This window comes from Neolamprologus multifasciatus, chromosome 1, assembly GCF_963576455.1.
Source record: "Neolamprologus multifasciatus chromosome 1, fNeoMul1.2, whole genome shotgun sequence".
In the NCBI taxonomy this organism is placed as follows: Eukaryota; Metazoa; Chordata; class Actinopteri; order Cichliformes; family Cichlidae; genus Neolamprologus; species Neolamprologus multifasciatus.
Window position 1 is genome coordinate 11,492,326 of NC_140439.1, and position 122,500 is coordinate 11,614,825.

Here is a 122,500-nt window from a genome sequence, read left to right on the forward strand (position 1 = left end):
ATTTGTAATAATCAAAAGGTGAAGGTGAGTCTGTCATCGCGGGGAGCTGTTGTCGGGCAAGTGGTGAGCTCGCCTCGGGGCACTTCTGGTAACAATAGAGTCATTCAGAGCTACTTCTAAAATTACAAACATCATGAGGCAATTATCAATTTCCTGAAGACCTCAGATGAAACACGCGTCATGCAGAGAGGGCCTCCGACCAGTGATAATTATTTCTAGATGGTACAAGGAATTTCCTTTTCCGCCACAGACTGTTTATTTTCTGTCGATGAAGATAAACAAATAGCCTTAAGAACCGAAGTGGTATGAAATTCAGACGTTAACCTAACTTGATTCAGGGCGAGAAAAGAATTCAGTCAGTCTTTTACAGCATAACAGAAACACAAAGAAAGCTAGGTATGTGCTTGTTTTTTCTTTTTGTGCAGTATTCTTTCCAAAGTAACTGAAAGCATCTAGCAACAGGTCCAGGGGAAACAAGTTCAGACGATCGAGCATGGTGTAAACACAACCTCAAGTTAATCAGACTCATCTGAAAGAGAAACCCAAGCAGAACAGCAGAATTACAACCCGAGCGCCCGGCTGTAAACATCCACTGTTTACACCCTGCTTTCCTGGTTGTACACTAACCTACTGTACTTACCGTAGCTGTGAAAGCTCACACTTTCCCTGCACGTCATTAGTGGAACGGTGCTCACACTCGCTTTTGAGTTATACCTCAGAATAAAGTGGGTGTTAATCTAGCTAGACTTCACTTTACAACAAAAAAAACAAAACAAGTAGCTTATCATAACACAACTTTTGACTGTTGATTTGTTCAACTCATTTTTAGCAGTGCCACCACCATTTAGATGAAACTGAGCATGTGCTGTTAAACCCTGATATACTTACACGGTCCTCCTACAACTGATAAAGCCCTTATTTTAACAGGAAAAGAAAGTAGTGAGGAGTAAGTGAGTGACAAACAAATTGGTGTTCAAGGGTTACAAAGTTCAGAGGTGAATTACTTAAAATACCAGCGGTCATCAGGAGCAAAACACAAGCAGTGCACAGATCTACATATTGCTCACATTATTTAAGGCAGTCTGGAGCTCAAATAATCAGCTAAATGCAGTCAAATGTTTCTCGGCTCTTCAGCCTTTCTTGTTTTTACTTCCAACACATGGAAAAGTTACTCAGCTTTTAAACTACGTGACTGACTCGATAATGTTGTTATGGCAAACGGCAAGACGTATTTTGGAAAAAAATATATTCAAATGTCTCCATAATGAGTGCGAGTGATCATTGAGGTAAAAGGGAGACAAATGTGGGAGATGGAGGAAAGAAATCTGCATTCGAAATGGAAAGAAAAAAGCCAGAGGAGAGGAAAAAGAAATAGCAACTCAGGGGGCAAAGAAAGCATAAACACAGGAAATTATTCATAGTCTGAAAGTTGTGTTATTCGCAGGCTTGGCAAAAACACTGAACGAACACGACTGAGTACACACACACACACACACACACACACAGTACGCACTTGCTGGCTTTGTGCGCCGTGTTTGGGAGACACATCTCTAGAGTGCGGTGCAGCCTTCCACTCTGCTCAATATTGCATGAGCCTCCACTAAAGTTGAACCCTGCCTTTTGTTTTAGTTAAGCAGCAGAATAAATAGAGCATAGCCGCAGCATCATAGGGACAATTAAATAAACAGCAGCACAGGGTTTTAGGAGACAGTGTCGTGCTAATCACTCGCTGCACTGAGAGCACTGCGCTGTGATACAATTAAATCACAGCCATTTATTACACTGTAAACTAAAGCCTGGGAAGAAAAAGAGATAGGGATTAGGGATATATTTTCCTTCTAAATGTGTAACATGGGCACCGAGATTGTGTAGGTGTGTATGTGTGCGATGGGGTTGCTTCTCAAGCTCGAGACTTTAAAACAGCACAGGGGATATTTGAAATAATAACTGATGCAAAACAGCGGATTTGAAAAGAGATTTATTCAGTTCTGCATCACAACCGGTGAGTCAGCCTTTATTCCATAAACCAAAGCTTATCTGTCTCTTAGGATGGATATGATAATATTGTACCAGACAATGGGATTGAAAAGAGGCTGAATTCAAGCGCAAACATTTATGTGGGCATGTCATGTTTGCGCGCTTCTCTGCAGCCATACCGCCGCATTGACAGTGGGAGCCTTTCACCGGCATTTGTGACTGAAAATAGAACAGATGTGCGCAAACTATAAAATGGACTTAGGAGCTTGTGTGCCAATAAAAAAATATTAGAAAAAATCTTTACTTCCAAACACGGAAAATTACTGTTTAATCTCACAAAATGAGAAAAAGCAGCAAAAACCGATCAGGCAAACTGAGAACATTCAGTCTGTAGCTGACATTTAGCATCAATGCACTGGAAATTATTAACGTTACTTTCATTTGGATACCCTTTGTGTTGGGATTAATAACAGCATTTATTTTAAAGCCTCATCTACATCATTGTTGTACAGTTAGATAAAGTGTCAACAAACCAAACTAATCAAGATGAGCCAGGAAAGGAGCTGATGCTGCTCTATGGTAATGCTAAAACTAATGCTATGTGAGCCGACTGAGCAGAGAGATTGTGTTCAGAAATGAGAACATTAACTGGGTTTACTGAGCAGAGTTCATCACTGAATCACTGCAAAGCAGCTCGACATGGACAGTGAGCCTTTTACATTGACCTCGGCAGACTAGAGTAATCGCTCTCTGCTTTAGCAGCAGCATTTATGCTCGCTACTGTGCACAACACTAAGACCAGCCATTCTCAAAAGCTGTACGAGCTGCACGTATGTAAGGAAAAGCAAACAATGGATGGAAATTACCAATGCGGTTACATGATGGAAAAGCAGGACTTTCAGCAGCTAGCTAAATCTTGACCAGAGTCACAACATTCAAGGTAGAAAATATTTTTTTGCTATCATGTGATAATACTGTGCAGCTCCTGATGTGTTATTTATTAATAAAATGTTTTTAAAAAATGTTCATTTTGTGAGATATGTTATTGAAGTTTTTTTATATAATTTTGAGTTTATATCACCCACCCACCCTACTCCTGAAACCACGCTAAGTGTATGTAAAGAAGATGTCAGCTGTACCCTTAGAACACTAAGATGTGTTAAACGTTAGCTTAAAAGCGACGTTAGGTTAAAAGTAACAAAAAATAGAATAATTACCCTTTTTTTGTTTATTTGATTCAAACTAGATTAATGCTAATAAAAAGATAATCTACTAAAAATAATTGAGTTCAATACATACTACTTTATTACAGAGGAGATAAAGAGGTTATCATTTAATTTGCAGGTAATAAGCATTTTTAAATATACCAAAATGTCATAATGGTGTAAATGACGACTGCACAATGTGCAATGTGCTTTGTGGCTACAGAACACTGGCACCATCTGTGGTTAGACTGGTTCACAATGCAGTTCAAAATGCTACTGGAAACAATATCTTCTGGGAAAGTTGAGACAATTACGCATGAAAAACTAGAAGGTGATATCACTTTTGTTTTTCCAGCTAGTTGAAATGGCAAAACCTGGCAAAAGAAATGAGTCCCTTGTTTAAAGAGGAAACAAAGGCGAAGAGTAAACTTCGGATGGGCAGTCACTTGGTGAAGACAGGTCTAGGAACCAGGAAGGTTTCAGTGCAAGGGTGGGAACATGCATGTGTACAGTGGAGGACTCCATGGGCAAACAGTTGTTCCTATTTCCTAGTTCAACTGGAGGATGCATGCACCGTTAGAGCACTGTTTGTGCAACAAGTTGGAGCGAATGTGGACACTGGCACGTAGGCTGGCGTTAAACCTGTGCTGATAGTTTGCGTCATTTGCACCAAAGCAGAAATTACAGCTTAATAGCTGCTTCGTACTTTGTGCAAAAACAAGCTAATATTTTTGTCTGTCAGTGGTCACAGATCAGGCAAGTACTGTCATAAAAGCTCGTCTATAAAAAATATTCCACTCTAATCAAACTTGATTGCCATTTTTATGACAAGCAAAGTCAGACGTGAAGGAGGTGCTAGCAAGTGAAAACACTGCAAGCACACAATGGTAAGTGAAGTTCGCTGTCTGTTGTTACTCGATTTCAAAGTTAACAGCTCAGTCATAGAACAGCAACCTCCTCACAACTAGGAGAAAAATCAGCCGTCCCCCAGTCACTGCACTGAACTGTTTTTTTGCTGTCAAAGACTGACTGCAAGTCACGACAATTTGCAATTATTTCCAACTAGTCACCCAGAAGTCACTTTTCGATTCTACATGGGTCATCAGTTGGGAGGTAACCAGCTTTCAAACAATTGTGGTGCAACTCACACTGACTGCAATCACTCTTTATCACAGCCTAGTTTATAAATGCAGACACTGCCAACAAACTGCAACCAATCTGAAACAGCAATAAGTGTAACTCATGCATGATGCATCTTTGTACAATAGGAGACTCGATGCAACTAGTTGTGTTTTTTATAAATTCAAGCAAGGTTGCAGAGCTGGTATGTCATTTGCAGTAAAATCGCCATCCTGCAGAAACCATGTCACTATTTGTGGAGGAATATTTTAAATTCTAAATTTCAAATCCATGATGTTCTCGCTGAAGTAGTTAATCTGTATTTCTGTATACGCAATTTTTTTTTTTTGTATCCAGACAGCAACAGATTTGCAACAAACGACAAGAGATTTGTGATTTTTGCCAGATCTATAACGGTTAATTGCCACATTAGCTCAGACTGTGTGTCATTTCCAACTTTACTCCATTCACTTTAAAGATGGCAGCTGACTGTGAGTAGTTGCAGATCTGGTTCTTGTCAAAAGATCCATTTCAAAGGCAACAAGATCAGAAAGTCGTTTAGATATGGCTGGTTGTGCCACAGTCTCTGCCCCACTGTCTTCTTTCACATAATCTTAGAAAGGAACACAGCTGAGCGACTTAACCAAACTCAGTGTCTGCTGGAGTGAGTGAATGCTCTGCGCTCTTATTGGTCAGGTTCTGTCATCTCTGCGAACCTCGCAGAGATGACAGAACCTGACCAATCATCATGCTACATGTGAAAACCAAAACTGAACATGCTAGCCTCTCAGTTGGCATGTTAAAAAGCATCCCAGAAGGAGAATCATTTTTTTGTCCCTAATGGCACACACGCGACATAAAACAGTTGTCATGGAAATGCGCATGTTATTTCCTCCTAACCCACTTCCTGTGCAGTCTTTTCTGGTTGTGTGATGAAATACCAGGTGTGTAATACTTATGATAAAGGTAAAAAGTCAAGGGAAGACAAAGGTGTTCTGCTAGTGTGGCGCAAAACAATTGAATGACCCATTGATACACAAGCACTAATACAATTAGCGGTGACACCGGCCTATTAAGGAAGTGTCGAGCTCTTGCCGCATCGTGTATAAAAACAATATTGTGTCAATCTGAGTTAATATCCCAGGTCTCCAGAAAGTGTCATCAATTAAAGCAATGTCAGGGAATCTAACTCTGGTTTACTGCTCTGCCAAATGACAGCTCTCCAGCACAATTAACCATCCATTCACTCAGATATATATCATTTTCATTATTTGATTGTATTTACTTCCACACAGATGCAACAAGTGCATAATTATGGCTGTAATTAAGCTGCAAAAAAAACAACAACCCGACAACACAAGCACTGCCACATGAGCACCTTTGAAACAATGAGTGCTCGATTCATTAGCATCTGCTGTAAGCTTATTAATCATCTAACAGGCAATTAGCAAGCTGTTACCATTGGCGGCTGGTATGTAAATATATTCCTGGGTTAATTTCTTCCTCAGATAATAAAGGAAACATTATGAAAATGAGCTCTGCCACTATGTAAATGATCTATGCTGTTAATTGCGCTGCAGTGTTTCAACTTGGATCTGCAAATGGCAGCGTGATGGGCTGGCACGGAGGTTATATGCCAGGTTTCTGAGGGAATGAAAGTGGTAGGCATCACACTGCAGCCTGCATGACAATTTATGGGGTGTTCAAATGCCTTCCGCCAGCCCTTCTGTCAAATAGATAATAAACCTTGGCTAGCAGAGGTGGGCCCAGAGGGACTGGCCATGTGTGAAAGAGTGGGGGAGTAAAAGCAATATATGGTAAAAAAAAAATAAAAAATAGTGACTGTGTATGTGTGTCCAGTCCTCTCCACACTGAATAAGCCTACTGCTTAATACAACACCAGCATATATTATATCCAAAGTAGTTATTGGAAAAAAAATGACAAAAACAGCAACAAAAAAACCCCAAAAACACACACACAAAAACACTAAACGGCTTCTCACACAAATACGCTGCATTTTCCATTAGCTAATTAGTCTTCACTGCACATGTGCACGTGTCCCATGCCATGGCCACACTAACAGGATATCAAGCCATGCTGAGAGGATTTTCTGGCAATCTACTGCTGAATTCACAGCACAACAGCACTAATGACACTCGGGCCCGACATCCATCATGGCAATGTTCATAAAGCCTGTGCCAACATGTAGCTTCCCTTCGGCCCTTGGTGCTAATCTATGCAGTGCAGGCACGGAGAAGCCATTACAGCTCTGAATACATGATGAGGCTCACAACTAATACTTCTCTCCACACCAGAGGGAGGTTGGAGGACGAGAGGCAATATAATTGAGGCCAGGAGGCAGATTGTGATCTATTGACATTAAGCTAGGGCTCTTAATCTGACAGTTGTCCCCTCAGAGATGTTGACAGACAGCTGGGTGGGCAACCATAGCCTTTTACGTGGATGCACGCCACATAGTCCTAACTGTTACATTCACACCACCCACCCCAAACCTGATGTCAGTTTTCTTTCTGTGCAACACAAAATCATCAGGAGACTGTTAACTCGGCACCTTAAAAACAAAAGGAACGTGGATGAATGCCACGCTGAAATCTGCAGTTAGTACTGTGTGAAGTCCAAAATATTCCCTGTATTGAAGTGCTACATATGCAATATAAGAAACCCGGCTGTTCATCACATATCTGTTTTTTGGCTCACTAACAATGCGAAATACATATACGTTGGTATTTTTTTATACAGCAACCTAAGGCCACATTTGAGACGACACAATCACTTCGACAAAAGCCGACTGTGATTTCAATAAAGTGCACAGATTAGATCTCCTTCCATGTTTGGAAACGTGCCGCCTCCCTCCGTGCTGCAGAAGTGCTGCCAACTTTCAATGAAAAAAAAAAAGCTTGAATGACACGATGCACTAATTAACATATCTATGACGTGGTTGCATCATATGTGCAACCTGCCTAACGCCAGTAAGTGTCAACCATTTAGATCCACTAGCTTCGTTCCTTCCTAAGCCGATATTTTAACAAGGCAAAAATTCCAGTAAAGCTGTTCTCATTTACATATTTTTCCTCTTTCTTGTTGTCAGACAATGGGGCTAGTATGAAATACTGACTCTGCCAGAGCCCATTTAGACTATATTGTTCACCAGCAGTCACTTAGAAGCTATTTTCAAAGCTGCTGCTTTGCCCTGCTAAAATCCTGAGCTTGTAACTCATGACAACGTCTGACAAAATCCTCACATAGTGATGCCAGCTGTGCTATATTTACGTGTAAAATGACCACTCGGCGAGAAAGGTGGTAAACACGAGCAGCTCATTCACATTTCCAACGCAGTCCTAAAAACTCTGCTGCTCCTGCTGGTTGAACAGGACAGATGCAAAGACAGATGTGCCTGCAGTCTAAAGGCATTTTTTGTGCGTATTTAAGTAATTTGATGAAAATAATAGTAGCAGTATTCTTTAAACATTCTCTTATATTGTGCAAAAATGCTATCATAGGTCAATATAATAAGAAAATCACTTCCAAGCATTACACAGCCTGAACTTTTCAACTTTTAATATTTATAGCTTTTGCTTGTCTTAAATATAATAGTGAGCAGAATGCGGTTTTTCAACACTTGGATGAGCAAACAAGGCATTTAAACATATCATCTGCAGCTTGTAATCAGTAAATTAAGAAAACAGTCATCTCTCTTTAATGGATGAAGTTATTTTTAGTTGTTATATGTGAATAAAATAGGCCACACTGGCGGTATTATATTCAAAACCGCTCCACAAAAATGCCGAAAACACACAGTGTGAAATTCTTTCATCCCTAAAATTTGACACACACTGCTCAGTGAAAGAAAATGATGCAGACACACACACACACACACTATCACACAAACTGCTCTCCAAAGCCAATTAGATTACATCAGTGAGTCACATGCTAGATGGCTTCACCTCTTAAGTGTTCCCAAACGGCCATTTTTTCCACTGTCTCGGGTGCGTCAGGCTGTGATGTGTGGCCCAATCATCAGCAACACGGAGCCCTCGTATATTTAAATATGCGTGACTACAGGGCATGTTATTCTCCCCACATGTTCCCTGGTCTGCCTGTAGACTCGACTGATTTATTGACGCTCAGTGACATGGGGAGGAGATAGCAGATAGCGTAGCGGGACTCCAATGCACCACAACTGATGTGAAAAGCAGCCTAGCGTCTGAAATCATTTGCAGTTGCACTCCCAAGGCCCCAGTGATTTAAAGAGACATACTTCAGAGGGCTTCGGTGCCTGCCAGGGAAATGTAGTCACATCACATTAGACCCAAAGACATGCAAATAAATGCTGGGCCAGTGGAATCATCCCAGGCACATCACTGTTTCAAGGTTTCATTTTGAATCCAAGAGCCTTCATAGTAGCCTATTGAGTTTCATTTTGCACAGCTCTCAAACTTACATCACAGCATGTTTGAATATCATTTGACGGCACGAGTACCTTGAACTGTCAGGCTGAACCAGTCCACAGGAAAAAAAATCCCCAGATATCTAAAAACAGGCTCATTTGCGAGAGCCACATTGATGAAAACTTCGACCACTCCTTTTAAAATCCTCTACCATGCAATCAATGCAGAGTTTGAGTAATGCCAGGCCCATTAGAGCTGACCAAATTGCTGCAGGAGGCAGAGAAAGAGTGTCATCTATTGTGGGAAACGATTGCTTAATATAGCAGCCAGGGCTTGAAGGAGTGCTTACCAGAGCACAATCCACTAAAATCAATAGCAACAGTCAGGCTATATTGTTTCAAACGAGGAAAAAGTGCAGCTACGATAAAAAGCACTCAATATTGGTGTCTGGGCTGGTGAGACGCTGAGTCAGGAGTCAGGAGTAAGTAATGCAGCGCTGTAGGCAGAGGTGGAGGGAAGGAGGAGACAAGGGGTGAAGGGATAAACGGTGTAAGCAAGCGCCATCCATCCTGAAGGTCAGGAAACTTTTCAGGTTACGGCACTCCAGATTTCAGTGCTTTTTAATTCACCCACACTCACATCAGTTTGATGCATGGAAATGATGACTAATGTTTTCAGCTATTTTCTAGTTAGATATGTTCAGGCCAACTGATGCTGCAGTAACATGGCAGCAGGAAGCTGTGCAGGAAGACTCTCTCTCCGTGCTAAGTGCAGGGGATTACATGTATTTGTCATTAAATGAGGCACTTACTTATAGCAATGCAGTTGTTGTTGTTGTGTCAGCAACTATTCACCTGGGACTGCTTTGAATTAAAGTGTTTCAAAATAATTAAAATATTACAATATATTAAAGAGGTTTTCATCCCGTGCCAGTTAACCTCTAATCATCTCAACGTAGGGCTGTGCGATATGACAAAAATCTCATATTCCGATATATGACATTTATCGTCCTGACAACGATATAAATCAGAAAAATGTAACATTTTCTGCAAATTCTATGAATCTCGACTTGCGTGAAGTTTTTCCAGCTGGGCGTCCTGTACCTGGATTCGAGTGTTTTAACCGATGCATAAACTATACATTTTTAGACATAAGTTGTAACGGCCGCCATTTTCTTTCACAGTTTGAGTCTAAGGTTTATTTTTTAGCACCTGGCGGCTCTTTTTTAATTCTCATCCGTAAATAATCTGCTCTTTCACGTGATTCAGTTTATTTTGAAAAGTCTCAACAGGATCCTGAGCTTTATTGTGAAAGTTTTACATGGAAAACAAACAAGCGGACAGTGGAGCCACGCGATGGTTTTACCATCATTGTTGCTAATGACAACACCTAAAAACAGGCGCTTGTCGTCTGTAGTGTGGTTATATTAAATATAAGAGAAAGAAATTAATATAACCACTACAGTGACCATCAAAACGATGAAAAAATATTGCTGTAAACAGTTTACTTTGCGACACCACGAAACAAACGATAGCGTAAAATGAAACGATAGATGTTTTTATATTCTCATCCGATATATATCGTTATATCGAACAGCCCTATCCAAAAGGCAATCTCTTCTCTTCACAAAGACAAAAAAACCTTCTGGAATTCACCTAGAATTAATTCCACTCATCTCTAGCTAGGGTGTAATCCCCTAAGATGTCTAAGTTTAGTTTTGAAGTAAAAAAAGATCTGATTAGTTCTGATGTAGTCTGCATTCTTAAGTCTACATACATATATGTTTTCATTTTATATGAATATATATATTCTCAGCAGCATCAGTGGAGTTTGAGCAAGTTTTAGATGTGTGTAGTATGTGCATGCCATCCTTAAAAGAGTGAATAAATATTGTAAGTAGGCCCATGTTGTGACAGACACAAAAAAGCAATGACTCTCCAGCGAGTCGACTCCTCTGACTTAGAAAGCAGTAAGTGATGGTAGTCCCTGTTCTGCTCTGCAGCCTTGGTGAGCTTGGCACATCTGCACAAGAACCAGCTCTCCACCTGCTGCAGGTTCTAGTTAGAGAGGCCCTCCGGTCAACAGTGGCTCTCCAGAGCAGAACAACAACTCCTGCAGTCCAAGGAGGCGGAGCTGGAGTTGGTCCAACCGCAGGAGAGCATCCACCCTGCAGAGATAAGACAGCCGCTGGCGAGCAGGCTGTAGGGAAAGTGAGCTGCATTAATATACCTGGGCAGCCCACCCAAGAAAACACTGTAAGCTAGTTCATTTTCTGTGAGCGGCAGCTTGGCGCTCCTTTGAGCCTAGCCCCAAGGAGTTACTCACACAATAAACCATTTTCCATCAGCTTCGAAGAAAGGATATGTGACATTTATTTAAAGTTATAATAATGTAACTACAGCCACTGCTGTGGCTGCGACTGTTAAAAAGGCGACCACAGGAGCTCCCAAGTTCATCAGAGCTCTCAGTGCAAATCAGTTTAGGTTACTGCGTTGAGTCACTCCTCTTTTATTACTGCATATAAACTTCTTCCTCATTTGCTACTGAGAAAAGACTTGTTAAAAAGTGTTTGCTTGTCAGATTACACAAATATATGTTGTTTAAAACCTGTAAATGAATAACTAATGCTGTTTTTCTGGCTTCATCTAAATCCTAACCTGGACTTTCACTACAAGGTATTGAACTTATATCAGCATTTCTCAGGGCTGTTTATATCTTACTCCCTCACATATTTCTTTTAGATATGTAGACCTGCTGCTTAAGAAAACCTTCCCTTAAAAAAAACTAGCATTACACCCACAAACCTCAGTTTCACTGTGATCCACTCATCCTGGACTCGGTCGGCCCGAATGTCTCTTTGAGCTGCAGCCTGGAGTCCAGCTCACCTCATCAGTATGTATGTGCCCTCTTCATCCCCAACAACAACAGAGGCAGGAGGATGAAAAAAACGAGCGGGATCCCTTAATAAAACAGGGCTGGATGGAGCCTTGTGAAGCCACATTCCCTTCATTCTGGGCCTGATATTTGTTGAGCACAGACAGCAGACTCTTCAAAGGCAGGGAACATTCCTGCAGGCCTCCTCAGATCTGAGACTCGGCTGCCCTCACTGCACCCCACATACTCATTCACACACACACACACACACATAGAGCAGTGCAAACACACTTTTATCCTTTACTTCCACTGCTGACCTATCAGTGCAGATCAGAGGAGCGCTCATTAGTGTGCATCTTGTGTGCGTTGTTGTTTACCAATAACTTCATCTCTGGATGTTTCAGTATCAGCACATATTCTGTGGTTACCGACTCATTTGCTACCAGAGAGCAACAAACGTTAATATTTTATTGGTTGCAGTGGTACACCTGCAGTTTTCTTTGAGTTTTTCTCAGTTTCGGTGTTACTTTTAGTTTTCTTAATGATCCTTATGCGCAGGGTATTCGTAGGGGGCAAGATTTCAGCATCGGTACTGAAGGTGTCTGACTAGTAATCATATCTAAACAAGCATTTGCACTTAACAGGCAGTTCGTTCTCATGTTTTTATTTTTCATTTCAATCACGTAAAATGTAAATGTTTTACCTAGTTCTGGTTTCTTTGAGTTTCGTTAATAAATAACATTAGATGCATTTTTTTTTGTTGTTAAATATTTTATGTATGCATCGTAGCATGCAAAAGTCTTGCACCACCCCTCATTTCTTCATATTTCGCTTCACAGGAGACAAGCTTTCTTGTCATTTTTAAAGCAGTTTTGAGGAATAATTCTCCAATATTTCTGTGAATGTTGGTCATTTTTCTCACATTTTTGTTTGTTAAACCACTTAACACCAACTCATGTTGTGTCTACACATAACAGAGATCTTGTCAAAATTAATGGAATTGAATTTACCTTTCCCAAAACACACGCAATGGAGCACTATCAGTCATGGATTGATCATTAGATTGTTACAACAGTGTGTTTGACTTATATACTGCATTCCATGTATTTCATATATTTCCATCTTTGGACATATTTCAATAAATCACTGCACCAGTTTCTCACTTTCCTGGCAAAGTATAAATACGTGGGGGAGTCTCAGTCTTCACGGTGAAGACTTTTTGAAAACATAAACTATAACATAAGGTAAATGGAGTGCTGCTTTCTACAGAGTTTGAGCACTCAAAGCACTTCCCAGTACAAGTCTAATTCTCCCAGTCACACACACTGGGGTAACTCAGGGCTCAGTATCTCGTCTTGGGACACTTTGACATTGTGGCGGGTGTGGCTTGGGCACGGCTTCATGGGAGGCTGAGACACACCGGAGTGGCTGTAGCTGGAAACATCAACCGGATTAAAAAGTGTAAAAGTGCGAACTACGTGGTTGGTTCATTGTTCCTGTTACAGACACAAAGACAGAAGAATCAATGCTCCGACATTCAGACTTGTAGACAACCCACTCTGCCATGTAAGCCACCCCCACCCACACTGAAAACTCTGGCAGATATAGGAGTGGTATGGGATAAAGCTATTTACTGAATGTGTCCACTGATATGGCTCCTACCAGCACAACGCTGCTGTACAAAGTTATATGAAAGACGATACTGTTTCCTTACAGCAGGTGACGACAGCCTTCCTCTACCAGAGGTGTTAAATGGTAACGGCTTCACAATGACTGAAGCCGACCCTGCTGAGCGAGATGACATTCTTGAACGTCATGCGAGTAATTTTCCAGTTGTCATCACTGGATCCACGTGAGAGATTAATCGCAAGGCGTAATAAATATTAAACAAGATACTGTAGCCGTACAGTAACGGTGACAGATGTACATTTATTTTGGGCAAAGAATAACCAGAGCATAGCTTGAAGCCGTGTCACTCGGCACTGCTCGGTATAAGCAGATAAGCAGTGGTTCAGCCGGTGCAGAGACAGCACTAACAACATATTAGCCCTGTTGCTTTGTTTACCTCAGGGCTCAGCTTTCCTAGAGGCTATTATAAATTAGCATTAGTGGCAAAACGCAATTAAGCCCAGCCTGCTCCATGTCACAGGCAGATCAACACCATGGAAAGTCATGCTAATTGGCTTAGCACTAAGCCTGTTTGAAGTGTGCTAGGTAGTGGCACTGGCTTATGACTGATACACAAATCTGGCCTCATCAAAGGGATGCCCAGGCAGTCTTACCTTCGCTTTAGTCATACATCACTGATTGATTTATTCAGGAGCTTCACTCTACAGCTGATTACTGAGAGTTCCCGAATGAAGCTGCAAGGCAGTGGCAGGGGACAGAGTGAGAAACACCCATCCATCAGTGAGCTGCCAAAGTGTTTTAAGCAAGGTAAAAATCCATCCACAGTGAGCTTGTCTCTAACTTTTTTTATTTATTTAACTGGCAAACATTCCAGGAAATACCAGCACATAATGCAGCATGAAAAAAACATGCAGCCCTATATCCAAGTTCATGCAGACTGATGGTTATGCCTCACTTTTTCTCCCCCTCATCCTGTTAAGATAGTGCAGGATGACTTTCCAGGACCCTCTTCAGATCTGCTTCTGTATTACTGCCTCTTTGCATACTCTTCACCTGCCAACATTTGGGTATTAAACCAAGCTTTTTTCCAGCATTGGCAATAAATTGGAATTTATTTGAAAGGGATGATGTGTACAGGTGTGAATATGGAGAGAAGAAAGTCTTGCTTGATCTTTTCTTGTCTGCCAACAGGCTGACAGCATCTCCCTTTCCAAGAACATATTAGCATTCCTGCAGCGCACTCCAATCTCAATGCTCCTTGTTGGGTCAGAGAAATCAAAGCGGTGCACATCTGAGAAATATCAGAGAGGGGGGACGCATAGATTAGCGCTCACGGGTTGTATCGCTAATTAAAGTATAAGAGGGAAAATGGTGCTTGGCTGCTCTCCGGGGACAGGCTGCTATCAAGTGATTGGCTTCAGGTAATCAATAGGCTCCCCGGGGTGTGGGAGTCACAAGGAGGGATTTTCACTTTTTGAATTTTGACTTAAAATAAATTTGGCTCGCAGAGGAGAGTGAAACAGAAATATATATAAATATAAATATATATATATATATATATATATATATATATATATATATATATATATATATATATATATATATATATATATATATACATATACACATATGAAATCTAAAATGACCAGAGGGATGGAGCCATGTGTTGGTCAGCTCTTCTTTATAAAAACTGCCATGTAAAATGCTCTCCCTGGGATATCTTGATTATAAATGAAGCTACAGCTAACCAACAACACAAAGATCACCAGAAAAACAAAGACACATTTCATTCTCAAGTCTTAGTGGACAAATATACAAAAAAAACAAACAAATCCGAGACTACTCTATTTCTATTTTTAGCAATTGGACAAGAATTTTGGAGATCAGGCACAATAGGTTCAAGTATTCACCAACCTCATGAGCAGTTCAGGTAATTGTCACATGCACAGCTGAGCACTTTATCTATTTTGTTATTCTTTGTCATATCTGCTTTGCATTGTACCATCAGCACTTCCAGTGTCTTCAGCTGTCTTATTTTTGTCACTTAAGAGTTACATTTTAGTTTTACAATAATTACAAAGAAACATATCAGTTTGTTCTGTCAGCAACTGTTTTTTTTTCAGCAGAACTCCTTCAGTATAGAAAACAGGCAAGCACGACCTTGCTTGCAATGGATGACATGATGGCTCATAAATAAAATTACCATCGTTTTAATGATATTTCAGCACAGGAGCTTGGTGATGCACAGATTATGCAGATGGAGATGTTGCAAAAAATGAGACTTTGTGGATAAACCACAGATTTCTTTGCTTTCAGCCTTGACTTCTTCTCCTCCTATGCCAGCATATTAATGCATATTCGTCTTAGTAACAATTTATAACATTAACTAACATTTGTCATGTAGGACATTTACTGTAACAAGATTAGAAGATTAAAATAAGCTAACTGCCTATCTTTGATGCCAACAGCTGATATGTAAAAAAACAAACAACTTAAAGCTTTGTTGATGGATCACATGGCTGAGTCTATTGTAAAAGTTGTAAGTCATGGCAGCAAACCACCAGTTAACATTTACCCAATGGTTCTCTTTAGCTCAGTTTAGACAGTTTTGTTCTTTGTTTTGTTTGTTTCCCAGTCTGCAGCTGTTATCTGCAAGCTCACCCTGTTCTGATCAGCCACAGAGACAAATAAGTTCCTCAGATAAACTCGGTGCACATTACTTCTCCATCACAAGATGACAAAGTTAGTGAGTACTCTAGTGAACACAGTGCAACATTTAGCAGCTTTGGAGCTGGTGGCGAACGAAAGCGAAGCTAAAAGATAACAAATGCTGCACTCATATACATTTAGTGTGAGTCATTCTTGTTTTTAAGAAATCTGTGTATAATACAAACAATGTAATTGTAGTGGTTACACTGGAAAAAAAAATATATTTTTTTCTTCAACCATCAAATCCAATATGGAGTCTAATAGCTGGAAGATGGAAGCAGACAGCTACTAGCAGCCAAATCTGTGGATGATAGCAGCGTTGTTTTGTTTACAGACCACCTACCGCAGCCTTCCCGTGTAAGAAATGTCTGAATCCTGTCTGCAGGCATCACAAAGCCCTTCAGACACACAAGCCACTGAAGAGGTAATACAATGGGCGCGGAAAAAGGACTCCTCATAACCTCTCCCCTCTTCTATTTATCCCACAAACCCCTGCTTTGATCAGCGAACGTGTCCTCGGGGAGGCTGGCAACAACAACAGAGCAGGTAATTCTGCCTCACCCCCTCCTGAGTCTATCATGTCCAGTGCAAAACAAGCCAGTCTCCCAACAGAACTGGCCCCGATTTAAACCCAACACTTCAACCTTTTCTGTCTTCACAAGAAAGGAGCGGTGTATTACCTAATGTGCACCGATGGCTTTGCATGAAAAATGAAACGCTATGCAAGGCTAGACAGGAGACGAATGAAAAGGATTAGAGCGTGGGCAAGGATCGGATACAGCCTTATTTACAACTGACAATGTTTTGCTGTGGAGAAGCCACCCTTAATTTGCTGCTTAATAGCTGACTTCCACCACCATGTTCAAATCCCCCTGAGAGGCTTTTGTGGTTTGTTCGCAAGATGTCTCCACTGCATGCATTGCAAATGAGTCTTTCAGAAAAGCACCTCACCTTCCGGCCACAGCTTGCAACGCACAAGATTTTTTTTCCCCCTCTTTTATTTATTTATTTATTTTATTCTTACCTTGTTCTTTTCCACTTCTATCTCCCAGTAATAACCTTCAACTAACCTTCAAACCACTGTGAATAATTTAAATCCTATTTTCATATCAATGGAGGAGTCAAGCCAGGCAATTATCTTTTATCTGTGTACTTTGCTGTCAGAGCAAATCATAATAAAGTCTTCCCAGGAGAGAGTGAGAGAGCAGAGACGGAGAAAGAGACAAGGCATAGATAGTGCAGAGGAGCCATAGGCCACGAGGACATAGTGGTGGAAGAAGGGAAAAAAATTGGGGGCAAAAAAAAAAAAAAACACCCCCGAGAAATTCAGCAAGACAACGGCACAGAGAATAGAAATGCAAAGTCTGGACGCTTGTGATGCTATCTGTTAGACTCTAATGAAAAGAATGCATAATTCACTAATGAGCAGCAGATCTGTCATGGAAAGAAACACTGCTTACATCTGCGCCGGTTTCCAGGAAGGGGATGTGGCGGCTGCCGCATGTGCGGTTTGGTGTCTGGTGGAAGACAGCAAAGATAAACATGACAAATTGGCAGTTCAATTAGAACTTTTGGTTCGCTGTTTTCTCGGTGCGTAGCCGACAGCCTCACTCAGTGACACGCTCTTTCCAGGCCAAAGCGAAGCCGTGTTAAAGCTCATTTGTGAGACAGTGATATAGAGCTGTGTTGTAGATGGGTGCATCCTAGGGGGAAAAAAATGGAAAGGGAGAAAAGGGAAAAAAATGTGAAGAAGAAATTCCCCCTGGTACTCATTAAAATTCAGCAGTACAGCAACACCTACCCCCACCCCCACCCCCCTCACTTTGCTCCTCTTTCCCCTCCCTCTGTCTTTTTCTCTTTCCTCCGTCTGTTCAGACTGCCATCGTCTCGCCTTGTTGCCTCCCTGCATGCCTCCCCGGATTGTCCATGATCATTTTTGATGAATTCATAAAACTTGCTGCATTCTTGATTGAGATGGAGCGGTGGAGAAAACAAGAGTGATGGAGAGAAGAAAAGCAATATCCACAAGCGCAGAGGAGGGGATAGAGAAGGCAGTGGGGGGGGTGAATGTGTTTTGGGGTGATGGGATGCACAGATAACAAGAGAAAGAGGGGAGAGGATGAAGGTAGCAGCTATAGGCTTTGCAATATTGATCTGTGGTGCACAGATGAAAAGAGCAGGTGAGCACTGCAAGTGAAGGCAGGATTTCCTTTGGTCGAGAGTGAATGCAGGGCACGTTATTGAAAGAGCTGCCATCTTTGAACCGAGACCAAACTTTTCTTGACTTGCATATGCCTGCTCCTGCAAATCCCCCATGCAAGCCAGAGGTACAGCACGTAACACCCAGGATCAGAACAAACAGGGGTCTTCAACTGCTCACTAAAGCCACAAAGAAAAACAAGAAGAGATGCAAACTAATCCCTAAATGTAATTTCCCAGACACAACTACATACCTGATGTCCCCAGCTACTTGACACTTCGAAAGCAACAGGTGACCAACAGTAGTGTGATTGGATCAGCCCGCAACTTGTCAGTGACAGAGATCCCTAATCCAACTACAGAAATGTTCATTAGCCTTTCTCTCAGACTTGAAGCTGATGAAACATTTTTATAATCCAGACTTTACAGTACATAGGCCAAGCACTTGTGCTAAACCATACACAAATCTCTAAAAAAGTAGGAAGTTTAACCAAACACCGGAGAGCTGAGTGCTTGAATGAATGCAGAGAATTAATTTAAAAAGAAGAAAGGTAATAAGTGAGAAAACACCCAAGTAGCAAAAAGATTGCAGTTCAATCAATGGCCACTTGAGGCTGGCTGTTTGTGGGATGAATCTTTATTGAACTGGCCTGTTTGTATTAATGTTACCAGCAGTGCTGGTAAACAGTTGTATTTTGTATTTTTTCTTTCCATATTTGGTTTTCATGTCAAATTTTAGTGACATACAATTTACCTGACACATGAAATAAACACAAATGTAGAACATCACATCGGATCTATTCGGGGATAATAAATACAAAATTATAAAGAATTTGCACTTATAATAAATATTCTTGAAAAACATACAGATGTTGATAATCACTGTATGCAAAGTTCATGCATACAGAATTCATGTACACAGTGGTTAAATACACTATATTAAACAAATCCAACTTAAACAAAAGCACAAAAAGTAATTTAAAAAATGAGTTTTTAATTTCATTCTGTTTAATTAATATGTTTACTTCATGTTCATACATTTTATTATGTGGAAATCAGGTCTTTGTATTAGTTTTCTATGTTTAAAAGTCAATATAATAAGAATAAATACAAAAACAAATTGGATGACACTATTTGTTCTGTACAAACATGTTACTATATGACAGCCAGAGATTACCCATACTTGAAGAGGCCAGATATTCTACCTCGAGGGCCTAACACCTATTAAGTCCTAATCTTTTTTCTTCCTGCCCTTTATGACCAACGCTACCAGCCTCACTGAAACAAACACATACACGGAGCAGAAAACACATAATCTCCCAGCCTTTGAATTACACACACTGACTAATTGACCAACAGCCTGGTGCAGAATCTATCCCCAGAGAAACAGCAGCGTGGAGGAGAGAGGAGGCTGGTTAGGCACAATCACAATGGGAGCAGACTTAATGATGTGCTGAACATCAAAAAAGAAATCCTTAATAAGCTGGGAAATTCTCTCCCTATTTTCAGCTGCAAAGAGCTTGTCTTCTAAAACATACTGTATATGTTTCTTTAGAAAAGCACAATTAGACAATTACACTAAAATGTATAAATATCATTAAGACATATCCAGAGCTAATTAATTTAGAGGCTGCTGCATTCTCATGTGGGGAAGGAGATGGAAAATACAGAAATAACAGAGGCAGCAAATGTTGCTTTCAATTTTCTTTTTGTTAATTTGCAGGCTCCCCGCTGGGAGAGGTAAAATAACCCCCAGTCAGACTTTTTTCTTTTGCTGTTAATAATAATAGCGTTGCTTTTTCAAGCTAGGCAAATAGTGATGCTCATTTGCATTGCTTCGGATATGCATCACTGCAGAAAAAGGGCCAAAATGTCCTTAAAAGCTGCATCAGCTTCAGTAAGTTTTTGTTTTAGTTTTGTCCCCCCCTCTTTTTTTTTCTTCTTTTTTTTTTTACTTTAATGTGCTAATAAGTTGTCAGAGGCAGTTCTGGATTTTGGCACAAGCACATGCACACAATTTCTCATTATTCCTCTAGCAGCCCTCTTTTTTTCACTACCCCTCTCTCACAGTCTCATTTTGTCTCTCATCCACAGCCCCTCTTGTCTCCCTCCTCTGTCACCCAGGGGAAAAATGCCCAGGCTTTTCTCGTGACAGATCTGCTCCCTGCAGATTTGAACTGCACATCCTGCCTCTCTTCAAGGTGACAGATGGTATGCCGCGCTTTAACCCAATTCGCCCCTAAAGCGCGCCCCAGTGTCTTACTAACACTTTCCTCAGTACAAAGCACACGCAGATCAAACACCATCCTATCCCTATAAACTTTATCAAAGAATAGCTAGGAATGAGTACAAGAAAAAGATCTGGATGACCTGCCAGAGGGGATTGTATAAATCGCTTGTAGATGCAAATACAACTGTGTACTATTAGTGGATTTGCCAGAGAACACTTTTTTTCTTAGGTGAATGTTTACTTGAGCTAAAACCTTTTGTTGGATTAACTAAATGTGAGTTTATGCATATGTATGATATCGGCAGCATCCTAGATTGAAAATGATCACCACAGGCAAAGTACTGGGCTGAGCCTCAGTTATTTCAGTTCTATTATTTTTATTTTTTCATTAATATTGTTAGGATTTCTTGTACTTTAAAAACAAAGAATGCTGACGAATTCAAAGCATGAATGCATCTGAGGAAATGAACTCTTCATAAAGAGTTGCCACAATAAATATCGAAAATAACTCATCCAATGCTTGTTGAGACCTCTGGATCAAATTAGTGAGGCGACCAACCCACCAAAAGAGTGAAGGAGACACCGCTATCACGCTTGCACAGAGCTTGCCATTTTCCATTCTGAAATGTTTTTTAAATATTCAATTCAGTTCCATTTTATTTTGTATAGCACCAAATCCCAACAACTGTGCCCTCAAGGAGCTTTACACTAAAGACTAAAGACCCTTTAATGAATAACTCACGACTGCACACAAATCATTCCTCTTATCTACAAGACATTTTTGCTGGTCAGGTGTCAATCCACAGTAGGTTTATAAAAAATGACAATAAGATACTAATAAATGCTAAAATTACTATCAGATACTCATTCACAACAGTTGCGATGCCACCGGTGGTGTTTTCGCCTCCTCCAGCTGGTACACAACTTCACACAGCCCCTCCCTTCACTAGCAGCTGAACACATGAACAGTATTTGTTGTTTGCAACACTCAACAACACTTTGTGAGGAATTTCAGAGGTCAGTAAAGTTCCAGTTTCAGCAACAGTTAAGTATTAAACAATTATAAGAAATGTTAGCATGGCTGGAGCAGATGTTACTATTAGCCATTTAATTATTAGCAATTACCCAATAGACACACTAGCCATCTATTATCATTAAGGTAGCACTTCATCACATCACAGGGTAGCACCCTGTGATGTTCCTTTTTTTTTGTTAACGCCATTTATACTTGAAGGTTTGTGAATTTCTCTCTGCTATCGTGAAGTAAATTTAGAAAGTGACTTTTTCCAGAGTCGGCAGCAAACCATATGAACTATGGCAGGGTGGCATTCGGCTCAAGTCACTTTACTATTCCAAAAAAAAAAAAGAAGAAGCCTGCACTCACAGACGCTATGAATAATTACAACCATACACACATAGTACACTCTCAGAGAAATGTAGTTACAGTTATAAAAGTGGAAAAATATCTGTGTTAGATTGCAGGAGACTAACAGGAGAGACCTTTTTTCCAGGTAAAGAAGTGGATCAGTGAACTCACCACACACTGAGACATGAGGCGTACTTTCTAAAGTCTGACCTGCATAGACCCATCCTCTCAGTGCCCTCCTCATTCATGCTGCATACCATGATTGCTGCAGAAGCACTAAACTACTCTTAACTGAATAATTAAACTGAGCTCACACTGCAATAACTTATCGTGATATGGGCATTTCAAGTTTTCATTATCAAATTGTATGATACACTGTAATAGTCTAAGTGTATAAGTAGAACTGAGCTGAGGGACTGTTCTTTCATTTTGTATTAATACATTTCCAGGCAGCTAATGCTGGGTTTTTGATGGAGCCTAACTCTATATAAGAAAAAAAAGAAAAAAAAAAGGAAGTGCCAAAAAGAGGCAGGCACACTGGAAGCCTTATACCCATCATTTCCACTTTCACGCATGTACAAGCACACACACTTCCACGAACTATCAAAAGAGAAAAAGTCCAATTCGACTGCAAATCAGAAACATTTACGTGCTTTATGAGGCGAGGTGACAGCAGCACGTTCCTCAGGCAGCGCTGCCAGCCTTCAGGTTTCACAGTGTTTTAACAAGGCTCATGAAAGTATCCAAGATGTCCACTGCTCCTCTCATCCATCACATCCAATAAAGGTGAAACAGCAAAAGCTAAGGATGAGACTCGTGTGGGGGTTTTTTTTTCCGCCTTTCTTCTCTCTTTTCACCTCAGGCTAGTCAGAGCGAGTTAGTGTCTCACCCCGATGTGTTCATAATTCAAATGGCAACACTGTCTGTCGCGGTGATGTGCCATGCATTATTCAGCACAATCCTTTCTGCCTGCAAACAGACAAATGCGATGCTATTATGGCAGCACTAAGGCAAACAGCAAACAATCAAAATGGCAGACATTAATTGCTTAATTAGGTGACAAAACAAATGGGGAAGTTTACAACAAGATAGCTGCCACTACATTTTGGCTGGTTTATACATTTTAAAGAGGTCCGGGCATCTCACAGGCACAACAGGTGCATTTGAAAATTTACATTATAGCTTCACGGATCTTAATATATTTATCGAATTATATTCTGCTTTAAAACAGCAAAGAAGTACACATTATCTATTGTAATAACCATGGATCATTATCAGTTTGTCTGATAAATGACTATTAATCTATGTTAAAGAACAGTAGTCTATGAATTGCTATAAGCATTACATTGACAATACAAAAAGAAAACTAAGAAAATCCTTGTTTTCTTCTGTGGAAAACACATCAAAAGGTGAAAATAAGTGAAATCACACATTTCTTTAACTCGAAGGTCCCAAAGGTTCAGATTATAAATAAGAATAAAAAAACAATTTTGCATTTGTTGACCACTGTGCCCAAATTAAAGGGAAAAAATCCAAAGCAGGGTGGCTTCTTTGGCTTAAAGTCAATTCATTGATTAAATCTGACTTCGTGCTTGGAAGTCTAGCTGAAATCAAATAATGTAATGGCCCAGGTGTATGCAGAGACCCTCTGTTTGATAATCTGAGTCAATACTGCTTATACAATCAGGGGCAGAGAGTTTGAGGTGAGTTAGCAGGACGTGGCCTCTGCTCCAAGTTGATTAAAGGTTGACTATAATCCCGGTCAGACTCAGAGTCTCCACGGACAAACACAAGTGAATCATTACTATTTTCATCAGGTGCCCACTCCACTCCACAGCCATCAGTAGACTCATGATCAAAGACAGCGGTAGCAGATGCTATTCTGCCGAAAGTCCAGTGGGTTTTCTTTTGTGTTTTTTCTGCAGAAACACAATTTCCATTATAGCTATGAAGCCATATAACCTTAAATCTCACACACCACAAAACAAAGCAGATGGTAGTGTGCCAGTTTATACCCAGCGGTGTGTGTGAAAGTCAGTCAAACAGAGTGGTGGAGGGGTGTTTCCACACCTGACACAGCTTCTCCACCCACCTAACAAAGCGCTAATACAGGGAGCAGTTGTTCCTTTATCTCTCAGAGGAGCAGAGCCACCGGGCGGCTGCTGGACCTGCCCGCTGATGTCTCGTCACACAAAACGCAACACAGCGTGGACGCATTAGAGCATCTGCACGCACATACCCCAATAATGCTTTCGCCATAGAAAAAAAAGAACTAGTGCATAGCATGCACAAACAAAAACATACACATGCACGCCACACATGGAGAGACAAAAAAAAAGAAAAAAGTAGGAGACACTTGTTCTAAAAAGACACTGATTTATATTCCAAAGTGCTCGTGTCAGATCCCGCCATGTAAAAAGGGTCCTATTACTAATAAATGAACACACAATAAAAAAGAAAAGAGTCCCTCCAAATCTGCCTGTGTTACGTGAATCTTTTATGCAAATGGAATTTCAAATGAGGTGGAGCTATCTTCAGAGACCTTGACTGTTTTTCCACAGCCCTCTATTAAAATTTATGCCACCGCTGATTTATAAATTTTATTAATAGCGTGCTGCTGAGGAAAGGGAAGCAAAAGTGATGAAACAGCTTCACTTCTGTCTTTCTTCTCTCTAGTCCCTCTCTCCCATCGCTGGTCCAGCGGGTCCCTCGTCACTCCCTCTCACTCTTTCATGCTCCCTCCCTCTGTTTCTCGCACACTCTCTCTTACTCCTCTGTGGTGTCTCATAGTGATTTTATAATTGGGCTCTTCTCATTGTTATTCAAAACCCTGTAGAACCAATTAGTGGCAGACCTCCCGACCTTCAGTTGCTATGTAATGGTGGTAACTAAAGACTCTAAGTGAGGCAGCTGAGAGCAAAGGTCTGAATTTTCTTTAGTTCCTGATTAATAATTCTGTCAACCCTATCACATGCAGACATTAAACAGAATTGCTAGTTTGAAGCGCCCTTCTTTCTCTTTTTTTTTTTTTGGAGCTATACTCTGTCTTTTCACTGCCTTTTATTAATCTTTAAAGATGGCCTGGATCCTCCCTCCCCGGTCTCTTGTCAGATAAATGTTGAGATAAAAAGATAATGAGACTTCGCAGGGAACCTGGTGCGGTCGGGGAGCGGGTGAAAGTGACCTCTGCCTACAAGTGGATAGTCAGAAACGGAGCTGATGTGCAGCAAGAAAGCCAAAGAGATTTTCTTATTGCTAGTACTGTTAAAAGGTCCTCGCTTGTCTTTCAGCACTGATGTAGGGCCTTTTTTGAAACCACGAACATCATACGGTGGATCTTTTATTTTTGCGTTACTGCCAGACAGCAGTGTTTCCGAGAGAACGACTAATGACTAAGTATATTTTGCGATTTTATTTTATCACTGCTAAACAGCAAGCTTCCGGACTCCGGTTTCTCTACCAGCAGGTTGACCAAATCGTTGATGATGTGATCCACAGTGTCATCAGCTGCCTCTCAAGACAGTGTTTCATCTCACGGTCCGACAAACTCCCACTCCACCGGCTGGCTGCAGTCCTTCTGCTGTAGAGATCTGCTGCAAGCTGAGGGGACTCAAAATCTGCAGCAGGTGGAAAACTGCTCCACGCGCTGCCACACTGAGCTCACCGAGGCTGCCGAGCAGAACGAGGACCCCTGTCGCCACGCTGCGGTTTAAGAAACGCCAAACTCTTGACTATTTTGTTAACCTGACCTGTCACCGACTCTGTCACCAGAAAATGACATTTTAGAAACATTTCAGCTTGGAGTGAAACTGCTGATCGCACTGAAAAAAGGAAAACAAAACATACGTTAAAGCTTTTTTGTCTTTTTAGCGAGCTAATCAGATCAAGATGCAGGACAGATGTCTGCAAGTAATCTTATCTGGTAATGTGACTGAATGCTTCATGCTGCGTTCACACTGCTGCTGTGCTGAAACTGATGAATAATTGTTACTGGGTCAGATCTAGTTAAAGTCACCTGGGTGTCTGAAATGGGCTTAATTTGCTCAAGAGTCCTGGAAGTTTTATTTAATGAGTACTACTATCACTACTATGTGATACTAAGCTTAATCTCAGCTAAAGCATTTTAACATCGTTTCCACTTCCTCTCTGTTTTTTGCCATTTTACGGTTGAGCAAGTTGAGCTGCGGTACATCCGAGTCAAATTACAGGAACTTTAGAAGCTTAAGGTCCTCTGAGCGAAGTCTTAATGTTCAGTTCTTGTGACTTTTTGGCTTTTCATACCCGTTAAATCAGTCTGGAACTTGAATTTACAGTCACAAGACTGACAAGAAAGCATTTAGAGTCAGGTTTTGCTCCCTGATTGTCATCTAGAGAAGCGTCATTACGTCTCTAAGCTGTCATTAAATGTAACATAGAGTAGAGAAGCAGTAAAAAGAAGCAGAAGAGGAGAAAATAAGACAAAGTGGGGCTACAAAACAGAATTGCACTTCACCTGAAGTTGCCCTTTGACATGCACAGGGAAATGTCTGTATCAGTCCAGCCTAAACAAAGACAACCTGTCACAGCCTATACATGTCTGTCTGGGCCCTGGTCATGCTCCCAACAAACAGAAGATGAACTTTCTGCAACCTTGTCAATCCTGAGTCACAGGCAGGAAGAGAAAAGAAGCCTTTGTTCACCTAGAAGAGTAAATACTGACAAATGTCATCAGACAGTGCACAGTCACAACAGATAACTCAGATATAACGTTCAGCTCAGCCAGATGCCACCCAGTAACACTTAGGCAGGGCCTGACAGCCCAGCACCAGAAAGATGCAGAAAGAAAGCCTCAGGAAATCCCTATAAATATATCAGCAGAGACCGACTAACACAGAGATGTAATGTTGACTTATTGATGGATGTGCAGACAGAGTTTGACAGACTGAGAGCTCTTACACAGAAAGAAGGTATACACAGGCTGGTTCTTTTTCTCTATTTTCAAACTTGAAAGACTCTTCATGAGATCAACCTACAGTCTTAAATGTCAGTTTGGAGTTAAGCTTGTCAGGAGTAATAAAATTTAATGTAACACACTCACAATCAGAGGTTCAAGTGGCCACACAACTACGCCGAGCTCATCCTCATGACTCATCCTATCGGCGCTGAAAAAAAAAGGAAGATGTATAATTGAAAGTCTTTTTTTTTCCTACGGTTTTTCCCCTGCACAACTGACCTACAAAACAAAAGTAAAAATAATGAGTCCACGTAAAATCAAAAAGAGATTCTTCACCCTCAAATAACATGAAGCAATAATTTAGAGTAATGAGACTGAAATATATAAAAATGACAGATTAAATTATTCAGAAACTGTATTTAATCAAAGAAACATGTGCTTGGTATAAACTGAGTGTATACCAATCGAATACATTAAAATGTCCTTTTACATTGTACTTATGAGAACAAATTATATGGAAAATTTACATGTAAATCTTTCTAAATCTTTCAAATTTAATAGTAACTGATGACTAGCTCCACAACGATCAGTTATCTTGTGAGATTTTACATTTATATAACAAGAAACAAACCTCTCTCTTTTTAAAGCTTTGAGAACTTCTCCCTCTAAGTTAGGACTACACAACCACAAATTATTGGACTGTGTCTGGACTGTGGGTCCCGCAGCCCCACCCAGCCAACACTGTTTGAACTCAGGGTCATCTTGCTGTGAGGTGGATTAACCACTCCACCTAAAAGTTCGGTTAACTGCTGATTCTAATTTGTCTGTAGGTGTGAGTGAGAATTGTCTGGCTCTCTTTGTGTTGGCCTTGTGATGGACTGGTGACCTGTTCTGGATAAACCCCTCTTTGTCAGCTCACAATAGGCTCAAGTGGTTAAGAAAACAGTTGGCTGGATAGAGGGTTTGTATTACAGCCTGTCAGCCACATCTTCAGGCTAGCTGATCACCTGACATTCACATTTCAACATGCAAATAAACTTTAATAAATGCCCCCTTTTTTTTGCTTTTTAATCAAGTCCTCTAAATACTTTGGGGTCAGCAAAGTTTTCTTTTTGGTTTTGTTGTTTTTCCTGGCCAAACAAACAAATGTAAGCATGAATAACTAGGGGCATCTCTGGAGAAATGCACGGGGTATCCAGAAAGTAGCGGCGTTGTCAGTCTGAGATATCCCGTCAAACTCCTGCAAGTCCTAATTGACATCTCATATTAAATCCTGACAGACAGTGCGACATGCTGTTGACCAGATTGCTCCGAGAACCTGAATTTTACCGCTGTGTGCGCAGTAAACTGCAGGAGTAATTGGACCTCGAGCCAGATGGAAAATAAATGCTTTTATCGCCGTCGGCATAATGTGCAGTGATTGACATCAAAAAGCAAGGACTGCCATTTCAATAATCTCACTTTAATAAGAATTCATGAGGGCGGTTTGCCTGATTTTCCCCTCTATGATCGTGTATATGTGTGTGTGTGTCTTTCAGATAGGAGGCGTGTGTGGGTGCACATTTGTAGATGTGCGTGAATGAGATATGACAGAGTGGGTGAAGGAAAGACAGACGCGCAGACGGCAAAACAACATTAAATATCTTATTTTCACTTGTGGGCTGCCAGACAAAAATAAATAATGAAAAGCTGAAAAGGCTTATTTTCAGTACTCCTGTGTAAGAGGAACTAATGACACACATGAGAAAGCAGCCCTCTAGTTAGTCCCATTAGCTTTATTAATAATAAACTCTGAGACCTTTCACACAGCAGCCTGAGATCCCTTTAGCTCAGGTTGCTAAGGGCCATTTTGCTGTGCATAAAGCTAACCCATTAAGGGGCTACTGCTGCCCTTAATCAGCAGTGCTTCGCTCTCTCGTGTAATAAACACTAGATTATTTAAGACCGATGCTCCCTCTTACCAAATTGGCAGTTAGCAAACCCATTCGACCACAAACTCAAGTGGATTACTCGATTCAACGCATGAACGCTCGCAAGCACGAGCACAAACACAAACAAACTGGCGCCCACACATGTGCACACTTGCTTTGCACAAGCATCAAGACAAGAACTAATGAGCGCCAGATCAACGCTACACACACAGTTCCCCTTAACATGGCAGCTCCAAGAAGAAAACACACGCTGATACCACGTGCACGTTTTTTTGTGGGTTTTTTGGTCTAATAACAATTGAGGCATCATCTTGTTATATACCACAGCATCCACATTTAAATGCATAAGTTCACCTTTGCTTATATCAAACGAGCCCTTCACCTTTGGCCCTGCTTTTACTGGAACCCTATCAGTCACAGGAGTAGACATCAACAATTCCCTTTTCATACGTTGCCAAAATGCTGGTGTATTCCTCACATGACACCCTTGTTTACTCTCGTGTAACATCAGCCTTGTTCGGTGTCTTCTTTCATTTAAGTCTGAGTGTTTGTGAAGATAAGGGAGGATGGATGAGGAATTTGTTGGCAGGATAGGAAATGAAACTTCCTGCTTTTTATTGGTGGGATCACATGACACTGCAGGGGATGTGTGGCTTGCAGAAGGGCAAAGCGAACCCTCACGATTTCATCAGCTGCCTCAGACATACCGAATGTGAACATGAGGGCCGCCTGTTTTTGAATAATGTTGGTTGGTAATGTTTTGTTTACCTAATGCGTCGGAAAATACAAAATTAAATAGTTTTGATGTGAATTTCAAATCTGTAGATTTGCTTCTTTTTTCTCTTGTTTTGTAAACAGAGGATCTCTGTGATTTCTGTGATCAGCACCGTTCTGGAGGAACCTCTCGGTGCAGGTTTATTGGCCTGAGGAATCCACTCTATGTTTAATGCCTGAAGCCTTGATTATACCTTGTGCGTCTGCTCGGGACTGAGCGATGTAAATTTCGTCATCAGACGGTGAAAGCGAGGGTCTGAGTGGATATCAGCGTGCCTGCCAATTTTTGTACCTGCATGAACTTGCCTGCTGAGAATTTACATTACAATGTACAACATACACATGCACCTCAGGCGGCGGACTTCAAAGAAGTATGACAGGAATGACTACTCGGCCGTCATGTTTCCAGCTGTCCATATCCACAGCAGAGTATACTCAAAGCGTGATGTCTCTCTTTTTTCTCTATTTGCTTTGTGCTTGCCCCAACTGACCTGGTTCTGGGCCAATTGTTGAGTTACTTTTAGTTTATTATAAGGTTAAACTTATTTATACTAATGATCATGATTTTCATATTAGACAAATTATTAAACACTTATATATATTCTCCCTTGTTTTTACTAGCTTGGTAAACCACATATAAGTTGTGTGCCAACCAACATTAAGCAACAGACATAAGCAACAAAAATACGACTGAGTCAGCAGACTGATGACGTGTGTGGCACAATGCAATGCTTCTCCACAATAGGAGAAAGATGTAATGTCAAAGATGAAGGTTGTCAACAATGCTGGCAGCTAATGCTAGCTAATCACAGGTATATCACAACTATGACCAAGGAAACATCGGCTACACTTAACACAAAAAGTATACCCATCACTGCTGGTCAACAATATGCTCACCCCTATGTGTCCTGAGGCGACTCATAATATGATTTGAAGCTACATAAACAAAATTCAGTTGATATATATGATGAAGCCATACAACAACTGAACAATAGCACACTCCCAAACGGTCACTATCACCTTAGACTGGTAGTGATGATAGTGATGCCTCTCATACCGCTCATTGTGACACTGATGCTGTGATTCTATCTTTGGTGCAGCACTGCCATGTAGTTACACTCCTTGGTCCGCACAGTGAGATAGGACCTGACAGCAAGAGCGCCGTGTCCACCTGACTATTTAGTAAAAAGAGAGCTACTTTGAAAACCCCCAACAAAGCAAAGTACTTTCCATAATACGCAAGAAAAAAACTGTTTCCTGTGGAAACAAGAAACGTGTTTCACCACTTGAGGCTAGAAACTCACGCTGTTAAGGGCACCCAGGTTATAATGGCATGCAAGGAGGAGATACGAGCAGCTGGTGATGTACGACCAAACGTAAACAAATGATTCCACTGAGTGCTGGTGCTCGCTAGTTGGACTCCATATGACAGGAAGAGCAAACGGTGGATGGAAATTACTGATGCGGTTACATGGTGGCAAAGCAGGGCTTTGAGCAGCTGGTTCAAAAGGTCAACGCAAGATGCAACGCACCAGGTAGAACATATTTATCAGTTTTATTATTTGAAAATATTATGCAGCTTATTACAAGTCAGTCAGTTAAGGTACTTTAGTTCTTGTTAAATTAAATCATTTAGTTAAGCTGGTCTTTGATACTTTTACCTTCATGGAAAACACCTTGTGTGTGCTTCCATTTGATTTTTGTCATATCACTGGATATGATGGTGCTGCTGCCCGCAACTCATTTCAATAGATTCATACTTTGAGCGGTGTAGTCTCTCATCAGTGTGAGTAGCTCATGGGAAAACGATAGAAAATGCCTTTCTTTTTGTTTGCTTTGTTAATAAATGCCAGATTAAACATTCTTCTGTGGGGTTTTTTTTTTATATTTCAACAGAAATATACATGTCTAATTTCCTTGGAATCTAATTTTGAGGTTGTATCGCACACTCCTAGCATTGCTTCTCTGGGACCTTTACTTCGAAATTCTTCTTATCTTGGTGTTGTGCGGAGACACCGATGACTCACAGATTTTAAAGGGAAATGGTGTAACAACGCGGCCTAGAGACGCACTAACTGACAGGAGCGGGCTTGTGGGAAAAAGGGAGGAGAAGAAAAAAAAGAGAAGTTGAGGCTGCGAAGAGGCCTCTGAAAATAGCCGAAAGTTCGCCATGAAATTATGGAGTGAGAAAAGAGAGAGACGGTGGCTCATAGCTGGGCCGATGTGAGGAAAAAGTTGAAGGCGTCAAAAAGAGAAATGAAAAAGGGGAAGTAGGAAGATGAGAAAAAAATTAGGTGTGAAATGTAAGATGAAGTAGTCATTATGCTGGGTATTAATTGAAGCATCATGTGGTTGTGGTGAGTACACAAGGGCATGCATCCAGCCGAGTGGAAAGCAGGTTGTGAAACACAAATGTGCTGACCCGAAGCCACGATGTTCTGCAAAAGTCAAGAGCGGTTTCGTGTTCTTACAAGAAAAACATACAGAAGCAAGAGGCGAAAACTCAAGTTTGACTGATTCGTGCGTGTAATGTTCCTCTTTTTTTTGTTTTTTTTAATGTCACAAAAATGTGAACGTGCTGCCGCCGGTGCTTCTGTTTATTATTTCACATCTTTGGAGAGGCATATGCACTCCTGAAGCTAGGCGATATTAGCCCTTAAATCGTCCAAAGTGAGAACATGTCAAATTATGCCGCAAATGCATCAATAAAATGTTGTTTATGTTGTGGATACACGCGGCAACCCATTGTCCTGGGGTTTTCCTCCAAACTCTTTAAAACGCTAAACAGATGGTGGATCCGCAGCACCGTTTTCCTCACAACAGGGAGAGCAATGCAGGACAGGGAAATCGGCCAACACGCTTGACAAGAATATTAAACCCTTCGAATGACATCGGGCTAAATCGCTTTCACATTCTCAAAGTTTGAATCTTCACACTTATTTCCGTTTCTCAACCATAGCACCTGCCCTCCGAGGAGTCTGGCGTGCAAGTTTGTCTACAACAAGGTTCATACACCACTTCACGCAACCCCTCCCTCTACCATGACCACTTCTGCAGCCTGCCATAAATCCTTAACGACATACTCTACAAACTTCTCTGGGCTTGAATATTTATGGATGCCTGTGGTTCCCCGGAGTGCCGTTTCCTGTCTGGAGCTCAACACAAAACAGAAACTTCTCTGGAGCAGCTCTGGGCTATTACAACTCTCCTGGTGAAAGGAGCTTGCGAACACAGGCGCGGTGGTCTGCTCAGCTTGGCCCATAAACAAAATGGCCCCCTGCGGTAATAGCCGAGTAGCATATAAGAGTTTATACAAATCCAGAGCACAAACATGAAGCGCAGTCTCCAGATGCCTGCAGCTCAGACACCAACAGCTCAGCCGGCTCGGGTTTTTTCCCCGAGTTTAATCAAACTTCAGTCTTTTAATCAAACAAAGAGTTGACAGGTAGTAAAAATCACTTAAGGCTGTATTTTTTCATTATCAGATCGTACTCAGGAGGCCGACTTCCTGTATAGCTGAATGCCAAATCGGCCATTTGCACTGAATTTAAACAGCAGTTCAAACAGCGCATTAACCAAAACACGCGCAAATCTTCTATTTCTTGAGCCTCTCTGCACCTTTAACTTTAAAAGGTTTACGGGTTTCCTCCTCCTCTACCTCTAACAGTTTAATGGTGAAATCACAGGTTGCACACACTAATGCCTGTACCTAATGCAGACTTTGTTGCTGTAACATCTGACCTGATGAAAGGTGATGCAATAATCACCCTGCTGCGATGTGTATATTGGTTACAAACAGTAAAATGCAACAAGCCACAGTTAGATATTAATAAATTCATAAATAGATGGTGTAGAAGGTAAATGCAATGTTTATAATCCATGAAGGCAATATACACTCATATCCCCAAGAGACCAAAGTCTGCAATAAGCGAATTAGAAAATATCCAGATAGTATTTGAGCACTGTTCTAACCTCCAATGTGTCAGTGGAATAAAACTTTAAAACGACCACATTACTTTTCCGTCGTCACTGAGGGTCTCATATTTTATCCATTAGTTTTTAGTAGTTTTTTCCAAAAAAGAAAGCTTTAGCATGAAAATTCACAACAAATACAGACAGAGGGAGAGGCGTTCAATATTAAAGTAAATATGTGTCCAAAAAAAGCCACCAGGAGATGTTGTCTCACACATTGTTTTTTTTAACTCATTTTTCACTTTCTGCTCGAGTCCACACATGGGTGATGCTGTGTAACCACAGGAATAAAGACGTAAAGACAGTCAATCCAACTCGATACCGAGGCAGACTCAGTCAGCTCAGCGAGGACAAGAGGAGGCACCTTAGCATCCATCTTGGTCACACGGCTGCACTGCTACAAGATCTAGTGAAGACTTCAAGCTCTCTGCTTGAGAGCGACGTTTGACATGTATGATATGATGTAGTGATGTATGACATCCCACGTGGCAGCTGTAGGGAATGCTACACTGGTGAAACACAGAAAACCTTCCCACGGAGGAAGACACCAGCTTCCTCATCAGTACAGCAGCTGTTGTTCATTGAGGTTAGCCTTGACGGTCTGCCAGTGCTGCCCACAGACTGTATATAAAAGATGACCAAACTGCCATTAATGTACATTCTTTCTAATGGGCAGTAAAACTTTGTATGAAGGACAATAGGAAACTGACTATTTGGCTGCCCAACACATCATCATATACAGCAATGTTCATTTTGTAAATCCTCATCAGTGTCCACAGAGCATTCTGTATTGGTGGTGTGATTGAAAGGTCACTACCATATAAATATTGAGCATGTCTTGGTCAAATCTACCCTCAATCACAATGTCTGATTTCAGGAATTTAATTCAATTCAATTTTATTTGTACAGAGACAATTTACAACAACAGTTGTCTCAAGGTGTTTTATATTGTAAAGACCCTACAACAAGAGAGAGAAACACAACAATGAAGCGACCCACTACGAGCAAGCACTTGGTGACAGTGGGAAGGGAAAAAAACCTTTTAACCCTTTAAAACCGGTCAGAGCGGGCACGCTCCGTTTTGCATAACTATTTTTAAATCTCTGTAGAACTGGAACCACGTAAGGTAGCGCAATCACTTTTTTTTTGGAGTTGTACTTACATGTTATGCCATTAGCTTGTCCTAGGTTACGGTTTCCTTCCACATAAAGCTTTGCAAAAATTGCATAAAAAGTGCTTGCAACAACAAAAATATAATATATTACATTATATTCCAGAAACACGCTTTGCCGATCCGATCAGCTGTTCGCAACACTTCCTAGGTTGGAATAGACGTCAGCGCGAACTACCGTATGTCCGCCATTACCTGGCCAAAACCGGAAGTGACGTCATTTTCGCAGAAAATTTATAAATAGTTTTTTACCTTCAGGGCCTTATAAGCCTATACTGGTGTTTTTAAAAGTCATATTTGGCTTTATACTTTTCTGTATAGTTTCTAGGATGCTTAGAACTCAAATTGCACTGCTGGGAATAGTTTATTTTGATGCACATGCTGTTTTTTGGGTTTTTTTGCAAATTTGCATTATAATATTTATTTTCATTTTCCTGCAGTATATAAAAATTGGTGTGTGTCCAATAATAAAACTATGAAGAAACTCAAAATAAGTTTCCTGTGGTTGGAAACTATTTTGTGCAACTTTTTTGTATTTACAGTTTTGAGCAATAAACCTCTTAAATTTCTCTAACTAGAAATATATGTAAAAAAACAAAACAAAAACGATTTTAAATTTTTTTGTAGTTTATTGCACTTTTTTGCAATTTATGTAGTTTCTATGGACTTAATGCACACATATTACTAAAATTTGGGCTATAACGGTTGTATTAACGTATAGCAACTTGAAATGCTCCCAAAAATGGCACTACAACATGTAAAAATATAAAGATAAGCTCTGGCAGACTTGGTTCTATGGTAGGTCTTAAAGGGTTAACAGGAAGAAACCTCTGGCAGAACCAGGCTTGGGGAGGGGCAGCCATCTGCTGTGACCAGTTGGGGGTGATAAGAATACAGTGAACACTGCCACAACACTAAGTCTTTTGAAATAAACTACAAAAATGGAGATTTATTAATTTCTCCAGTTTTGTCTGCTGTAACAAAAACAAACCAAACTCCAAAACTTGGAATAGTTAAAATATGATTTTTGCATCCAAAGACACCCCAATTACAAATCAATGGCATTATTATAGATATAGGAAGATCTGACCAAAAATGTCACATCCAACTCACAGTCATCGCCTTCATAACTAAACCACCTTCATTTCAACTGTGCAAAGAAGCTTTAGAAAAAATATATTTGTGCCTCTTGTAATGAATTTTTTAGCAACTTAGCAATTCCATGCATAAGTAAGATTTTTTTTTTAATGTGGATTGTTTTATAGGTACTTGCTATGCTTTTACTATATATACAGGATTACAATGGTGTATGCTCATTACAGTTCCACATAATAAGATCAGTGTATGTACCAGCAATCCCTGTTAGACAGGCGCTCAGACTAGACTGTTCTAAACACTTGGTTTCTAACAGTGTTTTCTCCTCGTGGATCTGTGTAGCATCAGGTATAAGTACAGGTATACTTATCTCTAATATGGTCATCTCAGGCACACAGCTCTGGATGTGAGTGCAGCAGCTCCAACTACATGCTGGGCAAACCTGCTCATTGAGAGGGGCAGACACTCAAAAGAAAGTTGGCCTGCTTCAAAGGCAAGGTGAGCTCATGGGCTGTTCCAATGAGTGTAAGACAAGAAGGGACTTTCTTAAACTGTGAATCATCCAGCACTATTCTAGAGTCCAAGAATAACAACATGAAGTGGGAAATGAGCACAGTAGGTTCCCTTTGATAACTTTTCCAGTATGGTCATAGTGTTCCATAGTGCACCGGGCACAAGTAGAAACATAAAAATCCCTAACACTGTCCCACTGCTCACTAAAACTCAGTCATGCTCAGTGAAGGTAAATTTTGCCACGTTGGAAGTTTCATATTAATTACTGCAGAATGTTTTTTAAGTGGAAAAATCTGGAGAATGGTTTCAATCACATAAAGTCAGAAATGTTTTTTTTAGCAGCACTAGTTTTATACTACAAAAAATTACTGCTTCTTTACAGCAGTGTGGTACTCAATGTTTGCAGTAACGTTCTTGGCGGCCTCAGAGGCCCTTCAGTGCCTCTGGATAGTTATTACACCAGGAAGCAGAACCCTGCCACACCTCATGAAACTCTGACACATGACAGACCCCACAATGAGGTTTTTTTCTTTACTGTGCTCTGTCATGTGTTTACAGAGGTGTTAACGCGTAGTAGCCAAGTGGAGGTGGCAGAGCCTGTGCTACTGTCCGACTTCTGCTGTGAAAAACCTCTGAACTTGGTGAAAAAAAAAAGCTGAATGGTTTTATAAGTCTCCTAGCACCCGTTCACAGCAGAAATGTTTCACTTTTACTCCTTCTGACAACTTTCGCTCTTTCTAATGACAGTAATTCCCCCTTTTTTAACCCGCTGATCATAAGTAATGCACCTTTATGGGAAAAGCACTGCTCGTGGAGGTCTGCCAATACCCGGCTGAAGAGAAAAAGCTTGCAAGTAATTTCCCCCTGGAGATGGTAGAAGTATTAAGCCAGTGTGACTGGGCTGAAAATGAGTGTTAGTGAGACTTTGAGGGGACGGTGGAGGATGCAGCTAGTGGGAGCACATGTGTAGAACAGTAGAGGGGGTGTTAATGTGTTGACATGATTACAATAACAATTGACCAGATGCTGACAATACTTAGCCCCCCCCCCCCCCCCCCCCCTCAAATCTGATACTGTTTTTTGATCGAGGGCTGAGCGACTGAGCTAAACACTTAATACACTTTTTGTGGGTGTTGTTGTTTTATTTTGTTTTTTTTCACTGTTCCCATTAAAATTCTTGCAGAAAGCAGCAGAGTTCACCAACAGGCTGTGTGTCAGCAGGCAATTATGCAGACCTGCTTCACTAAGCATGTGGTTTCTACTGACGAATCCATTCGCAGCCTGCAGCGAATTGCTATTTTTGAATTCTGGCCCTCTGTGACATTAACCTTGTAACACTAACATCAAAGTTCACACAGCGTGAAAGGTTTGATTGTCCATTACAAGGTCCTGCAGCAGTATTCCCTGGGTTTTGAGTGACGGGGCTGGCGAGCATAGAAGGAAATCACAGGAGGAGGGTGTGCCATGATGTTATCGCAAACTTAGAACAACACCTCTGAAGTAGGGAAATATGGTTTTCAGCCAGTTCACGTGGAAAACATTACTCCGTAAATGCAGAATACGGCTAAGTTAAGCCCTATTTTATCTTGCCCTGAACCGAAGATTGCTATACATGCATTTATTTCCTCACGCTTGGACTATTGTAACTCGTTGTTTATGTGTCTAAGCAAAGGTTCTCTGGATCGTCTGCAGGTTGTGCAAAATGCTGCAGCTAGGCTGTTGACAAAATCCTCCAAGTAGTCACATGTGACACCATTGCTATTTCCGCTACACCGGCTTCCTGTTGAATTTAGAGTACATTTTAAGATCCTGGTCTTGACATTCAGAGCCTTGCATGGACTGGCACCAGCCTACATCTCCGATCTGCTACAGCCCTATGTCCCTAGCAGGTCCCTGAGGTCATCTGATCAGGGCTGACTTGCTATAAAACAGACTAAGATGAGAACTAAGGGTGATAGAGCTTTTGCCACTGTGGCCCAGAGACTGTGGAACTCTCTCCCTCATAAATTAAGAACCGTGGACTCGGTAGTTGTCTTTAAAATACAACTCAAAACTCACCTTTTTAAAACTGTTTTTGGTTAATTTTTGCCACTTTTATATTGTCTATTTTACCTTTTTATTATTTGTTATCTTATGTGCAGCACTTTGTGACTCTGTCTAGAAAGGTGCTATATAAATAAAATTTTATTTATTTTATTTATTATTTAGACTGACCACAAACTAACACAACCCTCAGCACAACAGCAACTGAGAAATGATCATTATAAATTCTGACAACATTACGTGCAAGAGAAGTGGGCGGATTGATTCCAGTATAGATAGCATCGATACCAGTGCTGATACTGATACTTTGTTTCTACTCTCTATTTACTGTGTTTAGAGCACTTAACTCTGTATTAACTTGGTATTGAACTGACACCAAAATTGCTGAGCACTAATGTGCAATTTACACTAAAAAACATGACAAAAACGTGGTCAAACCCGTCTCCCTACGCATTCATTTTAATGGCAGCTGCCAATATGAAGCAGCAAGCAGACGCTTGGTGGCACGTGTCCACGCAGGCATAGGATCGCCTCGCTTCCCACCACTGGAGGCTTGATGGGCGAGCCACTAGACAGTGACGACAACTGACTGACAGGTGCTCTCCCTGCCCTATAGCCTCCGTGGGCAGGAGGACGACCGTGCAAATGCCGAAGCTGCACCTGACTGGATGAGAGCCTCGGCTGGGCTTTCTCCTTCGGGCCTTGAAACTGGAACCGGCACGGCAGCTAATTTGCAAACTTTCTATTATATCGCCAAAATAGCCCGCCAAAATGCAAATTGTTAGACAATAAGCCATTCTGACTATGGTTCACTTGGCATGTCAATTGTACAGGCGTTTCTTTGGCTGATGGGCGTGACAGGCTTAGAAAGCTAAAGGAACCTCAGCTTTTTTTCAGCACCGCTATGAAGTGCTTAAACATCAGCCATCATATGCGTCCATGTTCAGACGTATACAGCCCAGGATGATATCGAGCAATTCTCAGCTGTGCTGGGCTCAAACCCTTCTTTTTCAATACTCATCTGAGGATCAAAGTTATACGATGCCCATGACCTCTGTCTAAACCACCTCATGAAAACATCTTTCAAAGAGAGTTTTTAGCTGTTTTTGTTTGTCTTCTTTTCAGAGCTATGTTTTTTGGTTTTCTTTTGCTTTTATGTCCGTTTAATTGGTTATTTTATGTTGTTTTAAATGGGTCCTTTGTCTGTTACGACCTTTGTAACATTGTTTTCAATAGTGCTAAGTAAAAAAAGGAACAACAAACACACTGACAGTATTTGGGACCACTGCGTATTTTGGTAACATTCAGGTGTTCTCCAAAGTGGTTGAAAACATCCCTAATATAATACAGTCATATGAAAAAGAAAGTTTCCGTAGGACTCTATGCAGTCCTTTAAAAAAACTAAGTAAACCTTGTGACCTCATACCACTAGTTTGTAGAGCAATAACTTGAACTCCTCTTCTGTGTCACTTTATCGGTCTCACATCATTTTTGGCCCATTCTTCTTTCCAAACTTGCTTCAGTTCATTAAGCTGTGTGGACATTTGTTCATTCAATTCTCTCTGCAGCATTTAAATTAGGTTGAGATCTGTTATTAGTTATTATGTTGTAGATTTGCTCACATGCTCTTCTATGACCCAGCTTTCACCTAACTTTTGATGCCAGATATTTACTGTAGAATACTGTGATATACTTTATACTTTTCCAATGTGCCCAGGTTCTGAGGCTCCAAAAAAAGCCCAAATCATCACTCCTCCACCACCGTGCTTGGCAGTTGGTATGAGATGTTTGTGCAGATATGCTGTTGTTGATTTCGGCTCTTCATTATGGTCAAACATCTTCACCTTAGGTCCTGTCTGTCTAAAAAATATTGTTCTTTATGTCTTGTGGTTTGTTCAGACTTTGTAAACCTAAGTCATGCTGCCATGTTCTTTTTAAAGTGATGAGTCTTTCTCCTCGCAACTCTTCCAAATAACCCATTCTGAGACTGAGATATACCTCTTTGCACGGTCCGACCTTTAGGGGAATTTGCTGGGGTGTCCACTCCTGGGAAGATTGTGGTGTTGTGTTAACATACACCTGAATGCTCCAGAACACTGCCAAAACCTCTGCTTTTATGGATTTTATAGAGGTGCTCACACAGGACCTGGGTTTTTACCTGCCATGTTCCTATGAAAGCACTAACAGTGTGTAGTTTTTCTACAGGAGTGCACAGAGTCCTGTGAAAACATTTTTAATGACTGTATATAACAGCTCCATTTTATATTTATCATATGCAACAATGGTTCTAGCCTACTGAGTCGAAGCACAACCTACCAAATCATGCACATTCTTTAAGTATCCCTGCATGTATGATAACACTCGTCTCTTCACACCACTTTGTAAATCTAATGAACCTCCTCATTATACAGCGCAGCATCAAAGCAAGCAAGGATGAAAAACAGCAACAAGCAGTCATTAAAGAAAATCAATCACAGATCTCATACAGGCCCACACTGTGATGATACAGCTTACTCTTATGTCTAATTAAATACATTTAAAATGCCTCAGGACATGCACAGGTAAAAGAAAAGAAAACAAAACAGAAGTGTAATAATGTCCTTGTAAACACTTACCTGAGTATCTGAGAGGAGTCAGAGGGAAATGATGGAACACGAATCATAACATGCTTTAGATGCCGACTTGACAAGTCACTTGTTTCTTGGACTACCGTGTTGCAAACAACACTGCAGGTTTCACAGCAGCCGGTTAGCTAACATTCCTAGTTCATTTCTGTCTAGCTAAGGTGCTGGACCTTAGCTAGACAATAAAGATAAATAAATAAATAAAAAATTTAAAAGAAATGTATTGCTGGCAATATTTGACGTTTATGATAAATATAATACAAGTTTTTACATATAAAGACAACCCGAACTTTTACGGAACGTCTTCTACCTTTAGGGCCAGTGTGATAGCGCAGTACCTCTTTTCACCACACAGAATGAAATAGAGCGACATTACATTTAAAGGGGGCGCTGTTTCCCCTGTTCACAATAGAAATGCCAAAAACGTTGCTATGCGACAAATGAATTAAACAAATGTTATTACTTATCCTTTTTTATAATTAGTTATTTAATTTAAGAATAGGAACGTCAAACCCCGGTGTACCTCAGTCCTATGCCAAGTGTAAAAAGTTCAGTGAAGTAAATTACTCAAACATTTCAACAAAAAGCTTTTTTTTGTTTTTTTAATGCGTTTGTTATACTATTTCATGGAAGCTCGTTTCCGCTACTGAGAAGATAACAGGACAGTTATTTATTTATTCAAAATATTATTATATTTAATTTATTCATGTGTTTTTGTTTTTTGTGGCAAAAAAGGTTCATATTTCTTTACTAATTTTTTTATTATATTATTATTTTGATTGTGGCCCCTCTGCTTTTTGTAAGAGCTAATGCACATCAGAACTGCAATTTATGGAATACATAGAAAAATGAATACAGCATTAACGAAATGTTTACACCACACATATATAACACAAGAAATTTTGTAAAATCCGTCCCCTCCTGAAAACTATGCATAAATAAACCCATATACTGTACAGCCAATATGATGTGAGTCATAAAGTGCAATAAGTAGTTGTCAGGTTTTCAGCAGATAAACATGCTCATCTCTCTGTTTTGCATTACATAATTAGGTAATAATCACTGGTTAGGTACCATTTTACAAAACCTAACAGCTACTCAGCATCAACAGATGCACGCACGTTGTCAAAGCTTTTTACCTTCTGTATAACATCACAAAGCTTTACTCAATCATTGCTGTTGCTATCAGAAGGTTTGATTGACTGTAAAAAAAAACAAAGCAAACACACACCAGTTGCCTATTACATCAATAAACAGACAGCAAATGAAGGAGCTCATTTGAAATACAGCTCAGTCACAATCAACTATTTTCAGAACAAAGTACGGAGGAGATCAAACATCGCAGGAGTTTATTAGCATCCAGAATATCTCTGCTAACAACCAGCGGATAAATAATTTATAGCTTTTACCCAACTGCTGCCTGGCTATGAACAAGAATGGAAAACAACTCGGCTGGATTCTGCAGGGCTTGGGAGCAGAGAGCTGTTTACAAACTTTGGGAGAAGGAAAACAAATTTGTAAGAGCACAGAGACAATTTTAAGCATCTAATAATGTGCCATGGTGAGCGAAACACAGCGAATCATTACAGCAATTTCTCAAATCCTGTGCTGAAAAGTCTTCCTCGCGGCCATCTCCAAGGGCAGCATCGTGTCACAGTGTTTACTTCCATCTCGGCCGACATATGGATGCTCCAATCCCCGTGGCGCTGTGCTGAGTATTTTTCACAACCATTTGAGCAGATGTTGTGGGACAGGAAACTGAGGCATTGAGGGATGATTTCAAGAACAAGTCTCCCTCCTTTGGCCAAGACTGATGCGGTGCTGTGTTGATGAATCATCAGTCAGCTAACACCCAACGCAGTGATTAGTATGAGATGCTCGACTCTGCAAATATTTCATATTTTCTTAAATTATAAACAACGATGTGGAGTTAGGGTCATAAGGGTAGCATGACAGATGTTTACTCTGGTGATAGAAATATTATGTAGGAGTAGGTAATGAATGGCAGGTGTTGAATTGTAAATAACTGGACGTGAATAACTTAAACTTATTATATAATATCATACTACACCATATTTCTAACTAACAAGGCAGCTCATTCTCTTCCTCTTGACCATACTTTCTTTATTGATGTAACACATTTTGGGGTCAACTTGAAAGACAGACATAAAATGTAAAAGTGAGGTCAGAGGTCAAATGTGGCATGATATTTGGATGCAAACTGATATTTAGAACCTCCGTAGACCAGGATTATTTCAGAAATATTCCCAATACAAGCAAAGGCAGTAAAGTTTAAAGTTTTCTGAATAAAAGAGATTTTATTAAAGTTTGACCTCTACTTGAAGGTCAAATAAGAGGTCCAAAGTAGCATGCGGTGTTGGGGAGTAACAGAATACAGAAAACATATATGTGTTACGTATTTAAAATACAAAACCCCAAACCCAAACAAAACATGTAATAAGAGGCTCTAATGCATCCTGTTATTGTTGGTGGCATCAGTTACACAATGGGACCCAGAGCCAGCACAACAGAGCCAGCAGTGCTCAGGCAGGAATGCATTTCTTACTTGGAAATTCTGACACCACTTCACATTTAAAAAAGAAAGGGATATGCGAAATCTTACCGTGCAATGCAAACTCTGACTATGTACACACTCGCCCGGATAGATTTGAAAACGGCGTTTTCGTCCACACTAGCGTTTTCAGTCGTTTTCATAGAGTTGTGCGTCCACGTACGCTTACGTTCCAGTACTGCGCATGCGTGAAGCGCAAGAAGATTCGGCCTGCCTCATTTCAGTCAGCCATTTATTTACTTTCCAGCTCGGTGAAACATCACAGCAAAATGTCGAGGAAAAGCACCGAGTTTTTTTAAATGGACTAACAATGAGGTGGAGTTGTTGCTACAAGTAACACAAAAGTACAAAGTTGCAAAAGCGAGTGAGAATTAAAGAATTTGAAGAAAAGCTATCTGGAGCATGTACAGACTGATATTAATCTTTTTTAGGGCTGTCAAAATTGAGAGCAATCAAAACAACTGCTATATAATGCACTCAGCTATCTTTGTTTAATTGGTCACATGACTGCATCACACGACTAAAATGCGTCATCGTTTTGAGTGTCCACACTGGACACTCAAAACGATTATTGCTCTCAAAAACAAATACATTTTGAAATGTATTTGTTTTTGAGAGCGTTTTCAAAACACTGCATTTTTCCTTGAGGAAAACGCCGTCTCAGTGTGGACAGGAGGCCAAAACGAAGAGAAAATGATGCGTTTTCAAACGAAAACGCATTAGTGTGAGTTATTTTTTAAAAAACTAACATTATCCTTATTTTATCTGTGGTAGCTACCTGGGTTATGTGCCACTTCAGTATCTTAAATGTACTATTGCTGTGTGATTTATTACTATTACTGAAGGCTACTCGCCACCGAGCTAACAATGTTAGCTGGCATTAGCTGAGGGCACCACTGCTTTCAGAACTGCATGTGATTGCAGCTAGCAGGTTGTTAATGCTATCCATCAACTCTAACACTCTGCAGCAATAGTACATTCATGTAGTTATAAAGAGCGTGACAATATATTAAGTAATCCAAAGTATTCAGAATACATTACTCACATTAAGTAACTTAACGGAATACGTCACAAACTACATTTTGGGGCGTGTATCCTGTAATCTGTAGTGGAATACATTTTAACAGTAACTTTCCAACACTGGTAACGTGATATTTAGAATCATCATATATGATTCACCACATGACCGTATAGTATTAATCCAAACAATGGTACTAAGGAACATAGTCGTAAATAGGCCTATATAGCATTGTTTTCACTTTGACCTTCAGATCATTCTAATGACCTTGAAGGAGAGGTCAGAAATGCGACAGTACATTCTGTATGTTGACAGCACACACCACACTTGAAAGTTATAAGGTTTTTTGTCCATTTTCGACCAGTAAATCATGAAGTTGATCTCAAAGACTTTGCTGGATTTATGACAAATTTTATTGAAAGCGACCCCACTTTACAACCCGACAAACTTTTCAGATAAGATAAGATAAGACTTTATTGATCCCACAACGGGGAAATTTTTGCGTCACCTCAGCTCAGGTACAGATATCAGAAGGAAATACAAAAATACAAATAAGTACAATCAATGAAAAAAAGTAAGATAATACACTATATACAATGGTAGCATACACAGTATGTGATTATGGATATGGTTGGAAATATGGAAGACATAAACTATATAGCTTGATATAGCTATTGTACCACTACTATTCCTGTTTATAGACATGTACACACACACATGTACACACTTTTTAAAGACATAATGACACTCACACTTGCAAACACTACCAAAAGCACAACCTCATTGGCAGAGGTAATTGCAGGTGGTTCCTTAATATTATCTTTTGTATCTCTGATCACAATGACACCCCCCTTCCCACCCCCACCCCCGCTAACAACCTTTGAACCCCTTCCCTGTCCTGTGACCTGTTTTTGACAGATGTTTAACAGACCGTTGCTTTTAATGTTTATAGTCCAGTGCCTTTTCACAGGTGCTGAAGAAAAACCATCTTTGGCATGGGTTACTGTTTCAAGATCATTAACTTCTTGAAATACAGCTGACATCAATAAGTGGAGAGCAGGTTTATCCGGATTTGTATGCACTGTGTTTAATTTTCGCCACAACAGTGATCACACATATGGACTGTCACGTTGATCATGCTCTGCTTAATTTAATATTTCACCAGTGCAAGTGTCTCACTCGCCATGTAAATACCTTACGTTCAATCACACTCTCTTTGTTTTTTCAGTTAGGATCAGCGTAAACAAGCTCCAACACTTCCTCCTTCAGCTGCTACAGTTCCTGTCACAGCAGATAGAAATCTTATTATTTTTGATTCCCCCCATTTTTCTGGGCTTGGGATCGGTGCTGATACTACACCTGTGGTCAGGTTAGTGTAAGGAACCCACACACCCAACACCAGTCGCTCCTTTGAGACTGATATGGTGAAGCTGTTTGCTTACAGTTTCCTGTTCTTGATCAGATGTGGAGGATCACGAGCAATCATTTAAGGTGGTTTGATTGAAGCCATCAATAACTCTGCTTTAAACTCTTTTTTGGTCTCCTGAAAAGTTGATTCTGTTTATCTGGACGTAGTTTTTTCAGCTGGAGAAACGTTTCATGCTTTGACTTTTACATGATGTTGCCATTGCATTGCTAGGCAGTGGACTCCATACTTTACACCACATGAACTTGTGGACTTGTGGGTGGACTGAAAACTGTGTAAAGCGAGCAATAACTCGAGGTTATTTCAGCAGGGCGTGTTATGGATCATGCTAACTTTGCACTCAGATGTAAAGACGGCATGAAGCAGTTAATGTTGGGCTTAAAAGTGTGAGTTTCCTTCTTGCAGTTTTTAAACAAACTGATCCTGAAAGTGTTGGAGCCAGGCAGCTAATCTATTCTCTTTAACTTTCAGACAGTTTCTCTAAAGCTCTGCAACAAGAGGTGAAGAGTGCACAGTTAGCACGACTGCGAGAGCCGCAACAGCCACATTAATGGGAACTACGCCAGGCTGAAATAAAAGGGAATTCTGATGTAGGTTCAGGCCCGCCTGCAGTGGTTTTATCGTAGAACACGTTTAGAGCAGTGAAACTAAACCTAAAAAGTGAAGTTGCAACTCGCAAAACCAAAAAGCTGTGAGGCGAGAGATGCTGAGATGCTGAGATGCTGAGATGCTTCGCAGCGTCGAGAGGAAGTTTGGTTGTAATTCATTGTGGGTTTGTAACTGCAAGTGACTGCAATGTGTAATTTGTCATAAAAAAAAAGGAAGAAAAAGAAAAAAGTAAAACTGCGGAGGAAGCTTAAATGATGGAAGCGTATTTAAGCATAAATAAAACACACACACAGTCCAGTACGTGTTTACATGCAATTAGCTGCTTTCCAGCTCCTCACAGATCAGCCAGTTAGAACTTCAACAGTTAGAATTAAAGCACAAATGAAGGATTAAAGAGGCTGAGAAACAATGGAGGTGAAAAAAGGAGCTAATCTAATTAAGATCTCAATCACTCAATTAGATCTGAGCAGGAGAAACAAATGGCAAGTAAATTCTTTCATCATAACAACCGGTTTAATTGCTCCAAGACGGAGCACTGACATCTGGCATGTCCCCTCAAGACTGTTGAGGTTGTGCATATGTGTGTGTGTGTGTGTGTGAATGAACACACATACAGAGGAAGAGGGATTAGAAGGGCGGGAGTTCAACGATGAGTGTGCTTTCACTGAGCCCTGACTGTGTTTATGAGCATGAAGCTGCCCGAGTGCAGTGGAGCAGCAGCCTGGTTTATGCATCTGCACTTCAGCCACATGGTCAGTGGAGAGTGGCCAGATTAATGGGACTGGGGGCCATTCTCCTCATGAGAGAGCGGTGCTCGGACACACAACGAGGTCACTTGCTCTTTGAGGAAGAGGAGATGCGATTTTTTTTTAGGGACAGAAACTCACACACGAGGCCTGATCGTCGGTAAGCAGCCTGAGAGAGAGTCTGCGAGGCACAGCACCGCGGTTTTGGTGTGAGGTGCTGTGCCAAAAAAACAAAAGAAAAACTCAGCTGCGCCACGTCTTGTTGTGAGCCTGCCTAACCACTTCCTCATGCTGCAAGCAGAGAGGTCAGGGTTCAGTCAGGTCCTCCAACAGCCAGGCTGCAATAACAAGAGTGCTGAAAACAAGAAGTCTCTTCTCATTTTCTGTGTTCAGCTGTTTTTTCTTGTTTTGTTTTTTTAACTTCTACCCACAACCCCTGCATTGCTCTTCCTCTATCCTCTATCCAGAAATGATTAATATGCATTTTGTTTCTAAGAAGGCCTCATTACTTCCGGCTTCCACAGATGTATCATTACATGCGCAGAACAACCGGCCTTAAATGGATGAGCTCAAAAACAGACAGGCATGAGAAAGAATGCTGAAATGACCCAATCAGTCCCATATTTTGAAACAGAATTCATGCAAGAAGCAGGTTACGCTGCACAGAAATGATGACGGCGGTGAAGAAAAGGAAAGAGATTAATAACAGGCTTTTATATCAATGGGCAGTAGTTTCCACATACATGAAAACACAACCTTCTGGGAGGGGAGTGGCTCTGATTGCAAAGTGCACTTGTTTTTGTTGCTTTTACAAAGAGATCTCAACCACTGAGACCAGCACTAGAGAGATGGTAATATGCTGCCCCCTGCTGGTCAGAACTGATGTTGCAGTTGTAATAAAACTGAAAAAGTTTGCAACCTTACAAGCACACAAATACACCAAGAAGGATTAAGAACAAACAACTCTTTGACTGTAACATTCATATCTGATTAAACTCAACTGCTATCCATACGTGTGGACAAATTTCTCCTCGTAAGAACGACAGAGATTGGCTCGAACTTCAACTGTTGGGACTTTTCTTTAAATCTGGGTTTGAACAGTTAGAGTTTAAATTAATTTTCTGTTTCCCACTTTTTAAACGAGTCATATGAACAAACTGACATATTAGAATGTAATTTATTGCTGGACAAGGCTTAAAATATGCTGTTTATCACCTTACAAGCTAGTTTATGTGTGACAAAAATATGGATCTTTGAATGGATGGACATAAATAGCACAGTTTGTTATACCTCATGTAGGCTATTGGTCCTTTTATTTGACCTTGTGTTGGTTAGAAGGTCTTAATTGTGCTCTCATTGATGACCTAAGTAGTAAATGCACGAGTGTAGGAGAAAGGACTTACCACTGTTTAAATATTGTTGCACTGAATGCTTAAAAGTACCAATAAACAAGTTTAGAGCATCACATCCACAAGAACGTGCCTTGTTCTTCCCTAAAATGCCCAGCAGCTGTGCATAAACAAGGCACTGGTCCTATAAAACTACCAGCATAATGACTGTATGATTGCCTCGGCTTAAGATGAATAGCAGCTTGAAAATGCAGCAAAGTGTGGTAATTACTGCTGGTTATATATGATTGAAAATATCAGGAATACAATAATCATTATGATGTTTAATACTTGCAAAACTTGACTGGACATAAAAATGTAGTATTATAATCCTTTTTGAAGAACATTGTATCATTATTTATGTTTTATTTGCATATTTTGTATGTGAAAATTTCATGAGACAAGAAAATAATTTTTGTATTTATCTCAGTCATACTTTCCAAAACACAAAGATCTTGTCTCTTTAGTTCACGCTCTAAAAATGGCTTCGTGTGTAACAGACAAAATCACTCAAACTGTATTATCAAATCTGTTTGTGTCTGTCTCCTCTTCTCTATCTAATGTATATCAGTAGCGATCATAAAACTCCACAACTCCACGCGTGAAAAAAGACAAAGATCAAAGATCATATTTGATTCCACTTTTTGCTTCAGTCCCCTTCAAAGTGTTCTCTTTGGGCAACGCTGCAGACCTTTGAGGGCTCCTGCTCTCCCTGATTTGTGCATATGAAGTCTGTGTAGGATCATCTTTAGTGCAAACGACAACCTTTAAACTTCACTTGTATTTGGGGAAGAGGACAAAGTTACAGGGAGAAAAAAAAACCCTCTCATCACCTCAGAAATACTTCTCATAAGTTTCTGAGGTTCACAGTGAAACTAGAAGCACACAAGTGCAAGCGGTATTTTTTCAGCTGTCATAAGGCAGTGGTTTCTAAGGGGGATGTAAAGCACAGGCATGCTAAAAGCCATTTAATAGAAAGCAGAACTTACATTAAGCTGAAAGTAAAATGGGTTTAACAGCAGCGAGAGAAACAACAGCGAGCAGACGCAGCGTGGTGGAGAAAGGCTGCTGGATGCTGGAAGTCACAGAAGTACCAGATGTTTACATTTGATCTTGAAGGAAGTGGCAGTTCACAATCCCAGAGGGAGTGTGCTGGTATTAATAGGTCAGAATGGTGTGTGTGCGTGTGTGTGTGTGTGTGTGTGTGATATACAAGTGGGTCATAGATGTGGTTCCAGAAACACTCCGGTGGGTCAGGAGGCCGACTTGGAGGTGTATTTGCGCATTTCTGGCGAGGGTGTCTGTTGAATGGCTTTGCCCTCGCAGGTTGGCTTCAATATTTGTTGTGCGGATGATTTATAAATATTTCCCTTTGGTCTCACCAAGGGCGAGGTATCTTGCCAAGGGAAAGCTCTCTCTGAAGTGAGGCCATGAAAGTCAGGGCTGCGAGCTGCCTGCATGCTTAAACAAACACGCGCGCGCACACACACACACACACACAAGTCTGCAGTGAAATGCTCTCTTCTCTGTCACACATACCTCTCTCTGTAGATCGTCAAAACTAAATAACCCTGATCAGGCGAATGAGAGCTCTTCCTGCTAGACTGCAAAGTGGAAACCTCCAATCTCAGTGGATTTTCATCTGAGCTCAAAGACACAGAGAGGCGGTCAACATCGGATGTAATGCAAACACGTCAATGACAGAACGCTCTTAATACACACTTAATAGACACTGAACTCGTCTAGAAAAAAGGGGAGAAACTGAATAAGAACACCTCACAGTAATTAAAAGACAACACCAAAAACCAACCTTGAGCTCTGAATTGTGCGATCAAAGCGCATGTCGAATGGGAAGAACAACAAAAATCTTTCTGTTTCAAGCTGTGTATGACTGAGAGCTGGAATCAGCAAAGTGCATTTAAAATGTCACAGTTAATATATTCAAGATAAAGAAAGGCCCTTTAAAAATAATGTGCATATACGTGATGTGCTATCTATTATTATATATTAATAAAGCCATTTGTTGCAGTGAGAAATTGATTTGGAGCTACTTTATATATAACTGTCAGCTTACTGTATGACAGTGCAGCATAGTTTATGAGATTGTTATATGGTGTGAGATCACAGGTCTCTGCAGTTGGTTATGCACTTTCCAGCGCTGCACAGTAATTGTTAACACATTTGCATATTTGTCACAACCCCAATCAACACTGCTAAAGTTTAAAAACCCAAACATTTGCTTTTCAGAATTTGCCCTGAATAGTTCTTTTTTTGTTTGTTTTTTTTATTCTGAGCTGCGTAGACTAAAGACTACCAAATGTGGAGGAAAAGGGAAAACGAATGCAGATGTCTCTGTTTTACAGCCTGTTTACATCTTGTGAACTCCTGCCCCAAGAAAAGGGTTTCCTTTTAAGTGTCTTATTAGATGGTGTGACAATATAGCCTTGTATAAGTTGTTCAGCTCTTGACCGCCAGCTCCATCCTATAAAGCTGATTTGAAACCCGACTCGGTTAATATCTACGATCCAGCATGACAATAACTCAGCTACTGAAACCGCTGCTCGAGCAGGAAAGAGGTTTTGAGTGCTTGACCTTTTGATCTCCTGGCTACTGAATCCAAGCTCTGTTGAGGAAATGAACCCTCTGAGCCACTATATCATCATCAAGAGCTGGATGCTCTAAATTAGTCTCATTGTGGTCTTTAAAATCAAAACAGAGGCTGCTGGTCGGTCACTTTGAGAACAAGGGGATTTTTATGTGCTGTATATTTGTTCTCCAAGGACAGTTAATCTTGTTGTATTAGTTAACAGGTTTGTTTTGGGGAGAGCTGAGCTAGCTGCTTCTAGCCTGTATGCTACGGTGGCCTAACAAGCTGCTGCTGTCATAGCTTCATATTTATCCTACATAAGCAGATGTGACATGATTATGTATTTTATCTGTTGCCCAGAATTTGATTTGATCAGAAAATAAATACACCTTCATTTCTCTGTGTTTAGTGTCTGTTAAAACAGATGAAAAAGGTGATTAGCTTAGCTTAGCTTATGTAGAAGCAGAAACTAGTGCCTAGAAAGGTCCCTAATTAATATGTAACTACTCATTAGTTTAATTTAATAAACAGAAATATGGTTTCACAGCAAATGACGCTTATTTTCACTCAGTTTGTGGTTGGTCTTTCATGTTTGTGGATTCATCCTTTTTTAAGAAGAACAGAAAACGCAGACATCATGTGCCAGATAGATCAAATACTGTATGCAAAGGATGGACGTGGCTTTCAGGTCCGAAACACTGTGTGGAAGTACCATAAGTCTGCTCATCTATGACCTTGGCAAACACCTCCCTGATTCATTTAGGAGCTCAGTGGCTAGTTTTAAGTTTTAAGTCCCCTGATGTGATCTACCTTATGAGTCCCTTGGTTTCACAGTTTGATCCACCTGTAGTTCCTGTTATTTGGTAACTAAACAATGAAATGGTGACAACCATACTGCTCAGCTTAAGGCTTCACTAACCACTGGACATGTCAGTGGTGTCAAACTTACAATGATGCCAACACACAGCCTACTTTGGTCTTTAGTGGGTCTAACTTGCAAAACTCCCTTTTCTGCCAGACTAAAGCCCTTTAACTACACATTAAATCCCAGTTAATGTAAGAAAAAGAAGTGCAATTTCTCAGTTTTTCTACATTACAACAAAATTTTGCTGTTGTAAATGAAATAAATCTATCGGCACGAACAAATAACTGTTTTTTGTTAATTCACAGAATTTTTTGAATTTTTTTTTATTTTAGACCCATTGAAAAAACAATTTCTATATTTGATAGTGGAAAAACCGGAACTATTCTGTCATTTAATTGCTATCAGCTTTGGTGTTGTATGAATGGCAATGGGGAGGTCTTAATCAATCAGATGTAAATGTATGAAAATTCAATTAAAAGTCCAAAATCTATACCATCTTTCACATATTATAAAAAGCAGGCTAGTAGGCCGGATTTGAGTCTTTGCTGGGACCATTCTGGCCCCCGGGCCTTATGTTTGACACTTCTGGGTTATGCCATCTCTGCTTCTGTAGAGTCTATGGGTGAATGTTACAGTGTATAATGAGAACGCTGCTTGCTCATAAAGTAGTGGTTTGCCAGTCAAAAGCATCCCCTGTCTTACTGTCTATTTTTGTCTAAACCATAGGTGTCAAACTCTGGCCCGCGAGCCAAATTTGGCCCGCAGCCTAATTACATTTGGCCCGCGAAGCCATACCAAATTACTATTAGAGCTGGCCTACTGGTATTATACAGCTAATATATATATTGTTTAGTATTAAGCTTTGCTTGTTCCATATTCAGTTTTTCAGCAAAACGTGTATGAGTCCATAAGAAAAGATTCATTCTTATATCTGGAGGAATAAATATATTTCAATAAATATTAACGTTAGCCCGCGACTTTGTTCCAGTTTTGAATTTTGGCCCACTGTGTATTTGAGTTTGACACCCCTGGTCTAAACGGTGCCCTAATGAACATCATGTTGTATTAAGTGTGACTTGAAACTAGCAACTGGAAAATGTTTTTTGAGGTAATCAATCAAGTGAGAAGAAGGTTCATTATCTCGTAAAATTATATACAATAAGAGCTGTTTTGCTAAGATTGCAGGGTCATGGCATTTTCGTGGCTTTTCAGAGCTTAAACCTACATCCATCGTCCAAAAACAGGCTCCTCCTGGTGCCAGAAGGCTGTTGATCTTCGTCCAAAGAAGTCAAAGCCTAGACTCAGTTCTCTATCGCTAACTCTTATACCTGATAAATATATATAATACTTATGACACACAGTAAGCCTTGGTGTCAGTGGTCTGTTTCGGCTGAACTAGCTACCCAACCAGCGTGCCATCCCAAGATACCGCAAGTGAAAAATGGAGCAGCTCCCAAATGCCAACATCAAATCAGTGCCAGTCTTCCAGGCTCGCAGCTTTTCATCCAGTCCTCATCATCGAGTCAAACACGGCCACTCCTAACCACACTAACAAGCTCGCGCTAACACCCTCAGGCTTATAAGCTAATGTTTCTAAGATGACTGAAGCAGCCAGGGGTGGCCTCAGCTATGTTTCCAAGCACCAAGCAACCCGCATACGTTGTCTCATGCGTTGCACCACGAGCAGACATGCAAAACTGGGGCGATTTTCCGTTTGAGAGGGAGAGATTATTGTAAAAGAAGTGGTGGGAAGGATGACGGTCAGAAGGGGAGAGTGTTGGGGAGGGGGATGTGGCAATTTGGGCCCCATCTGTTTCTTGCTAACTCAATGAAGGGAGGAAGAAAAGCTGAGCAGATACACCAAGCATTAGTGGTTAACCAACTACTAATGAGGGAAAAAGAAAAACACTGAACTCAGATGAAACCGTTTAGCAGGCAGGGGTGTACAGTGTCCTTACTGGGTTTCAGGGAAAGATGGCCAACGCTCACGTAAGCCCTGTGTGTAATGACCAAAGGGATAAATAGAAGGGCCTGTTTCTAATATATCTGTGCACGATGTTTTTTAACCCATTCACCGAGCGCAGGATTCTGTTTTATCACATGCATCCCACACCTTTGATACAGCAGAGGTCCACGGTGGTTGGCTCTGGTGTAGCCTTGGCATGTAAGACCCGATCCGTCTGCCAGGGTTTGGGGTTTGTGGCTTTTCATTCCACTGATCGCCTCTCTTCCCTCATCTACCCTCACAACCTTCTTCCTCAAAGCTCTGGAATAAATCCTGGGAAATGAGAGGGCCTCCTGCCCTCTCACTGCTACTCATTCCCAGGTGTGCAAGTCCCAGGTCATTTTAGGATCAGACCGATACGCTGCCAAAGTGTTATAAAGAAGAATAACAAATGACGGCGGATAAAGCGCATGGACGGATGTGAGGTGAGGAGCGAGAGTAAGGTGAGAGGCAGGGAAAAGAAACAAGACGAAATCAAAGAACGAGATGGAGAGCAGGCAGAGAGACGGGAGAGCTGGTTTGGGGAATGTGAGCCATGCTGAAACCATTCGGCTCAAATCAGCACCATGTGTCCTCCAGAGCCTTATTATCCCATAAATGAACTTTATTGAGGCAACAAAGTGCTTTGGAGCTCTGCAAAAACATTAAAGGGGCCTCGCCTGTCTCAGCCTGGAGCCAAGAGGAGTCCGGCTCCTCGAGGGACTAATGAAAAAAAAAAAAAGCGGGGCCCCTGGCCTCGTGTTCGCTGCCCTCGGTGTAGCCTCGCAAGCTGCCTGAGTAATGGCCTATTAGTGACAGAGAAATAGTTAGCAATTACACCAGGAAGACAAATACGGCACAGACCTCTTGACTGACCTGACCCGTGGAATTAACCAGAAAGGAAGGATGGGAGACAAAAGGTAAAACAGCAGGAAGGAAGGGGGGAGAGGGAGGAAAAACGAGGAGTAAATAGGAAAGGAGAGCTGGATGACTGGGAAAGGGAGCAACTGCCCCAGGGAAACACCAGGAGCCCAACATGTTTTAACATAATTTCATTAGTTGCAAAGCGTGTAGGGTGTTTGCAGCCCTGATATCGCAGCAAAATCTAAAAATTGAAACCCTGATGGCAGTGTCCATCTATATATCCATTTTCTTAACCACCGACTGTGGTGGGCCTGTAGCCTGTCCCAGTTGTCACAGGATGAGAGGTGAAATGCGCTCCTTAGACAAGACACCAGACATTACAACATACTGTGGTTAGGACAGTGCTGGTGGCATGACGTGGACTTTCGTGGACGGTAAAGTGTTTGCACCACGAATGATGAGTAATGGCAGCCCCTGTGGGTCCTCTTGTGGTTTCCTTTTTTATGCTCTCACGGTGCATTTTCACATATAAAGCACCAAAAAAAAAAAGAAAAATTCAATGAGAAACATCGTGGCTGGTAGTTTTCCAGTGAGAGATTACAAGTTGCCTTTTTTTTTCTCGCAAACTTGAAAAAAACAGCCAATAAAGTGTGCCATCTGTATTGTACTTCAAGGGGAACTCCACTGATTTTATGCCTCAAAGTCTTGGAAAGCACCACTGTATATGAAACTTTTTGTGGCTCCAGAGAGAGCTAAAGAAAATCTAGTGAGCAGCCAACAAGTAATGAAAACTACAAGTAAGAAAATGTAAGAAAAAACAAAGCAGGGATCTTTAGTCTTTAAGAAGTGATGTTATCAGGGATCTGAGGCCCGTTACTTGTCTTTCCTTGAGGGTAAATAGCATGCATTTGTAAACTTGAGTCCATCCATCTTCTTTTGTTAATAACAGGGCAAAGGAAGTTGGCCCATTGTGTCACAGGGTGAAAGACACACCCTGGTAGAGGTGTGCAGATTGATTGATCGTGATACTTGCCCTGTATTTACTTTGTATCAGATAGATACTAAAACTTGCCTGGACACACATTCATTTTCATCTATTGTCAGTTTAGAAGCACTAGTAAACCTTGCACATTTGCTTTTGAACAGCGGGATGAAGCACCCACAGAAGCACAGAGGGAGCATGTGCTTCCCGTAGAGAGAACATAGACACTCCACGCAGGGAGCTTGCATGTTCTCCCTGTGTTCTAAGCCCCCACCCAGTGGTGTTGAACCCAGGACCGTCTTGCTGTGAAGCAACAGTGCTAACCACTGCACCACCACGTTGCCCTTACAGACCAAGTAAATAATTTAATCTGTGTGTAAGACAAGAAGCAATAACCACACGATCAAAGTGAGTGCATTTAGTAGGCACAACAAAAGTTATCACAATTCCACCAAGACGGGGAGGAGAGGCCTCTGAGGTGCTGGGTGGCTGACAGAGCGCAGCGGCTTCTCTGGGGAACAAGTGTCGGGAGGAGAAAGGAGCATCCGCTGAGGTGGAAGACTACTGCGTGAGATAACAAACGTTCACGACAACCCAGGGACACTGCAGGCAAAGATGTGGGCGTGTATTTGATGTGTATAAAACCACCCGCCTGGCTCCTCGGCCGGATCAGCACTCATGAGCCATGCAGTGGACGGCCGGGGCTCAGTCCAACATAAATAATGCCTCTGATCCTCCTGGGGATGACGAATTTTATAAAGATGGGATCCTTTTGCGGTGAGGAAAAGGGGGTTACAATGGTTAACCGAACGCCACAAGTGTATGTATGGGACTGATTAGGACTCTGGAAATGAGATTAAAGAGAGCTCTACCAACAGATTGAACTGTATTTGCCATAATTGCTGAGAACAGCTTATTCAGTGCAGACCGCAAAAAAGAGAGCCATAAAACCGAGGAAGGAGAAGGAGGAGGAGGGAGACTGCCACTTGAAACCAGCAAGCTTTGCTCAAAGAAATCAAACCCAGGACAAGTCTTGTGTCAATTAGACGGTGTGTGCGTGTTTGTGTTAAAAAACGGGTGGGTGGGGGTAGGATAACATATGGATTAGCCCTCAGTCATAAACTCAGAGCTCTGCTTTAAGGTAGTATTTTTTTCATTATTTGTAATCTTGATTATTTTTAAAGGCAGGCTCCTCTATTCCACCACATTAAATCCCCCCTGCGCATGAATATATCTAAAACGAGATAACTGATACGGCCCTGACCCTCGGTTCCCAGCATCCCGCTGAAAAGAGCTCTAATGAAAAATAAATCTTGTGAAGAGAAAAAGAGCAACAGACAAATCAATAGAGGCACAGGCTGAAAGATAAAAGCGAGCGCTTTGCGCCAAAGAGCTGTACTCGCTCTCTCATTCCTGGGTTGATTGTGCTTAAAGTGAAACCACATGAAGTGGGCTGCTCCCACAGAGGAAGTAAGAGTGTGTGGAGCTAAAAGTACACAGACTTCAGCACCTAAAAAGGGGGGGGACGTGGTTCTTCTCTGTTACATTAACTGTTTGTGGCTAAATGAGCGGCATTAAAGTTGAGCCACAAAATGCTTCATCAGCTTGAGTGGGTGTGGTTTGATTGGGTTGGATTGACGCGAGCACACAGCTGTGATCTTGGCTGGCGCATTGTGAACATTTTGAGTCCAGCATAATAAAATAAACAAAAGCACAAATCGGACATGTAAAATAATCACAGCTCTTCCGACCCGTGGGTTTATGAGGATCTCCATATTAAAAATCAGACTTTAACAGGTTTAATGTTGGAAACATGATAGTGCAGTCTGTGGCAGTGAAGCTCACACAGCAGAAATCTAAAATCAGAAGCTGAAATAAATGGACAGTTCATTCCTTCACTATTATGCAGCATATATGACTCTCGTAGGCCATTTCCCCTCTTCCTCTCCAGCATTCATTAGATGTGGGGGAATAAATCCAGATATTGATACCAGTGCTGGTATTGGTATCAGATCGAATTGATACTAGCGCTACAGGAGCGCTCAGTAATAATAATAATGCTTTACGTGGGGAAATTCTTCTCTGCACTTAACCCATGCTCTCAGTCCAGATATCAAGGAAACATTGAAACAATGTTGAGTCAATATCAGGTGATGTCATTGAATCAACGTTGAAGTGTGACGTTGACCTAACGTCACTCTTGCACCCTTTTTTAATGTTGAAACAACGTCAGGTTTTGATGTTGAATCAATGTTGAAACCTGACATTGATTCAACGTTATATTTTCTAATACTGTTGACACTGAAACAATGTCAGACTGATATTGAAACACTGTTGAGCTATGGTGTTGATTTTCCACCTCTTTCGCACAGTTGCTTTTTATTAAAACAACAGTTAAATCATGACTGGAAATCTACCTTTCTTTATAGGTATTTTAACCAATACTAAACTACTGCATGTTTCCATCAATACTTAAACCACCTAAACACATAATTGTACTTATTCCTCAAATTGGACACCCTTTATAAAAAAACAAATGTCTCACAATGTATCATGTCAATATTAATATCCTAAAATAAGAAAGCATTGCATGTGATGTAACAGAGGAAAAAAAATAAACAAAAAAGGTCAATAGGCATGTTTCGTTTGCTAAATACGAAACATGCCTATTGACATAGGCTAAATACTTTATTAAAAGACAGTTTCCTATTTACATTTAAATAGGATTGGTAGCTGCTCCCCAGCTACCAATCTGGTGCCTGGGGAGCAGTGTGTAGGGACGCATCCTTGCTCAGGGGTACTTTAGGGCAGTGGATTCGAACCCCCGACCTTCTACTCATCGGGTTACTCTATCTACTGAGCTATCCCTGGGATTCGACGGGATCTGAGCATGATTGCTGAGCATGTAACCCAGTGAATAGTTACATAGACAGACACATTTACATTCCAAGTTTTAAAAAATAAAAATATCGGTATCAGTATCGGTGCTGGCAGTACTGCCCCGTATTTACTTGGTATTGGATCGATACCATAACTTGCAGTAAAGTAAAACACTTCCATTCATACCTCATCAGCTCAATTGTGCACCGTTTCTGAAATAGTCCACGTTTTCTGCTGATAAAGCTCTAGTGAGTCTGAGTGGAAATTCGGCCCCATCTCACATCTCCTTCAGTGGCTTGGTCTAGTTACTGCTTGCTTACTTATGTTGAAGGTTAGGAGTTCAATTACGGCACCGGACACATTTCATGATTTCATTATACTGTGTATTAAACATCCACACACTTTTCAGATACTGCACTGCAGAGAGACAGCTTTATTACACTAAGGTAAATGTCCCCCAACACTCTGATTGCAGAAACTCTAAGCAATTCCATAAGGTACAGAGCAGCTGCTATCTCATGTACGGTACACCTGTGGCCTGTTAAAGTAGTTGCCCATCTGTCCATCTTTAGTGTAACACCGAGGGCTGTGGGAGCACTGCAATTTCAATTTCCTGTGTATGATCTGTATATATGGTTTTTAACAATAAAGCTGACTTTGAGGCAGCCTCTATAAAACCTATACAGTAGCAACAATCCCACTGCAATTTCTCCAGAAACTGCAGAGTCAAGTTACTCTATACTACCTGATTCAGTCTGAAAGGCCCTCTGTAAAGTTCAGAGGGTGGAGGGTGGTTCCCTCTCACATGGCCAGAATCATCGTCCTTTCCAACAGAATGTACTGAAAAGATGACCATCGTAGCGCCACCTATTGATTAGTACAAAATTTTCATCACTGGTATTTTCATGTGATGACTGTGGGATGGATGTGACTGGGAAACTCTGGACATGGCTAAGGTTGTTTTTGCCATAGATTATACAACTGGAAATCTTTTTGTAACTACAGACGTCGCCCCCTGCTGGCCTTTCAAGAGAAAAGAGTTTAAAGACCATTCCTTTCCATACTAGAAATATCACCAGATATTTCAGCTATCATGTTAATGGAGTGTTTAATTTGTTCACCATTTAGCACTTTGTCACGCTAACGTGTTAATTAGTACAAAAACAAGCACAGTTAAATGGGAGAAAGAGTCTGGGGCTTCGATTGCAAAGGACGACTGGCAGAATAAGTGTCTGATGCAGCACATTCACCAGCTCAGGTGCCTGGAGAGAAATTCTGCTGGAAAAACCTATTAAGATATTTTAGAACCACTAAATTAAAATATGTGCAGACGGGATAAACGACGAGTGGTTTTTGTTGGCAGAAGTGCAGCGAACAGCTGGCCTCGCTACCCCATACTGTGTATGTATATATGTATTTTGGAGTCGATCATTTCGTCTCACTGGGAGGTAACAAGGGCAACACAGACTTGGAAATGACTGTACTTTTTGCACGACTCATATGTGTAACGTCCTGAGCAGTTTACTTGTCAAGGATAAACACTTACTAATCATTTCATAATAAAAAAGATAAAGAAATCTTTGTTACTTATTGTGCGTACATTCAAAAACAGGCTCAAGAACTTTTGACTCACACAGTCCAACAATTAACAGGTGTTTTTGTTTTGCTTGCAGCCAGTAAGAAATAAGCAGTAACTCATAAATGTCTGAAAAGTAAACCCCCAGCTAACACAGCGAGTAATATAGTGCTTTCCCTGTTTTGGACATATACTGATCCTCATAAGCACATGTATGACCAACTCTTTTTTTTAAAGTTCGTTCCATGTGAGAAAAACCCAGCTTTTTCTTTCCAAAGTACAGCTGTTCATAAACCATATTACTGAAAAACAACTCATGGGCTTGTAATACTAGATGACAACACACACAGGTGATGAGATTAACACGTGGCACGAGTTCAAAATCTGACTTGCTGATGGTGCCAGACAGAAAGTCAGGAAATCATAAAAAGATCTGGTGAAGAACACGAACGTCTTCACCACATCCTCATCCTGTAGCCACTGAGGTATTTCAGCTGTGCTACAGTACCAGCACTGCTAATGTTGCAGAAGCTCCTTGTGATGACAAAAGACACACACACACACACACACACACACACACACAACACAATATAGTTTTCTATGTTAGGCACTTTTATTGATTTTGTATGACTGATTCACAAATACAACTATTCTTGCCAAGAGCCTCCGCCCAGTTAAACAAACTGGTTAAACAGTAACATTTAAAGATTCAAACGGATTCATACTTTAGCCTTTAAACGGTAGAGGGAAAAGAAAAGAAACATCCAAAAAGTTTGTGTTAACCATTAAAAAAAAATCTGCAGAACAAAACAGAGGAAAGGTTTGATGGGTATAAACAGCTTTTTTTGTGTGTGTCCTAAATATAAAAACAAAGCGTATTAGCTGGAAGGGTAAAGAGGAGTGTTTCAGATGAGTAATAGTTCAGGGGTTGTTCTTATCAAATTAGTATCCTACAGTAAAACCTCAACGTGTTTTGTGCCGTTCTACTTCCAGACCTGCTGAATAATGTCACACTGTAGTAAAGTAATTAAAGTACAAAGCTATGAAAAATATATCAGTGTAAAGGCACAAGAGACTCGCTCAACAATCACAACACCACCACACTACACCATCAGGAGCCACAACGAGCCGGCTCAGGGGTACGCGTCTGCTGCTCTGGGATAGCTGCATGAATCAGCTGCTCTATAAAGTAGAGTTTTAGCGGTTTTTTAAAAAGAGGTTTGGTTTAAAAAGCACAGCAGCAGATATTAGCAGATGAAGCTTTATCACTTTAGTTTCTTATGCACATTTTTAGCGTTTCTCAGATTTCTAATAAATGCCACTAGTGTTCAGTAAACGCATGCAGCTGTAACAGCTTCCAAAAGCAGCAACTGCCTACCCCTGGTCTGCAGTGATTATTACATTTTCTACCAACTTGGCCTGCCAAGTTTCACCACTAGAGGACACTCTGGTTTAAAGAAAAAGACGACGTGCCACTGCAAACTGTAGGACACAGCAAGAAATCGCCGCTTCACACCCCTGTGATTCGAATCCTGCGTGACCAGTGCACAGATTCGTGTAACCGGACTGTGAGATAACCGAGCACTCACCCAAATATACCTCATACAACTGTCTACAAGCGCGGCAAGAAGGCTTTAGATTTGGATCCACTTCAGGTCTTTGGCATCCGATTAGTTTGGACCTCCAGAAGAGAAGAGAGAAAAAAAGAAAAGAAAGGTGTGCCACAAAATGAGTCTGACTTAAAAGAAAGCGAGTGAAAGTTAAAGGACAGGTTCACGTAGTTTCATCTGATTTTCAGCCCGTCTGTACACTGACTGATTTACTGGGAGCTGTAATCATTTTTTTGAGTCAAAAACAAATGCAAATATTAAGGCTTCATTCCCCACGGTTAAATTTACTGTAACTTCACCATGTCACCATGCACTCCCAGCAGCTCTGCAAGGAAACAGGCAGGCAAAAGGAGCCTTTGCCCCAAAGTAAATACTAATCATTCAACTGGATCTCATATTGCATTTGTTAAACTTAACACCAAGTACTAAAAGTATTATCACTTCTTAAACTATTCAGATCTTAGCAAGAACAAGAAAAAAAGCTGATGGCTCATCTCAACATCTGCGTTGTCGCCTGCAAGCTGAAGCAAACCATGAAAGAGTTTTCAGACTCCCTCTATGTAAAACAAATAGGTTTGCCCACAGGAGCTAGCACACTGCAAGAAATAGTCATTTAGCTTTAGGACAGGCTGATAACACACATGCACGATTTGCCACTCTGTACAATGGCCGGGTACAGATAGGCGACTTGTAATTAACGTACACCTAAAGTACCTTTCTGATATTGCTACTGTTGCTATTCTCTTTTTGCTTCATTTGAGTGTGTGTGTAAATCAGCAGGTGAAAATGTATCAAAGAAAACAATGATTACAGCAGCCAGTAACTCTGGGCTTCTGAGCTGGAAACTGTGAACCCCTCCCATTAAAACTCCAGCAAACGTCGGTGTTAAACATGGAAGCATTCTGCACGAGCGCTGACAGTCAGGCGGGAATGTGAAAAGTGGTCTGTTTGTCCAGTTTACAGTTAGCTGAGTGTTTCAGGAGTAATCCAAGAAAGGGATGCACATTTTCAAATAACCTTCACATCACTGAATATAATGTGTAAAAGTTGCATAAAATCCACAGATCTTCACCATCATTAGAAAAGATGCAAAAAATAATGTATGAAACAGTTTGTTGTTTTTACATACTGTGTACCAGCAACTGCAAAGTGTTTCTGCATACAGGTAGTTGATTACATTTGGTTTTAACTGCTGAGTTTTTGTTTTCTGTGTATCTAAAAGAAAACGCTGCTGGTGTTTGTCTGTATCTACAGCCTGGAGACTTCTTAGACTTTAGATGCAGCAAAATGTGTTTTCTAACAGCCTGTCAGCAGAGATTTGTCAGCAGACACACACTGGGCGCCCACAGGGGCCACAGCAGGAACACTTTACAGCAGGGGATATGAAAACAGTGAATCTGAGTCAGCAGGTAGCAGCAGGGTTTTGAAGCTTTAACACACAAACTCCTGTCTCATGCGGATGATCTGCAGCAAGGCGGCCTGGACGTCCTCGTCCATGTGGCCCTGTGGGAGAAACAGAAGAAGGGCTTCGGTACATATATAACATCAGATATTAACATTAGACTATCATCATCTGATATTCTGTAGTAACCCTGCTGCAAACTTTCTTTCGTAGACAAACCAGACAAATCTCACTGCGCAGTAATCTCCACAGATTAATGAGTAAGACTTACCTGGGCTGCGCTGAGCAGATGTGTTCGATAAATTGAAACCACCTCTCTGTGTTGCCTCTCAGCATCCTTGTGAAGCAGAAAGAAAGGAGGAAGACGTGAGTGACACTGTGCTTTGTTTCACGTCTTTAACAGCTAGGCAGTGTAATTGATGTTGACTGTATTCCAGCTACTGTATGTTATGATGTTAGAAGAGCAGCAACTTGCTCTAAAGTTGTTCACGTCTTCTTGTTTTCAGCTTTTCATTACGTTATCAATTCAGCTATCCAAAATAAATATGTAATAATAATAACTAAATACACTATATTGCCAGATATTCACTTATCTGCCCTCAAACATGTATGAACTAGAGTGATGCCCCATTCTTAGTCCATAGGGTTTAATATGATGTTGGCCCGCCCTTTGCTGCTATTACAGCTTCAACTCCTCTGGGGAAGGTTCAGGAGTGTTTATGCAAATTTTTGACCATTCTTCCAGAAGCACATTCGTGAGGTCAGACACGGCTCACAGTCTGCGCTCCATTTCACCCCAAAGGTGTTCTGTCGGGTTCAAGTCAGCCAGTCAAGTTCTTCAACACCAAACTTATCCATGTCTTTATGGATGTTGCTTTGTGCACTGGTGTGCAATCATGTTGGAACAGGAAGGGACCATCCCAAACTGTTCCCACAAAGTTGGGAGCATGAAATTGTGCAAAATAGCTTTGTATGCTTTGTTATAATACCACTAAAAGTGACTGTGGAATATTTAGTAGCAAGGAAATTTCATGAGTGGACTTATTGCACGGTGGTATCCTATCACGGTACCATGCTGGAACTCACTGAGCTCCTGAGAGCGACCCATTCTTTCACAAAGGTGTGTAGAAGCAGTCTGCATGCACAGGTGCTTGATTTTATACACATGTGGCTGTGTAAGTGATTGAAACACCTGAATTCAATTATTTGAATGGGTGAGCGAATACTTTTGGCAGTCTATATTTATATAGTTTGTCTAGAACACGTTTTAGCATGTGATGTGTGTGCACTTACAGCCAGCTGCTGCTGTAGGCTCTTGATCTGAGCTTGGAGTGGGTCGATGTGCTGCGTCTGCCTCTTATTGGGTGTGTTGCTTGTGTATGCCAGCTGGGACAGACCATTCAGCGCCTGCTTTAATCGCTCAACGTCTGTAAGCAACTCTGTGATCTGTCACACAGACAAAGAGCAGGACAAATATCGACGTTAAAGATCGTTTAACGTCGATCAAGGATTTCCACAGTAGAAATGGAAAAATGTCAGAAAAATCTTTTTCCTCTATTCATCAAAATAAATGACAAGCACGTCTCAGTGGTCATTATCATGCTTTTCATTGTTACAGTGGCATTTAGAGTTTATGTGAAACACGTAAAAATTTATCAAAGTATCTCAAATGAAACTGGGAACAATTAAGACTATAGTGTGAATTGTTTTGTACCTTCTTGTCTTTGGCTTCGGTCTGCTCAGCTGATGTTTGAATCCTCTTCTGCAGGTCACGGATGGTGGTGAGGGACTCGTCGTATCTCTCTTTCAGCTCTCTGATCTCCCTTTCGATGGCGCGCCCCTTCTCCTGGACTGCCTCCATCTCTGTCCTCGCCCTGCTCTCGCCCTTTCTTGCTTTTGTTGCCTCCTGATGGACCTTTTCACGCTCTTCTACCAAGCTCAGCAGCTTGTTATTCAGGCTGGCGACCTCCTCCTCCAGCTGCTGTTTCTCCTTCTTCAGCTCGTTCATTTGGTCTTCCTTACAGCGGATCTCTTCGAGAGCCTGAGTAGCCTGAAGGAGCTCTGACTGCAGGGCAGATACATCTTCCGCCCTCTGGGCGTTGTTTTCCTCCTCTTCGCGGAGAGCCAGGTGTAGCTTAGCCACTTCAGCCTCCAGGGCTTCCTTATCCTCGGCATGCTGCTGCAGCAGAGACTCCTGCTCCCGGTGGAGTTCCTGCACTTCTTTCTGAAAGGCGCACGCCTTCTGGGCCTCCGCCTGCTGCGCCTCTCTTGCTTTCTTGCAATCAGCCTGCGTCTGCTGCAAGGCATCATTGAGGGCTTTGAGCTCGGTGTCGTATGTCGATATGCGTGTCAGCTCTGACTTCAGACGCTCCTGTAGGTTTTGAATTTGAGCATTGCACAGGGCATTTTGCTCTTGAAGTTCAGCTTTCTGAAGTGTTACCTCGTCGAGCTGCTGCTCTAAGTTGACCAACGTCTGGGTCAGTTCTTCACATTTAGCCTTGAACTCCTCCTCATTTTCTTTGTGCTTTTCACTGGAAACCAGAGCGACGTCTAGTCTCCTCTGAACAGATTCCACCTCAACTTTCAGTTTCTTTTCCTCCTGTCTGTTGCCCTCTCTGGCAGTCTTTTCTTTGTCATACTTCTCTTCCATTTCCAACAGTTTTGCTGTCAACTCTTTAACCTGGGTGCTGTAAGAGGTTTCCTTCTCCTCAGCTGTTGTCAGAGGCACAAACTTAGACTGAATAGCCTCCTGTATGGTATCAAGCTCTTTCTTCTGAGCCTCCAGTTCGTGAGTAAGCTTAACTGTTTCATCCTGAGCCAACGCATGCATTGCAGACGCCTCATTCGCTCTATTCTCTGACTCGACCACGGCAGCATTCAGCTTGTCTGTGATAGCTCTGTGGTCTTTTACACTGATGTAGTCGTTTTTCATCTCCAGCAGAACTTTTTCTAACTTTTCTTTTAACTTTTCATTTCCTTCTTTCACATTCTTCAACTCTTCCCCACTTTCTTTCCCCCTTGTCTCCAACTTTAACATCTCATCTTTAACGCTCTCTAAGGTGGAACATAACTCCATTTTCACTTGCTCGTGCTGCTGTCTGGGAACATACTGTCCCTCCAAGCTCTCTTTGAGAGTCTGACTCTGTGTGGTCAGCTGCACACACTCTTTATCTCTGTCTTCACATCTCTTCTGCAAAAGCTCAACTTTCTTTATCAGGTCGGCGTTCTGACACCTCATAGTGTCCATCTCACTTTGTTGTTTCTCACTCGTGCTGCCGAGGCTGCTGATATTCTTCTGCAACGCGGCCCTCTCGGTCTGAAGCTGTTGGACTTGTGCCTCTGCTCTTCCACAACGTTCGCCGGCTTCCACCAGTTTGTCCTCGAGATCCTCCAGAGCCGTTACCATGTTCCTCCGAACTTCCTCGTGGTTCTGTATCGGTATAAAGTCCACCTCAATCCTGCTGTTAAGCTCATCCAGCTGCTCTTGTAGCATGTCTTTTTCATCCTCACTCTTCTCAACCTCATGAATCAGAGCCTGGCTTTTTGCAGTCACCTCCACCAATGTCTTTTTCAGGGTAGTGTTCTCATCTTCCAGTGCTGCCCAGACCTGCTGCTCCTCAGCAGACAACGGCCTCGGGCCTCCCTGTGAGGAGGGGCTGTCTAGCTTTCGATGGAGCTCCGCCACCTCCTCCAGCACCCGATCGTAGTCTTCCCTCAGCTCGGCGAGCTGCCGTTCCTTCTCGTCAACTGCATTGGTGAGCAGGTTTTTCATGTTGTCGAACTTCTCGGCCGGTACGGTGTTGCCATGTTTAGTCTGGGCCTCTTTCAGCTGGGTTTCCATTTCTAAAAGTGTTGCTCTCAGTACGTCTTGCTCTGCAGTCAGATTTTGGACATCATGGTTCAGCCTCTCTGTCTCAGCTGCTAGTTGGCTCTCACTGCTCTTGTACTCCTCCAAGGCCTTCTCACTCTGTTTGAGGCGGTTGCGAACGCGGCCCACTTCGGCCGAAGCACCTTCATACTTGGCCTTGACGTCCTGGAGCTGAGTGCGCAGTTCTTCTGTCGCTTGGCCTCCTAAATGTTCTTTGACAGCAACTACGTGGGCTTGCAGCTGTTTGACCTTGCACTCAGAGTCCAGCATCCGTTTCTGGACGTCTCCCAAGGCGTCCTCGAGCTCTTGAACCTGCTGGTCAGCCTGTTTCTGGATGGTGTCTCGGCTCTGAAGTAGCTCCTGGCACTCTCTGGTTTTACGGCTCAGTGCAGACTGAAGCCGTGTCGTCTCCTCCTCAGCTGCCTGCTGTCTTTTCTTGACTGCCTCAAGTTCATTTCGGAGCGCATCCAGCTCACCAGGAAGAACTTTCTCCAGTGGTCGGGATAGTGAACGTGAGAGGGGAGGATTTCTGAGCATCTTTAGAGAGAGATAGGAAAAAGATGCTGAATTAGTATTGTATGTTTATATTGCACAATAAAGTCATTCACAGCTTTGCCCCACCCACCACTGTACATTCAAACCTTTTAGATGTAAACTATGAAAGAAAGACATGCATAGACACCAGACACATGCAGCACATATAAAACTGTTCACAGGGGGGAAATACCTGATCAGAATCCAGGCTGTGACCTTTGACAAAAACATTTTCTTTACCTGCAACACAACAGCACACAAACGTAAAACTAAAGCAAACACAAACTCTGCTGCTAAAGTTTGAAATTATGGTCTTAAAATGTTCTTTATGGTCCAAAATAAGCAGGAAGCTAACCTTTGATAACCGACTGACCAGAGTATTCCCCCTGTGAAAACACAGATGGACAAATCGATTACAAACTGACTGATTAGACAGACTACATAAAAATACAAATAAAATAACACTGCTGTAATCAGAAGGCTGCACGTGCCAGTTAAACTTGAATCCGAAAACATTTTACTTTCATAAGGATTCCCTCAAAGCAGAGACCACACACATGCATGAATTCACTAACCAAAGTACTCCGGAGCTGGACCTTGACAGTCTCCTGCCCTCGAGCGCCTTCATCTTTTTCTTTGGTGCTGAGTAACATCTTCAAGTGTTCCTTCTAATAGAAGAAGAAGAAGAAGAATGTTAAAAGCAGTGACGGTAAGAACTCACACTTCAACACTTTAAATGAAATGCTCAGAAAAGGCCAAACCAATCAAACAATTTACTGTGAAACAGTTCGTAACATGAAAAACACAGGTATCAGATAATGTACCTACTAACCATATGTCTAAATGCATCTACTCCCTATGTGTGCTACAGTTTGTGTTATCACCACTGATGTTTCTAATTCAAAAAGTTTTAACAGCATCAGATATTAAAGGGGCTTAGCGAAGACGTTTGGATGTGCTGCAGGCCGAGTGAAAAACAAATGCTTCTAAAGGCAGCAGAAGTCAAAGGAAGGGAGGTGAGGCCTGAAATCCCGAAGAGAAGAAATCTGGTCTGCGGGTTGGCACATCTTTACGAGACAAAACTGCTCCTGCGCCCAAGATACTAAGCTGCAGGCAAACACTGATCTGCGCACGGTAAAATAAATCCACAAAACACCTCGACATCCATGGCTTTAAAAGGCGAGCAGCTTCTTAAAGAGGAGCAGAAAGAAGGCAAAGTATCTCACCATTTGCACAGTTAGAAGTCACGCTTATTTATAGACTAGTTTAACAATTTCATTTTACTTTGAAGTGACTGTTATTTATTCCTTATTTATTAAATGCTGATAACCTAAAAAAGGGAAGAGCTCTTGGAAGAAAAGAGTTCACTGTGCACAGGACACAATTTCACAAAGAGCAAGCCACAATCATTAACCACCAGCACTGTCATACAAAGTGTTTCCTTGTTGTTCAAGTTACGTCTGCATGCAGTTTATAATGAAGGATAAAAGCGAACATTGTGAATGAACCACAGGTAGACGGTTATTTTTCTATCATACCTCTTTTTGAGAGTCTTCTGCGGCCATTTTTTCCTGCAGATGAAAAAGGATCACAAGTCAACTCACATGAGAGATTAATAAATGACAGATGATTTCATTTAATTGAATTTCCTTGCCCTTCTGCGTATTGTAAATTGTTCTGGCAGCTAATAGCAGGCAGCTATCATGCTCACTTAAGAAAGTCTCCTTTTTTTAATATAATTATAAGCCAGCTCTGCCTCCTCAACACCTAGGGTTAGAAAATTATCACACATTTCATAAATTACACTTCTTATGTTAGAGGAAAAGGAGACGTTAAGCCAAAGCAGTGTGACTCAGCTTAGCTTTTGTTATTACATTTTACTTTAATTCATCATTTCAGTCCTAAGAAGGACCTGCAGAACCATCCGGCAGGTGCAGTGAACAAAGTGAGCCAGACACCTGGAAGGCTTTACTGTACCATTGTGCACAGGAGCTCTGTCACTGTGGGAATACATTAGCCTGGATTTACCTGGGTGAGCTGTTGCTGGAGCATGTTGACTTTATCTAAGAGAGCTTTCTGCTCCTGGTAGTACTTCCTGAGGCCTTCCTGCAGAGTCTCATTCTGCCTTTCCAGATCCTGAATAACAAACAGCAAAAAAAAGACAAAACTTTAAACAAATAATTAAAATGCTGAATCAAAAAGAGAAAAGAAAAGAATGATTCATTTTGATTATGAGTTGTATTTCTGTGTAAGCTCTGTAGGATGCTTTGCATGTTTGTGTGTAATGAGTACGGTGACGTTACACAGCACTTACATGTATGATCTGGTCCTTTCTGTTAATCTCAGCTGCCTCTGTTCTCTCCACTGAATGCTGAGGATAAGACAGGATCTTATTTTAACATTACCAGTCATGAAATCACAGAACAATTCTTACTTATAGGCACTAGATGGCAGCGTTGCACAACTGAGCAGATCTATGTAGCCTGAAATGTATAAATGCTGTGCTGAACAACACCAAAAAAGATGTTGAGAGATGTGGAGGGAGCAGCAGGAGAGGGTGAGGTTACAGTGATGGAAATGTAAGCAACTCTGACCACCGTTATCTTTAACAAATATAGAGCCTCAGCACCATTTCCATTAGGCTACATGTCACCACGACATACTCCACAATGAGTGAAATGTGGAGAATAACAAATGCTCTTTATTATTATATTAAAGAGACTTAAAGATGATGTGATTTAAGCATGTTTCAGCGTTACCTGTCGCTTCCACTGTTCTATCTTTGCGGCTTCTTTATCTGCAACACAACCAGAAGAGCGAAAGGTGACATTTCATTCCTCCGCTGTTTGTTATCAGGATAAGACAAAAACACGTTCAGAGAGAACGCAACCAAGGAAGGCAAAAGGAAGCAGCTGTGAAAGTGTTGTAAGACATGTAGAACAAAAATGCAAAACACAGGGTTTAAAATGTATAACTTTGTATACTTATAATTTGAAACCAGCAGATACTTAAAGTTAAATAGCATCTTGTCATTATTGATAGCATATGTAATAATAGTACTGTCATGTAAAGTCTACACTTTTGTTAGTCTTTACAAAAATCACCTTTCACTTTGTACATAAATAATCTGGTGAGCCGTCACACTGATGTGTTTTATGCCACTAAGTATCCAAGTAACAAAAGAAATAAATAAATAGTGTGACACTAAGGTTTAGACCTTTCCTTTATCTTTAGGTTAGTCTGTAAAGTTTTATTTATTTATTTTCTTCCAAAAGCAAATTTAGAAATAGCTGTTTCTTGTCCTGCACTCTGACCTCTGTTGGCTTTGTCGATGTAACTTTTGACCATCGTGATGAGCTCCTGGTCCTTGTTGAAGCGAGCGTAGTGATGTGCGTCGTGACCCAAGCCGTCCACAGTCTTCACATCGGCGCCGCTCTTCAGCAGCACCTCCACTGCATCCTTACAGCCGAACTCACAGCCGAGGATCAGCGCGGTCCTGAAGACGTCAGAGACGGTTTATAATGAAGGCAAAGCTGAATCATCAGAGTGCTTCAAACTGATGGGGATGTACCAGTAACCTGACTGCAGCCAAGGTGTGCAGAAGAGCATTTCTGAACACACAACAGCTCAAACCCTGATGCAGATGGGCTACAGCAGCAGAAGACTGCATTGTGTGTGACTTCTGTCAAATCAAATTATCTTAAATTCTGTAACATTCAGAGGGCAGGTTCAGGATTTGGTGTAAACAACATGAACGCATGGATCCATCCTGCCTTATAACAGGGGTTCAGGCTGGTGGTGCCTTCATGAGCTCTTACTACTGCTGTTTTTTTTCAGTGTTGGATTCTGTTTGCTTCCCTTTTAAAAACAAAACTTTTATTGCCTGTTTAGTCTAAAATGGTTTCATGTTAATGTCACAAAAACGCCAGAAGAAATGAGACTTGTTTTAACTTTTCGAACTATATAATCTGTCCAAATCTTGCTTTCCACTTCAATTAAAACTGCTCTAACAGGCCCGCTCGGCAAATTGGAGTGTATCTTACTTGTTTTGTTTGTCCCGGACAGTAATGTCAGCTCCTCGCTCCAGCAACAGCTGACAAATACGGGGATGACACATCTGGGTTGCCAGAATCAGAGGTGTCCTCCCATCCTGAAGAAAGAAAATAAAAAACATTCACATTCCTCTACAGATGTGAGTACACTCCTTCATGATCTGATCCAAAAAGAGCATTTATGTAAACTAGGTTAAAATGACTTTAAATGTAGTTTAAGACCTCCACACAAGGCAAACTCAAGGACTAAACACAAGCACAAAATGGCTTGGGCTTTTTCAGAAAAATACTGCAAAACAAAGAGCAAAAGAAATTCTCACAAAATCGGTGGCATTCACAGCCGCCCCGCTGTCACAGAGAAGTTTGACGCTGGAGGCACAGCCCGCCATGACTGTGGAGAAAAAGAACAGAGCGCTGCAATCATTTCATCTCATTTACCACAGAAAACAAGCACAGACACTGTTGATGTTGAAAATAGTACCATCAAAGGTATACGCAAACCGCCTTTAAACAAACTGCTGAATTTTATTTTCTATAATGTCTCAAACATCAACATCCATATGTAAGCATGCGTAGGCTTTGATTATGGAAAACAGTCAAAGAGAGAAAAGAGTAGAGTTTACTCCAGCACACACATACAGAGTAGAGAGTGGGTTGATGCTACAGCAGTTACTATTGTGCTACTGCACAGGGTACCAGCTCTATTTTACCATAGTACAACTATAATTAAGTAGCAGCAGGATAGTTGTTTACTATAGTCTTCTACTGCTGCTGTCAGTACTAGTAGACTATAATAGAATCAGGACTACAGTGGACTAGAATAGAGTTTTAAAATACACTGAGCACTTTATTGCAGTGGAATCAGAGCTAGAACAGAGTGATGTCACCTCAACATTAGATGAGAGAGCATATTACTTAAAGCTTTGAACTGAGTCTTTTTTTTTTTCTTAGACCAAAATGCAAAATACACTATATGGACAAAAGTACTGGGCCACCAACACAGGACACCTACAGGAGCTGTTCAGGTATGGGAGCCAATGCCAGAAGGTCCTGGCACACAGTTTTGTTTTTGTTTTTTCTGCTGCTGTTAATGAAACTCAGCAGAATGTCAGTGTGCATCAGCACCTCAGACATGGCTGAGATGCTGTGTTTCCCAAACACTTGCACTTTGCAATAATGCTACTTACCTATGATAGTGGCATATCTAGGAGGGAAGACATTTCATGAGATACAATAGTGGCATCCTATTACAGCACCATTCAGTGAGCTCTTTAGAATTACTCATACTATCACAAATGTATGCAAAGGCCAAATTTTACCTGAATTCAAACATTGAAAGGTGTGGACCAATACATCTGTCCATATAGTGTACAGTGCTTAACCGCCCATGGATGGTTTATACCACAGCTGCCATAATTTAACAGTACTTGTAAATGCCAAAATAACTTTTTGAATGTTCCTAGAAGTGTTAATACATCACTATGTGCAAATTCTTAAATATAATTATCGTTGTTATATAACTTTAAAATTTATGGTTTTAGAAAAAATAAGAAAAAAATAGTAAAGTGCATTATTTCTTTTTAAATTAAGCAATCATTCCTGAACAGAAAACTCGGTTTTAGTGGTTGAACGTTGAAAGAGAAGTCCAGTGTGCTGGCTCAAATTTGGATATAAAAATTTAGTTCACTGAATTCTTTAATTTTTAGAGATTTCTAAATTATTTGTGCTTCCTTCTTTTCATGACAGGCGGTCAGCACTGTATGTTGCTCTACAAGTCTGATAGGCCTCTCAAGTCTACAGGGATTGGACAGCGGGTGGTGTTCAGAGTTCAAACTCAAAATGCCAAACTGGCTTTTAATGTTTGTAGTACCCCATGCTGAAATCGACTCCCCTCGGATCTCATATATATCAGCAGTAACTTCTTTCACGCCACTTTTTATTATTCTTTGTGTTCTTCTTTTGGTTTTATGGTGCATTACTTTTTAGTCTGTTATTTTTTCATTTTCTTGAAATTTACACTCTATTTGTAAAGTCCTTGGAACTACAAATGTTAATGAATTGCTGTGTGAAATAACTTTTCCCTGCCTTGCCGTAGAATAGTCTTACCAGCATCATGTAGAGCCGTTCTTCCTTGCAGGTCCACATTTCCAACTGGACAGTTGTGCTGTTAAAAACAAAGAAAAACTTAGAAAAAGAAAATGTAGAAACGGTTACACAGCATGTATCAAAACAAATAAAGAATATGACTTAATGTCAATATGAAAAAGATAAACTCACACTTTACATTACAGGTTCGTTAGCACAGACCAGTTTCAGTGTATTATAGTATAATGACACTGATTCAAATAACAAAGAAATGATCCCGTAACAATTCTGTTTGGTCATTACTAACATGCACTGTAACTATGTAGGGACACAAAGTGTTTTCAGTGGAGTACAGACACTCAGGTTCTCTTATGCCAGTCTACTTGTCCAGCAGTGGTTTAATTAGGTTTCCTTGTTGCAGGTGTGTAAAACAGGAGCATCCTAAATATCATGTATTTCCAGCAGCTGGCAGTGGAAACTAAAAGGCAGCAGAAGGAAGGTCATATTAGGATAAGTGGTGCTGTGCTCAAACGCTTGTGACATCTACACACAGCCCACTCCACTGACTGGGCTCCAGTGATTGTAGGGCTGTGGTGATGAGGGCTGCAGGACTCTATGCTAACAGGGGCCTGATGTTGCTGGGTAAGCTTGACAGTACGATCTGTCCCCCACTATAAAAACTCCACTCTCTCTAGCAACAAGGGCCAAAAATTAGCAGCATGCTCAAATGACATAGTGAAGAGGGGGCGTAGAACAGCAATGGGAGCTGAAGGTAGCGCATTGGAGGTGGGATATCCTATACCGTGATGGTTTGGGCTGACGGAGGGAGACAGTAGCTGTGGTGGGCATCCAGCTGCTATGTCTGGTGTGATGACGGCACTAAGAATGGATGACAGGTTTGCAGGAGGGTAGGCTTGTCAACAGCTCTGACAACCCCCTGCCAACAGCCACAACCTCCATTAGATCATTGCCATGCCAGATATGAGGGGGGAATGGGGGGGAAGGGACGCAAGACTATGAGAGCACAATGTTGCAGAGAGACAGCCGCCTTATTGTGAACACATAAATCCTCCAGAGGGCCACGGTGACTCAACAAGCACTACTGTTGACCGATATGGAGTGGCCTCAGCAGCCACAGCTGTTTGGCAATAAGAATTTAATGGGGCTGAGAGGGAATCTCCTCTGACTGACCAGTGACTGTGAAACTGTACCAAATAAAAAGGTAATATGTAATTTCATTTTGGCATATGTTTTCTAACAATGACAGCTGCGCTTTACCTGCAGGAGTTTCTGCACACACAGAGAGTGTCCATTTCTCGAAGCTAGATGAAGAGCACTTTTACCTGAAAGAGACAAAAGCAGATTTAAAACAACAACAACAAAAAAAAAAGTTCATTTACAACCCACAATTTGCATGTATGCATATTTAGAGAAACACGCCACAACATGCAATTACCCCTCTGATGCACATACTACAAGTGTTTACAGTACATGTCACTGTACCCACAAAGAAGTACATGTGTCGTTTAATCTGTTTACAGGACTTCAAATGATGTTAGATTAATTCATTATATTAAATAGCAATGCAATATTTCTGTAAATACAGCATACAGATTTTTTTTCAGTCAAACTAGATTATGAAGTAATTTCATTGTTGCTATAATAGCAATTGTAATTTTAGTATTAAAACCTTTGTTACGCCCTTTATAGGGATGGGATTGCTGTTTTCTTCAGTCTGTGGAAAGTAACAGCATGATGTCATTTGTTATTCAAAGTATTTAGCATTACCTTTAGCTAAATGTAACCACACTTTTGAAGGTTGCATACTCTTTGCCTTAGTCGCTCTGCAGTGAGAACTGCTGTCACCAGTGGATAAAATTTATGAGGGTCTGCTCAGGTCCAAGCAACGTATACTCACAGCTGCAGAAATATATTGCGCCTTTAAGGGTCTGTGAGTGTGCATGCTAGATGGTTCTGAGCTATGAAGGTGATCATGCTCTTTTTCCAGTTTCCATAGCGCTTTTTTACATTTCACGGAACGTCTGCAGACAAGTCAGTGTCTTCTATCCAAACTCTGAGTGACTGCTACAATCTGCTAGCAATCAAAGCAATCACGCACAAGGTTTTTGGTGCAACAAACTTACCAGCGGCGTCACTCGCAGTCACATCAACATTGTGTCCCAGGATGAGATTGAGGACTTCTAAGTGTCCTCGTGTTGCAGCCAAATGAAACCTGGAAAACAAGAGAGAGATGGAGATTAATTAAAAATTAATAAATAAGAAATAAAAAAGCCAGAAAAGACTGACAGGGCATGGGTGAGAGGTATATAGAAGAGAACAGAGAGCCCAGAGTTGAGAAGGGCAAGTGAAAACGTGATAGGGTGTAAAGAGACAGGGGAGAGGGTAAAACTGAGAGACAAGAGAGGGGCTGCAAACTGATGCCTGGCTCCAAGCTATCAGCAGGATCAGCATTCTCAAAACATATAACGAGAGCCCTCAGGGTTTGTGAGGTCTCAGTGACAACTAGGAGCGACACAAACTTGCTTGTTTTGCAGAAAAAAAAATGTTGAATGCATGGTAATAGCTAATAGCTAATAGACATGAATAGTAAACTTATTAATATCTACAGCATCAATCAAGTGTTGTGACTGGGACATCCAAGCCAAATGATCAAATCTATCGACCAATGAGAACCATGTGACTCGACTGAACATACTCAGGGCAAGTTGAAGCGAAAGTGTTTAATGCACGATTGCTACACAGTGCACATATTCCCTTGTTAATTGCCTACTTAGTTAACCCGTTTCCCACTGCACGTGTTTGCCAACATGTATTTAATCATCACCTTCAACTGGAAACGTTCCAGCTGCGCTTGTCCAATGTAACCCACAGCAGCACTGCTGCTAGTCTCCATGCAAGACTGCGGAGCACTTGTGTGTAAGCTAATCTCTGTCTGACACCCACCCGGACACATGAGCCCGTTCATACGCTAACCCCAAGTTATCTGCCAAGGAGACAGCTCGGCTGTCACCTCAACGCTGGCGTGGGTATTAAAAGCAGTGTTGATGACCAGGAGATGCTGATCTTCTGTGGAACAGTGGCGTCTTGGGCTCTCCAGGCCAAACAGCAGACGGGAAGCAGAGTAAAGCTATCCAAGTGGGGTGATACCTCTCACTAAGTTCATAACCTACATCGCTTTCCATAAGGAAACTCAAAGAATGCTTTGAAATAAAGTTAAAGGTACATAAGTGCAATTAATTGAGAGCATTTCCCCATGACTTTGAAGAATAGAGAGCGATGACTGTCTTGACAGCAAATATAACTCAAAGCCAAAATGGTCAAGCTTGAAAATCTGACATTTCCTGTTTCCTGTCTCTACAATAATAAAATAAGGCAAAAATACCAAAAAATCCATCTTAAATAAAGTCTGATATTCAACAAACACAAAGAACTGATGCTATAAATACATGAAGACCTCAGTGAAATGGTTAGACAAGATTTTTTGAGACTAATGGCTCTGGCTTTAACAGAGCACATTACATTTTCACATCTGCTCCTTGGGGAGCTTTCAGGTTGTCAGTCTACTGGATATGGCTGCTATTTTTAAAAGAGTCCACTTGTTTCTGTTTTCTATCAAACCCTAGTATGAACCATGTGTGACAATGTGCGTCTCTGAGGATACAACAGTCTATGTTCATATCTTACATTTAGCTCCCTCTTATCTGAAAGTGAATATTGGTATGTGTGCACAAAAACATGCTGCTCTACTCGTTTCTGTAAAGCTCTGTCAATCACTGCTGCGCTTAGTTTTAAGAAAGTCCTCTAATGCCAGTGGTAAGTCACAACATCCATCGTATCAAAATGAGAAGGTCAACATCGTTGCCTGGTAGTGTTAAAAACGGAGAAGGAGAACATTGCAATACATTTGATATATAACAAAGAGAATGGCAGCGACTGCTCAGTGTTACTTCCTGTAAATCTATCATCAAGTCAAGATCACACACACACAAAACTCAGATCTTACAATAGTTAGATTAAAAACAAAAAAGCACCCCCCAAAAGCACTTGAGCACAAAATTAGCTATTCACTCAGTGACAGGATTGTGCTGGAGGTTTAGCTGACTGACTGTCTTTAGTGGTATGCTCATGCTGTCATGAGAACTACTTTTGCTGCTAGGCCCTTGTCTGCACAGAATGAGCGTTAGTGATGGGTGGGCTTACCGCGCTGAGATCCAGCTAAAGCCACAGCAGAGATGCAAACTGTTTACTCAGCTGGAAGGTGCGATAGAAACACTTAGGGCTGAATTCATTAGCTCTACACAACGAGGCTAATCCAGGGAACACCAAATGATATATTGGGGGTAACAGCTTGTAATTAGTTTCCCCTCAGAGGTCCATGATTATAAGGAATCACCATTCAACATTCCTTTGTGGGCTTTTGCAAAGGCCAGAATACCATATGCACATGTTCCGTGTCTGTGTGTGTGTGGCCCAGTGAACTATAAGTGGCCTCGCTGAGTTGCGGTTCACTTTTGTTTTGGTTAGACGTGGCAAAAGCGTGACCTCTTCCGGCCCCCCCTCGAATATTCATTCATTTTACAGTTAACCGGTTCTGATCCACAGGGGAACAGCGAATGATAAGCATGACTGTGTTTGGAAACAACAACCTCTGCAGGCTGTGGTTCTGGATTTAGTTCTGACAAATTCTAGCACCTTATTATGAGACCAGGCATTTATCAGGATGCGTGTATAATTGTGTTTATTCGCATGCATGTGCACATCGGTCTATGCGGTGGTGCCACAAGAGAATTTCACACACTGCTGAAAATACTCTGCACCTTTGCAGTCTGGGATCTGGAACTCCAGAGTTTTATGGTTTAACAAAGGCTTTGTCAAAATAAACGTGCAGCACGGGCCAGAGACGAGTGACTCATTCATATATCTAGGATTAAACCGAGGGCACCTGCCCGCCCGAAAAACTGGTGTCAGAATCTGTTTAAATTTAGGAAGAAAACAGAGCACCTCATTTTTTTTTTTAAACAGGTCAATGTATTGTTTTTCAAGGCTGAACCATTTTTAATAATAGCACTACATTAAAGGTCTGTCTGGGAGAGGTGTTCATATCTGTGGTTTTGGATGGCTGAGATGCAACATCAGAGAATTCCTCATACACATTTCAGACTGACCTATTTTCCTTCTATTTCTTACTGCCCTGTTAACACTGCAGGGTGCATATCGAGTTAGTAGAAAAAACACAACAACCTCTGAACACCTCAGGTTCTCACTTAAAACATGCTCCTCCTCCAAGATGTCAAGAAATCGTGGTAATGGCCTGCAGCAGGGCCTAAATGTATTACTTGGTGTTGCAAGCATCACCATCTAATCTTAATTTGCAGAGAGTCATTTCCTGTAGGGACTACATAAACTGCCTCCAGCCAATGTGGTCAAGCCTCGTGTCCACAGACATTCTTTACACCAGCTCCCACACTGACCTCCGGTCAAAGGGAAACTAAAAGGGAAATTTCTGGATATAAAAAATGGAGACAGAATCATGTACTGCACTCGGTTTCATTTTGTTGTGTTTATATTTGTGGAGGTTCATGCAGGGGTAACGTGGTGCTTATTTAAGACGTTCTGGAGCGAGAGTGACCTAATTGTGAAGGAATCTTAGGGAAGCTTTATCTGGAAAAAAAGGTCAGGAATGTCACGCGGTGGGGAGATCACCACAATGTTTGGAATTGCTGTTGCTGGTTTTAGATTTACAAATCTTTGACAATCCATGCTGGACTCAAACAAACACAAACGTTTCAGTGATTTCTGATCTGTACACTGTCATCTCACTGTACGACTACTTGACACTTCGTGTGGTACGAGTGTGCGCTGCTGAAGCTCAAAGCTCTGACTATACATGTCGACATACTGCACATGGATGCATGTGTGTCTGCATAAGATGCATGTGTGTCTGCATAAGATGCATGTGTGTCTGCATAAGATGCATGCGCCTGTGTTTACTTACGCAGAGCGTCCTTCCACGTCAAGCTTAGTGGGGATGATGCCCTTCTTGTTGAGAACAGCAGACACCTTGTCCACCTCGCCACGCTCCACTGCCTTCATCAGCCGATCATCATACTTGTTCCAGTCTGTGTTCTGTCAATGATGATAGCAAACTATCAGACATTTCTAACCAAACAGTTATGCATTTCACCAAGGCTGTACTTAGTTTAACAGCTGAGAGTAATAGCTATAATTTGGTCCCCAGGAGTTTTAGCTGACTACCAAACGCAAGCCGGGCACAAACACACATAGAACAAAGTCCATTTCTGAGTCATTTTTCCTTTTCTGCTATAATAACAGACAAGAATAGACCTTAATGTGCCAGGAATTTGAAACGCTTCATGAGTTGTTGCTACAAAGCAAGGAAACAGAGTACTCTTAAACCTCCTGATAAGAATGTGGCTCTTTACACTGAAAGTCAAAATAAAGACAAAGCAAAAACAAGCAAACGCAAATTTTAATCATAACCAAGATTCAAAACAGGCGATGTGTACACAGAGAGCTGATCTAAGAGTTCTGCCACTGCACTGCTGCTTCTGTAAAGCACAGCTTTCGGCTACATTCACACTGTTCATGAAACCAGAGCTCCAATAACGGTGGTGACAAGGTAAAATTATTGGCAATGAATACCTACAAAGTGCACGGAGGTGCATTTCAGCCAGCGGCTCATCCTGGGTGAGTGGAGCTGGTCCTTGCACCGTGCTACTGAAAAGGTTGCCACTTTTCTGGTTTACAAAAGCAAAACTAGAGAAAAACGGTACAAAAATCCCCTCAGTCTCTCAGTGCACTCAACCAGTGAGTGCAACAACAAAAAAGAAAGGATGAGAAGACAGAAGGGTGAGAGTCTGTAACGCAGAGGAGGTCCTCTTATGGGAGGTTTAACCTCAGGAATCTTTCTCACTTGCGGCAAAAAAGTTCATTTCGCAAGATTTTTCTAAGCATTCCTCTGTTGCTCATGAGCGCTTCCGGCAAGTTCATCACTGCACAGCAGTTTAGTTGATCGTTAAAGGGAGGAGAAGGAGGAGTGATTGAGGAGAAAAGAACAGAGGTGGAGAAGCAGTAGGGCCAGCCCTGCCAGCCCTGGGACCTGCCCTGGCCGGCAACTGCAACTCCTCCTCTGGTGGGGAAAGTCAGCTCAGCCTGGCTACCGTTCACCTCCCTCAAGTGCTGTCGCCTCTTTTCCTCAACTCAGTCTCCCTTTCTTCTGGTACTCTTCCTGCTGTTTTCTGTCTGAAAAAACAAACTCAACGCTCTTTCTTGTCGAGTAGTAATGAAGGGTTTCTCTCGCTGCCTCTTCTCTTCTCTATCAGTGGTCTCCAGCTTCTTCACCCCACCAAATGGCAAGGTCAGTCAGGCTCAGTGGGGTAAATATGTGAACTCTCACAGGTTTAAAATATCACCCCCTCCCTGGTAAACAGCAGCGGTGCAGACAGCCCTGCAGACTGGTTACCTCTTTATTTTTTGACCCTCCAACCTTTCTGTAGTGACTGATAGGAAGACAGTGGCTAAGAATACATTCTGGACATGCCTCCAGCATGAGTAATGGCTTTAATGTCCATCAGCACTGCCAGCATGCGACAAGGCCAGCCAAAAAGACCGTGCTTACATCGACACCCCCCCCACACACACACACACACACACACACACACACACACAGTGCTCTCTGCTTGCCTCCCATCTGAAAATATTAATGTCAGAGGGGGATTATGGTTTGCACATTTTGAAGTGGTCTTGGCACTGACCCTCAAAGAATACTACGGGGCCAAAAGCTGCTGTTAACCCATCCATCTAAACGGGGTGGTGTGGCTCCAAAGCCCCGTGATCCTTGCAGTGCGGCAGCAGGGTTAGACGACAGCCTTTTTACAACCGTCTGTGACTGCAACCCCTCCAAAACCTGCATCTATATTGCCTCCACGCTTTCACTGATACACTTTAAAAGCACAACTTTAAACTTACTGAGTAAAACATCACGGAAAAAAATAAGTTTTTTAAAAAAAAGGGGGACACACAGACATCAATCTATGGTGAGGAAGACAGGATACAAGGAGACCCGTTTAATTTACACACTACATCAGCTCCTCATGTTACTGCCCGCTGCCAGACTGGCGTTAACAGAGCAACACTGATATCCACAAACATGCAGAAAGGCCTCCTCCGCATGACATGTTGTATCATAAGGAGTAGGTGTCAACTTACGAAAGCTGCTCGCCCTCGCATGGAGACAAAGCCGCCAAAATGGCACCTAGCCATCGCATACGTCGGTTACGTAAATATCTCACACTGCTTTGCTGCTGTGTGTATTTGTTTGGGAATCTGTTTATGTACTAGTTAATATTAGGGCTGTTAGCAAGCAAGAGGTGCCACCGCAGTAGTCCCTGTCTTTCAAGGGGAGCTGATCGACATATAATAACTTGATGTTGTGAAGAGAAATAGATCATCTGTGCTTGCTGTCGTAACATATGTGACTTAAACTATCTGCAAACTGAACAGAACAGCAAACAGGAAACTAAGAAAAGTTTTCCAGATATGATTCCCACTTTCTTGAGCAGTCAAAGGTTTTAAACGTGAATGAGTTTCCTTTACGAGCTGGAATTATGATGATTGCAACAGATGACAATATCTAGTTACATGTAATGACGCCAACATGATGTCAATGTATCTTCCTGTTTTACTTTCACATCTCAAATTGTACATTGCTGACACATATTTACCAGGATCAGGGGAAATACTCCCTATACTTTAACAGAACAAAAAAAGTAATGTTTTGGCTAATTTAGAGATATCGCACTTTTGTTTATAACAGTCTGAGCACTGTTTGAAGTAAATGCAGCAGAGTCATCCAACTAAATTACCGATAGTCAGAAAATCACCAGTTATTTTCTTGAGGATAAAAGCTTCACGTGGGAGTTTCCCTCCAGGACTAATCCATTGCTTTTGCCAGTGAGATAAAACAATATACCCACAAAGAACTGCGTGTTCTGGAAACACCTCTGCTTTTCCATGACACTGCACCTGGCCTGAATGCTAGGTCATCTTTTAAATGACCTGGCATTTACTTGACATTTATTGAAATTAACGGGTTGCAAACAAACTGTTTGGATGACCGCATGACTAATCTGACATCAGAGGAGCAGCTTGAATGACATCTGTGATTCATTTCAAATTGCTTAATCACAGTTTTGTGGAAAAGAGTTAGGACCTTTTTCTTCAGTACTAAATAATAAACAGTTGTATCCTTTAAATACTCTCCTCCTTAAAGTTTGATGTTTTGAAGGGGAAACTCCTACAAATAAATATGCAGTAAGACCAGCTGCAGAAATAACTGAGTCCATGGCTTTACATCAGCGGTCCCCAACTTTTTTTGCGCCACGGACCGATTTATGTCCAACAATATTTTCACGGACCGGCCTTTAAGGTGTCGCGGATAAATACAACAAAATAAAACCAGTACCGATACCAAAAAAAGAAGATTTATTAATAACACACTGGAAAAGACCCAGGGAAACAGAGTTAATGATAAAAACGATTAAAAAAATAAAAAATAAAAAATAACATAAACCCTGATAACAATAAATTTCACAGCCTCAACTCTCGTAGCCCAGGGGTTGGGGACCGCTGCTTTACATGATTACATTTTCCCCGCACCTCTTTTGTAAATCCTGACAGTAGTGGTTCTTTGAATCTACTACATAAAGCAGCAGATTGAGGTTTATCTATAGATTCTTTGAGCTTGAGATCCCATCCCAGGGGCCTTAACACAGGGTGAGACCTTGTCTTATTGTTTCACCTGAAACCTCTGCTGATAATGACCCACAACCTTTTTCACACCTTGGCTCATGCGAGGCGGGTACATTTATCACAGTTAACTCCTGTATTATAGGAAACAGACTGGATGCAACTGCCATAGGCTGACTGTAAAAAAAGTCCAGCTTTTGGATCGTTTTGGATCGGACCAATATCCCAATATCCCATTTATCCAAATATTGAATAAATGTATTCCTAATTGGTACCCAAAGCCATGTCATTTAGTGAAAAAGTGGTCATGTTTATCTGCTGGGCTGAATATCTACACTATTAAAAAGCCCATCCACACACATGACTTGAACACTTGTGGTACTGTAATCTCCACAAAGGCAGGGCTCATTAGCATTGCTGTAACTGGAGCCACGGTGAGACTTCAAGAGATGTACACAGAAGTTTAAAAAAAATAAATAAATAAATAAAAAATCTCTGTAAATTTTTTTAATTAGTCCTGAACAGAAAACCTTAATAGGCATGGAGCAGCCAGCTTTACAGTGTCTGTATTAAACCTGCATACAAGACGTTACTGACTCAATATTCTGCTAAAGCTTCTATTTTAACACAGTGACCCAGAGGACAAGACGTCACCTGACACTGGATCAGACAGGTTAGGCTGTTCTACCTGTCTGCACAAATTATTCTGGCTGCCTGGTAATATGTCACTTAGAGACTCTCGCCATCTTCAGCTCAGATGTTCCGTCACTTCTCAAACACCTCGGTTTCCTGCCTCTCTCAGCTGCTGGCGAGACTAATAGGTCTCCAATATCTTCACAGATGAAATCACCAGCAAGAAATATCTAAGCGGTCATCTGATAAGAGACTGAAGTCAGGATCACAACATAAAGCTTTACGCCAATATGGTAAGTGATAGTTGTGTCCAACGTCAAACTGCAGTTACAGATCTAGTTTTATGATATCCACTACGGGGATCCTCTTGATTATAAAAGTCATCTGCGAAGACACAGACATTAAGCCATGAAATATAACCCTTTGACAATTTATAGGAAATGTGTCTCTGTAAATACAGGCAGAACCTTTTCCCCATTTAGAGCTTTATCTCAAGCTTCAGATTTTCAGAAGTCTTCAGAAGTCAGACGTGTAATGCAGCACATGGGTGAACTCAATGGATGCATTGATCTTCCTCGCAGGGGTTCATGTGAGCTCAAATGGAGAAATGTTCCAAAATTCATCTGAAGCTAAACTGAGGCTTCAGAATAAGATATAATAATGCAGTCGAAATGTAGCTTAAAGAGGACACGAGTAAGAGTTTAGAGACATACACACTCACTGGCTGCTTTGTTACATAAACCTGTTCAACTCTGCATTAATGCAAATATCTAAATCAGCCAATCAAACTCAGTGCATCTAGGCATACAGAGATGGTCAAGATGACTAACTTAAGGTCATAAAGAGCATCAGAATAGAGCAGATGGTTTAAGTGACTCTGAAAATGGCATGGTTGTTTTTGCCAGAGGATTTTTCAGAAATTGCTGATCTACTGGGATTTTCCCACACAGCCATCTCTAGGGTTTACAGAGAATGGTCTGAAGAAGAGAAAATATTCAGCAAGCCACAGTTTTCTGCAGGAAAATGCCTTGCTGATGCCAGAGGTCAGAGGAGAAAGGCCAGACTCCTTCAAGTTAATAGAAAGGCAACAGTAACTCAAATAACCACCGAGGTATGCAGAAGAGACTGCGCTGTATCATACCCTCTGTGACAATACTGTATGCATTTTTATGTGATATAAAAATGTCAAGTTGTGATATCATTCATTTATGTTCCCTACTGTGTGTAACAGTGAGACTAGCCCAGGCATGTCATAGCATAAGAGCTGCGTGTCAACCTCCAATGATGATCTAGTACCTATATATGAAGTTTCTTATAAAACCTCCAACAAAGTGCAACTTTTGCAAAATATACAAGAAAACAGCTCCAGCTAAAGGTGGAAAAGACACACTGCTGAGTACAAACTGTGAATGAAGAGGTGCTAGCAGCCGTAGATGTGCAGCCCAAATGACTCCACTGGGCAAGATACAACATCCCAGGTAGTTTTTTAGCTTTACTATATGACATTCTTGAGCATATCCTGATGAGGTACAAGGTTGTGCTACTTTAGGTCTTGTTAAACTGAAGTGTTGGGAATTATTTTCACATACAATTTCCAAGGAAAACACTACATAGGCTACCTTTGTGCTTATATTTGACTTATTCTTGCTCTGCTGCTGTACTGCTTGAACCTTGTTTCAATAGAGTCACATTTCAATCTAGGAAGTATATCATCAGTGACAGTAGCTCAGTTGAAAAATCCTGTTCATTAACGTATACTTCTGAATGCTGCTGCCTGCAGAACATCAACAAAATGTTCTGGGGTTTTTTCCCTTTATCATCAGAAATATTGTGTTCACAAATTTTCTTGATATATCGTGATATAATTATAAGATTATACTGCTCACCCCTAACACACACCAAACATTGAAGCAGGTAGTCTACAGCAGCAGAAGACCACACTGGATTACTTGTCAGCTAAGAACAAAAACTGAGGCTACAATTTGCACAAACTCACTAATAATTGGGCAAAAGCAGACTGGAAAACTGTTGCATGGTCTGATGAGCCTCGAGGTCTGCCACAGCATTTGGATGGTGCAGTCAGAATTTGGAGTAAACGACAAAAAAGCACAAATCCATCCAGCTTTGTATAAACAGTTGGTGATGGTGGAGTGGGGGATATTTTCTTGACACACTTTAAGTTTTTAACCAGCCACCATCAGTTCAACAACATCCACCGGCAACTGGCAGCATATTTGCAGTGCTGTGTGTGAGCTGTGCATTTTTGTTTGAAACCTTAAGAGGACCTTACAAGCCCCTGCAACCTCATAGAGAATAAACAAGTAAGAATAACATAGGCTAAATGGTGCGTACTGGTCCAATCAATCGGACAACAACCACTAGAGCATGCTTTGAATTTTGCTTTACATAGCAAAACTGAGAAAATGATGCACTGCTGCATTTCTTTGATATTTAAGATAAACACACGTTACAGTAACTAAATGACACGTGTTCAAACTAACTAGAGCTTCCTGAAAAAGCAATATATTGTATGACTAACATAAAATCTGTACTTTTGGTTTAGCAACATGTCCAAAGAGGACACCAATCTTCTGCTACTATTTTTATCATTTATCCCTAGAGATACCTGTTTGTGGCATTAAAATAGCTGCATGCTTTGTGAATATCTCAATGACAATTTGATTTATTGGTGCGATATGCTGTGGCAGTTAAAAAGCCAAAACTCTAGCTGGGTCAGTGTAAACGAGACCCTCAAGAGCTTAAATATCAGAAACTGTGCCACAAAAATCTCTCGAAGTGGCACGTAAACAAACAATGCAGGAACACGGAGCAGTTTTCATGAACAGTCAGGTGAACATGAAGGAAAGATGGGAAATCCTGTTAGTAACTCAGTGGGACACTTTATAATAACCTTCTCTGTTACTGATGAATAGATGCAGCTCTCCGGCATACCTTTTCTAGCATTGCAGTTTGAGGCGGGAGTGTTTTTACACCAGCGCCCATACCATCGCACACATCCCTTTAATCTGTGACCACAGACCTGTGCGTAACGCGGTGAGCTGTGCAACTGTCTGAGCATGTAGGGTGTAACTGAAACCCCTGAGGGCCAGAAACAGAAAGGGTGCAGGAGAGAAAGACTGGGAGTATGTGAGCCAAACACACAAGGACAGGAGTGGGGTGGAGGTGTGAAAGTGACAAGATGCAGCATGCTTGCAGTCAATCTGTCATTTTGGAACAGGTAAGCTGATGCTTCACAGTAAAAGCCCCTCGTGCATTTGGGCCGACACTGATGGTTCAAGCCAGGTGTCTGGAGAAAACGAGGCACTGGTTGTCGGAATGTATATGAAGCATGTCTGGATAGCTGCTAAGCACAGAGTCATTCGTCCAGGGCTGGATGCATAAGAACAGACAGAAACGCCCTCTGGTGGTGAGCAGAAGAATAACAAGTCAATGTATATCTGCATGCTCTGACCAAGAGGATAGGTGATCAGCATCAAAAGCATTAATAACACAATGGTAAGCTAAAGAGAATTCAAAGCAATTGTATCTTACAAGTATTTCTGCAAATAACAGAAAATGTATTACGGATACAAGTATGTATGAGAAAATTCTAGCAAACATTAGTACAAACTTCCATCACGCAGCCAGTGCCAGGTGCTTATATAAGATCACTGTCATGGGTTATTGTTCTCAGCAGTTGTGAATCTATTGAACATTCAGTGCTCAAGAAACAACAGAAAGTAAAAGGAAATATTGACTTAAATTAAGCACAAGAATAATGCATAAGAATGCAGGCTTTGCACTATGACACACAAAAAATGAAACATGGTGCCAACTCTGCAGTGACTGTTGAAACAGATCAGGATACAAAAATGTGTGAAGCTCTGAATATCTGTTAGCGTGCAGTAAGGTGAGTTGTAAATCTGCATAAAGTGTGAAGGTTTAAGACACTCACGTAAAGCTTAACCCTGTGGGAACTAAAATAAAGCCCATACAGTAAAGTGGCTTTCTGGGAGTTTCCTGGTGATCCTCCAAAGATATTCTTACTTGTGCTGCCCAAAATGGAGACTAGTCAACCCAATTATTAGGTCAAACCATTTTAGATGACACTTGACCCAGAGGACAAAACGTTTCCCAGCTATTTTCCCTCAACTTCTGTGACCTGCTGCCAGGCTCGGGATCACCTTCCTCATTCCCTAAACCCAGTGGCCCTTGCCCCTGCCAACTCACCTGGAAAGGCAGTCTAATGACAAACCAGTAAGCCACGTTCTATAAGAAAGTCACTGCCACTTGCCACTGACAATATGCCACCACAACTCTGCAGCTCCATGCAAGAAAAAGAAAGGATGCAGCCCACCTCACTGCAGTACCAGTGAGGTGGGCTGCTAGCGAGGGAATATTTGGGTCACTAATGCAGAAACACTACAGCAAATTAAAAACTTAACTTTTGACTTCCATAAAGAGGTCAATTTTAGGAACATTTTAAAAATGTTCCTAAAATTTACATTTTCAGCCCCTGAAGGAAAAACACAGGAGGATCTGTGGGACAGCAGCAGGTTAGTGTTATTTTGCTGAAGGAAGCATTATGAACAAGCAGCACCCCAAGAGCACAAACCTCCACGAGGAAGCTCATTCTCTGGGTAGTATTTCATTTTAAGAGATTTTGTACATACCAAATAACAAAAAAATGAGTATTTCTACATGTACTTTAAAACATTTGCAGTTCAGTAAAAACAAGTACAAAGAGCAGGCTTTTGTTATTTGCCTTGTATAAACCCATTCTGATATACTTGAAATGATTTAAGTACAATTATTATTTTATTCTTTTATATTTATATGACTTTAGTAGATGGGTCAATAAAAATGTTATGATATTCAAATTTTTATGTATTTAAATTGTAATAATTTGGTACTCTAATGTACATAACAAAGTCATAATAAAATAATATCTCAAATATCTGATATTTAAAATCCCCATATACAATTCCTTGTATGGCAAAAGCGCAACAATGGCAGTAAGAAACATTGCTTTAAATCGCTCTATACATCATTATTAACACTTATTATCACCTTCAGATCAATCTAATGACCTGAGAGGTCAGAGGTCAAATGTGTCATATTTGAAATCTTTACACTGTACTACCTATATGTTAATAATATAAATCCCACTTAAGCTCATTAAGTTGACTTTGGTGGATTTAATCCAAAATTTTAATGGACTGTTAACGCGATCCTACTCCACTCCATCGTTTGTGTAGCTGTATGTGTAGAATAGCAGAGTAAAAACCACAGGATTCTTTGGTCTCTAATGGCGGTATGTGGTTAAGCAAGAAACGCTTTGGGCATGCTGGTACTTGGGCAGAAATACTATGTTGACACTTGTTTGGTCGGTTCTCTCTCTCTCTCACTCCCGCAGTCACTCACTCTCACATGAACACACACAAACTTTGGTGTAAAACTTGAAATACTACAACTGAAATGCACTTACATGTGGTGTATTTACTGTAAATACGAGCTTACTAATTTTCCATATATATTATTATCATCATGCAACACACCAAAACATCAGTAAACATACTTCATAAAATCTCCCTAGTCTTACACCTAAAGACCTCTGACAAACAAAAACAGTAACATAAATGTACGTAACAAAATAATATCCAATAAACAATAATTTAACAATTACTACAATGACTGAAACTATCAGAAAAAAATGAAATTCTGGAGAACACCTGACTCATGCCTGTTACAAAGCAGGCACTGGCTTGCCCCTCTGACATTGTCCAATGCTCACATATTCTTTCCTATGACCACCTTCTTCCAAGAAAAGTCTATTTCCACATCTCAAAACACAGGAGATGCACATTCACGCCACAAATAGAGCATCAGTTAACTCTGCTGCACCGGGTTTCCATCAACACGCACTAAAACACGCCACCATAAAGAGATATACAGCAAAAGACAGCATGCTCTGTGTGGCAGGTATTAGGGCTGGGCGATATGACCCAAAATTCATATCTCGATATTTTTTAGCTAGATGGCGATATATGATATATATCTCGATATATTTTTCTAAAGTCATAAGGTAAGAACAAAAAGAGAGTTAGCTTAGTCAAAGCTGTGTCCCAGATGTCACACAGGCACTTTTATTAACATACAGCGTAGACGTACATGAAGAAGTTACTTAAATAAATTGAGTAAGCCGTTAGCGCGGTTAGCTCGTTAGCTTGGTTAGCTCGCTAACACGTTGACGCCATCCAGCCCCACGCACGGGGCGATCCACGGTAACTCGTTAGAGGAGATTTGCCGTGTCCATCTTGTCGTTGCCTGCAGGTGAAACTATGGGGGAGGGGGAGTTGTGTTCAGTGAAGGAGAGGCGAGGCCCAGTAACGCTGCATAGAGACAAAAGTGGACAAACGAGAGGCAAACTTGTGGCTCCACAAGTATAATTATAACGTAACATATACTATATCGATATAAACTATATTGTCACATCTTATATCTCCTATAAAAATATATTGATATTTTAAAAAAAAAAAAAAACCTCGATATATCGCCCAGTCCAAGCAGGTATTCCATCTAGTCTATAACCTTTTAGTGGCTATTGCACAAATAATACATACTGCTTGGTGAATGAACTTCACACATCTTAACAAAGCATTTGTTTAATTTTAAAAATAATAAAATGACTGTATAATGTCATAAAAAGCAGACTTGTCTAGATCTCCAGTGACCACCTGTAGCTGAACACAGCAGTGGTGTTGAAGCGAAAGGCACTAATTGGCTGCACCGCTTTGTTTCTCTCACTATCTTGTTTGTTGGTGACGACAAAGGGAACAGTGATTTTTTTAAAAAGTAACAAAACCGTCCAACTATGTTAGTGACTCCACATTTTTCATACGGCAGAGGCACGTATCTAATCTGCAGACAGACAGAAACATACAAACAGAGAGAGCACAGCTTGATAGGGCTTAGTCCCTGCTGCTGAACAGCAGTTTGTCCTTCATCAGCAGAATCTTTGTCCCTCTGTTGCTCAGCATGACTGATTGACTGACTGTGTGTGTGTGTACGTACATTCTGACGTCAGCTGAAGCCCACCCAAAGTCAGTCAATAAACTAAGCCCCTTCTCACATGCCAACCTCCCCATCACTGCCCTGACACACACTCACAGTTCATGTTACACATAAACAAACTGACTGAATGCAAAGCTCATACATGACAAACATGGTACAAAAACAACAAAAACACACATGCACTTAACCACCAGAAACAAATTTATGTTCCCTGGTTGATGCAATACAGGGTGAGCTCTCTGCTCCATGTAAGCAGTGGGAGGGAGCACAGCATGGGAACGCCGACGGGTAACACTGCTGGGATGACCTCACGGCCGCTCTTATGGAGCCAGACGTTAATCCTGAAACAACAGATCACTGTGTTGCCACTGACTATACAGCCGATACAACATCCAGCCTAAAGCAAACATGCGATGAGTCTGTTTCACAGTTTGTCTCCTTTGGTCAACGCAGTCAATTACTATTACTGTTAATAGGGGGATAAGACGGGGCTTTATTGTCTTGTGCACTGGTACATAAATATTCCTCATAAAATAATACTAAGAGGCAGCATGTCTGAATAAATTACCCAGCACAGCACTATTCCAACTGCGCACAGTTATAGGGAAATGGAAAATTAAAAACAAAACACTAGGTCCCTATTACTGGTATGAGAGCTTCATAATGAAGCAAAGCCTGCTATCTAACAGGCAAGCATACACGGCATTTAGTCAGACAGGCGCTCGTCATGAGATTTAAACAGCCTTACAGTCTGACCAAGGATTAGCTCAAATGAAACACTCAGTCCATACGAACTGAACCCCAAAAAGTAAACACCACACACACTGTGAAAATTAAGCAGGGTGGAAAAGAGGATTTTAATCAAATCTCGCCCCTCCAGCAGAGGTTAAGAACGCCTGCTGGGTGTCTCCAAGTTGCAGCCTAAACTTGCTAAAGGAGCTTCATAAGTAGGTAGTTTAAGAACGCTCAGTGGGTAGAAAGAAATTCCTGGGGGTTTAGGAGGCTGTAAAACATACAAGCTCCCCACAAAGGCAATAGTTTATCAGTACAAATAAACAGACGTCTCATCTTCCTCCAACACAGCCGTTTAGAAAAGCAGGGTTCTGTTTCAGCAAGCATTTTGTCTCTACGTGAATAAAGTCTAATATGTACTAAAAAGCTGGACCTGGCTTAGTGACAGGCATGTTATAAATTCTGTTTATTTGTCCTGCCTTGCAGACCAAGGCACAGCCAGACAAAACACGCACTTGCAGACAGAATATACTTCACTTGCCTCAATGCCCCGCAATGCACTCTGCAGAGGGTAAAAACACAGCAGCAGATCTTTACAGAGATCGCCAAGGAGTGACAGTAACCGCAGGCTTGACAAACCTCAGCATGTGACACCAGGCAGGTGGGAAAAAAGAACAAATTTGGTTTCACACAGGCTCAATTCTAATGAGTAATTAGCCGGTACCATTTCTGAAAAGGTCAGTACCAAGATACTAAGATAAACGTCTAGACTTAAAAGCAGCTGTGGGTAACAAATAATCCTTCAACAGCATCTTTGAAACCACAAGGGTTTTATTAAGACAGCTCTTTGATACATCATGTTGACTCAAGGCTTTCCTTTAGTCACCCTGGCTTGAGCTGCACAAAAAGTGCGTGGCTGTAAAAAAAAAAAAAAAGCGTACTCTCAATTTATTTTATTGTTATTTTTATTTTTGTTAGCCAAATTTGTAGTTTTCTTAATGTATTTGAGGCCTTTGTCACTCAGTGAGATAGACAGTGTTGCAGTCCAGCAAAGCAAGCACATAACACTGATTTCTTTAACTACACGATAAAATATACAAAACCTTTGTTATCACCTAACTGACCTTCCAAAAAAAAAAAAAAAAATTCAAACAAAGCCTCGAAACAAAGAAGCAGGAAAGTCAAATCTGCACCGAGCTCATTGGGAGACTTTATCACAATCACCATTTTTATCCCTGAGCAGAGAAACATCTAAAGAAGCTGATAGTGATCACTGCCTAAAGGTTTGGAACCATCGCATTCCCTTCTCCCATCCACACCCTCCTTTTGTTAAAAACAACTTTGAAACCAGAGTCGTTTCAACTTCCCTACAAAACATTCCTGCTGCATGTGCCTCCTCTGGCCCACAGTACTTTTGCCATCGACAACACCTCCCAATCCCGCTCTCTATTTTGTAAAATAACACTACTTAAAGGGTAAGGGAGGATCCTACATTTCACCATTATTGAACATGCAAGCCCTGGGAAGAGAGAAAAAAAATCTGGGTGTGATCAGGAAGCCAGGAAATATGGAGTACTATGTTACTACTAATTTCTCTTAACAATTAAATTTATTCCCAAGCTCAAAAACCTGAACTCTGAGAGTTTTTGTTTGTTTTTTTTTAAAAGAGGGATTTATGAATATAACAATAAAAAGTTGGGACACAAATTCATATCACTGTGAATGAAAAAATACCTTTAAACATCAAGATTAATGTTAAAGTCAGATACAAATTTAATAAATGAGCTTTACACGTTCAGTCACACTTGCTGCTGAAATCCTTAACATAATCAAAGCCCAAGAACAAAGCTGGCTATACTAGAAAAGCAGCAAATACCCTTTCATTACAGTGTGCTGCTACAAATGTGCCTAAGGGAAGCTTCTCATTAGTGTTCAACCTGTCAGGAGGCTAATGGAGGTCTTCATGATCAGTCATTAAACTGACAGGTCTGAGCTTCCCTCTTCATGTTTTAAATATGGCTCGTACACACTGCAAAAACCATCCAAAAACAAAACTGCCAGAAAAAATAGAAAAAAAAAGAAAAAAAAACTACAGTGACCATGAACACTGACCTACAGCGAGCTGCAGAGTGACTGCCACTCACCACCATAAAATTTATTGGTGATAAAAATACCTTTAGTGCTAACTAACCAGAGGCATTTTTACAGTTGCAGTCATGTCATAAGAATTCAACGCGAGTCCTGTAACTGACAAAACATACAGCCTCCAGCTACATGCCAAAAACCACAAGTGAAGCAATGAGACAATAATCTAATCACATACTTATTGGGCAGTTACCAGGTCATAAACTGGATCTATGTTTTTCCTAGGGCTGGGCGATATGGCCTAAAATCCATATGGAGGTATAACTTGAAGCATGTGCGGTAACGATATATATCGCGATATATTCTATTCTTCTGTATAACATATTTTCCACACTACAAGGTGCAAAATCCTTTAATTTTCTCAAAAATCGACAGTGTGCCTTATGTATGAATTCTGGTTGTGTTTACTGACCTCGAACCGATTTTATGTGGTACATGGCGTGCAGAAATCTGTCAAAAATGTTTTAGTACAACTTTGGTAAGCTACAAAGCCGCACGGCTTGATGGATTGTTGGAGCATTACGGCTACCGTAGTCAGGAGCCTTACGGAGTGATCTGGGTCCAAAACCCAAGTAATCACCCAGACCTATAGGTGATATTATAATGATGAAAAACAAGTGCAAAAGCAAAAACATAACCATATAATGTATTATATGCTAGAACTTAAAGTCTGCCTAGCTGAACGTTGTAACTTTTAGACAATAACTTGAGTTTTACTGTTCCTCTGATTTCAGCGACAATTATAGTGTCAGTCTGGCCAATCTAAATTGCCGCCTCAATAGAGGCACAGTGACAGCTACAATTAGGTTACAATTCAAACGAACGTCATGTAGAAAATACTAAGCAGTCATAGAAGACAGATGGACGATAGAGCAGAACAAAACACAGTTATAAAATTTCATGTGTTGAAAAATTGTACTGTCAGGGAACAGACTGAATTTGAACAAGATACAGATACAGACACAGACATCCGAAACTCGTCTAAGTTTTCTTAACATCAAGCAAAATACTTTGCTTCCTACGAGTGAAATGAAAGCTAGAGAAAAAGACGCAGTCCTTCACCTGGACGTCAGCCCACTCACACTTCTTATAATCTATTACAATGTCTACATGTTGTGTTACCTATGTTACATATAGACCTTGGACTATTTCATTTCCTGACCTTTCCTTCTCTTTATCCTTACACTAAACGTTACGATGGACTCAGCAGACTTTTAATGATATTCTGATCATGGACACGATGATGTAGGTGCAGGTGTATAATGACGGCTTAGGACAACGTAGATGAGCATCTTTAAGCACTGATGTCATCGCTCAGTGGTAACATAACCGACAATCATCCAACAGTAGCAGACATGTTTTATGTGATTTGATTTGTTTGACATTGCAAAACAATGCCATACCTACCCAAAACAGTAGGGCAGCCACATTTCACTACATATCACAAGGAAAACTAACTGAAGCTGCATTTTTTGTTATTACACACTGCATTTTCTCCTGGAAACTCTATTTTGCAGTGATTTTTAGCCTCTCATATACCACAGCCTTGTATCCTGTATATCTGCTGGTTACAGGTAGGTGCCCCAACATGCCACCATCCACAGGAGATCTGACAGAGGTACAGATCTGGCTTTAGGCCTCAGTGAAGCAGGAAGTGTGTAAGAGATTAACAATAACTAATCAGTATAAACAGAGAGAGTGAAAAAGGTGAGTAAGGAATACTCAGTGTATCACTGCAGCGTAACTACGGGAGGATTCAGGGTCACCTGATCCAGCTGTAAATTTATGCTTTAAGAAAGAAAAGTTTTAAGCCTGATCTGAAAAGTAGAGAGGGTGTAGAGAGAGCTGGTTCCACAGAAGAGGGGCCTGAAAGCTGAAGGCTCTGCCTTCAATCCTACCTTTAAATACCCAAGGAACTTCAAGTAAGCCTGCACTCTGAGAGTGACGTGCTCTATTCGGGTGATATGGTACTACGAAATCTTTTAGATAAGATGGGGCCTAATTATTCAAAACCTTGTGAGGAGAAGGTCTTTAAATTTGATTGTGGATTTTTTTAAAAAGAACTGACCAGGAGGGGTGTCTGCCACAACAATACAATGAATTAAACAACTATAGGCAAGTAACACAGAACATTTTAGCTGGTTCTAACAGCCATATCTCAAGAAAAAAAAAATCCAAACCTCAGTTTTGCTTTGCTCATTCTGGTCTTACAAGGCTCTCGTGGATGAATCTGCATTAGAAAGACTTTCTATCATCAAGGCACTCAAACTGATGTCTGACAGGTTTAGTCTCCTTCTCTGATAACCAAATCATTTGTGCATCTCAGTGGTTTCAGTTTCACGGGCTGTACTGAACGCATAAAATCCAGCTGACACGATGGATGTTTACTGTGACAACAAGCAGATACTGCGACAGTGCAGCCAAATCTCAAATCTAACCAGGAAATCATTTTTTCTCTGGTTACCCTGCTGGAGTTATAACTTTCTGCTCGTACCTCTGTAGCCTCGGCTCTGAAAGCACACCGATATCTCCTGAAACAAACAGATATCACCTTTTTTTTTTTGCAATCCGAGTATGTGGTTATCTAAAATGTTTGATGAATGCTGATCGGAATCTTGCTAAGGACATTCCTAGGCACATTTTCTTTTTGCTTTATATTTATTTTTATGTTGATGTCTGCTTTTTGTAACCCAATATTATTTTCCACAAAGGAATGTCTTTTAGGAACGGACAATGATTACATGTGAACTTCAACATTCAGAAAATATCAGCAGCTAAGCTGAGTGGAACAGGTACAGCCCCATACTGTCAGACCGAAAAAACAATCTTGTGCCGCTTCTTTCCATCACATGATCATGGCATTTAAACATGACAATGCTTGTCGTACGAAGCCTTGTAGTTAATCACGCTTCTCCACAGAAGAATAGGCCTCTACACAAAAGAATAACTGAAACTGGAGGCTTGCCTTTTGCAACCGTGAGCCAAACCAACAGACTTCATCCTGTCTTTAATCTACAGCTGGTATTAAGGGAATGCCATGGCATTTTGAAACCTGGATACTAAGTTTTCAGCTTTGTTTGGTAACATAGTCAGCATTCCTCAGCTGAAATAAGTTCTTGGTAATGCGTGACAGGAAAACCTGATTAGCCAATAAGCAGGCAACTGTGGAAGACAATAGTAATGACACTAAATATGATGCTTATGGCTTCTTTGTTAAAAAACAAAACCTTTTTTCTCTGAATTTCAACAACAGGGGGCACAACTGATACATTTACAAAAGGAGTGGGGAAAGATGGAGTTTCCGCCATGGATTTGTTTTCTTTGGCCAGGCTTGAGTTACAGTTTCAATACCCCCCACCCCCATGATTGCCTTTCCCACTTGAAAAATGTGCATGTATTTCTTAAATTAGTCACGCCACCAGAAAGAGCAAGCAAGTTCACCTCATTGTGAACCAGTGAGCGAGGCACACATCTAAAACGTTTAGCACTTAATACCGTTCACCTTAATGCCTCGGTGAGTGATTGACTGGTTGATTTGCGTTTCACAAATTTCAAAGTGCAACAGGTGGTGATGACATACTTCTTCTATGTGTTTGTTTACCAGTGCAAGCACAAAGATCTTACCTGAAGCAGAACAGATTTCTTAAACATTTAAAAATTATTACCCATGTTTTGTTGGGTTTTTTTAAACACACCTTTTATCTGTAGGTGTGCTAATATTTCCTCTTCTGCCTTCATAGAGGAATGCAAGGGGAATTTTAGCCCAGTGTAAATGTCACATCTGTTTCCTCAACACAGCCCACATCGAGCTTTTCCTCAGGGTGCTTTGAAACAAGTGGAACATAAAGTCTGCAAGCTTTTTTGGTTTCATGCTTTTTTTTTTCTTTTTTTTTTTTTAAAGGGTGTCTCTGCTTCTGTCAGAGGGGGTGAGACAGCCGTCAATACACATACAATACCATTTCAATCTCGAAAGGCTTCTCTTCGCTCCCTCTCTCTCTCTTTTATTTCAATGGGGGCCGGATAGTTTACCACACACAGCTCCTCTGGCTTTGTGCCTTTCTCATGGTAATTGCTGGGAGCCGAAAACAGAGTGCAGTGCCAGACACCCACTGCATGCTGAACTGTGCAGAATTGTGATGGCTGTCTATTCAGCAAAGTTCATACGTCATCGCTGGATTGTGAAGAATCAATTCCACCCTGTGGTCAAAGATGAGGGTATTCAAATTATGGGAGAAGCCTAGAAGTGATGGATATTTCCGGCTGTGTGGTCATGCAGATTGTAACAAACTAATATAGACTTTTGGAGGCATGGAGCACTGATGGCTAATTGTGACAAATACAGTGGAATTGCACAGTTAGACTTTAAATACATTATCTCCATTTTAGTTGTTAATCAATAGAGTTGAACAAAACAAGGGATTAACTCGGACTATTGTAAAGTTTAATGTTCAACTTTGTCATCTATGTCATGCCATACTTCACGCTAAACAACTCAAGCCCACCTCAGGTCCTCAAGTTAGAAGGTCTGCTACTCTGCAATAATTAATAAAAATAATGGACTGCTTTTGTTAAACAAAATAAACATAAAACAGGCACCATTATTTTTCCTGCTTTTACATTATGTAAGCATTGAATGGGGAACACCAAGCTCCAGTCTCCAAATATGTCTACGATTCATGTTGATCCAAATACGATGGACAAAATATTAGAAAAACAAGCAGTTCACCACCACACTAAATCCTTGTTCAAGCGGGATCATGAAGACGATTACAGACTTTTTCTTAAACAGATCTACAGAAAAGTTTCACGGACATGGTTTCAGTAGCTGTAGGCTGGTAAAGAGAACACACTGGTGCATTTAAACAACCAAAAAACAAACCTAATTTAAAAGCTCTCAGTGTGTTCACAAGACACAAATGAAAGGTGGGTCAAAGTGCACGACAGCATTTTGTTTTTGTTTTTTTTTTACGGACCACAAATGTCCCCTGTGATAAAAAACAAAAAAAACAAAAAACAGCAGAACAGGCACTTTGTGGTATTGATTTGTGGCGCTTTCTTCCAGAGCGCGCTTTGTCAACAACAACCACAACAACAAGAGCACAGCTCCATCTGATTTAGGCCAGGTTATAAAAATCTGAACCTGGCCTAAATCTGCAGTATAATAATCTGTGTCGAGCAGGCCACGACCTCCGCCTGCGCGCGCGTGTGTGTGCAGGTGCTTGAACGTGCTGGCGGGGTGTCTATTTTCCAGGGGAGCGCGCGGGCAGCCACCGTGGGAACATGACCGCGGTTAGCGTGGTCGCTAAGACAGAGAGGCGAGGGTTACAGACAGCAACCCGCGGAGGTACAACACAGCGTCGGGTCCCAGCGCCGTTCATGAACTCACAGCTGACCGCTCCAGTGGTGGGAAACGGGGAAAATGAGCAAAACCGAGAAAGCAAACTATCAACTTACTGTGATGGTAACTTCGTGCTTTTTCAATCGATACTTGAGGCTCTTCATCTTTTAAAGTTGTTGGTCTCCGGTGTTAAACTTTTCCCACACTGGACAAGTTCATTAAAAAGTGCAAAAGCAATGCTGAAGGAAGCCGCAAAGTACGTTTAATCTGCGCCGTTTTCCTCACAGAGCAGGTTTCACCTGACGCCTAACCTCAAACTCCCGAAACTCCCGTCGCACTGCGACTGACAACCTGTGAGCCAATCAAACAAAACCAACCGGGTTCTGTTCACCTTTAATCCAATGGGTAGTTGCGGAGGGCGGGACTTCCTTGGAGAGTGGCCGCTGGGAATAGTTGGAGTCGTCCTGGGACAGAACCCGGCGTGACGTCAGGATTACCTGAAGAATGAAACACCTACAAACCTGTAAACATCGATGTAAACTGAATTTAAAAAAAAAATAACAACAACTATCTGCTGTTTAAACATCCCAATATCCTCTAATTCCCCCTCCTCCCCAGAGTGCCCTGAAACATATTTTAATAATAACTGTGCGTTTACCTGTCATTACCCTCATGTCAAAGTCCAACGTATTGTATCGAAATGTGCACTTGAACACCTCACAGATTTTACCAGTTTACCCGAGTATGAACCTATTTGAAGGGTTGGTAACTTTATACCTTGCAAAGAAAAAAGGAAAACAGCAACAACAAAAGCATAAAGCATCTGTAAGAGGTTTTTTCTTTTCTTTTGTTTTTTTTTTTTTTGTTTGTTTTTGCAAGTGCAACAACAGTGATGAAATCGATTTTCTTCTACAAGCTGTTATTTTGCCATTATTTGGAATAGGAATGTTTGGAATGCTCTGAAGAGTCTTTAAAAGACTCTTTTATGTTGAAGGTTTTTTTAGATACACGACTGAGTTAATATAATATCAAATGTTTGTCACAAGAAAATGACTTTCTTAGGCCAAAGTTTACAGTGGTTGACTGATTAAATATTAAATTATAAAACAGTGAGGGTATGTATCTAAATATAGTCTGTATAAGATGTTCAGTTAGCAGACTGCTCCCTGCTGTCTTCAGTTTACAGTCTGTTTTATGCTTCTTTTCTCTCTCCCTTTATTTCGCCTCATAAAAATATATCAAGTGCATTCAACTGTAAAATCTACAAAGAGGGAAAAACAATAGCAAATTGGGGGAAGGGAAAAGGCTGCCCTCTTGTGGTCACCCAGAGCAGGGTGATTAAGTGAATCAGCCAGTGAGTCAGTGAAAGTAATAACTACCAGTAAATAAACAGGCAAACTAACATAACAGCTGGTATATAGGCTTACTGTTACAATGCTACTCAATAACAGTTAACATCTATTAACAGGTATCATGAATTATTCCCAAGAGGAGGATTTCCTGGTGTTCCTCTCATGTTGTATTTTTCACTGTCCTTAAAGCTACCAAGACTTTATAAGACCGAGACTTTGATGCTGCATGTCTCTTCCTTTGTCTACGTCCCCATGGCAACACCCTTACCACAGCCACGTTTCCTTGGAGAGCATCTCTCATCCACACATTTGGGTGTGTGCGCACCTGCGTGCAGTGACCTGGCATTAAACGTTTGACTGTAAATCAGACTGAGGCGGGTGTCATGGTGTCAACATTTACTCGCTGTCAGGAATTTTTTACCCGCATTCACAGCTCATGCACAGATAGAGAATGGTAGTGTTTAATCCATATTTATATGCAGTATTTGTCATCAGTATCATAGGTGGATTAACCTGCAAGAGTCCTTGGAGTGGAAGTAGTGTGTCCCTAACATGCTGCTCCTCTGATTCCATCCTGACTCCAGATGTGCTGTGTACAACTATAATTAAACACAAAAAAATATACAGATGCAACTTTTAAATGTAGTACAGACAAAAACGGTGCTTCAGAACCGAAGTGTACAATTCTGAGGATTTTTTACCCACTTTGACATACCTCAGCCTTTTCTCCCCGCTTCCCTTACTTAAGAATAATTTATTGACAGCCACCCTTCCACTGAGACCATTTCTGATGAGGGTTCAGCAAATATTTTAAAGACACACTGCACAGCATGCACAGACTGCCAAGTGTTGAGCTGATAGCTCTTTGGGAATCAACTTGTTGGTGCAAAAATCCAATTTTGTGTCTTTTTTGTTTTTTATTTTGTGTCCAATTTTGTATGACTATTTCATAAAATCAACAAAATAAATGGGACAAAATGATGTGTTTTTAAGACAGACTGCTAGTAAATGTGGGACTCATTGAATGTTGGGACACAGAAGAATGTATTTTCATAGGTACTGGGCATCATTTTATTTTATTGGGTTACTTATTGTCAATGTTTATTTACATCTTCATTATTCTGGACATATGAGTGAAGCTCGCACAGGGAAGGGTTGGGGCAGCTTGGGGGTCCTTAGAGTTGGTCACAGAGGCCCTGTTTCGTTTAGTGCACTGACAGCCTGCAGAGCGCAGCTCTGCTGACCTGAAGTGCTTGTGTTTCTGTGTTTGCAGACAAGTAAAAGCAACTTATAGACTCATATCTTGAAGTTTTTTTTGTCCACCCAAGTGTGCATCATAAAGTATCTAACGATACTTTAAAACAGGTTCGTCTGTAGACAACACTGGTTCACCCCTGACACTGAGTGACTCTATGCTTAAAGAAACAAACTTAGAATTGCCAGGTACAAGGACTGAACTGAAAATGAGTAAAAAAGCAGCCACTGCATAAAAAAAGACTTCCAAGAACCCTGAAGAACTATTGTTCAAAGGCACTGCAAAAAATGTAAAAAAGCAAAATATAAAGAAATGAGGGGTGGCTCAAGACATCTGCACAGCACTGTTTATGATATGTATATTTCTCTAACTCTCATACAACATTTTTCAGGGCACATTTTTTAGTCCACAGAACTCCATTTACTGACCAGTAAAAATCATTTCAAATTACAAACACACACCAACATATATAGGAATCAGACTCCATGACTGGATCATGTTTAATAATTCCTTGGTAATTTTCCCATGCTGATTTGGGATATGTATTTTGTAGTCTGTCACGTGGTGTCCAAATCTGGTTGGAGGCATTTTGGATGTTTTACATTTGCAGGATTAACACTGAAAACTGATTTGTACTTTAACAGTCAACAAATGTAATTGAAAGATCGATAATTTGACCCTTTGTCTCGTCAGGTGAATACTAAACCAAAACAGGAGGATGGCTCTGTTTTCAATTTCATTTCCTGCTGCTGCTTTTAATTATTAGCGACATTTACAGCAAGATATGTCTTGAAAGGAGAGCGATAAAACCAAATATTTTACTTGATGTGAAAAAGAACGCACAGTAAACGAGCTGGATACTGTGTATAAACATATATATATTTTTTCTTTTTACAAACTGATACAAATACACAAGATACAGATACAAAAACATTAACTGCTGAACACTGACTGAGGACCAGCATTAAACTGCACCTCATTTGGCCGAAGAAACACCAATAAATACCCACATGCAACAAATATCTATCAGCTGGAATGCAAAAACACAGAAGAGCTGCTCTGTGGTAACGGACGATGAAGAACCACACTTTTATATAACCTTTAAACAAAAAAAAGGTACATGAAAAGGAAAAGGGGAAAAAAGAAAAGTGACTCAGTTAAAAAGGTTTCACAATTTTTTTTCTTCTTAACCGTGACGAGCTCCTGAGACCCTGGCGGGGGAAGCAAATCAGTTCAAGTGAAAAATATCGCCAAAGACTGCGATCCAAAGGGTAGTCACAGATATTTCAGTTGTGGTCTGGGAGAGTGGGATGAGGTGTCTCAATAGGAAAGAGGTTTGCTGAGAGCTCTCACACAGCTTTGCGGTGGTACTCTGGGGGTGCGACCTCATAGTCGCTGGCACTGAAAAGTGTCGATGAATTCTTTACCAGGTACCTGAAGGAAACAAACAACTGATTGTCAGTGAGGAGGGAAGCAGGAAAGCCTGGTGCAGAGTGTGTTGTTCAGCAGTCGTCAGGCTCATGCATTTACAAAATGACTGTTACATTAAGATTAGATTGTGGCAGATGCTTCGCTGCCGAATTACAACTCTGAATAAAAGTCGAGTTTAGTTTGATTTTATATGTATGTAAACAAACGAGCAGAAAAAAAACCCTTTATCGGAAAGTCATACTGAGAACTCAATAAGAATGTTTGTTTTCTTATTCTTATAAAGAAAAAAAACCTATCCAAGCATCAAGGAAATGACTACGCTTTGAATCAGTGATGAAGGCTCAAAGCTAAATCACCAGTGTTTTACTTCAATAAGTCTACAAGTTATATAGGAAATGACAGTAGTGTCTGCATTTTTGTCTACCCCTCGTCTTCTCTATGCAAAACAGTCACGATAAGAAACTGCAGTAAGATGGTGCATTTAAGAAATTAAAACCTCCATATGTACTTGTGAAGGGGTGAGATTTGTGACTCAGCAGCAGGGGAGGGGTGGAGCAGTGGGCTCAGGGTGTGGTGTCAGGGTGGGGTTTCGGCTGGTTCACCACCGCTCCCACTGCCCCCTGTGGTTCCCTCCATTGCACTGGGCAAGGGAAATGACCCCTCAGTCACTTTACTTTAAAACTGTGTAATTTTAAAATATACAGTATATTTACTATCTCACTCTTATTGCCTGTTTATGCCATGTCCTTATCTTCAACGTCATGCTGCTCTGTTGTATCTTAATTGCTCCTTGGGGATAAATAAAGTCTTTCTGATTCTGATTAATGGAGATTTTTCAGGCCAAAACACAGGCATATCGCTGGCCCGAGGAAGAGGGCACTTGTAATAACCTGTTAAGGTAGTGTGTGGGGATGCATTCACGACCTTTAGGAGCATGTAGTATCTGTGGGTTGTCCGATGCTGCCGTCTGGCAGGGCCCTCACAAGAAGGCCCTGTAATTCACTCTATGAGAGATTTCCCATCAGAGCAGTGTGTTGATGACACCCTAAGCTATCCATTGACCAAGTGATAAGAACTAATGGTCACATGGTGCGTCCTGACACAGTGCTGACCTACACGCACTTTGTATTGACTAAGTATAAGCATTATCGAGTGAGTCGCACAGAGGAGGAACACAACCAGGTGCTGGTGCCAAAAAGCTGCCGAGAAACGATTTTCCAAGTGGCTCATTATAACCCCATGGCAGGGCATTTGGGATATGACAAAACTCTGGGGCGAATAATGGCCCGATTTTATTGGCTGGGTGGATTTGCACCCAATTTTCAGATAAGCTTTGGCTGGAGTTGCCAAATTTCATCATTCTTGCTTCCCTCCATTGTGATAACCATGACACACAGGCCCAGAGAGGGGATGTTGCTGCACTATAACAGCGGTTTGCAAATGTGTTCTTCCCCTGCCTGGCTGTACTTCACTCATAGAGCACCATTCTGAAACACGCCTTGGTATGAAGTCATGGTCCTACAGGTTAGGTGTGCATGGGTGCTTTATCCTGTCACACTTCTGGTCCTTCAGCTGAAAAGACTTCTATATATAGAAAAGGAGTGTCTCCGCACTGCAGGTCTTTTTTTGTTCAAGAGGGGAGAGTTCAGAATTACTTTCTCTCTCAATCATGTCTCTCACACAGCCCGAGGCCAACCATATAGACCGTACCATACCTGCATGTCAAGTTATGTCACCACTGTATCAGTCAGTGTAGATGTATCTGCAGTGCTGTTCACACATCAACGTGTACGGTTAGTCTCAAGAAAAATACTTTCCGGAGCAGAAAATCGATTTCATGGCTTATGTTTTGAGGAACTGCAACAAGCCTGGCTGCACTAATGTGAATGTGAATACAACATGACATTTGAGAATCGGCCAAACATGACATGGAGTGACTGGTGTTGTGCTGGGAGTTAAAAGCTTACTTGAGGAAATCTTGGAGGTAACTGAGCAACAGAGCCAGACTCTTCTCATCCAGGGGAGTGTAGGCCAGCATGGCTCCAATACGAACTGTTGGTGGAGGACAACATACAGCGTATGAGCAGCAATGCATAAGGTAAATTTGGAGATTGAGGTAAGATTTCTATAACATCATCACAATCCAAAAATGTGACATAAAGAGGGGAGAAGCCTACTTTTCAAATAAACTGACTGGTGCTACAAACATCTAAATAAAGAAATAATACTTTAAATAAACTGCTTAAAAGAAAATCAGGGAATAAGGACCAAGTTGTAATGAGAGTATAGCATAAAGTCAGTTAAATGTGGGATTTTGATCTGGTTAGTTCAGTAGCAGAGGGGGTTGAAATGAAATTATCAACATGTGAGCTAGAGGGGCAACAATGAGCCAACCCCCAAAACAGGAATGGTTTTACAGGTGGAGGCCTCTGACATTTTTCCAGACTGTTAGGAAAAAAGAATAAAATGAAATTTCAGCTAATTTCAGTCACGTCTAACAATCCAGATGATTCATCACAGTTGAAGTAGCCATAAAGCTATTTTGTGTACAATAACTAATACTTCAATCCTTTTACATTGGGACTTCTCTTAGAGAGTAAGCCTATTTAGCACTTTCATCCATGAATTTACAAAACTGCTTAAAAGGTGAACCAGAAATATTGAATTAACTGAACTGAAAGGAGCAGAGATAAGTTCTACTGCGACATGTAAAAAGAAGCATGATGATTAGGAACACATACTTTTAATGGGCCTAGAAAACTATAAATTAAAAATTTTGCATGCTTCTAGCAGTATTTAATATTTATACAAGGTGAAATTAAACCTTCTATGCTTGTGCCCGTGAAAAGCAAAAAATGATTTCAGCTTCAAATTTTGCCACTTTGTACTGCATTCCTACTATTTTTCTATCTGTCTTTGGAAGTTCTGATCTGACTGGGAACTGCAATTTAAACTTGCACTGAGAGCAAAATCAACTTCTTTGAAGCAACGTTCATGTGGAGGAGCATCACTGCTAATGAGATCTGGGTCTCCAGCTAGGACACTGAGACCAAACCGAGGTCTTCAGTAGAGTGAGACCCCTTTTTTCTCTCCCTTTAGCTCAGCATTATGGAGTTGTGCACCGTGTCCCCAGGTTTTTGTCCTCCCAGGTTAAAAGCCAACGAGGAGTTTAACCGTATCATCCTGTGGTTTTCAGTGTAAATGAAATTAATAGTGGGACGTGCCTTGTTACAGCAACACAATCTTGCTCTGACTTACTCTACCTATCACATTCATTAGGCTCTCTGTGACTTTGTCTCCTTTTTCTAAAATGAAAATGAAGAGTTATCATTTCATCATGGAGCAGGACTTTCGAACACAAACAGTCTGAGATGCCCAAACAAGCATCTGTGAAGGGAACAGTGACCAAATTTAATTAAGATTTTTTTCGTTTTTTTTTCTTGTTACCAAGTGAGAACTTGATTACGCTTCATATAGTTTACAGTGCATCCAGAAAGTATTCACAGTCCTTCACTTGTTCCGCACATTGTCATTTTACAACCTTGTTCCAAAATGGGTTACATTTTTTTTCTCAATACTGAATAATGACAAAGTTAAAAAAAAACAGTCTGCAAACTTGCATGACATTCAAAACTGAGCTCAGGCGCATCCTGTTTCCACTGATCATCTGTTCAGATGTTTCTACAGCTTGAATGTCCACCTGTGGTAAATTCACTTCACTGTACATGATTTAGAAAGAAACATAGCTGTTGATATAAGGTCTCATAGTTGCAGGTCATGTCAGAGCACAAACTAAGCCATGAAGTCCAAGTAAGTGTCTGTAGACCTTGGAGACAGGACTGTACTGAGGCACAGGTCTGGGGAAGGGTACAGAAAAACTGAAGCAGCACTGAAGCTGCCACTGAGCACATTGGCCTTCCTCATCTCTAGAACTGGCCTTGTGAAGAACCTGAGCAATTGGGAAAGAAGAGCCTTAATCATGGAGGTGACTGAGAACCCAGTGGTTATTCTGACACAGCTCCAGCATTGCTCTTTGGTAGACCACCTGGTTCAAGCCTGTAATCAAGCCTGTATGGGCAGCAGGACGTTGGAGACTAGTCAGAGTTGAAGAAAAGATGAAAGCAGCAATGTACTTGATGATAACCTGCTACAGAGAGCTTTTGATCTCAGACTAGGGCTAACATTCATCTCCCAACAGGACAATGACTATAACCACACAGCCAAGATATCAAAAGAGTGGCTTTATTCTTGGATTTCCTTGAGTGGCCCAGCCAGAGCCCAGACTTTCACACCGCTGAACACCCCTAGAGATCTGAAAATGGCTGTGGAGTGATCCTCTCCATCCAACCTGATGGAGAGGTTCAGCAAAGAAAAATGGGAGAAGCTGCTCAAGTTTGTAGCAATATACTCAAAAGGCTTGAGGCTACAATTCCTGCCAAAGGTGCTTCAAAAAAGTATTGAACAAATACGTAAAAACGTGTGTAAATGTTATATTTTCAATAAATTTGCAAGAATTTTAAAGCAAACTGTTTTCACTTTGTCAATATGGGATACTGTGTGTAGAATTGTGAGGTGAAAATGAATTTAATCCATTTAGGAAAAAGGCTGTAACATCACAAAATGTGGAACAATTGATGTGCTGTGAATACTTTCCGGATACACTGTATATGTTTCACGTGTACCTACCAAACAGACGCAGCAGGTGCGGTGCTCCATACACCTGAGACATCGGCACATCCGCGTGTTCAGCCAGGATCTCGGCGTACTGCGGCCTCTCAAACTTGTAAAGCAGCTGAGTGCCCAGCATGACGTTGAAGTACTCCCGGATCCCTGCCACCACTTCACTCACAGCGTATTCCCTAAGCGAACGGAGAAGAGAAAAGTCACGTATTTGGAGAGATTACTGGAGACAGCAGAGGTCACCTCTCTATAGAACAGTCAATAGTACAGTTTTGAACAGTTGCTGGGCTTACTTCTTCTCAAAGTTGTTTTTGTTGTGCTGTGATGCAGCAAATGTGAGAAAGCACACAAGTACTATTATAAGAAGACTGGTAACAGCAACTGTCACCCCAATAACTGGCTATAGACTATTAAAAAAAAGAAAAAAAGACTACAAAAACTTACTTATTCTGGTGTGTTTTTATTTTGATGCAAAAAGGCAGCATACTGTGATATTTAAAGAAGTACTCAGATAAAGGATGCCTAAAAAAAGCTTAAAAAGGAGCCTAAAAAATGAGTGAGCTCCCAGTTTCTACAATTCTGAGAGAGGGAAAAAATCGAGCCGTGTATCCAAAATAATTAAAAAAATTCCTGTGGTTTAAAAGCGCTGTTTGACTTACTGTGAAGGTTATAATGCACAAAATACACGACTTACAGTTTTAGTGAGATCAGTGGTGTTGTGCCCTTAAAAATATAGTTCAGCTAATGGTATATGTGTTAGTAAGTGTTTACAAGTATCTCTATTAAAAGCAAATTTGTAAAGTGGAAGGAATTTAAGTCTTATGTGGCTGACAGATGCTGTGCCGCTGAACATTTTCATCATAGGATATCAGTGCTTCCTCACGCCTCCATTATTCTGAGAACGTCAGGATGTTTACTCTTACTTATTGTCCGAGTTTCCTTTTGATTTCTTGTAGTTTGCATAGTCCTCCAAGATGGTCTCTACATTCTTCTTAGCTGGCAGATGAAATAACTGTAAGCAACAGAAATGTTACACAACCATTTCCATCAATAAAAACATCCAGACATCAACTCATTTCAAACTCAACTGTAATATTTACTCCCAGTCCTACATTGCAGAGCATCCTGTGCATGTTCTGAGTTTGAAATGAGAAGAACAAATGAGCATGCTCTAGATAGTGATTCTGGCTGAAGCGCTCTCTTCAGACCTGTCCATTAGAAACTGCCGTTTAGGATGTGAGTGGTAGCCAGAGGTCCAGCTGTCATTAGCAGTGTTGCTTCACTATATCACATATTGGGTGGGTCAGTTTGATTCAAGATTTTGGGATCCATTGTGCAATCAGAGACAAACGAGCACAAGTGGTCCAGAACCTGACATTTCTAGCCATCGCATTTCCATAAATATATGGATAAATATGAAGGAAACAAGTGAAACCTGCTGTGATTTTATTTTCACCTGTTTCTGTCGGGTAATGAGGTCCCAGTCATCCACCAGCCAGGGTTTCAACTCCTCGGGGATCTTCACCTTCACTTCCACACGGTTGGTGAACATCTCCTCCTGGATACACACACACACAATATTTGACCTTGCTGCTTTTTGTATTTGCGATAGCAAGTGTGGGTATACGCCCACTGGGTAGACTGGTTCACTCATGCAGGAATAACTGACTCTTTGAACAATTTCACGAGCTTATTGAAGAAATGAGACAGAACCAGGATGTTTTGTACTGCCTTGAGTGTGGACCTTTCTCCCCACCCCCAACATCTCAGTATTTTCCTCATTCTGCTCACACCTCAAGAAAGAAGCTCAGTTGTTATTCTTATAAAAAGTCCAGTTCCAATACATGATGATACATACACTCTCCACTGTGGGATCAACCCGAGCCCTCTTCTTTCGTGGCCCCTGGGGCATCTCGCCGCTGCTGGTACCTTCACCTGGCCCTGGGGCTAAAAAAAAGGACAGCCATCACAGCTTAAATAATACACAGAAATAAAAGGTGAATATTTTATTAATAAGTTTCAGATCGTATCAGACTCCATACATACAACAGTACTTGAACCTCACAAAGCCACAACACCAAAGAGCTTTACTATAAGAACAAAAAATATTCTGGAAGAAAACTACAAAATTCAATAAACATATTTTGTACAAATATTTGACTTACTCTTCTGTTTTGCCTTTTTCACTTTCCTACAATGCAAAAAAAGACATCATAATTGTTCTTATGATGTGACACATATACCTCAAGTTGTCTTAATGCAATTCATTGCTTTGACCACATGCGAGCATATAGCACTTTAATAAATAATATCATCAAGGTTTCATCACAAGAACTGAGTTATTAAATGAATTATTACAGGAGGGAAAAGAAGCTGGACACTCACAGATCAACATTTTTCTGCTGCACAGCAGCAATCTTCTTGCTTGGTGCTAAGCCCCTCATCTTTCCCTCAACATAATGATCCCTGCAGAAAAAAAACAAGAGAAAGAGCACAATTATAGAAATGTATCTAAATTACTTTTACTGACCACAGTTGAGTTGTAGTGATGTATCACACCGTGGTGATGCAGACACGGCCTTGCTGTTTGATTGGGGGTGGGGGAGTATTTTAGAAATACACTGTCTGCAGCACTGACTTAACTGTTTCCAAAGTGGCCACACAGTGTAGCGGTTTACAAACAAGTTAAAGATCCCTGGGTCGATTCTGGGAGGCTCTTGTGTACAGAGCACAATACTGGTGCTACCTACACATTCAGTCTCACACTGACGTTGCACCGTAACATACACAGACTAGAATAATCCATATAAGCTTCGTAAGAATCCATGTACACACTATATTTCTATACACTGACAGTAACAACTAAACAACTGTATGTAGGCTTTAATATAACTTGTGTAATTCATATTTATACTTTGATACTTCATACTTATTTTAACATATGCATCTCATATTCTTATAGCTCTCCATTTTATCTTATTTATGATTCATTCTTGTTCACGGGAAAACAAAAATGCCCTGTAAATACTACGGAACTCGCAATAAAGCTGATTTTGACATTGAGATATCACAAAAACAGTATAGTGAAAATCTGATTATATACGTATGTATCCACACAAAAATACTGATCAATATATTGATATAGCATTTATTTATTTATTTTACTTCCCAAGAATCTGTAATTGGATGTGATTGGGCAGACCATATTGTGTAATGTCAGCTCTAAAAGCTGCAAATTCTAAACTTATCCAGTCATGCCCAAAACTGAGCACAAACGGCCCCCTACTTTTCTTATTGCTGCTTTTCTTTGACAGAAACTCTAAAAAGCTGACTGGACATTAGGAAGAACCGAAAACTCACAAAAACGCTTCTTGGTGATGTCTGTGTGGGAAGAGGTTAACTCACTGATTGGCCTTTTGAAGCTCTTTTTGTTTGGCAAGGTTGCTGTCCACATATTTGAGAACTCTGCTTTCAGGAACCCATTCATCCCAGCTGCAAAGGAAGAAAAAACCCATCACAGATTCTCAAACGTCATCACAATGTTATAATTCCTATCCAAATAGACGCACAGAGAGAAATGTCAGCCTATATTCAACTCAAGCTGCTCACTTTTTGTTCCATCCGCTGTAATGAATGAAGTATTTAATCTGCTTATCCTTTACGTTGATCTTGACACACTGTAAAAGCGAGAAAACACACAGGCCTTGGATCAGTTTATTTTTAACTGGGAATAAATGAGAAATAAGACCCTCATAAAGTATCGGGACAAACCTTTGCTTCATAGAGCAATGGCCCGTGAAAGCACAGGACTCTTTCACCTACGAGGAGGGGAAAACTAATGTCAAAAGCACGTTATGATGTTCAATACAACCCACAACTAATGCAATCAAACGAGCCGCTAATGCAGAGCACGAATAGCAAAGCTAGCTAACAGTTAGCCTTCCGTTAGCGTCTGTAAAGACTCCAGCTTGAGCTAGCTTTACTGTATGCGCTTCATTGCGATGTTACGTCAACGTAAGCTATGTTTTCATTGATATCTGAGCTGTATAAAGCCTCTTTCGCCTTCCCTAGGGATCACTATCGTCGAGCTGCAGCTGCAAGAACAACAACAACAAACCCGCCCCCTTCCAGCCGCTAACTGGGCACCATCGGTGCTTTTTTTCCCCCTACCGACCTTCTTGAAATTTAGGTTTAGGGTCCTGTTTTGGCGCCATTCACGGAGTCAACTGTTCGGACCTCTGAATGATTAAATTCTTGCATTGCCAGAGTCCATTTCTTCCAGGCACAAACACCTCCGACATTGGAGCCAAAGCCAGGGGAAGCCGAGAATGGCCTGCCTGCTGCGGGTCACCTGACCACCGTCAAGCCCCTGGGGGCGTGCTGCATTCAAATGCTCCTCGTCAAACTCGTACAGACAATGATTTTCTCTGACTTTCAGGCAGACTCAAGATTTTATATTCATAAATATGCAAATATCTACTACACACACGCACACACACGCACACGCACACACACACACACACACACACACACACACACACATAGTTTTAAACACCACTAACACCCAAGAGGTGATTTGTCTGCAGGAAAAACCCAGCCCCTTCAGTATTAGTAGTATTTAAATTTCTCAAGGTGTCATTAGGGGAGACTGCTTATTTCTTTCTATGGTGCTGCAGTTGAATAATTTCTCATGCTTACCAGTGTGGTATCCAGACTGTATGCCATGTAAGGAGTGGTAAAAACAGAGGGAAAGATTACTGGCTGCCAGTTGCTATCCCTGGAGGGCATTACCACCTACCTCAAATGAGCACAAAACATCATCAGGGGCAGTGCTCACCCAGTCACATGCTGGCTTCAACCAGCTGTAGGTTTTCAAGTTTTAATTTTTTTTGGTCTTATATAGCCACAAACCAACAGATTCTAAACATCATTTCTGTCAAGCAACAGACAGAAGAGGGATGACATTTTTGTGCCCTCAGCGCGCCAGGAGTTTTTAGCCTTTTCTGGCTGGCAAACAATTTTTGGGCCACATATTTCCCATGAACTCTGAGTTGTCACACTGTAATCACAACATCATATGAGATATATGTATTTTTAATTGCAAGGATAAAATGTGCCAAATTCTAAGTGTTTTCATTTGCAGGTCAGGGAAGTTTATGCAATACAATACTGCGCCAAAGTCCTGAGTCACTCTCATTTCAGTGTACTAGTAAAATATTAAATAGGTGCTATTATTTGTTGAAACATGGACAAAGATACATGTAAATATAGTAAAGTCAATATTTGATAAGACCACCTGTATTCTTTATCAAATCCTGAACTTTCTTAATCAAGCTACATTAAAGTTTCTTTAAATAGTTTCTTCTATCAATGCTGGCTGCCTTTTGTTCTGTTCTCTGATGATTTAAGATCAGCCCACACGACTTCAATAATATTGAGGTCCAAGCTCTGGGGAGGCCAATCCATGACTGAACTGGCTTTGACTGCACTGGCAGTGTTTGCGCACTGCTGGCACGGTCTCTGCGCACAGAAAATCTGCGTTGCGCACAAAAAATCTAACCTGAATTGAAATTAAAATGAAAACTTTAACAATTCTGTTTTGCAGTGTTAGTCAGTAAGCGACTGGCAGCTCCTGTATGGGATTAGAACGATGCCACCTTATCCTATAGTCCAGCCAATAATGCGATTCACAGTCGTATATACGCAGCTAATCAACGTCGTTGACAGGCTATGACAGCGTCCTTATGTACTGACGCCGGTGTTTTAGCTAGCAAAGCGGCTGATGTGGAGTGAAGCCACGTTAATGACAACGTGTACAACCATTGGAGATGTGAGCAGGACAGACGGAACAATTGACGGAAAAAGTGTGGACTTTATATCAGTTTTTAAATTGCGTTGATAGGCCACGTAAAACCAGAGTTATGATAAAAATATCTGCAATGTTTGGTTTTCTTCCCGAATACTATGGTTGTTTATATTTTCTGCGGGAAGAAACGGTAAAAACGGCGTTTTATAAGGAAAACCTCAAAAACACTCTCCACCTGTGAGCAAAAACAAAACTAAAAAACCCCACTCCTTCCTATTGTTCGAAAAATGTACCATGTCGACCAATCAAAAAATCATATGGAAACATGGCATTTAGTTGTTTAGGGAGGGAGGAAGTTTTAGGAGTGACTACAGTGTTTTGAGATGTGAGAGATTTGCGACGTTTAGCGCAAATCTTGTGTAGTTAGTGTGTAGTGTAGTCAATAGTTTTGTTGTGTGTGTCAGAACAATGAGGCGACTACTGAATGTTACAGGTGTTACAGCAGTGATGCATCTCCTGTTGTCAGGCCTGCAGGTATCAGGCTGTTGTTCTCCTTTATCTCATAGTGGACAGAAATTGTTTTGGAGTGACACAAATAATTTGTGTCTTTAGGTAAACAGCTGCAAAAAACTTTGTTGTTTGCATAGCTGAGTTACTTTTTTGAAGAAGTAACTATATAATTATTTGCCCAACATTGGTCATTATATACTGTATTTTGCAGACAGAGAGTTACAGGCCTCTCTCCCAGACCACAAACTCATAATACAAGTCACAGCTTTATATAAAAAAAAAAAAAAAAACATAATAAAACAAAAAAGAAAGTTGTGTTTTCAAAATTGGAGTTCAAGTTATTATTTTCTTTTACTTCCAATAGTGTTAACATGCTACACAGGTCATGAACAAGATTTTTTTTAAAATTTTCACTGTAAGTGGGCTAAAGCAGTTTATTAAAAGTAGTCTAACATAAATGCTTTAATTTGATTATTTTTAATAAACTATGTAACTTGGATGGATTCGATGCTGGTGTGACCACAATGCACACGTCTGCTGTTGCTGACAGTGGTCTAAGTGTTCGCTCAGGGAGTTTGTGTGTTCGCTCAGACACATGAAAAAATTAGAGGGAACATTGGTTCTCAGGAGGGTATAAAGAAAAGAGGAGTGGCTCCAGACTTTTGCACAGTAGACTAATGCAGTTTGTGTTAAAGACAGAGACCCTACCAGTTGCAACTGTTCACCAACATCCTGCAAAGGAACAGAAGAAACATTACAGTATAAACTTACCCTTCTAAGACCAATAAATATCTTTGCAAACTTTTAATGGTGTTTATCCATTGGTGTGGTGGTAAAGTGAGTTCATATGTAAATATTTATACTTGAGAGAAACAACAGAAAATTATAACACGGTGTTAAAAAAAGACTCAAAGAAGACAGAAGTTTTTTTTTTTTTTTTAATGTTTAAACCTATAAGCCTTTTCTGATCACTTATATATTTTTTAAAGCAAAATCTTGGAGCTAAATCTTACTGCATTAATTACTCATTCTCTGCCTCTTAAAAGCCTTTAAAAAGCAACCTAACAAATAAATAAAGAATAAAAAAGTAATAAATTTCAGTCCATTGCATCAAACTCACCAAGAGCAGGCATAAATGCAGCAAAGCCCACATAAATTACCAAAGGACTGGCCTTCAACTTTATGTTAGAGGGCTTCCAGTGTGAAAATCTATTATAAAGGTCTAATTTGACAGTAATGGCATTTCTGAGTCTAAGCTGCAGATAAGTGAAATCTGTTAATAGCAGCATTAAAAATCTAACAAAAAAAAAAAAGAGAGCCTCAACTGGACTGCATTCAAACAGTTCCTTCTACCCCTCAGTTTGCTGTTTGATTGTACACGTTGGTGAACTGGTAAGGACTAATGAACAGCAACAATCAGTTCTTGTGGGGTCTTTTATTTGCAGTTTGCACCAAGTCAAACATGGCGGTGTTGTGTGATGGACTGGGGCTGCTTGCTTTTGTTGATGAAACCATGAATTCTGCTGTCTGCACGACAATGATCCACAAACGGCAAGTCCAACTCCAAATGGCTTAAAAAAGCCCCAAAAGAGGCCATTAATGATCAAAAACACTCCAGTGTGGATGAATTAAAATAATTCTGCAAAGATGAGTGGGTCAAATTCCTCCAAAAGACTAATTGCCAGTTATCTCAAATACTTAACTGCAGTTCTCGTGACCAAGGATGGCACGCCCAGTCATTAGGTTTAGTGGGCAGTTACTTTTTCAAACAGGGCCAGGTAGGATTGTGTAACTATTTTGACCTGAATAAATGAATTCATCATTTAATAAAGGCTGCATTTTGTATTTACTCAGGTTATCTTTGTCTATATCAAAATCTATGTCTGAATATCTGAATTTGCTTGATGATCTGAAACGTGTGGGACAAAAATGCAAAAACAAAAAATTAAAAAACCAAATCAGGAGGAGGGCAAATACTTTTTAGTGCACCATATTATATTAAAATACTGTGCATATGTCCTGCTACATCTCATGTCGTTATATTTTCTTCCAAGGAGCCAGAATTACTTGTAATGTTTTAAAGCGTTCCTAAGAAAAAGCTCTCCAGGTTTTCTGAAGGTCTTTCCGAGTGTTTCTTTGGACGTCGGCTGCTTTATCACTCATTTTCAGTCCAGTCCTGTTACCTGGCCATTTATGGATGAATGTTTTGTTTGTTAAGCCACTGAACAGTGACCTATGACTCAACCAGTTTTAAATTATATGTTTAGGCAATTTATTACTAGCAACTTGTTGCAACTGTCATGGTCCTGAGTCTAACGACTCAGTGTTTTGTTTCTTTATAATATTTTATGTTCTTGTTTATTCTGGTTATGCCTTTCATTAAGATTTGCCATTTGTTAGGTTTCTGTTCTGTGCCTGCCCTGGTCCCACTTCTCGGTGTTCCCTCTGTCTGTCCCCGATGTTATAATGTCTGCTCATGTGTATCTGTTAAGTTCAGTGTCTAGTCTGGAGCTCTGTGTCTGTCGTGTACTTCCTGTTTTACTTTGAAGGTCTGTGTCCCATGTCAGTGCGTTCAGCTTTGTGCTCTCCCTGTCTCATCTCTGTCATCAGTGTCAGTCGTGTCACCCAGCTGTTTCCCCTTACTCCTGTTCACCTCCTGTTTTTAGTGTCTGCGTCTTCCCCTGCTCGTCGTCGTGCTGTCCCTCATTCCCCACGGTGTGTTCCGTCTGCCTGATTAGTTTAGTTACTTTCCCTGTTTTGCCCGCTGTCCAGCAATAAAGCTGAGTTGTTTAAGTTCACTTTTGCCTCCGCAAGTCCTGCTCTTGTGTTCACCGTTCCTGCCTGCCTGCTCACAGTCATGACAGAAACAATATGTAATTTGTTCCAATTTCTTTAAATGAATTTATGAAAAATGTTAAAGATGACACAGTTTGACAAGCACAAAGTAGAATTATTTTACCAACACCATGATTCCAAAAGAGCAGTTAGCTGAATACTTGGCACATCTTAGCATGGTGTGCAATTTGAAAAAAATGGACAAGTGGAAGATAGAAGAGAGGAGGTCAGGAGGGGACATCAGTGAGTACAGCCATCTGTAAAACACGGTGGAGGCTCTGTCATGGACTGAGGCTGAATGTCAGCCAGTAGTGTTGGAGATCACAGTAAAAATGGAGTAAATGCATAAATGGATAGAAAATCCCATAATGTAACACTGCCAGTCGTGGATTGGTCTCCCCAGAGCCTGGACCTCAACATTACTGAAACAATGTGGGATCATCTTGACATAAAACAGAACAAAAGGCAGCCAACATCCAAAGAAAAGCTTTGAATGTCCTTCAAGAAGGCTGGAGAACTATTCCTGAAGACAACTTAAAGAAATTAGAAGAAAGCTGAACAAGAGAGTTCAGGCTGTGTTGAAGAATAAAGGTGGACATACCAAATATTGACCTTTAAGTTCATTAGAATCATACATACTCTGTTTTACGTTCAAATATTTATATATCCATATACATAAATGCAGTATTTCCATGTACGCTTGCACATGGACAGACACAGTACTGCATATTTCAGCTCTAATTGTTATCAACTGACTAACAGCACTTTGAACGGAAGGAATTATTATCTGTGTCCTTACAGCATGTCAAATAAAAGAGAAGAAGACAAGAGCAACACTAAGGTGACATGTTCACTGTCTGAAATTCACAAAGAAACCGGTGCAAGGAATTTTAATACTGTTGTTATGGCTACCTTTTTTCACTCTACCTTGGTCCTCATCTGTTTCCCTGGTTAAGGCCCATTATGGCAGGGACATTATTATTCAGCAAGAAGGCATAATGGCAAGAAACATTTACACATCTCTTTATGTGAAATGGTTGGGATTTATTAGCAGCCCTGGAGATTTTTCTCACTTTCATTCTCTCAGGTACACAGAAGACTGTTTCTGCAACCCGGGCACTGATTAGCGCTATAAATAACTGTGTTTTCCTCCCAAATGTCAGTGCTGTGAAAAGCCCTCCAAGTGGTATGAGATGACCTTTGCAAGACCTGCAGAACCTCTTCATGATTAAAGTACCAACAAAGACTGATGGGACTTTAGTGACTTATGAAAAAGTGAAAAGATTTCTTGTTCCAAGGCTTGATGGACGAATGAAAGAAAGAGAGAAAGAAATGAAAGAAAGAGCTTTCTTTTCAGTCTCAGCATAATTACCTTGAGGTGTTCAGACTTTAAGACTACCCCCTGCAACCCTGATAAGGACACGCTAAACAGAATGGATGGATGTTCAGACTTCATAAAGAAACACTGTTCATTATTCAGTTGGGTTATGCACTTTACCCTCTTCACTCATTTGACACAATCTTCTATTGGAGGAGTCATCAAGTATTGGCAAATCAAACTGGCTGGGTGATTCTGTGTAGAGGGAATGCTTGTTTTAATATAATAGTGATATTTGGTGACAGCGTATTGATCATCATCAATCATCTTATCATAAGCTAAACACAATGGTTAGAAACCTTACTCATTTGAACGTCCAGTAAAAGTTCTTTTTTACAGTAATCTCAGGCTTTTCACAGCTCTGCTTGCCTCATGTTTCCATCCCTGCCTACGACTTCCTGATATAATTCAGAGTACAACAAAGACATTTTTTAGTCGCCCAGCAGTCATTCATTTGACTAACAATGCTGCTGCTCTCCATGCTGCCACACTTTGTAACAGGTGGTGGGAAACTCAGTTATTTATGGCCATTAAATTCCCACTGAGCATATGTTGTGGTGACTCCAAGTTCACCACCATGCAAACTACATGTGTACATGAGAAGTGCATCTGTATGCCAGCTCAGGTGTCAGCTCGTGAACAACATCGAATTTACATTCATTTTCTGCTGACTTTACTTACTAAAATTACTTACTAAAACTTAAATCACGGTGACATATTTATGATATGTCCTCACAATATGAGTAATGCCAACTAAGACACATCTGTTACCTGTTTGTATGATATCAGTGTACCTGTAATGGTGATGAAGTGGGGGGAGTAAGGAAAACATGTAGAACTTCCTGTTTAAACTAAAAAAGATGCTTTAATTGATACATTTAAACTTTTCGCCATTTACATCATTGTGATAAATCTAAACGAGTTATTTTGTCTTTTTAAAAATACTTTGGTGAAGTTTATTGGATTTATGCGTAAGATCTTTGCTCATAAAAGCAAATGTCACCAAATGCAGAAAAAGGGCTCTTTCACAATTTTATCTTTGTACCTGTAGCTATTTTATAAAAGCAGTAATGTAGAGAACTGTTTCAAGAACTGGAGTTAAGGGCAAGCGATACAGCCCCCCCCCCCCCAAAACAAACAAACAAACAAACAAACAAACAAACAAACAAAATAAAAAACGAACAAAAAACCACAAAAAAAAAAAAAAGACAGAAAGAAACATGTGCTGAGATTTGGGTTAATAAAAATAAAAATAAATAAACAATTATTTATTTGATCCCGTCCTGATTTTGAAGTTTTCTCACTTACAAAGAAATGAACAGTTTCTAATTGTTATCGTAGTTTCATTTGTATGTATATATGCATATATTACTTTAAAAAAAATTCTGCACTTTAAAGGATGGGTGATGCATACAGTAACGAGCTCGCTTTCTTAAAAGCACAGTGAGTGACAAATATTTCTGTTTACAGGATCACGTGTCGCATTTCTGGCTTTTTAATAGAACATAAATATCTAGGAAAGCTTAGCTACTGTTTAAAAAAAGTATACACGCATTCAGTGGCGGTCCTAGCCTGTTTGGCGCCCTGGGCGAACACTCCCTCTGGCGCCCCCCCCACCCCCCACCCCCCCCCCCCCCCACACACACACACACACACAGACAAAGCATATTAAGGATTGTACATTAACATAAAGCTGTTGTATACACACACATATGAAGGGAGAGAGAGTATGCATAGTATGCACATGGTCACCAAACAGCCATCATAATTCCTCATACAATGAGAACAGGACAAATGAACAACTGACAATGACTAATTAATATTAAAATCTGTAACATAATGTATTGTTTGGAGTTTAGTCTGTTACTGTTGCTATTTTTACCATTTCTTCTTGGAGCAACTGTAACGCACATAATTTCCTCAGAGATTAATAAAGTATTCTGATTCTGATTGTTTCAGGATGACCTGCCATTATCCAATCACACATCTGCTTACCTGCATCTTTTGCTCGTTTCTCTTCCTCTTCTTTTCTCTTTTTTTCTAAACTGAGCACCTGATGGCTTTGAACTTTTCTTGTCCATCTTCCATTGGTTTTAATTTTGCACTCATCCCACCCAACACCCATCCCTCAACCCAAGGATCACCACAACATGATCTAACACACCAACACCTTAGTTCACAGATTCATTTTGTCTAAGGTGCATTTCTGAGATTTCACACAACCCAGGATTCAAGTCATGAATCCATAATGAGCTTGGATTTACAACATTATAAATGAAATGTGCTCTATTTGGAAGCAGCAGGCCCCTCCCCTTTCGACGGCTTGTGTGTGAGATTTTAAATCATCAAACTGTAAATTATAAATTGTTATTGATCCCTTTAAACCGAGTCCTAAAGTGTATATTTATTTTCTTACTCTTCTTATATATATTGTTTGTTTACTTGCACTGCTGTAACTGGAGCCTCGTCGTCTCGTCTCTCTATATACTGGACTGTATGTAACAGAGATGACAATAAAGTTTACTTTGACTTCAGCAGCGAGCAGGCGCACCGAGGGCTCTCGCTCACTTTTCGTGTATAGAATTTCGAAAAAACATCGGTGCAAATTATAAGTCTGTATCATGATGTCTGATGTTTTCGTGTTTGTTGTTTTGTTTTTATTTTGTTTTATTTTGCGAGTTGGTTATGAGACGCTGCTCCAGCCGGTCAGAGACTCCCCCGCCGCCCCGCCCTCTCCTCCCTGCGCCGCAAGCAGCAGGCGCACCTCGCAAACGGAGGGCGTCCTTACTCCCAGCAAATGGGCGATAGAAAACCGATTGGTGCCTGTGCCATTCCCAATATGCGCTGGCTGACGTTGGGGCAGCATGAGTACGAGCATTTTTTTTTTCTTCTTTTTTTCTGCCCGTGATGCCGCCCCCCACCAAGATGCCGCCCGGGGCAACCGCCCGTGTCGCCCGTATCTAAAACCGCTACTGCACGCATTAGTAAATTAAAGAAAAACTTGTCTCCCTCTTTTTAATTCGACATTTTACATTTAGTTCAATTCAGTCAACAGCTGTCCAGTGTTCATCCAAAAATAGACCATAATCTCTGATATGAATGTGTAACTTGTATTTACCTGACACCTGCTCATTGAGAGGCTCTTCTTTTCATTTGATGAGTAAGTGAGGACGGAAAGCCATTACAAAGTCGCTTAATTTGAGATCATCAGCTTCCGTCATTAAGCGGTGATGAGACGGGCGGCAGTTCTGTTTTCATGTTCTGTTCACCGTCACATCAGCTGCTCATGAGTCAAACCGGTAAACACCTGCTAATCACATCACCCGTTTCATTAGTTGTGAGGACAACTGACCCACGTGACAACTGAAGAACAATTTTATTATCACACACACAAAGAGTAGATACATTTTTCTCGGTATTTACAACAATCATATTTCAGTTTGTCTTTTGTGTCTCTTTGCACCTGTAAATAATTGATGTCTAAAAAAAAGAAAATAAAACACGTGACCTGCAACTTTCACCTCTTTGCTTCAAGCCGGTGAAGCCTTTAAGTGCGGTTGTGTGTACGCTGTTAACAGTATTTGCCAAGACATTCACCGAAGGATGTAAAAGGCGTTTAGCCACTCACTGTGCAGTAACACCACCAGCACACCTAAGCGTATTGTCATGCGCAATTACGCGCGGACTTTGAACTAGAGACACTCACAAACATCATAGATC

The 122,500-nt window shown here is 40.9% G+C and overlaps 2 protein-coding genes across 4 annotated transcripts; both read right to left on the bottom strand.

Moving 5' to 3' along the window:
- Nucleotides 1-60,862: 60,862 nt before the first annotated feature.
- On the bottom strand, nt 60,863-99,899 carry uacab (uveal autoantigen with coiled-coil domains and ankyrin repeats b). 3 transcript variants are annotated; one of them, XM_085156217.1, is made up of 19 exons: nt 99,650-99,899; nt 79,839-79,969; nt 75,967-76,055; nt 75,101-75,165; nt 73,844-73,901; nt 72,058-72,128; nt 71,729-71,835; nt 71,000-71,181; nt 70,445-70,482; nt 70,000-70,056; nt 69,714-69,821; nt 69,224-69,256; nt 68,261-68,353; nt 68,041-68,071; nt 67,879-67,925; nt 64,998-67,688; nt 64,577-64,729; nt 63,555-63,620; nt 60,863-63,384 (listed from the first exon to the last, which is right to left on the bottom strand). In XM_085156217.1, the coding sequence occupies exons 1-19, from the start codon at nt 99,695-99,697 to the stop codon at nt 63,313-63,315; spliced, it is 4,140 nt and encodes a 1,379-aa protein (XP_085012343.1). In that variant the 5' UTR covers nt 99,698-99,899; the 3' UTR covers nt 60,863-63,312. The 3 variants fall into 3 exon arrangements, with proteins under 3 accessions (XP_085012343.1, XP_085012352.1, XP_085012361.1); XM_085156226.1 differs by lacking the exon at nt 99,650-99,899 and adding an exon at nt 80,511-88,665; XM_085156235.1 differs by lacking the exon at nt 99,650-99,899 and adding an exon at nt 80,507-88,665.
- A 2,340-nt stretch (nt 99,900-102,239) lies between these two features.
- On the bottom strand, nt 102,240-112,624 carry LOC146525358 (mortality factor 4-like protein 1). Its single transcript, XM_085156250.1, has 12 exons — nt 112,426-112,624; nt 112,023-112,069; nt 111,861-111,928; nt 111,657-111,743; nt 110,637-110,717; nt 110,417-110,442; nt 110,110-110,198; nt 109,708-109,809; nt 109,175-109,263; nt 108,258-108,430; nt 105,539-105,623; nt 102,240-103,574 (listed from the first exon to the last, which is right to left on the bottom strand). The coding sequence occupies exons 1-12, from the start codon at nt 112,463-112,465 to the stop codon at nt 103,490-103,492; spliced, it is 972 nt and encodes a 323-aa protein (XP_085012376.1). The 5' UTR covers nt 112,466-112,624; the 3' UTR covers nt 102,240-103,489.
- Between the last annotated feature and the right edge of the window lie 9,876 nt (nt 112,625-122,500).

Coding starts and splice junctions, on each gene's coding strand:
- uacab (XM_085156217.1), bottom strand. CDS start 99,697: ATGAAGAGCCTCAAGTATCGATTGAAAAAGCACGAAGTTACCATCACA. Junction 68,072..68,260: donor TCCAGCTCCGGAGTACTTTG/GTTAGTGAATTC, acceptor GTGTTTTCACAG/GGGGAATACTCTGGTCAGTC. Junction 67,689..67,878: donor ACAGCCTGGATTCTGATCAG/GTATTTCCCCCC, acceptor CTCTCTCTAAAG/ATGCTCAGAAATCCTCCCCT.
- LOC146525358 (XM_085156250.1), bottom strand. CDS start 112,465: ATGGCGCCAAAACAGGACCCTAAACCTAAATTTCAAGAAG. Junction 110,199..110,416: donor GAAAAAGGCAAAACAGAAGA/GTAAGTCAAATA, acceptor CCTTTTTTTTAG/CCCCAGGGCCAGGTGAAGGT. Junction 109,264..109,707: donor TCATTACCCGACAGAAACAG/GTGAAAATAAAA, acceptor TGTTGCTTACAG/TTATTTCATCTGCCAGCTAA.